Source organism: Lampetra planeri, chromosome 57 (genome assembly GCF_965212315.1).
Source record: "Lampetra planeri chromosome 57, kcLamPlan1.2.h2, whole genome shotgun sequence".
Lineage (NCBI taxonomy): Eukaryota > Metazoa > Chordata > Hyperoartia > Petromyzontiformes > Petromyzontidae > Lampetra > Lampetra planeri.
In genome coordinates this window covers 4,648,235-4,761,555 of record NC_136163.1, presented here as the reverse complement: position 1 = coordinate 4,761,555, position 113,321 = coordinate 4,648,235, and the positions used below count along the sequence as shown (strand labels likewise).

The following is a 113,321-nucleotide window of genomic DNA, read 5'->3' as shown; positions in this document are numbered from 1 at the left end:
CAAGATTATTATTTTAACTTTAAGGAACTGCAAACAATGGATAACTAACACATTGTGACTATGCAAGCAAATACGTAAATTATAATAACATTAGACATTTTGTCATTAAATGTGAAAATCCCAAACCCATTCGAGATAAAACTCACAACCACCGCAAGTTGAACCACATCTATGCATTTAAAATTTTGATTTAAAGCTTTCGTGACTGCAGGGATTCATATTATTGATTCTTTCGGTAAAGTCACGTAGAAGGTAAAAAAATAAAATAATAAAAAAAAACAATACAATTCTCACGACGTTTCGACTGACTTTACCGAAAGAATCAAGAATACACATGTATGCCGTCAATTCTCAATTAGCCAGGGTAATGGGGAGGAGGGGGTGTGGGCATAGTGGCCCCGATAAATCAAACGGGGGCAAATTATCCTCTTGGCGGTACCCCGGGGTACCAAATAATACTAAATGGCCGAGGCAATTAAATATTTTATTTCTGGGACACTTTTTTTCCAGGGGTGTACTCAACTCCGCGACTGGGGTACCAATCAATCTGTAATCGGTGCTACTCTGCGATGTCGAAACGCAGCGAGGACAATTGCGCCGAAACCCTGAACGCTCGCACGCACCGTGGCGGTGCATCGTGGGTACAGCTCGTCCCGATGAGTCGATTACCGCATCGCCGACCATCAACACAGACCGAAAATGACTGCATCACGGACATTATGCGAGAGCCGGGGTACTATGGTACCCCGGGGTGACCGCCATAAAGTTCAAATATCCAGAGCATTGCTTTTCAGCAGTGTAAAAAAAACTGTTCACTCCACGTCTTTCCAAATGTCTTCAGTAACTCTGCCGGCCACAATTCATAACCTCTCCTAATTACGGTTCAGTAACTGGGCGTAGACGTAACATGCCTCGGCTGTTTTTATTCTCACCTCATATAGATGTAATTCCTTCTTTAAGTAAATGGTTCTCTCGCTGACATGTCTGCGCTCAAACGTAGGCACTGACACTCAATGAGGAGCAGCTAATAACAGACGCAGTGCGTGTGTAAAAATATATTAATGTTTCGCAAGCCCCCGTTAAACCCACAAACCCAGACAATCCATTTACGAACATTCGAGAGTGAGTTCTATACAGCAGCTCGTGTGGCGGTGTCAAGTGGGCTACATCGCTGGATCTTTAGAAACTCCGACACCCCTACATCAAAGTGGGATAACTGTGCCTGATGTTAAACTTTATACAGCGTGGCCCAAAACTCAGGACACACCGGGCTATTATATATTTAGTTTATATTACATATTATTTAATTGCTTTTAACATACGTTCAAACTGACTTCCATCGACATCAATGCATGCGTGAATCATGTTTTGAAACGAATTCAGGGCTTTATTTTTGCGAATATTACAGGCGTGCGCTCTTTGAACATTTCACAATTTTGTCGTTTCGATTCATTCGGGGGTTCTTGGTCGAGTTTTGTAAATGACGGTGACCCCACGGGAAAAGACAAATTAGATATCAATTATGATAACAGATATATAGCATATTAACTTAGAGAATAAACAATTTAAATGTAATAATGCCAGTGTTAAAATAAATTAAGTGTGTCCTGCCTCTTGAGCCACCCTGTATACATCTTACAAAATTCAATTAAATATTGAGACTTGCACTGAAAACTGCGTTTCCAGGGCAGCATCTCTTCACCTAGAAAACAAAACTGTCCTAAGGTATACATACAAGTCATGCTATTTAACAGGGGGGGGGGGGGGTAACATATGCTGGACGCTTCAAACACTGAATAAAGTGAACCAACATGAGCCTGTATCATTGCTCTGTGAAAACGGTAAAAGATGCAGGCTACTGCTGGTAGCCAAAGCACCTCCAAACTAAGGGTGACCACTTAACAGCGCCCTGCCTCCTGAGGTTTATTTTGGCCTTCTTGTTCACGCTGGCCAGACGGCTCGCCAGAAAGAGACCGAAGTAGCCACGATCTACCCAGCCACGCACACGGCCCCCCGCTCGACTGTGGTGCACCACCCATTCATACACGGCTGGGTGGACGGAGGCGGTGAGATTTAAGAAACACACCGAGGATTTCAACTGCCATTGCCGGAGGACGACTGCAACCGGTGACCCCTGGGCAGAGGTCGCAAACGGGTTTTGATTCCTTACCCGTACCCGGCCGCACCAGGGTCGCAAACGGGTACCCGTACCTGTACCCGGCCGTACCCGTACCCTACCCGTACCCGGCCCGGTACGGGTAGGGTACGGGTATCAGGTACCCGATTGCGACCTCTGGGATGAAGCCATGTTGCAGGCGCGGGTGGGTTGATTCTAGGAACTTGAATTGTAAGAGTCAAGACATTGGGAAATGAGTGACATATGGTGACTCACCAGTGACTCACGGCCTACCCGTACCCGTACCCGGCCGCACCAGGGTCGCAAACCCATACCCGGCCGGGTACGGGTAGCCGGGGTATCGGGTAGGGTATGGGTATCGGGTACCCGGTTGCGACCTCTGCCCCTGGGGACTCCAATTCGAGAGCGTGCGCCGAACCATTCACAACCGCGAATGGGCAGCATCCATTGCTTCAGTACCGATATCGACATTGAACGAATCTGCTTGCACGAGCGACGGCCTGCCTCTGCATCGGCCGTCGTCAGCAACGCGGGGCGTGGGCCGCGGGCGGCGGCGAGGATCCGCGGTGCGACTCCTGCACCGCGTCACCGTCGTTGGCGAGTCTTTCCGCCGCAGCCGCCTTCTGGAAAAGCTTCAGCAGCTCCCGGAACCTGCGGGACACCTAGGCGACGCACAACGGGGGGGGGGGGGGGGGGGGGGCCAGCGTGAGAGTCAAGCGACATTTGGGCATCTTCTTCATGGTTCTTTCGGTAAAGTCACGTAGAAGGGAAGTAATAAAATAATAAAAATAAAACATAATAAAATACAATTCTCACGATGTTTCGGCCACAACGCAAGCAGCCGTCACCTGAGGACGGCTGCTTGCGTTGTGGCTGAAACGTAGAAGGGAAATAATAAAATAATAAAAATAAAACATAATAAAATACAATTCTCACGACGTCACGGCCACAACGCAAGCAGCCGTCACCTGAGGACGGCTGCTTGCGTTGTGGCCAAAACGTCGTGAGAATTATTTTATTATGTTTTATTTTTATTATTGTATTATTTCCCTTCTACGTGACTTTACCGAAAGAACCAAGAAGATGAATCCCTGCAGTCATGAAAGCTTTAAATCGAAATTTGGGCATCTGTGAAAAAGGAGCTTCATAGCCTCGTCGGATTCCCCTAGCATAAATAAAGATGAGGATTCTGTGCGACTGCAATGTCTCTGTGCGGCTCACGCACACGCATGACTGCACACCGGGGTTTGCCTCGTAATTATGTTTGATGATACAATACGATAGAATGAGCAATGGAAAGCATTTCAAAACTATAAAACATTTATTTTACCAGGTATGTCTCACTCAGTAATTTAACTCTTTTTCAAAAGCAACCTGGACACAAATCGTAGCTCAACAAAGTGGTTTATCACTTGGACATTTATAACGGACAAATACTCTTAAACGCATGTTCAGTCTAAATGTGGAGTGGAAAAAAACGGACCACCCGGAGAAAAATCCACGCGACCACGGGGAGAACATGAAAACTCCAAATATACAGGCTTCAGGGTTGGGATTGAACCCATGACCTCCCACATACCAGACGAGGTAGTAACCATCTCGGCACCGTGGTGCCCCATTTAAAAACACACAAAGGTCGGTGTGGTGGAGCCGGCACTGACCTGAGATCCAGTTTTGTCACTGAGCAGCGCAGCGACGGAGGAGAAGATGTCGGGAGAGGCCCCGTGACGCTGCACCTCCGACAGAATCAGCCGGTCGTCGTCCCTGCGGAGGATAAAGCGGCACAGAGGTCGCGAGGTGGCAGCAGCGGCACGGGCGTGGGTGAGAGAGAGAGAGAGCGCAGCAGTTTGTGGATGGTTCGTGTTGGCTTAGTTCTAGATTTGAAGCTTTCGTGACTGCAAGGATTCATATCCTTAGGTTTTTTCGGTAAAGTCACGTAGGTAAAAAATTAAAATTAATAAAAGTAAAATAAAAATAAAAATCACGACGTTTCGGAGGCAACACAAGCTTCCGTCTTCAGGTGGAACCGTCACAGCACGACAGCTGTATCAAGTAAAAAAAAAAGACGGAAGCTTGTGTTGCCTCCGAAACATCGTGATTTTTTATTTATTTTTATTTTACTTTTATTAATTTTAATTTTTTACCTACGTGACTTTACCGAAAAAACCTAAGAATATGTTGGGTTAGTGTTCCTCGTAAGATTACTGGAGCGTTATGGTTAGCTTAGTGTTGGAATGAGTGTGAGCGTCCAAATAGGCAGGGTTAGTGATCATCTTAATGTCAGATTGACACTCGTGTCAGGGTCAGTGTTGGGACAAGTGTTAGGGTTAAGGTTAGATGAGTGTTTGGGTTTGTGTTAGATTTGAAGATTTGTGTTAGCTAAAGGTTTGTATGTCCAGAGAGGGCATAGATCTCTAAAGGAATAAAAATGGACCAAAAGCTGAAAATTGTGCAAAACAGCATTGAGAGTTGCACGCTTGGAAGTCACCATTAACAATATAAAAATATCTATTAAGTAAAGCAATAATCGCAAAATTGACTGACTGATAGTTTGAGATCACACTTTACGCTGGAATTTCCCATAAAGTTAAGGAAATTGCCACCAGCAGTTTTTAATTGGCAAGTGAACAAGAGGCTGTTTGTGCAGTGACAGAAGTGACAGAAATGCACTAAAATTAGAAAGTGTTGCCAAGTTAAAGACATTCTTCCCCACCCCCCCCACCCCCCCGAGTACAAGATTAGCGTAGCCAAGATGCTTACAGTGACGGAAAAATTGTCTCTGTGCAACGGGCCGCATGAAATGAAGTCAAGGGCCAAATTAAAAGGAGACACGGGCCAGAGGCTCCACACTCCTGGTTTCACCATGTTACGATGTAAGTCGGCTCTCTGCGTTTGCTTCGTGTGTACGCATGTATTATGTTGAACTTCTTTCGCAACGTAACGTAGCCAACCGTGCCAATTGGAGGTTTGGGGCGGGCTGGTGGGGGGGGGGGACAACAACATAAACGCAAAAAGTCGTTGTAAATATCTTCTTGGTTCTTTCGGTAATGTCACGTAGAAGGGAAATAATAAAATAATACAAATAAAACATTATAAAATAATTCTCACGACGTTTCGGTCACAACGCAAGCTGCCGTCCTCAGGTGAAGAACAGGTCTGTCGGAAAGACAGCGTCAATTCAGCTGACTTGTATGTTTAATTTGTATTATTTTATTATTTCCCTTCTACGTGACTTTACCGAAAGAACCAAGAAGATGAATCCCTGCAGTCACGAAAGCTTTAAATCGAAATTCGTTGTAAATAAATTAGTTTTCACTTACACACTAAACCATCATCGCTGCACTCACCTGGTCCAAAGCAGCACCACCTCCCCGTGTTTCTTCACCACATTCTTCGCCAGGATGACTTTGTCGGGGGAGGTATCGCAACCCGATCGTTTCCTGCCCTTGCGCAGTGGCTTCTCGCCCGGTGAGGATGTCGCCTCTTCCCCGAGCTCCACCACATTCCCCGATGACCTCCTCGATTTAGATTTTTTTCTTTTCCGTCCATGGCCCTTTGCTGGTGTCAGGAGTTCTTCTGCAGACGGCGGCATCGATGATTTCTTCTTCCTGCCACTAGTTGGCGACTCTGGTCCAACGGAATGCTTTCCAGACTCTGGTGACGATACTAAGTTTGTCTCGGATGCTCTCGGCTTTTTACATTTCTTTTTGTTTCCATCTTGCTTAGCAGTGACGGGCGACTTGCTGTGTCGCCGCCGTTTACAGCCGTGCGGTTCTGGAGTCTTACTCAATTCTTCTTCCTCCTCCTCTGCCTCCTCTGCCTCCTCCTCCTCCGCCACCTCCGCAGGCTTCCCGCCATCACACTCCTCCCCAAAAGGCACCTGCCACTTCCTGGACACACCCTCACACTCCGAATGCAGCCCAAAGTCTGTGTCCGCCTCTCCGCTTTTCTGACTTTGTGGAGTCTCGTGTGTGACGATTTCGAAGAATCCCTCTTTGGGAGCCCTGTTCTTGAGTGGTGAGAACTTCTGGCCAGAGTCGCCATCCTCCGACGGGCTCTCGGTGTCCAACGCGAGGTGGAAGTCCGACTCCTCCTCGTCAAACTGCGCGTTCTCACTGTAGCATGCTGCGGGCAGCGACACAAACTTCAGGCCGTCCGACGGCAGCGGCATCTTCTCGCCGACCATCGCACAGCTGGTCAGGCTGTAGCTGTCCTTCAGAGGAGAGAGCAGGGAGTTGGAAACCTCGAGGTCGGCCAGCAAGATGGATGAGATGGGAGGGACCCAGTTTGTGCTTTCGTGGTACGTGAAAAAGGTGGAGTCCGGGCTTTTCAACTGCTTGGATTTCTCACAGGTCATGTCTGCGCCGTCCGATGACGGGAGGCTCTCTGAGCACTCGAGGCAAGGGTAGGTCACTTGCACCTCCGGCGATCTGGCCACGGACACTTCCGTCAGAATCTGCCTATTCACGCCCAGCAGGGACATGAGCTGGTCCCCCATGTTCGACTCGGTGCAAAGGGTAAAGTGCAGGGTTGGCGGAAGAGGGGGCGGCTCCTGCGGAGTTTCCACGGCGGGACTCTTGTCGTCCGGCTGCGATTCCGACACCCGCGACGCTTCCGTGCTGTCTGGAGGCTCGGTCGCTTTGTCCGCGTCCGGCCCGAACATGCTCTTACCGGGCGTCACTGGGCACTCATCCATCTCCAAGCTCGTCGTCTCAACGTCCTCTGCAACACCCTCCAGTGCAATGTCACCATGGCCATCGCTGCCACCGTTACCGCTGCTGCCACTGCTGCCGCGGCTGCCACTTTTACCGCCGCTGCTCACCGCCTCGGTTTTCTTCTCGGCTGCACTCCCACAGTTGTCGCTCTCGCCTGCAACACTTTTAAAACCCTTCACCGTTTGGTCAAAATTTCCCTCTGGTTCAATTTTTCTCCTCTTCCCCACTGGGGTGGCTTTTTTCACAGGCGCGCTTATAACCTCCACCTCCGAACACATCTTTCGCTTGAGCTGCGACTGAGGTTCTCTCACGGACATGACGCCCAAGTTTGGAGATCGTAAAGTTGAGCTCTGGACAGGTGCCATGCCCTCTGTGAAGTGTGGCATGCAAACAGGGTCTCGTCGCTCAACCGGAGATCGGAGGACACCATTAGGACACTTGGGAATCTTGTAAACCTTGAGGTTGGCGTTAACTCCCGTCGTAGCGAGCGGAGACCGAGCAGGCGATGCAGTGGCGACCGAAGCTTTGCCGCCTACCGCGTGTTTGGGCGACGTTAGCCGCACACGCTCGTCTCTGCCGCTCACCGTCCCACACTGTTCCGCAGACATCGATTTCACAGACCGACGGTGTGTTGCCACCCTGTTCGCATTGTGCGGCCTGCTGCCGAGCTGCTGCAGACACAGCGTGTATCGAATGTTGTTGAACAAAATGTTAAACTCCGTGTCCAGCAGCCTGAGCAACACTCCCGTCTCGTGAGGCCTCTGGCCTGAAAACAAGCTCTCGAAGTTCGTGTTATTTTTCAGCTGTCCGATTGACTTTCTGATCAGGGAACGCAGCTCCATCTTGCTGCCATCCTGCCCGCGCCAATTGAACTTGTTCAACGTATCGACAGACTGCTTCTCGGCATAATCCAGGATCTCGAACAGCGGAGGGTCCCGTGACTGTGCACTAGAGATCGGGTAGGTGCTATGCACAAGCTTCCGAACGCTCTCCAGTTCGTTCAGGATGGACTGCATCGTCAGCAGCGCTTGTTCCGGCTGCCGATTCTTGTTCCCGGGACGGTTTACTTCAGAGCGGTCGTTTTGTTTGGCCGGGCCGGTCGGTGGGTTCTTACCGAGATGAGACCTCTTGCGCAGATTGAACTCCTGCCTGCACGACTTATTTGGGAAGCGTCCATGCTTCTGGGAGGCGCAGCCGTTCGGCCACGACAATTTTCCGGGCCACTTTTTGTTCCCACGCGGGTTGGCGGACGCGCTCCTGCACCGGCTGGCAGGCTCCCTGTTGCGGCGCACGGGAAGTGCTGCCCGATCAGCGACGCTGGCGACGGTGGCGGTGATGACGGCGGTGCTGGTGGTGGTGTTGGCGGCGGTGGTAGTGTTGCAATTAGCCCGGGAGCTGCTCCCCTTGGTGTCCTGCGCGCGCGTGTCCCGAGGGATATCTTCGGGTTCCGTGTCGCTCACGATCTCGCCCTCCTCCGGCCCGTCATCTTCCGCGTCTGGCGGACTATCCGGTGTCGACTCTTTGACGTTGCCGCTGTTCTGCTGTGGCATCGCAGCTGCGCAGGGGAATTCCTCTCGCAGATGTCCCGAGAGAATGCTGTTTGTAACATCTTCCAAGGGGCCTGTGTCCACACCACGTGAATAACGCGAAGTGAAATGAAGACATCAGTTTATGCATTGCGTGCCATTGACATGAATATTATAGATACTTTTACTTGGACATCTCTATGTCCTGGAATATTTCCACACCATTCACGTAAAAAAATGACACTTTTTTACGGAAAGTTAGTAGGCAGTCGAGGTCATCCGACCAATAAAATATAAAACAACAAAATGCTTTTCAAATGTCACACTTTTCAAGGCACCAAACTGAATAAGTTTAAAAATAAGTAGGAATAATTTACTTTTACAACAAATACTATGTATAAAGAAACAACTCATAATTAACAGTATGTATTAATCAAGTGGGAATATTTCTCAGTCTCGCATGTTCACACAGCATGCAAACTGCTGTGCGCCACAGCTCACCAAAATACATTCAACTTATTAAACATCAAATACCAAGTGGGTGAAGCGGTCACTCAATTTTAGCGTGCCACACCTTGAACCCACGCGACCACAGCTTAATTCCCGGTCACGGCTAACATGTATGGAAAGTGATAACCGAACTGATCTTGCGCCCCCAAAGCGCCAACCTGCACTGACCAGCGTGGTGAAGTATGGAGGGTCAAACAACCCCCACGACTGGCATATCGTGGCAAGGCCTTCAGCTACCAGTGGGTTTACAAAGGGCTGTGAAGTGACATTATCGTGAAGTGTAAGTATCGATTTTATTCAATGAATAATCACAAAATATTGTATAAATATGCTAAAGAATAGTGAAATGCCTACCGGCTGCTGCTGGGTCTGTTCCATCTTTATCTTGACTGCCGGCATCTTCTGCTCGCTTGCCCATCGTAGCTGGAGGCCCCGTCTGAAAAGACGGTGCTGTCGCCACCGCTGCCACCACCGTCACCACTTCCACCCCAGCACTGCCACTATCAACATTATTTGCACGGATCCCACGTTGTGGTGACAGCGCCAGGCTCAGGCTCGACATGAACGTCACCTTCGACTGCTTGAGCTCGGGCACCTCCTCTGCGCTGCCGCCTCCTTTTCTCGGCGTTTGCGCCGCCTCTGTTCTTTCAGGCGGTACTTCTGAATCGCGTGAGGTCGCAGCCGAAACGTTTCTTTCAAGAGTAACGACGACATCGTCTTGCTGGGAGTGGTGCTCGGTAGGCCGTGATGGTCGACCGGCTGCCAGGGCTACGTCTCCCGAGTGGCCTTCGCTGAATTCTTGCTGAACTAATGCCGAGGTGCCTTCGCTGTCCCGTTTGGCTAGAATTTCAGAATGCTCCGCTGAGCCTGCATGCTGATCAACAGTTGGACTGGAATGTGCATGCCAGATCTCTACGCTCTCCTCCGGTCCATCACCGCTATCACGATCAGCTTCACTGTTGGAATCTCCGGAATTCTCTAGAATAAACTCATCCACAACAACCAAGTCATCCATGTTGTCTGGCTGATGAAAGTCACTGTTGTTGAGTTCCGATGCCTCGGCTACACTGCTTGACTGCTCAACAACGATGGCTGGGGGAGAAGTTGGAGGCTCCGTGACCCCTTCGGGAGCAAGGCACCAACCAAAGGCGCCTCCGCCCCGCTGAGCGAATTCGGATAGCGTCGAAAAAGAAGGCTGCTCGACCCCAAACCCCCACCGTTGGCGCAAATCGTCCGGTGGCGCACCATCGCACGGGTCATTGATGCCCACCACGTTGCGTGCAGCGCTTAATTTTCGTCCGCGAGACTCGTGCTTTGGCGAAGATTCAGCACACTCAGAGTGACTGTGTTCCTGCATTTCACCTGGTGTTCTTACCGCCGAGCCACCACTACGTTTCAGCTTCTCCTTGGACCTTTCTTTCTCCGCGGAGATTTTCTTCCTGCTGACGCTCGAGGTGGCTTCCCTCGGAAGGGAACTCTCCCCCTCCCTGTTTTTATGTAAATTTCCCCGGCCGCACACGCCATCTTTTCCCTCTCTTCCCTCCGCACTTCCACGCTTGTCTGCTTTGCTGGCCTTATGCCTCGCGTTGTGTTTCTCTGCCGAGCCGTCCCTGCGATACCGGACCTCGCACACCTGCGAGCATCCTCCAAAGTCATCAGCAGGCCTTCGCTTACGCTCTCCCACACGGCGTTTGCTACCTTTGCTGCCGTGACACCGCTGTTCGGAAGCGACGGCGTTGCGATGCGAATCCCTGGGCCTCTGACATTCATCCACTCTGTGGCTTCGCTCTCCCCTCGTCTTTTCCTTCCGGTTATTTCCTGGCAAACCTTCCCGGGTGCCGTCACACGCGTGAGACTTCCCGCCATCGTTGCGTTCGTGACTCTGCGCATCCTGTTCGCTTCTTTGCTCGCGTTCCTTGCCATCAGCACCATCAAGAGACCAGCACTGTGAGCCAGACGACTCGATCCTCTGCCGATGCCTCTCCTGGTTGTAAACGGTGCTGCTCGTGCTGGCTTTGCTGCGGGTGGCACTGCACTCCTCCGACGGCACGACGTCCAGGTCTGTCCCATGCAGGCTGTGTTTTGGATAATCCAGGATATTCCTGTCTGTTTGCCCAGTGGTCGCATCTGGAAAACAGCTCTTTGACTTCAGCTGCCTCACTCTGCCCTTGTGTGCCTCTTCAGCGATGCTATTGCGTGAACGCTCGTGCTCCTTGGCCCGACGGTCATGAGCGGTCACAGCAAGTTGAAAGCCGTGCCTTCTAGGCATTACCTGATCACAATCTCCTCTTCCTCCACTTTCACCGCTCCTCCTCACCGATCTCTTCTCATGCCCTTGTTCGCCTGTGCCTACCTCACTTGGGCAGCTTGGGACACTCTGCTTTTCGTCGTCTCCCTCGCATAACCTGTCCAGCGAGAGCGCCTGAAGGAGCACAAGCAGGTCAACTGTGGTTTCCGTCGGGTCCGCCGTTGCACCATGCATTGGCGCCGCTCTGATTTCAGATGTCTTTTTGGTGGAGCCCTCAGTGGCCCGTGTCTGGGCTTGGGACGCCGGTCCTGGCCTCGGTGTCCCACCTCCTCTGCCTCTCAGTTCCACGCGATGTGGAAGCTCGGGCTGAGATATTGACAGCTGATGGCCACCAGCAGGTGCCTGTTGTAGGGTCCCGAGGGAGGTCGCAATTGGAGCGTCCTGGTTGCGTGCGCTCGCCAGAGACTCGACGTGTTGCTCGGGGTCATGCACAGACACAGAGAGAGGAGGACCCTTCGAAGAGTTTGGCGGAATGGGCCGCTCTGAAATTGACTCGACAGCCTTGGCAGCCTCGTCCATATGTGGCTTAGGGTGATGCGAACACAATTTCTCAGTACGGTCCGAATGTGGCCTTTCAGACTGGTGTAAATGTGCTTTTGAGGCATCGTCTGTACGAGGCTCAGAGAGATGAGTATGTGGCTTGGCAGACTGTTTTGGATTCAGAATAGAAGATTGGTTGAAATGAGACTTGGGAGACTGGTCTGAACGTGACATAGGCTCGTCTAAAGATGGCTTACCAGAATTGTCTGAGGTCGTTTTATTGGACTGGTCTATGTGCAGCTGTTCTGGCTGGACTGAATGTGTCTTGGAACGGTCTATACGAGACCTATTAGAGTGGACTAAACTTGACTCAGATTGCTCTAAGCACGCGTTATGTTGCTCTGCATGTGGCGTATCACACCGTGCTGGACAGGACACATCAGGATGGTCTGAAGGTGAATTATTAGACTGAGATAACTGTGACTTCGACCGATCTACACATACCTCATCACACTGATCTAAAGGTGACTTAGCCTGGTCTACACGTGATGTATCAGCCTGGTCTACACGTGACTTAGCCTGGTCTACACGTGATTCATCAGCCTGGTCAACAGGTGATGTATCAGCCTGGTCTACACGTGACATAGCCTGGTCTATGCGTGATGCATCAGCCTGGTCTACACGTGACATAGCCTGGTCTACGCGTGACTTAGACTGGTCTACACATGACTCAGACTGGTCCACAGGTGACATGGCCTGGTCTACACGTGACATAGCCTGGTCTACAGGTGACGTATCAGCCTGGTCTACACGTGACTTAGACTGGTCTACACGTGACTCAGATTGGTCCACAGGTGACATGGCCTGGTCAATACGTGACATAGCCTGGTCTACGTATGATGTATCAGCCTGGTCTACACGTGACATAGCCTGGTCTACGCATGATGCATCAGCCTGGTCTACACGTGATGCACCAGCCTGGTCTACATGTGACTCAGCCTGGTCTACACGTGACTTAGACTGGTCTACAAGTGATGTATCAGACTGGTCTACACGTGACTTAGCCTGGTCTACACGTGACTTAGCCTGGTCTACACGTGACTCAGCCTGGTCTACACGTGACAGAGACTGGTCTACAGGTGATGTATCAGCCTGGTCTACGCGTGATGCATCAGCCTGGTCTACGTGTGATGCATCAGCCTGGTCTACGCATGATGCATCAGTCTGGTCTACACGTGATGTATCAGCCTGGTCTACGCGTGACTTAGACTGGTCTACGCGTGACTCAGCCTGGTCTACACGTGACTCAGCCTGGTCCACACGTGACTCAGCCTGGTCTACATGTGACTTAGCCTGGTCTACATGTGACTTAGCCTGGTCTACACGTGATGCACCAGACTGGTCTACATGTGACTTAGACTGGTCTACATGTGACTTAGCCTGGTCTACACGTGACTTATCAGCCTGGTACACACGTGACTTAGCCTGGTCTACACGTGACTTATCAGACTGGTCTACACGTGACTTAGCCTGATCTACTAGTGCCTTAGCCTGGTCTACACGTGACTTATCAGCCTGGTCTATGCGTGGCTTAGCCTGGTCTACACGTGACGTATCCTGGTCTACACGTGACTTATCAGCCTGGTGCACACGTGACTTAGACTTATCTGAATGTGACTTAGCCTGGTCTACACGTGATGTATCAGCCTGGTCTACACGTGACTTAGACTGGTTTACACGTGACTTAGTCTGGTCTACACGTGATGTATCAGCCTGGTGCACACATGGCTTAGCCTGGTCTACACGTGACTTATCCTGGTCTACACGTGACTTATCAGCCTGGTGCACACGTGACTTAGACTTATCTGAATGTGACTTAGCCTGGTCTACACGTGATGTATCAGCCTGGTCTACACGTGACTTAGACTGGTTTACACGTGACTTAGTCTGGTCTACACGTGATGTATCAGCCTGGTGCACACATGACTTAGACTGGTCTACACGTGACTTAGTCTGGTCTACACGTGATGTATCAGCCAGGTCTACGCGTGATGTATCAGCCTGGTCTACGCGTGACTTAGCCTGGTCTACACGTGATGTATCAGTCTGGTCTACACGTGACTTAGACTGGTCTACACGTGACTTAGTCTGGTCTACACGTGACTTTGCCTGGTCTATGCGTGATGTATCAGCCTGGTCTACGCGTGACTTGGCCTGGTCTACACGTGATGTGTCAGCCTGGTCTACACGTGACTTAGTCTGGTCTACACGTGACTTGGACTGGCGTACATCTGCTTTGTCAGACTGGCCTAAACATGGCTTAATCCGATTTGAATGTGGTCTATCAGACCAGGCTGCACGGGACGTATCAGAGTGTTCTAAACGAGTCCTGTCAGATTGGTCTAATCGTGACTTGGACCGCTCCAAATGGGAGCTAACAGAACGCTCCGAACGTGACAGAGTTCGGTCTAAACGTGGCCTATGAGACTGGTCTAACCGTGACTCAGACTGGTACACACTCGGCCTCTTCGGTTGGTCTGAAGGTGTCTTTGCGGACGAGTCCAAGGCGGAGGTTTTATCGGACGCAGAAACGCGGTGTCGAGCAGTCGGATCCACGCGCTCCCCATCCGTCTGGGATGAATCCGGCGCCACCGCCTCTTCCGGCGCCGGCGATCCGCGTCTGCGTTGCCCGTTGTGGCGGGACGAGGAGGAGGCGACGACCGTGGCGGGCGGTGAAGTCCGCGTGGAGCGAGACTCGTGTTGCTGGGTCCTCTCGTGTTGCTGGGACCTCTCGTGTTGCTGGGTCCTCTCGTGTTGCTGGGTCCTCTCGTGCTGCTGAGTCCTCTCGTGCTGCGCTGCGTGTCTCCTCCAGCTCCCGGTGCACTTCAGCGACGTTAGGCTGTGTCGCAGTGACAGGAATAAAAAACGATCATATTTACAATGAAATCATTAGTATACTTGGTATCCACGTATAGCACAACAGCGCTGTTTGACAGATTAGTATGGTCAGTCGTTTTAGAGTAGCTAGCTATCTTGCCACGTGGTTTTTAAAATTGGTTTCATTTTCAAGTTACGCAATGTGGACCTCGACACTGGGATGCACAGCCGACACATTTTCAAATGACGTCGCGTCCGCTGTGAAGCAGACGGCAAACATATATTTGTATAACACCCGCAATATTATCCAGGGCCCCCAGTGGGCTCGAAATGTAAATCTCTGAGACAAGTGGCAAATGCGTAATCAATTGGCAATGCCATTGCCCAAAAATAGGTACCAAATGCAAAAAATATTTTGATGGGAGTGATGGCGCCGTTGTTAGCATATTGTGCTCTTAACCCGGCAACTTTAGTTCGATTCCCACCCACGGCTAACATCAATGGCGAGTGATATCTAAACCGGCCCCATTCACCACTTCACACTCGCCAGCGAGGGAGGGGGGGGGTCAGATATCTTCTACAACCAACACGACTTAGCAAGGAATCCAACCAGTGGGTTGCCAAAGGGGGGTGAAAACGAGAAAAAAACCGATAAAAGACTAAACTTTTCTGTGAATAAACAAACGATGCCATTCCCCCACTCCCACCTGCTATGGAGACGTCGGATCTCATCGTCCTTCCTGTTGATCTCGGCCTTGGCAGTCTTGAAGAGGGCACATATGTTCTTTTTCAGCTGTTCGTTCTGGCTCAGGAGTAGCGTGTTCTGGACAGAGCAAAAGCACGGCGCTGTGAAATCCTCTCATCGCAACAAGGACACCAATCTGTAGCATCCTCCACGCAGAGCCGGCGAGATCAGGTTTCAAAGTTTGGCTTTGTGGGGCAGTCTGGGTTTTCACTGTGGGTTATTCTCCTGGTTCTCACTTTTCCTCCCACGTGAAAAACAAACTCCGCAAAAAAGGAATTGATCAAACATCCCCAACGCACAACCCCCTAAGATAGACATGTGAAACGCAGCAAGCAAGGCTTTCCTAGATAAAGGCATCTCTTGGTGCTCTATTAAAGAATTAAAATAGATCCGCAACCACCTCTCAATTCTAAATTCCCCTTTCTTGTCCACTTAGCTGCAAAACACTGCCTCTTCATACTCCGCCCACCCATGAATCAGTGCACCTTGGGAGGTGTCACTTATTCTCCTCCACTGTTCCTTTGGTTAGGAAAATACTTCTCTTATCTACGGTTCTTGTTTTCTCTCGCAGTTTCAACGCACAATTCTTATCAACAAGCACATTTTTACGAACGCACACACAGGTGTGCAAGCGTTTATAAACTAATTGTATTTTTAAGGTAGCCAAAAAGCTACTCAATTGCTATGCGCAGGATATAAGGTTTGTCCATCTAGGGACACGTCACATGTTTTCACAAATGCCACAAACTGCCGAAACAAATCGCTCACGACGTATCACACAGCTCACCAATACCAAAGTCCAGATCTGTGCAGTTGTTGGGCCCTTTGCGGCAAGGAAACACTTAAAAAAATATTCAATTTTAATACGTTATACGATACGGTGCACTTCAGCGAGATCAGTTTGTGTGGAATGGAAGGGGTGGTATAAGCTCACATGCCTCACACGTCCTTCCGTTTGTATGTGCATTTGCTTATTTCTCTGCAGAATTCTACTCATAAAACTGGCTTCCTTGATGGGCTGGATCGTCGGCTTATTGTTAAAGGCATTTGACAGGCATGAGAAAAAACCCGAGCTTACCTGCTCCTGCACCGTTTTCATACTTTTGGTGAACACCTCGATTTGCTGTTGGCTTTCTTCAAACTTCTGACACAGCTGCAGCAGGGAGTACAGCAACACGGACCCAGCACAGAGAGCAAGTGTTCAAGGACACAGCATACAATACGCGTCATGCAATATAGCAAAATTATTTTTAATTCAGCATGTAAATGTGACTGCAATTCAAGGCACTGTACACTATACTAACTTGAGCATAGATATTACTTGGGGTAGGGAATTGACAGCACAGATGGCTTGAGAGAGTGAGTTCTAAACTATGGGGGCATAATAGGAGAATAAGCGACCTAATCCTAAGTGAAGGTTGATTGGGGGACTTAAATAGAAAGCTCTTGGTTGCTCAGGTAGGGTACAAGGTGACGAGGGAGAGATAGGTAGGAGCAAGTCTATAGAGCACATTTACCTTGCTACAACTATTACACTGGTCAACAAAAAAAACATTTTTCTGGACTGGACTTTTGCAGCTGTTTTAGACTAATTTCAGGGTGCTGATTCCAAATCTGATCTCAGATTTGCTCTATCACATCTAATTGCTATGCTATCGGCATACCCCATTTTCATTGATTTTACCCGAAATTAACTCTGTCACTTATGATTGCAAGTTGTTGCGAGTCAGTGACTGCTTTAGTGTTAAAATATGGTGCTGTATTTTTAGGATAGTGTGTTTATAATATCATTTTATGTAGATATCCACATTTATTTAATATTTTTCTTCTGCAGTTTTTATTGAAAATGCAATATTTGATATTTAAAAACTGATGCCAAATTTGGAATCAGCACCCCAAAATTACCTTACAACCGTTGGAATACCTTATGCCAGAAAAAGTGTGTTGACCAGTGTTATAGTTTGAATTACACGGGAAAGCCAACGGGATGAGGTGTAATAGGCAACAGCTACGTCATTTAACAGGTGACCGAATTGTCATTCGTGCATTACTACAGCCACAAGTAAGGAGGATCATCATACTCGACTTTGAGGGATCCCAGATGACGATGAACTACAAAGGCACAATTTATTACACAGCCACACAAAACACGTGACAGTATTGGCATGCATCACCAGAGATTAGAAGCCCATGCATTGTACTGGATGGTTCTAAACCAGGGTTTGTGAACCTTTTCCTTACCGAGGACCAAACAGACCCGAATAGAAATTTAAAATACCTTTGGTTGGCCACACATGTGCACATACCTTAGCATCCAAGAATAACACAAAACAAAATTAGGGTGCACGTTTTCAGATTGACGAAGCGTACTGAACGTAGTAACGAAGTGACGCTTGGTCAAAAATATCCCCTTGAGTGCCCGAATAGTGTGGCAAAGATGCTTACAGTGACGGATAATCATGAGGCACGGCCAGTTTCTAAGCGGTAGGCCTCATGTGACCATGGGCCGTGTAAAATGAAGTTGCAGGAAATAGGTTCCACACCGCTTTTTAATACATGACGTAAGCCACGACAGGGTAGTTAATTGCGAGTAAAAACTAAATGATTACAAGCATGGGCGATAGAACCGTGAGCTACCATGAAAAAAATTACTCCCTAATAAAGCCGATATTCATCACGAAAGTTGATAAGCATTCACCTCTTCATGGGTTCTCACTTTCAGGCTTGTTTCTTCGATAAGGAGCTCTTCCAACAGATCAAACGCAACTCCTCCCTCACCTTGGTAGAAACAGGTTACTTTACAACGGTTTCACATGTAATGTTAGTAAACAGCAACTTAAACGCAAAATTACAGGACTTGGTTTCGAGTAAAAAAAGTGTTTCCTTAAAATACTGGGAAAATTCCGGAGGTGGGATACCAGGTTTTATACCCATTTTCTTACCAAAATTCCGTTATTTCAGCAACATCAAATTTATCATGTTTCCAGCTTGTTTTAGAAAGTGATTCAAAAAGGCATTACAAATGGCAAAACAACCACAAACAAAACCACCAAAAATCACAAATTCTGGAATGCACAATTCCAATGATGCAGCAGTGACTATACAGAGCAGTACGAGACTGGGAATGCCTGATGTTTGATATTCCGGTCCTGCGTGGAGACGCAGTTAACAACAAATCAGCATTGCTTAGCAGGCCGTTCGACTTCTGAGCTTCGGGAATAAAATAAATAAAATCCCCCCAATTGATTTTTCACTATTCAAGGGTCTCCCTGAAAAACCCTGTTATATGCGGGACATGGTATACCCCGAGTAGTTAGCGAGAGATGGATCCGGCCTAGGCCATGATGGCCGTGAGGTCTCAACCAGGTCAGCGAGGGATGTAATGATAATAATTTACATTTATAAGGCGCCTTTAAACAATGGATCTCACAGCGCCATGCATATAAAGGAGGAAAATTATTCAGAAGAGATACACTGAAGAGACAAGCTAGAGAACTAGAGAGAAAAGGACATTTTAAACAGGTATGGTCTTCAGCTGGGACTTAAAACTTTCCATTGACTCATCTTCTTGGTTCTTTCGGTAAAGTCACGTAGAAGGGAAATAATAAAATAATAAAAATAAAACATAATAAAATCATTCGGCTACAACGCAAGCAGCCGTCCTCAGGTGAGAACGGCTGCTTGCATTGTAGCCGAAACGTCGTGAGAATTATTTTATAATGTTTTATTATTATTATTTGATTATTTCCCTTCTACGTGACTTTACCGAAAGAACCAAGAAGCTGAATCCCTGCAGTCACAAAAGCTTTAAATCGAAATATCCACTGACTGTGAGTTCCACACCTCAAAGGGCAAGGAATTCCAGAGGCTGGTCGGTGTACAAAAAAAAAACCTGGTCACCAGCTGAAGCGCCGTTTTGCCAAGTAAGGCACGATCGCTAGATCTCAGTGGAGTGAGTGTATGGGTAATGAACTCATGAAGCAAGCAGATTCATTAAAGCACTGAACACAAAAAAAATCCCCCTATATAAGGTACAGATATTTTGCTGTGACGGTTTCACCTGAAGACGGAAACTTGTGTTGCCTCCGAAACGTCGTGATTTTTATTGTTTTATTTTTTATTAATTTTACCTACGTGACTTTACCGAAAGAACTAAGAGTATGAATCCTTGCAGTCACGAAAGCTTCAAATCTAGAATCACTGAACACAAGTAGGAGAATCTGATGCAGGTTTGAACTGACAGCCAATGAAGAGATACGAGCACAGGTGAGCTATGGTTCCAACGAGGGGTGGCCAGTGAGTGAGCATCCTGGCTACTTGATAACCCCCACGACATCTGCTGCTTGGCCTGACATTACCAACAGCGAGCTTTCAGACGTCATGAGCAGGAGTTGGTTATCAGAGTGTATGACGTGTCCGACGAGTGCGAGCCGTCAATGCATCAACATCTTCAATGCACCATCACACTTGTGCGCTGTGCCAGCAGCACCCGAGGAGTAGTGGGGACGGTGAAGATGGCGAATCTCACCGTGTTCGAACGGTACGGGACTGCTGGCCAGGTCCTCGTAAATGTCCACCGAGTCCTCGGACATGTCCACAGCCTTGCAGTCTCCACACAGATCCACACAAACTTCATCAGTGAGCAAAGCGAGGTAGTTCAAACGGTGAGAGTGGCACTAAAGATCCTCGCAAAAACCAACACAATGATCACATTGATCACACACAAAAGTGCTTGCCACAAATAAAGCACAATACAGTAAAACCTTGGATTGCGAGTAACTTGGTCTGCGAGTGTTTTGCAAGACGAGCAATTTTTTAAAATAAATATTAATTTGATAAACGAGCGAGGTCTTACAATACGAGCACTGTAGTACGTACAGTATACGCTTTGTCTGCCGAGCGTCACGTGATCACAACTGAGCCGATGGTTCTTCTCTCTCTCTCGCTGCGGGATTGTGGGTAATCGTCTCCCATGCTCGGTCTCAGTCGGCGTGCCTCACTCGTATAGTCAACATCCGTGCGAGCGTACAGTATACTGTTTACTGTAGTGTTGTGACCACGAGTGTGTGCGTAAAACATTTTTTTATTTTGTGTCCAAGTGTAGTGACTGTTCTTTAGTAACTGTACTGCAAGTGAAAGTCGTCCTACACAATAACTCTCTCTCTGCCGTCTCCCTCACACCAGCCTCGATTACATTTCATTAATAGATTTGATTACTTTATATTAAATTTAAATAATAAAAATATAAAAAGGTATTTTGTATTAATCATTTTTAAATGAATACAGTATTTTTGGGTTGTGGAACGAATCATCTGAGTTTCCATTATATATTATGGGGAAATTCGCTTTGATATACAAGTGCTTTGGATTACGAACACGTTTTCCGGAACGAATTATGCTCGCAATCCAAGGTTTTACTGAACCTTGCTGATATCGTCAAGGAGCATACACTTTTACACGAACTCCAGTCATCCTCGCAGCGGCTTTTGGCTGGCCACTGAACAAAGATGGTCACCGCATCACGCACTTTCAGACGCGCTTCTGCGGCCGTCTGGAACAATCTTCCTTCCGATATTAGGAAGCCACCAGAGCTATGCACTTTTAAATCATTATTTAGATTAACAAACTCATTCCTTTAGAACTTATTTTTATGTTAAGTTTGTTGTGCTTCCCCCGCACCTCCGATTAGCACGGTTGGCTACGCACGGTGCGAAAGAAGTTCAACATACATACATACAAACCACACCATTGCGGGAAAACTTTACTTGTGAAAAGAATTACGAGAGCACCTCTTACCTTCCACTGGAATGGACTGCCCAGGTTTTCCATCAAAATCAACATCGTCCTCCTCCATGATTACAGAGGCGGTGGCATTTGAAGGTGCCTGATGTAACGAAGAAGCAAAATGGAAAGAGTTAATAATGGTGAGTACAGCAGAAGGGGCAATTCACCAATAACATCCCCTCCACATTGCTCAATGCTTGCCTTGTCAATCCACGATGAGATAAGGGCCTACCCAAACCGCACGGATCGTGGGGGTTATTTGACCATACTTCACCACGCTGGTCAGTGCGGGTTGGTAAAGTAAGGGAGCACAGATGTTGGAAAATAGTCCAGTAGAACAATTGATTCGGCTGCAATGCCATGGCAACGCAGGAGCCGACGACAACTGTTTTAATGCCGGTGGCTGCTTCGCTATCCAGGCTCAACTCCGCTTAGCTTCTGAGGCATGACGTGGTTGGGTGCATTTCGGGTGCTTCGCATGCACCTCGAGTTTCGCGATTTTTCACAATTTTTAGTTGTTTAGCTGAATATCATTCACTCAGTGCGCGGGCAGCTTCCAATGGTTCAGGTCTTAGGCGAGGGTCAGCTCCAAAAGTATTGTCTTCATTTAAAGCCTTTTTTGTGAAAAAAAACTGTTGGAAACGAATAACTATCCAAGGTTATGGGTTATTATTACTTAATTAACTATTGGGGTCTTCACCAAGTGGTCGACATTAACCCTCTCCAAAGAGGTACGAGGGAGTCTCCAAAAAGTTTTACAGTCAAATGTTTGCGTCTCGGCTTCTTGAGTTTTTCCTCTCGGTTTCTTGAGTTCCCCTCCCTTTCTTGGGCTTCTGCCTCAGTTTCTTGAGTTTTCCCGAGGTTTTTCTATGGTAGGGGATCTCATTTAGTTAAACCCTTTTGGCCTTGAAATGTATGGATTTAATGACAGAACGTGACAATGAACGAATACCAACCGCAGATGGTCAGCCCTGTTGTTTACGAGGCAAGACGAAACGAGTGTAATACAGACACAAAATAAATAAGCAGACAACACCGTCTCCTCCACATATCTGCCCACATTAAAACTAATTATACGCATGAGAATAGGTTTTCCCCTTTTGTCTGGCAACAAAACAGGTGTTAAGATGTTAAAACACCAAACTGAAACCTTTTACAAGGAATCATGTCTGCATTAACCACAATACTTGTGGTCAGAATGCAAAAAAAAACACAATCTGATAATATATGCATTTTTCATCATGGGACCTCCTTTGCCAGTACCAAAATATGCTAATAGGGGTTTTCCCCTTTTTTCTGGCAACAAAACTGACACCTTTTTGCAAGGAATCATGCTTACATTAACCACAATACTTGCAGTCAAATGCAAATAAAAAACACCATATGAGACTAGGCTCCAAAGAAAGCTGTCTCTGGTGTGGACCAATCAGTTTCAAAGACAATGCACAAATGATCAGAGTATTGTTTTTTGTTTGCATTTGACTGCAAGTATTGTGTTTAATGTAAGCATGATTCCTTGCAAAAGGTGTCAGTTTTGTTGTTAGTTTAATATATGCATTGTCTTTGAAACTGATTGGTCCACACCAGAGACAGCTTTCTTTTGAGCCTAGTCTCAAAACGGTGTTAGACCAGAGGACGCCGTTTTGAGACTATTATAAGCATGTTTTGTTTACCCATCCCACAAGCCACGAAACCCTCTGGGAGTGCATCATTTCAACAGCATTTGTTCAACACAAACACTGAACAGTTTTCGACACCCAGTGTCTCATCAGCAGTCTATGTTTTGTTATACTGGGTGGGTTAAAGAACCTTGGAGGCCCGTGATGAGCCTACACGCAACACATTAAGAGTACTACACACAGACTACTACTCTATATTGCTGCTAGTAGCTTCGTGGCAAAGAGTCAACCCTCTGTTTGTGTACACTACAGAGTGGTTAGTGCACTGCACTACAAACCCGGCGACCCGAGTTTGAGTCCCGCTCACGACCAGCAAGTGGCAAACACGTGAACCGGTCCTGTGCTCGGTCCTAGGTCGACGTGGTCTGAACATTTGTACTTTTCTGCGGCGTGTAAAGCTGATGCTTTTGGGGAGACAAAGGCGGCCGTGCGTGGCGCTGGTTACATCACTACCTCGTGTGCCTACATAGATACTCGCTGCTAAATCACTTGGCCCAACAGCATTTTGAAAACTCCATAAACGAAACGCTACACATGCCACCGTACTGTACACTGTACAGTATGTTATACGGCATGTTAGCAGGGTTACCCAATATAGCAGCGTATGTTCAAGTAGAGGACGTGAAAGAATGCAGTATTATAGCGTAAATAACGCTCGACTCCGTAACATAAATAACGCCAGATGTGACGTTAATAGACTATGTGGCATAAGCCAAAGGGCGTTAATGGATCAGTACGTTCCAAGCACTGCAATACGGTACACTAAAAATGCGTCTCACGGAGTACACTTAAAGCGATACAACCCAACTAGTACACATCCCAACTCGCTACTTTGTAGGCAGCAAGTATTCACAGCACTGTAGCAGGCAGCACGGCGAAAGCGGCACATTATAAGTGGCATTCAAAACGGGGCTGGCACGAGAGCGGCTGACGGATCGAGAGCGGCTCCCGTGTGAAGAAGCGATAGAATCGGCGTCCCGACTCCACAGAAGGTGGTGGTGAGTTTTACAAAGGCAAAGATCCCCCGCGTAGCCTGTAACATACTGTTGGGGCAAGTGCTGAAGGCCGGCGACGGTAAACACGAAGCGGGTGACGGTGGCCGGCACCACGCCCGGCCACCTTTGTCTCTCCCCCCCCGTCCCCCCAGTGGCGACGTTGACACACAACGCACTAATTTGAGGTCGAGTCGACCTAGGGGAGAGGCCCGTGGACGTTTACGAGGTGAAATCGTCACCGTTGTTTGGCCGTCAGCCGAGGAGAATCGCAACTCTGGAACCGCCGAATTTTTTTGTTCGCGCGCCGCGCGCGAAGCCGCCTCAACAAGTGAGTTGTCTCCCTCGCGGACACACCAGAGATTTGGTAGCTCACCTCACAGGAGGAGGGGGGGGGGGAGGTGGTGTGGTTGGTGAGTTTTCCTCTCAAGCGACGACGCGGGGAAGGGAGGTAATCCGAGTTGTTGCGCCCTCACCCGGGGTGAGGAAGCCCGCGACGAGCCTCGCACACGGAGAGACTCACCCGGAAGTGGAGGTTTCCCGCGCGCGGCGCGAGAGGCCACGTGCGCTACGTCACATCCGGAATAACATCACGTGGAGAAATAGGTTTTTACCCTAGTAGTAGATTTTTACCCTTTAAACTGGTACAAAGCTGACACCTTTATACAAGGCATCATGTTTGCAATAACCGCAACACAAGCAGTCAAAATGCAAATAAAAAGAAACAACTCTGATAATGGTAATGATATGCACTGTCCTTCAAGTTGATTGTCCACACCCGAGACAGCTTTCCTTAGAGCCTAGTCTCCATTGGTGTTGGACCAGATGATTACCATGATCAGAGTTGTTTCTTTTTGTGGAGTGACGTCACCCGCTAACTATTATGAATGGAGGGGGTGTCCATTTGGAAGACGTCACCTCTTCATGATTATTAATGAGGGGGGCTGTTCGATGTGGAGTGACGTCACCTGCTCATGATTATTGATGAGGGGCTGGCTGACGTGAAGCGACGTCACGCGCGGGACACACAGACATTATTGGCTCATTATAGTAGTACATTTGATACAGTGCAATACAAAATTAAGTAAAAAACACACGAGGCCCAAAATCGGTAGGACCTGAACCGGATCTTTAAATTAAATCTTGAATTGTCACGCGAGACGACTTCGAGTTTGTGTATATTTCAGTTAGGCTTCGTAGATGTTAAGCATCAACGATTTGAAAGAATATAAACAGAACACAAGTTGAATAAAAGTAATAATAAAAAATCACTAATTTGAAAGTAACTCAATTGTAGTCTTGTATTGATGCCGTTTCTCAATTCGTTTATTCGTTTTAGATTTTGCTTGTTAGTAGTAGAGGTTTTCATTTGCTTGGTCCGTTTGTATGTGTTGGGCTTCTTCCGCGCCATTCGTAACCAACCTCGTGTATATGAAATTTGGTCCTTGTATATAATTAATGTACAGCCTTTTGGGATGCTGGCGGCTTGAATATTGCTAGAAAAAATTTAAGTACGATTGTTTTCCGATAGAACTGCTTGCATTATAACCAGCGCATCATTTTACGGGTAGACTGCAGTTGTTCGCACGCGACTCGTAGTCGCCACAATTCATAGCTAGAGGCACGCTGGATGTGGCGTTTCTGGGTGTGGATATATTATCTGGTTTACAACCCAGACAGACTCGGCTTAAAGTATTCTCCGGCTCAACAAATGAGAAAACACACAAACTCGGCTGATGCGGAAATGGACGTTTGCTTTATTGCAATGTTCTAATAATACAATGTTTGGGACCGCACAGAATATGAATATTTAAAGGTAACTGTGGCAATGCGGCATGTGTCCATTAACAGCACGGCACACGCTTCCTACAAATCAGTAGGGGTGGGGGGGGGCTGTGGAGAAACGAGGTGGATCGGTAAAATGCAGCATCACCAGCACCTGCCACAAATCCCCGGCACAAGCAGTCTCGGTGCGACAGTTGTGATGACCAAGCAGGCTTGGTTCGCGGTGAAAGTCGTGGTTGCACCGACGGTGAGCTCCAGTGTCCGCGAGCGGCACAGGCGGAGGAATGGCCAGTGTGCCGTTCGTCGTTTCAGGCGAGCGTCCCTCAGGGAGCCGCGTGGCTCAAGAGGTCAGAGTGTCTAGCCGGCACCGCAGACGTCCTGGGTTCCAATCCAGGTTACAGCCGCCGGTGATTAAACCGGGGTTCTCAGGCATAAGCGATTTGATGGTCTCAGCCTCATCAACAATGAGCGCATTAAAAAAAATTGCAAGTCAATTCATAAAAGTTTTGTTGAATATTTGATACATTCGTAACCCACCTATCCAAATTCCACGGGAAGGGGGCCTCTATGGATATCATACCAGGGTGGTTTAACCAATAAAGTAGATGTTGGACACATTATTACATAGTTCAATGAGCTCTTTGCAGCTGTGCCAACTGCTCGCACACAGACGGATCTGTTGTGGTAATACTTTTAATTTGCAAACTTCGTGTGATGTCTGAAATAGTTGGAGGGGGCTGGACAAAATGCATAAAGTATTACAATTGAGCAATGAGTCACACAGCCATTCCTCACATACACGATAGCCCATGAGCCAAGCGCATTTGTCGGTACCACCCGGGGTGGAAACATTCTACGAGTATCCGCCATTGGCAGTATTCACACAAAGTTATTTCTGAAATGACAATGACCACGCTATTGTAATGACAGTAGAGTCCACCTACGGTGTGAGAGGACTAGTGGCCACGGGAGGTAATGGCAGGAGAGTCAGCCGACAGTGTGAGGGGACTAGTGGCCACGAGAGGTAATGGCAAGAGAGTCAGCCTACAGTGTGAGCGGACTAGTGGCCATGGGAGGTAATGGCAGGAGAGTCCACCTACAGTGTGAGCGGACTAGTGGCCACGGGAGGTAATGACAGGAGAGTCAGCCTGCAGTACGAATGGACTGGTGGCTACGGGAATGATTGTGGAGCGTGGCCAGGTGACGGAAGAGGACGGTAGAGTCTGCCGGTAGAGCGAGCGGCCGAGAACCAGCGAGGTTTGGGAATGGGGGCGTGGCCTCGGACCGGATATAAGGGAGATGCGCGGGAGACTCGGGGCTGTTGAAGTGGGGGTCTCCGCCTGTTCTCGTGTGAGCACGTGGCTCCTTAATTAAAGAAAACATCTCAAGACAAGTGCGTCGAAGTCGTCATTACACTAATGGAAATATTTGTGAGCCGGAGAAAATTTGCTTCAGAAAAAATAATTGTTAGCAGTTGCCACCCTGATTGGTACCAATAAGCCATTTTTTGGGCCAACAGTTCAAGGGCTAAATACGACAGGGGGGTGAGCGAGCAAGGCTAGAATGCACGATGGACAAAAGCAGATCATAGCATCGAACATTTATTTAAGGTTTATCTAACATTGACTGTGTCATGCCCCCCCCGCCCCAGTTTAAACATGGTCACGGCTACACGGCCGGGGTCGTGGCTCGCAGCCGACGTAGACGGCTGCTGCTGAGCAAACCGCACTGGCGATGTCAGCGCTTGCGCTCGGTCTTGAAGCAGTACACGGCCGCGGACGTCTTGGTCTCCGCCTTCACCTTGATTTTCTGCCGCTTGTCCTGGAAGAAGAGCAAAGACACGCGGCACCGACGGTGAGCGCCAGCAATTCTCTGCGAGCTGGCGCAGGCGGCGTGATCGCCGACGTGCCGTTCGTGTCGGGCGACGGTCTTAAGAGGTGGCCAGGTAGCTCAGAGGCCAGAGCACCGAGCCGGCAACCCACTGAGATCCTGGCTTCGAGTCCGGGTTTTTTAGCCGCCAGTGACTTAACGGGGGGTTCTCAAGCAAAGCAGAGTCTCAGCCAGGTGATCAATGACCGTGTAAAAAAAAAATTACTAAATTCCAGTTCTGAGAATTTAAAATAAAGTTTTTTTTACGATCGGTCACCAAACATTTATTGTTTTATAGCCTAATTTATACGATGCTTTGCATTGTGTGTTCTTTTTCATTTGGGCCATGCCTGGCCTCCCATTACGCCGAATAACGGAGGGCTGAATGCAAATCTAAAATGCACGGTATGGAGTTGTCTCGTGCTGTGCGAGACTGCGTTACCACGAGGTCCATCCTCGTTTGGATCTTCTGCTGGGTGACGAACAGCGTGGACTCGCGCACGATCCTCCTCTCCAGGTTGCGGTACTCACGGGCGCGCTGGCGGGCCAGATTCTGCGTTCACACGTCGGCACGGCACGAAGGAAGAAACAAAACAACGATTATTATTCAACTGGACTCTCTCTCCAGCGTTTGCGAGTTGATGGCCTGAGTCCAGTTACCAATGAAAGGCGCACACAACAAACATTTAAAAAAACTAAATACTGATAAGCGGTGAAAACTAATTTGCAGGGATTTCAGAAGCAGTTTTGGAGATGCCATTGATCTCAGTGGGCCTTATCTGATATAATAACAATCATAAAATAGTTATTGAAAACTGCGTTAGTGTTTCTTACAGTGCTCTAAATAACGTCGGTGGGAGCGCGGTGAAACCAAGCAAAGCAGGTCCATCGTGGCCACACGCGACGTACACAAGGTGGGGGAGGGCGGGACCACAGGGGCTCAAGCGTGCGTTGGTGTCCCCCCCTTCACGCCAATGCCGTACCTTGATGGTATTTTTGTCGGTGGCTCCCTGCAGGGTGGCGGTGCGCAGGGTGTCCAGCCTGGGCCGGTTGTACACGCACCGCACCAGCTCCGGCGCCGTCTGGAGCCGCTCGGCCAGATTGAATTGTTCCACTGTCGAGGCAGACGGGCACAAAACACCCCGCTTTGGGATTCGCAGCGACGGCGTCCACATCTCTGATAAGACCGAGGAGTGGATACAGGCCGCGACTTCCGCGTGCCTCCGTGTGTGCACGCATTGCTCAGCAGTATACTAGGAGGTGTCGTATTTGGGGTGGAGTGCCCCTGTTCCGATCTCCCTGCACCTGATAGAATTCAACATAAATGAGTGAGTGTTGATCCAGCACTCACTTATTTACTCCAACAACAACAACCGCAGTGACTCAATCACCAGGTATTTAATCGTGCTTAACTGTTCCAATGAACTCCACTCAATGATTCCTCCACCCATGTTGGGGGCCCGGTATACCAAACTGACCGCTTCACCGCAATCATAACGTGTTCACGGTCAGCACACTCGAACACTCGCCTACCTCATTCACAAACTCAACCATCACACTTGCACGTCACAAAACGCCTCTTTACGCTTCCTCCCTGCGGCCGACGTAAAAAATAAACATCTCATACAGGACCCTACCGTCACAACCTCCCGGTTTCAACCTTCCACGCCTCCAATGGTCGACCATCAACCGAATCAGGACTTGGCCACGTGGTGGATGCGGCCATCAAAGACGCGACGGCCTGCGATTGGCGCGGCCACGAATTCCAAACCATCGACCGCATCGTAAACACTCCGTCGCTGCTGCTGTCTGCACTCCTTTAAAGGAGCATTGGAACGAGACCTACTCGTGCTTCTGAACAGACAATTGAGTGGACAACACATCTAAAATGACAACTGTAATCTGCTGCGATTAATTCCTATGAAAGACTGCTGAACTTTGGAATTCCCTTTCTGTCACTTTTCCCAAGTTCTTGGAAGAACTTTGCTAGATAAAAACAAGAACGTGCTCGCGTTTCCGCCACTTTGAGCACGATTGCCGAGTCCGCGCTAAGCAACCGCGCCCACCGTCCCGACGCGACTCTTACCGTCACGTTTGGTGTCCACGTAGAACGTGTGGCGATTCTGCTGCTTTCCGTTGGCGTTCAGCAGGTGCAGCTCCCCTTTCATCCGCTCAATTTTCTGCGTGAAACGCAACAACAGCGCGGCACAGGTCGGCATCCGTCACGGATGAGAGACGTCGGGGTACAAACTCTCCGCTCTGGGATGCGAGAGGTCAGCCGAGTTCTCCTCAACCCCACCCCCCCACTCCGCGTGTCTCACCTTGGTCTCTGCCACCCTCTTCATCTCCACGTAGCGCAGGTCGCGGGTCCTCATGAGCTTCAGTTGGTCAGGTGTCGTCTCCTCGTCGGCCGGATTCTTCCTTAAGTGAACACCATCCTGCGGGCACACAAAGACACAGATCCACCGTATAGCCAAACGGACTGCTTGGGGCAAGGGCTGTTAACGAGCACCCATGGAGGCCGGACTGGCGCTGCTATTTCGGGGGCGTGGCATGGCAAGTACCACGCCCAGCTCAGCAGCCTTCGTCTTCCCATTGGTGATGTTTACACATTGCACCGGGTACTCTGTTGAGTTGCCGAATTGACTTAGGGAAGGCCCAGGACCGCTTCAGGATTGAACCACTGCAATTGGCCGTGAGCGGGAATCGAACTCAGGTTGCCGGCTTTGTACAGCAGTGTACTAACCACAGTGCCACCGCTTCACAGTGCACATGCACACACGCACACAGACGTGTACGTGTGCACACACGTGCGCGCAGACACACGCACACACACATGTACGCGCAGACGTGTACACACGTGCGCGCAGACATGCGCGCACAAAGAAGATCACCCGTATAGCCTTAACAGACACACGCGCACACACACGCAGGTAGACAGGCACCTTGAGCTTGGTGCTCGTCATCTTGAAGTAGAACTCATCGGGGTTTTTGTCGAGCGCCTTCCGACGCAGCCCCTTCAGGAAGTCCTGCTTGCGGTGCCAGTTTCTGTGGTTCGGGAGGGGAACAAGAGAGCACAGAACGTGGGTGAGTGAGTGCGGATGAGTGTGGGTGAATGAGTGCGGGTGAGTGCGGGTGAGTGCGGGTGAGTGCGGGTGAGTGTGGACGAGCGTGGGGTGGGGGAAGACAGCACCGTGCGTGGGTGAGTGTGGGGGAGAGAGCAAACAGCGTGCGGGAGCGTAGGGTGGGGAACAGAGCACAGCGCATGGGTGAGAGTGGTGAGTAGCGTGGGTAGCAAAACATGCACTGTGGGTGAGCGTGGGTGAGTGTGGGGGAGCGTAGGGTGGGGAACAGAGCACAGTGCATGGGTGAGAGTGGTGAGTAGCGTGGGTAGCAAAACATGCACTGTGGGTGAGCGTGGGTGAGTGTGGGGGAGCGTAGGGTGGGGAACAGAGCACAGCGCATGGGTGAGAGTGGTGAGTAGCGTGGGTAGCAAAACATGCACTGTGGGTGAGCGTGGGTGAGTGTGGGGGAGCGTTGGGTGGGGAGGAGAGCACAGCGCGTAGGTGAGGGTGGCGAGGGGGGGTGAGCGAGAGCTAGGGGCCGGTGGGTCACTCACTGAGCCCGCAGCTTGTAATCCTTCTTTTTCTCCAACAGGCCCAGCCCCCGGCGAGCCGTAGGCTGCAGAACAAAGACAAAGATCACCCGTGTAGCCTTAACAGACTGTTGGGGCAAGTGCTGTTAGCGAGCACCTGTGAAGGCCGGCACGGTACACGGGGAGGTGGGTGGCCATCACCACGCCCGGCCGCCTTTGTCTCCCCAGTGGCGATGTTTACTACACACCGCATCAGGTACTCATTTGAGGCCGAGTCGACCTAGGGGAGGCCCAGGACCTGTTCAGATAATCGTCACTGGTGATGGCCGTGAGCGGGAATCGAACTCGGGTCGTCGGGTTGGTAGCGCAGTGTAATAAATGGTGCGCACTAACAATGCGACCGGCATGGTGAGTGAGTTGGGGACTCGTGTAGGGAGCTGTGTTTAGGGGCTAGGATGAGGAGTTAGGGGGGTCCTGGTACTTGGTGAGTAGCGAGCTGGGGGGGGGTGGGGGGGGGAGTCCTGGTACTTGGTGAGTAGTGAGCTGGGGGGGTCGTGTTACCGAGTGTGTAGGGGCTAGGGGGTATTGGTTAGTGTGTAGGGGCTAGGGGGTATTGGTTAGTGTGTAGGGGCTAGGGGGTATTGGTTAGTGTGTAGGGGCTAGGGGGTATTGGTTAGTGTGTAGGGGCTAGGGGGTATTGGTTAGTGTGTAGGGGCTAGGGGGTATTGGTTAGTGTGTAGGGGCTAGGGAGTATTGGTTAGTGTGTAGGGGCTAGGGTGTATTGGTTAGTGTGTAGGGGCTAGGGGGTATTGGTTAGTGTGTAGGGGCTAAGGGGTATTGGTTAGTGTGTAGGGGCTAGGGGGTATTGGTTAGTGTGTAGGGGCTAGGGGGTATTGGTTAGTGTGTAGGGGCTAGGGGGTATTGGTTAGTGTGTAGGGGCTAGGGGGTATTGGTTAGTGTGTAGGGGGTATTGGTTAGTGTGTAGGGGCTAGGGGGTATTGGTTAGTGTGTAGGGGCTAGGGGGTATTGGTTAGTGTGTAGGGGCTAGGGGGTATTGGTTAGTGTGTAGGGGCTAAGGGGTATTGGTTAGTGTGTAGGGGCTAGGGGGTATTGGTTAGTGTGTAGGGGCTAGGGGGTATTGGTTAGTGTGTAGGGGCTAGGGGGTATTGGTTAGTGTGTAGGGGCTAGGGGGTATTGGTTAGTGTGTAGGGGCTAGGGGGTATTGGTTAGTGTGTAGGGGCTAGGGGGTATTGGTTAGTGTGTAGGGGCTAGGGGGTATTGGTTAGTGTGTAGGGGCTAGGGGGTATTGGTTAGTGTGTAGGGGCTAGGGGGTATTGGTTAGTGTGTAGGGGCTAGGGGGTATTGGTTAGTGTGTAGGGGCTAGGGGGTATTGGTTAGTGTGTAGGGGCTAGGGGGTATTGGTTCGTGTGTAGGGGCTAGGGGGTATTGGTTAGTGTGTAGGGGCTAGGGGGTATTGGTTAGTGTGTAGGGGCTAGGGGGTATTGGTTAGTGTGTAGGGGCTAGGGGGTATTGGTTAGTGTGTAGGGGCTAGGGGGTATTGGTTAGTGTGTAAGGGCTAGGGGGTATTGGTTAGTGTGTAGGGGCTAGGGGGTATTGGTTAGTGTGTAGGGGCTAGGGGGTATTGGTTAGTGTGTAGGGGCTAGGGGGTATTGGTTAGTGTAGGGGCTAGGGGGTATTGGTTAGTGTGTAGGGGCTAGGGGGTATTGGTTAGTGTGTAGGGGCTAGGGGGTATTGGTTAGTGTGTAGGGGCTAGGGGGTATTGGTTAGTGTGTAGGGGCTAGGGGGTATTGGTTAGTGTGTAGGGGCTAGGGGGTATTGGTTAGTGTGTAGGGGCTAGGGGGTATTGGTTAGTGTGTAGGGGCTAGGGGGTATTGGTTAGTGTGTAGGGGCTAGGGGGTATTGGTTAGTGTGTAGGGGCTAGGGGGTATTGGTTAGTGTGTAGGGGCTAGGGGGTATTGGTTAGTGTGTAGGGGCTAGGGGGTATTGGTTAGTGTGTAGGGGCTAGGGGGTATTGGTTAGTGTGTAGGGGCTAGGGGGTATTGGTTAGTGTGTAGGGGCTAGGGGGTATTGGTTAGTGTGTAGGGGCTAGGGGGTATTGGTTCGTGTGTAGGGGCTAGGGGGTATTGGTTAGTGTGTAGGGGCTAGGGGGTATTGGTTAGTGTGTAGGGGCTAGGGGGTATTGGTTAGTGTGTAGGGGCTAGGGGGTATTGGTTAGTGTGTAGGGGCTAGGGGGTATTGGTTAGTGTGTAGGGGCTAGGGGGTATTGGTTAGTGTGTAGGGGCTAGGGGGTATTGGTTAGTGTGTAGGGGCTAGGGGGTATTGGTTAGTGTGTAGGGGCTAGGGGGTATTGGTTAGTGTAGGGGCTAGGGGGTATTGGTTAGTGTGTAGGGGCTAGGGGGTATTGGTTAGTGTGTAGGGGCTAGGGGGTATTGGTTAGTGTGCAGGGGCTAGACCGACCGAGCCACCCGCCTCTGCTCACCTGCGACCGCTCGCGATGCTCTCGCTGGTTGGACTTCATCGCTTTCTTGTAGCTCGACATCGCGGCGGCGGTGGAGGAAGCGGCCCCGTGCTACGGTCGATGGCTTTGTTGTTTTTATTTCTCGAGCAAACCCTCACGGTTCAAGATCGCCAAACACGGCCTGGGGTGAACGCTGCGGCAGCCACGCGAGAAAGAAACCTAAGGAACACCCCCCCCACCACCACGTGGTATCGAATGAGATGACGTCATTGTTAACAAAGCTCATCGGATGACGTCGCTTCCCGTTCTATTGCGTCATATCCTCTTCTCCCACCACCCCGCCCCCTCTCCTCCCACATTGCACCGCGACAATGTGTTGTGAGAGTTTTTGGTTCTTTCGAGAAGTGTTGCGCCCGAAACGTCGTGGATTTATTTTGTTTTGTATCGACGCGACTTTACCGAAAGAAACAAAGGGGCAGTCCATAAATGACGTCACGCGATTTTGGGCGATTTTTGACCCCCCCCTCAAATATGACGTCACAAAGCTCTGCCCCCCACCCCCCAAATAAAACATGCTTCAAATCGCTTGAAACTATTGTCATTGTCGTGCGTATTTAATGTGCCGCTGCACTCTGATGTTGTAGGAGAAAACACATTCCTGCGGAGGGAGCTGGTAGGAACGTTGGGTTGCTCGGTCAATGGCCAGGGTCAACGGCGGCGTGGTGTATTCCACAAAGATGGCCAACTGTGAGGGCGGGCACAAGCCGGCGTGAGTAGGTTAAACGTTGAGTTATATAAGGGCACCACGGGGTGACCAGCCCCTCCCCACCCAGCCCCTCCCTCCCCACCGAGCCCCTCCCTGCACGACGGACACAATAATCCCCTGTGGGCTGGTGTAACCAGGAGGTTCCTACCAGTAACATTTATAAAAAAAAAGTCTAATTAAGTAGAACGTGTTGTCTATATTTAAAGTTGCGCATTTTAATGTGACGTCACATTTCTCACCCCCCCCCCCCCGTCGTCACACATCGTCACAAATGTCTGATCCCCCCCCCAACCCCTAGGTGCGTGACGTCATTTATGGACGCCCCCAAAGAGTATGAATTCCTGCAGTCCCGAAAGCTTCCAATCAATGTGTTCTGGTGAGAACAAGGCACAATCCAGAGGGTATAAAAATCTACTGCTGGATGAAGCCCTATCCCACACCTGTGCAGGTAATGGGGGGAGGGGGTGGGTTAGGCACGGAGTTCGCCTGCGTTACACCCCCCATGACATTTCCACACACGTGGGCTTTTGGCAAAGTGTTTAATTTGAATGTGGAGACACAACAGACTTCTGCTTACGACAGTGCTGTAGTTTTGGTAAAGTCACGTAGGTAAAAAAATAGAATTAAAAAATAAAAAAAACAATGAAATTATTTATTTAAATAAGATAAATAATAAATAAATGTTTCTGTTTTTTTTCCCTACGCGACTTTACCGAAAAAACCTAAGAGTATGAATCCTTGCAGTCACGAAAGCTTCTAATCTAGAAGTGCTGTAGTTCCGTAGGTAAAAAATAAACGAAAAAACAACTTAATTAAATCACGGCGTTTCGACTGCAGCACAAGCAATCTAATGATTGCTTGTGTTGCCTCCGAAACGTCGTGATTTAATCGACTTTTTTCATTTATTTATTACCTACGTGACTTTACCGAAAAAAACAGCGTATGAATCCTTGCAGTCACGAAAACTTCAAATCTAGAATTAAGTGCTGTAGTTCGCGCTTGTCCTCCAGTGTGTGGCATCCACGGCAGTTATTGAAGGCGGATTGGGATCAAAATAAGCAAATAGGCAGACGAGAGCGTGGTTGGGGGTGCTTTAAAAAAAAAAACTTAACTCATAAAACCTTTTTGCCAGTATAAAAAGTATGAAACATAAGAAGAGGGTTTACCCTTTCTGGAAATACAACAGGTGTTAAAAGGTTTAAAGCTTTCGTGACTGCAGGGATTCATATTCTTGGTTCTTTCGGTAAAGTCACGTAGAAGGGAAATAATAAAATAAAATAAAAATTCTCACGTTTCGACTGCAACACAAGCAATCATCATCAGATTGCTTGTGTTGTTTAATATTTTCGTTATTTTATTATTTCCCTTCTACGTGACTTTACCGAAAGAACCAAGAATAGGTGTTAACAGAGCCGGCCCAGCCACTAAGCGACCCTTGCAAAGGGCCCCGTGGCCAGCAGAGGGCCCCCTAGAGTCACTGCTAGCTAGTGGGTGAAAAAAATCATACATCAAAGGGGCCTCCAACCAAATTTTGCTTAGGGCCCCCAAAGGTCTAGGGCCGGCTCTGGGTGTTAAGATATCATAGTTTATTAACTCCTCAAAGTAGAACGTTTGTATCGCATCATACCTGCTACGACGTGGTAAATAAGCAGACGTCACCTTCACCCTGTCCAAATCACTCTCCACGTAAAATCTACCGTATTGAAGTATTTCGTATTGTTTCAGCAGCATTTATTCAACCACACAAGGACGTTTGTTGAATTTTATTTTAAATTTCTTTGTAGTGCACTCCCATCAGCTTGAAATAAATGGTATTGTATTGTCTGCATTTTTATGCATCCCATCAAATCACACGAACTGTAGTCATAGCTCATACACAGATTCATAGAAACACACGTCTATACAAACACACAAAGATCCCCCGTATAGCCTTAACAGACTGTAGGGGCAAGTGCTGTTCAACATACAGCTGTGACCACGCCCGACCGCCTTTGTCTCCCCAGTGGCGATGCTTACACATCGCACCAGGTACTCATTTAAGGCTGAGTCGACCTAGGGGAGGCCCAGGACCGGCTCCGATAATCGTCACTGGTGTTAGCCGTGAGCGGGAATCGAACCCGGGTCGCCAGGTTCATAGCGCAGCGCGCTAACCGCTACACTACCGCTCCCCTACAAACACACACACACGTACACACACACATATACAAATACAAGATCGCGTAAAAATGTTTGCGGAATTATTTCTTCACAACTTGAAGGGGGGTGATGAATATAGAATTTGCTTCGAGTCACAGCTGTATGTTGAACTTCTTTCGCACCGTACGTAACCAACCGTGCTAATCGTGGGTGTGGCGCGTGCAGGCGGTGCAACTGCGCCAAGGGGCCCCAGACGCTGGGCTACGAAGAGGAATGGAAATTGGCACCCCCCCCCACCACCACATTTAATTCCTTGCTCCATCGCCCATGCCAGCTGTTGTGGGCGCATGCCTTTGGCAGGGGGGGGGGGAAATCGCACGAGGAGGACATGTCTATTACGAGCTTGGGAGGCAGCGTGCAATTGAGTCGTGGAGAAACAGCAGCGACTCTTACAAATGTTTTTTTTTGCGCTAAACCGGTGAAATCGCCCTTACTCCCGCACGTTACACCAGCACAACGCGGCGAGACTGCTGGTGCCGTGTGATGCACGCCGAACCGGGGGGGTGAAAGTGGCTGCCAATACGCCGTGGGGCTGAGTCAACCAACAGAGTCAGAATTGAACTCGCAACCTTCTGACAGCGCGAGCCGATCCCCCTGCCGCCGCTGAGTCGGTCGGAAACTGAAAGCCGACACATCGATGAGGATTGATATCTTTCGATTTAAAGCTTTCGTGACTGCAGGGATTCATCTTCTTGGTTCTTTCGGTAAAGTCACTTAGAATGGAAATAATAAAATAATAAAATAAAACATAATAAAATAATTCTCACGACGTTTCGGCCACAACGCAAGCAGCCGTCCTCAGGTGGAGAGCAGGTCTGTCGAGAAGACAGCGTCTGAATTCTTGCAGTCACTCTGTCTTCTCGACAGACCTGCTCTCCACCTGAGGACGGCTGCTTGCGTTGTGGCCCAAACGTCGTGAGAATTATTTTGTTTTATTTTTATTATTTTATTATTTCCATTCTACGTGACTTTACCGAAATAACCAAGAAGAGGATTGATATCGTTGTGAATGTAATAATTCTGCGAACTTTGGACTGGCCCATCGTCACAGACCCTCACAGATGCACATTCATACATTAGTATATACATACCATACATAAAGAGCCCTTGTTATCAATCCACTTTTGGATGAGGGCCTCCACCACACCTGGGCGGGTCGTGGGGTCACTTGACAATACTTGACCATGCTGGGCAGTGGTCGGAGAAGGCCGGGAAGATTGGCGAGTGTAAGAACGGAAGCACTGCGCTCTTTTACTGCCAAGCACCGACCCGCAAGGCCCATGACACCCGATTTGTGCTCGGTGGCCATCGACCCAAGAAGCGGTATCCGGACGCAAACCTGCTGAGCTTCCGAGATCCGACGCAATTCCAGGTGAAGCGCGCACCACATGCACCTCCAACAGCCACTATTCGCCACCGGGTGGCATCACCACAGCAGCTGTGTGCCAGGTTAGGTGCAGGTGATAGGTCGGAACCAGGTGTTATGAAGAGTGTACCACATGCATGTACAACGGCCACCATTCGCCACCGAGTGGCATCACCACAGCAGCTGTGTGCCAGGTTAGGTGGCAGGCGATGGGCCGGAACTAGATGTTATGGGTTAACTATCTGGGATTTACTGGGAGATGCATCGGCTTCAACAAGTTGCATCTATGTACGTACAACTTCTGCGTAGCCAACCGTGCAAATCGGAGGTGTGAAAGTTCCACACGTACAATGACAAGGCACGTTCATACAGATAACCAAAGGGCACACACACACATCCACACATACTCCGCATCACTCATTCTTTTGTAACATGCCATGAACTCACAAGCAAACCTGCTCGCACACGCACAAAATACCCCCGCATAGCCTTATCGGCTTTTGGGGTAAGCGCTGTTAGCGATCACCTATTAAGGTAACCTCGGCACACGAGGGAGTAGTGAGGGCAGCCTCATTAGACAGTTTGTCTCCCCAGTGTTTATGTTTACACACAGAACTAGGTACTGTACTCATTTAAGGCCGAGTCTATCTGGGGAGGACCAGGACTGCATTATACACTTATCACCGTTAGCCACAGCTGGGAATTAAACAAGTCACCGGGTTCTTAGCGCAGTGCGCTACCACATTGTACTCACCCCCCAATGCACACAAAAACATACAGCACAGACGCAATCCTTAGAGTACTTCCCCTGAACTGCCACCGATCAGCTACCCTCCAAAGCCGACGAGTGTTTTGCTCCAGCCATCCGTCCTGCCGTGTGGCCCACATCCAAACCGCCGTGTTCGTAAGTGGGGTGACCATCAGTGGCGAAGCTACCAGTGCCCGCGGACCAGGTAGGGCGATCTGCCATGCTACAAATTAAGAGGGCGGGCATTTAATTATCCTTCCCACGAGGACCCATGCCAATTATAGCCCTGCCATCATAGTGGAAAAACGTCATATTAACCCTATCAACCATATTAAGGGTGTGCTACGTGTCAACTATAATCAGCAGGCTTGCATGTCATGGCTGCGAGACCATAGGTCACAGGGGGCAGCTTCGCACCCCAAAGATTTTGGAAAGGGGGCAACCGTCCATATGCCCCCTTGGTAACTCAACATGGGCCCCCATAGCAACACGCACCTCAAATCACCTGTCATTACCTTGGCTCGCTGGTAAAAAAATATATATCAATAAGCCCCCCCCCCCCTCGCCTAAGTCCCACAATTCCACAATAAATCGCACAGCTTACTCACCTGGTCTCATCACCACACGGCTCAACACCGAGTGACGGACATGTGACATAGTCTCGTGTCTCTTAGAGTTTTCCCCACTTGATACAGCAATTTTGCTGTGACGGTGCCACCTGAAGACGGAAGCTTGTGTTGCCTCCAAAACGTCGTGATTTAATTTATTTTTATTTTATTTTTTACCTACGTGACTTGACCGAAAAAACCAAAGAGTATGGACCCTTGCAGTCACGAAAACTTCAAATCTAGAAAGGACACGTGGCAATTCACCTTCATGGTGATCCAATGAATACTGTCACGATTCAAGTAAAGAATTAATTTTGTTTCGTCCCGTTCTTACCGTTGTTCTGTTAATAGTCTACCCCATATCTTTTGTCTCGTTTCAATTACCACACGCTGATATGAGTATATAATTATCATAAATTGTAAACAATAAATTCTGAGATGTGCGATTTTAAGCGTGTGCTGTGAGCATATGAATCTATTTTAATCGACGAGTCATTACACGTCTATTTAATAATTAACCGGGTGTATCTCTCGCCTGGGGGTCACAATTTGACGGTGGCACCCTCCACTCTCTGCAGCCGCACGATCCAGCACGACGCCACACAACACGACGCCGTGCAAGCTGGACGAGTCACGTTCACATCTAGGCCAGAGCCGACAAGAGCCGGACAATTCTACGGTCTATGCCGAGCTCGCGGAGGCCGGCTGGCCAGAGCCAAGGGGTCTCCCCTCTTCAGATGAGGACCAAATGGACGGCAATAGCAATCGATCAAAAAACAAAACACGATGAGCCGACAGCGAGCTGCGTCTCTCTACGTCTGTCCTATATTTGCCGCAATTACTCTAAAAGCAGGGGTGAGGAAACTATGGCCGATGCAGCCCAGATGCAGCCCATTACTTTGTTTCATATGGCCGGCGGCCACCAAAGGGGCCTAACTACCTCCGAACAGTGGCCCGCAATTCATTGTCACTGCAAGCATCTCATCGGGCACTAAAGGGCAATATTTTTCCACCTGGCAGCACTGCGTTTCTAAAATTATAGGTGTTCCTCAATTATTTTTGTACGCTATTATTACATATATATCTAAGGTGTGTGCGTTTTTCAAGTGCTGTTGCCCGCCACATGTGTGCCAGTTCTATTTGGCCCTCGGCAAAGAAAAGATTCCCCAGCCCTGCTCTCATGATATGCGCGTCCCTACGAGCAGCGACCACCGCTTAGCGGCATGCCCCCCATCCGCATGCACAGGTGAGCGATCCCACGACACGTCGCTCACGGATACATCGCAAAACCAAGGTTAGGAAAGTAAAATCATTAATTGAGGATATGGTCGTGGTTTGTTTCCGGCGAGGGCAAACCCTTCCGTTCATCGCCACGAGGGAGACATTTCTTTAAATTCATGACTTCAGGCCCCGCGTCATCATCATCATAACCGAGTATTTTTTGGCAGGGTAGAATTCGCAGTTGGGTCCTTCTCAGGGCTCAATTCCCCTAATGGAATATTTTCCGGGTCGCTGGCAGACTGGAGCAGGTGTGCAAGTGACCAGCGGCCACAGCCACAGCGAGATGGATACCTGGATGCAATGTTGCCGGGTGTGGAAACATTTTTCCCTGGTCGCTGACCCAAACCGATCCAGCTGACATTAAAGCCCTGGTCTTCTTGTTCGCTTTGTCACAAAGTTTCCGCGCAAAAAAAAAAAATTGGTGAAATCCTCGACTCGTGGCGAATTGGGTCCGACGACGCCGCAACCAAGCAGCGGCTTGGCCAATAGTTTTTAAAGTTTTACGACACAATGGAGTGGACGGACGGACGGGGCGGGCGGGCGGGCGCCGTCACGGCGAGTACACGTGGCCCGTGATGGGGCACACCGAGCGCTGGCGGGCGCACGCCGGGTGCACCACCGCGCCGCTGGGGTAGTGCGCAAACTCGGGCTCGGAGAACACCCCCTGGCACATGGGGCAGATGGTACGCTCCGTGAGCACCACGGGCCGCAGGCACAGAGAGGCCTACGGGGGGGGGGGGGCGATGGGTGTGTGGGGGGGGGGCAGATGGAGGCACGGATGGGCAGAGGACAGCGCCGCACGACGAGTGAGAACGGACGATGATCGCTTGCGCGCATCCAAAACTACGACGCTCGCAAAACCTACCTGCTTGAAATTGCGCTTGAATTATGTAACGCGTTCCAACGTGTGCTCGTCTTTGGAAGTATTTGATTCGCAAGACAGAAGCCAAAGGGGAGGGCAAAAAGCGTGTGCATATTTGTAAATAAAGTAGTTTTTTTTGCTCTCGTTTTTTGTCTCCAAGTTTTGGGAAAACTTTGGATAAATTTGGCCGGTAATTAATAAAGTAGGTAGCCAATCGCAATGCCCCTTTTTAGCACAGTTTGATTCATACAGGATCATCTTTACGGCAGTCATAAAGCCCGCACCGTTATGGACACACAAGACAACGATCCCTCAGAAACCTTAACATACTGTTAGGGCAAGTGCTGTTAGCGAGCACCTATGAAGACTGGCACGGCACACGAAGGGGGCTGGGTGGCTAGCACCACGCCCGACCGCCTTTGTCTCCTGAGTGGCGATGTTAACACACCACACCAGGTACTCATTTGAGGCTGAGTCGATCTAGGAGAGGCCCAAGGCCTGTTCAAATAATCGTCTCTGGTGTTGGTCACGAGCGGGAATCGAACTCGGGTCGCCGGGTTCGGAGCGCAGCATAACAAATGGTGCGCATTAACAATGCGACCGGCATGCTTAGTGTGTCGGGGACTCGTGTAAGCAGCTGTGTGTAGGGGCTAGGGTGAGGGGCTAGGGGATATTGGTTAGTGTGTAGGGGCTAGGGGGTCCTGGTGCTTAGTGAGTAGCGAGTAGTCCAGCGGGCTAACCGCTACGGCACCGTCTCCCCGTTACGGACACAAGGACACATTCTCTCACCTTCTCCTTGCGCAGCGCGAGGTTCTGTGCGCACGCCAGCCCGCGCTGCGCCTGCGCTGTGCGCCGCGCGTGCAGGCTGACCCGCAGCGCCGTGCGCAGGAACGGCGCCAGCAGCCCCGCCGACCAGCCTTCGGGCAGCGTCGCCAGCACGGCGGACGCCTCGAACTCGGGGGCCTCGCCGTTCAGCAGGTCCGCCACGGCCACCGCGTCGGTCTCGATGGCACGGCGCGCGCCGTCGTGCCCGTCATAGGCGCCGTCGTCGTCGGGCCCCGCGCCCGTCCCGTTGCGGGCGGCGCTGCGCTCCGGCCCGTTGGACTGGCAGGGCCCGGCCGGCGGCACCAGGCAGGCGGAGAGGAGGAGGTGGAAGAGGCGGCGGCGCTGGGCCGGGTCCGGGTGGCGAGAGCAGTAGCGGCGTGCCGCGGGGAGGTCGTGCGCGCCGTGCACCAGAGTGTGCAGGGCGCCGCCGTGGTCGCCCAGACGGCCCTGCAGCAAGGCCCGCTCGGCCAGCAGCGGAGAGGCGCCCAGCTTCCCTGCAGGGAGGGGAAGGAAGAGCAGTGAGACAGGGGGGGGGGGGGGGCGAGGGTGGGAGTAGAGGGGACGGAAGGGAGGCGTTTATCCAGCGGTATTTCGACGATGACAATATATTATTATATAAATAGGGAATTAAAGGCTTGGTGGCCAGATTGCATATTTCATGAGATTGCTTTTAAAAGGGGGTCAAGCACCGTCAAGAGCTGGGCCCCATCTAACTCTAAACATCTAGAGGGATGAAGCCACCTGCCTGGGCTCCACTTTACACTGCACGTGTCTTCCTCCACACTCTCCTAGCCTCTCCCCACACTCCCCGTGTCTCTCCTCACACTCCCCGTGTCTCTCCCCACACTCTGCTAGCCTCTCCCCACACTCCCAGTGTCTGTCCCCACACTCCCCGTGTCTTTCCCCACACTCCCCGTGTCTCTCCTCACACTCCCCCTGTCTCTCCCCACACTCTCCTAGCCTCTCCCCACACTCCCCCTGTCTCTACCCACACTCCCCCTGTCTCTCCCCACACTCCCCGTGTCTCTCCCCACACTCCCCCTGTCTCTCCCCACACTCCCCGTGTCTGTCCCCACACTCCCCGTGTCTCTCTACCCACCACCTCCACCACCACTCACCGAGCAGGAACTCTGCACGGTAGAGCTCCGACTCCTGCAGCATGAGCTGCAGCTTGGCCCGTGCCCCGGCCAGCTTGGCGCCCTGTGACCCCGCCGTGACCCCCGGTGACCCCCCGTGGTCGTCAGGCTGATGGTTGCACAGGATGTCGAGGACGTCTTCCAGGTAGAGTGTGGCGAGGTGCGTGTGGTGCCTCTCCTCCTGGGCCACGTCGCCACCATCATCACAGTTAACACCGCCACCATCATCGTCGTCATCAACATCGTCAACACCACTACCATCACAGTCATCATCGTCAATACCACCGCCATCATTATCATTTTCACAATCTTCAAAATCATCATCATCATCACCACCATGTCCCGTCAAATATCGCACCGCCAGATATATTCGGCGCGATGTTGTATTGCTCCGTTGACGGCACCGATTGGATGTCGGCCCAAATCTCCTTCCAATCGACGACGATCCGAATACAAATTTCCGCGTCCGCGCCATGAGATCCACAACTCGGCCGCTTTGGAAACGTGCGGCACAAACTCTGCACGAGGGGAACTTCAGCGTTGAAACAGCGTGGACCAACGCGTGGGATTCAATGTGCCTAACACACACCCTGTTCAGCAAGTCCATCGCCACCACCACCACCACACTGCCCAGCTTCTACAACACACAGCTCATCAGTGAACCCACCACCACACTGCCCAGCTTCCACAACACAGAGCTCATCAGTGAACCCACCACCACACTGCCCAGCTTCCACAACACACAGCTCATCAGTGAACCAACCACTCAACTGCCCAGCTTCTACAACACACAACTCATCAGTGAACCCACCACCACACTGCCCAGCTTCCACAACAAGCAGCTCATCAGTGAACCCACCACCACACTGCCCAGCTTCCACAACACACAGCTCATCAGTGAACCCACCACCACACTGCCCGAATAGGGCTGCGTGAAACTGGATTGGCAGCATCGAACAACAACCCGTGCAGCGATTCATTTTTCACTTCCCCAAATTTAAATATAAATGCAATGGGTGGGTGAGTTGGTGGGTAGTTCGGTAGGTAAGTGTGTCTGCAATTCCCCAACTCTCAGACAAAGCAACTGAGTGGCTGAATCAGCTCAGAACTGAATCTCTATTGTTTCTCTTCATCGGCCATATGAAAACATCACCATCGCCATCACAGTCATTAAAGTTAGTATCTTCATCAGAAACACCTTCACCATTTTCATCATCATCATCACCACCACAATCATCTACATCAGCAAAGTCATCATCACTATCATCACTACCATTTTTATCATCACTGATTACCCATGGTGGGTCAATATACTGCGTCCCGGTTCATATAATCGTCACTGGTGTAGGTGTTGGCCGTGAGCGGGAATCGAACCCGGGTCGCCAGGTTCGTAGCGCGCCAATCGATGCACTGCCGCTCACCACACACGAGTCAACGCATGCACACTTGCACACAGCCGTGGACGTGCGATCACACCTGCACCCGCCTCTCCAGCACCAGGTGTTCCAGGAAGGCCATCAGGGCACGCGGGAACTGGCCCAGGAACCGCACCACCTCGTCGGGGCACAGCTCCTCGCTCCCCCGCGCCTCCCCCTCCTCTCGCCACGGCCGCTTGGTGAAGATGTGGACTCCTGTCTGAGCGGCCAACATGGAGCCCCCTTTCATTCGCGGCACCGGGCGACGCTCCAGTCGTCAAGCGTGCAGAGTAGGCGGTGGGGAACCTACAGCTCGTGACTTCATATCATGGCGGCCCCGCAATTGAAAATTCAAACGGCCCGCAATTTCACATCACACGGCACCGCGACTTCACGCGACACGCAACTTCATTTTCGATTCGCGCGGTTGACTACGTTACGGTGCGCAAGAAGTGCAACATATATACGTACATTTCCAACGGTCCGTGGCCATCATGAGGCTTACCCACTCCGAACGAGATGGCCCACAAACTTGACATTGCCGGCCCCTCCAAAACCCCAGGCAAATGCCTACGCTGCCCTACGCTGCCCTACGCTGCCCTACGCTGCCCACGCTGCCTTACGCAGCCTTACGCGGCCGTACGCAGCCTACGCAGCCCACACTGCCCTACGCTGCCCACGACCAATTGCCAGTGCTCTCCCTTGCCTACCTTCCCTCAACTGCGTAGCCCCCCTCCATCCTCTCCCCCCCACCCCCCCCCCTAGCACCATGGGCCCTCAGTGCAGGCACCACCGCCTGCACACTCGACAGCTACGACGCTCGGCGTGTGCCGCGCGCGCCGCCGCTGGCGGTGAGCTCACCTCCTCGCTGCGCCGCAGGGCCCAGGCGGAGTGCCTCCACACCAGCGTGGCGCTCGGGCAGTAGCTCAGGAAGTCGATGACGAATGAGAAGAGGTCGGGCCGCGATGCGTCGCTCAGCTCCCCGTCAACCACTCGCACCCAGTACTGGTGAGAACACGAAGACAAAAGATCCCCCCCGTGTAGACTTACACAGGCTGTTTACTTGCATATTAAAGACATTAAATTGTAGTAATGGAGCAAGTGCAGAATCACTGAACCGGAATTTATAGCTTGAAAGCATTTAGCGCGGGGCCCTTGAAAGCGCGGGGCCCGTAGCATGTAACTACTTTTGCTTCTAGGATAATCCGGCACTGGCTAGCGGGTGGACCCAGTGGGCGTGCGAAGGTTCAATCCCGCGAGGCCTCACCTGCAGCGCCACGTCGTCCTGCTGATGGTGGTGGTAGAGCAGGCCGAGTGCAAAATACCTGCAGTGCACACGCAGGAGATAACACACACAGGGACGGAGGGATCTCATCAACTCGTGTGCCCCCGTATTGCACTAAACAGACTGTCGGAGAAAATGCTGTTTGCGAGCTCCTACTAAAAGCAGCACGGCGCCCGAGGTGATGGCGTATTCAGCAACGCGCCTGGCCACCTTTGTCTCCCCACGACAAAGAAATAGATCCCCCTTGTGGCCTCAATAGACTGTTGGCGCAAGTGTTGTTTACGAGCTCCTATGATGGCCGCAACAGCACACGAGGGGGTGTGTGGCCAGCACAAAGCACGGCCGCCTTTGTCTCCCCAGTGGCGATGTTTACACACCGCACCAGGTACTGATTTGAGGCTGAGTAGACCAGTTCAAATAATCGTCACTGGTGTTGGCCGTGAGCGGGAATCGAACCCGGGTCGCCAGGTTGGTAGCGCTCCCCACTCCCGACAAAACACACGCGCGCCCACAGACTCAAGAAGACTCACCTGCCGAGGCGCTCCAGGTGAGCGGCAGAGTCTTGCAGGTGAGCGGCGCAGTCGCCGCCCGCCAGCAGGTCGAAGAGCCGCTCGTCCCCCTCCTCGGCGTACAGCTTCACCAGCGCCGTGTCCACGTCCTCCCGCCAGCCCGGCGGGCCGGGCGGGGGGGGGCTGGGGAGCGCCCCCCCGCCGCCGCCGATGAGCACGACCGCGCGCGAGTCGGGGGGCCCCGCGGCGCGCGCCTCGGCCAGGCGGGAGGCGAGGAAGCGGCGGACGGAGGCGGCGAGGTGGGGGCGTCCCCCGGCGAGCGTGGTGAGGTCGGCGTGCGGGTGCAGGGGGGGGTGCGTGCGCGAGAAGGAGGAGGAGGGCGGCAGGAGGTCGGGCACCAGCGAGGCGAGCTCGCGCACGTCCAGGCGGCCGCTCCTGTCGAGTCACCATTCGTCAATTTAACAACACGTTCGATTAATAGTTAACTGCAACAACCATTAATTAAATTAGTAATTTCATCACTGAATTGTCAAGATTGGGATTTTAGCCAATAGCAGTTATAGTGTGTGTTTTTTTGCTTGTGGGGGGAACTGGCGAACACGGAGGAAACCCATTCAGAAAATATACAAACTCCACGCAGAAGGTAACCAATTCAGGAATCGAACCCAGGTCCTTCTTACTGCGAGGTATTAGTGTTACCACTACGACACCCTGCCCACAGACATGGCTATGAATAATTGGGGGACAAATTGGGGAGGGAGGGCCCATTTCACCGCTTGCACCAAGGCTGACGCCAACCTCGCTACGCCATTGGGTTTGGTGTTTCTGACGTAAGTCAAGCAACCACTCAGCTGTTGTTGTTGTTGTTGTTCCCGTGTTAACTCAGTTTGTCCGATACCCAGTGCCGGATTATCCTAGTAGCAAAAGTTGCATATGCTATGGGCCCCGCAATTTCAAGGGTCCCGTGCCAAATGCTTTCAAGCTATGAATTCCGGTTCAGTGAATCTGCACTTGCTCTATTACTATAGTACTATACCGCCTTCAACTTTTATGAACGACTTTGGTGTTTAAGGTTAGCGATTTGTCGTATTATGTGGCTGTATAGCAAATTATAAAATACAATTACTTTACTATGCAAGTAATAAAATGTGTGTTTTAATATTTGTGTATTTTTTTTTATGTAGGGCCCATTTATAACATTTGCTACAGGCCCCGCACTAGCTTGATCCGGCACTGCCGATACCTGAAAAGCTCCGTGGCTTCAGGGAGGCGGCCCAACGCCAACTCCACGAAGCCCGCCTGCTGCTTCACGCGCTCGTACAGCGACTGGGAATGCGCAGCACACACGATCCCCGTATAGCCTTAACGGAATGTTGGGGCAAGTGCACACAGTACCGGGTACTCGTTTCAGACTGCGTGGACCTCGGGGGAGGCCCAGGAACCGGTTCACTTCTTCTCGTCACTGACGTTGCCCGCGCGCCGCAATTTAAGTCGAGTGCCCGGGCTCGCAGAGCAGTGCGCGTTAACCGCTATACAGGGTTCTCCGCGTGAGGAATTGAAAATATTTCACGAAAATTAAACCAATGTTAAATGATGCATTTCCATGAGCAGAAGTTGGCCTCGGGCAGATACATTTTTAAAATCAAAGTACAATGACAAATTAAATTAGAAACGTTTAAACACACACATATAGGGTGGCTATTGTACTTGTATGTAAACAGACAAGGATGTGTCGAATGCACGTATCCTTGTCTGTTTATATATCAGAAGAATATGCGTTCAAGCGGGAACGTATCAGTACGTGGTGTCTAACTTCCAGCATCTTCTCTGTAAAACTGGAGAGAAATTATGACTTCAAGGGGGCCCATTTGTCGATGCAGATTGAAGGAATATGCAGCCCAACAAACCGGAGCGCTCTAACCTGAGAGTACCCTCTGATTACACTGGTCAACAAAAAAAAAAATTCTGGCCTGGACTTTTGCAGCTGTTTTAGACTAATTTCAGGGTGCCGATTCCAAATCTGATCTCAGATTTGCTCTATCACATCTCATTTTTATGCTATCGGCATACCCCATTTTCATTGACTTAACCCGAAATTAACTCTGTCACATATGATTGCAAGTTGTTGCGAGCCAGTGACTGCTTTAGTGTTAAAATATGGTGCTGTATTTTTAGGATAGTGTGTTTATAATATCATTTTATGTAGATATCCACATTTATTTAATCTTTTTCTTCTGCAGTTTTTATTGAAAATGCAATATTTGAGATCTCAAAAACCTGACGTGAAAGACAAAAACTGATGCCAGATTTGGAATCAGCACCCCAAAATTACCTTTAAACCGTTGGAATACCTTATACCAGAAAAAGTGTGTTGACCAGTGTTATCATGGTTGGCTATGTACGGTGCGAAAGAAGTTCAAGCTCAACAGAGTACAACGAGCGAGCGGGCAAGCGTGCAACCACTCGGCCGTGTCGCCCGCGTACGTGCGATGGTGCGTTCGTGCGATGGTGCGTTCGATGGTGCGTTCACTCGCGAGAAGCTCACCGCGTAGCGGTCGCGGGGCATCGTGTGACGCGACGCCCTCGCCAGCTCCAGCGCCTGGTCGACGCGGCCTCCCGCCAGCAGGTCCCCCACTTGGCTCTCGAGCGAGCACGGCTCCAGCGCGTAGAGCTGGCCGCCCGCGCACGCCAGCAGCTTCCCTGTACCGCGAGCACGCAAGGGCGCCCCCCCCGGTGTCACCGCAACCAATCGTCACGCCCGTACTATCGGGCGCACAATACCGGTTACCCGGCACCTCTGGCGAGGAAGTGTTTAATGGGTAGAGAGAGCAGCTCGCGATAAGAATGTCGCGAGCTCAAATCCTCGATGGGTGGATTGACTCGGCCCAGCATCCCTCCAGAGGGTGGATAAAATTGCTATCACTTTAATTCTAGATTTGAAGCTTTCGTGACTGCAAGGATTCATACTCTTAGGTTTTTTCGGTAAAGTCACGTAGGTAAAAAATAAAATTAATAGAAACAAAATAAAATAATAAATCAGCAGGCGTCAGGGTCGGGATCGAACCGACGACCTCCTGTATACCAGGCGAGGTAGTTAACATCTCGCAACCGTGGTGCCCATGAACTGGCCCCGGCCACCCTTCTTTCACCAACCCACAATGACCAGCGCGATGAACGGTGCTCAAATTATTCCCATGATCCACATGGCCGTGGGGTGGTCCTCTTACAGCAATGCATTACCAAAACAGGCTCTAGACATACTCTTTGGTTCTTTCGGTAAAGTCACGTAGGTATATGAATTCCTGCAGTCACGAAAGCTTCAAATCAAGATTAGGCTCTAGACACACGAACACTCACTGAAACACCTTTACCCACTCCAACACCTTCACGAACGAAAACACCATCAGCCATGGTCATTCCAATGTCGCCATCTCTCCTGATCCTGTGATGTAACAATCCACTTGGCACCCACGCACCACAAGCTGATTTCATCGCTCCGGTGGACATCCTCTCGGACTCGTTCCACTCCTCGCCTGCAACCTCGTACTCAATCTCGCCCAACAGCCAACATCCCTTCTAACGATGTGTCCTACCCAAGCCCACTCGCTTGTCTTAACAGTCTGAACGATGTACGTATGCATGTTGATCTTCTTTCACAAACGTGCGTAGCCAACTATGCTGATCGGAGGCGCGGTTGTTCATGTCAACAACCCGTCGAAAGAACGGGGAAGATGTGGGTGCTTGGCTGTGGGGGCGTAGACATGAGTCGTTGGGCAACGTACCCTCCAGGCTGTCGAGGCAGTGCCCGCCCGTGAAGGGGATGCTCTGCTTGAGCTGCTGGTCCAGGAGGCTGTGCACGGTGAGGAGCTGGGCCCCCAGCGCCAGCAGGTACGGCGGTGCCAGCGCGGCGCCGCGCACGCCATCGCCCCAGCGGACCGGGGCCCGACGCGACACACCCTCCGACGTCACGAACATTCCTGCGGACAGCGGCGAAGAGTAGGTCGGCGTCGGCAAGGAATACAATGAGGTGACATGGTCGAATTTACCCAACAACCTCCTCGTAGCTCAGCGTCTGGGTTCACCCCCGGCCTGTGTCACACCACCAGCTGTCGTGCAAGATAGGCCCCGCAGCAATTCCTGAAAGCGCAATTTTCACTCTGAACTGTATATGCTGGCAAATGGAGAAAGCAATCATCGTAGTTAGAAAAAATAATAAAAGAAAACACAAAGTTTCGGTCGCAACACAAGCGGCCGTCTTCAGGTGAGAAAAATTATCTGCTGTTGTGGTTTTATATAGGCATGGGAGGGGGGGGGAAAGGAGGAATTTGGCTGTAGGGGTTAGGCACGGGAGGGAGGAGAAGGAGAGCCTAATTTACATCGTTTTTTATTACCCGTGTCTTTGTTTTATCCAGGCCAAACCTCGCCTGGCCCCACCTTACTCCGGATAATCGAGAGCCGACTGTACTTCACACCACGCTTGTCAGTGCGGGTTGGTGAAGAGGCAGGGAACACGGCACAGTGTACAACAACAGATGTTGTCACAATGGGCCGATGAATCAGGCGGGCAGACTGACCGAGCGAGCCGGGCCCAGTGAGCAGGAACTCCTCCTTGGCGATGCGCTTCACGATGGGGGCGGTGGTCCCCCCCGACCCCTCCGTCTCATCCTCCTCCTCCTCTTGCTCCCTCGGGAACAGCTCCTGGGCAGCGCAGTCGGGCGGCGGATGAGAAAACGAGGAAACCGGTCAATAAACATTTAGATACTTATTACTTGAAACCTCTGTTCCCACGTGTGACGCAGGACGGTAGGTCCTTTTTGGGAATAAATTATTGATTCCAATGGTCATGGAATCGCTAATCGAATCGAGCTCCATTTGTTGTCACGTTCGAGCACCAAAAATCTATTTCAACCCTTATAACCCCCCGATGGTGGATTTGCACAGCAACGGCAAAGGTGCAAATCGATAATAACATGAAGGGTTGGGAAAAAATGCAAGAGTGATACCGATCGCAGACAAGCTGAAAGAAGGTCAACACCATATCAGAAGAAAGGTGAACATGGAATCATCAGAGAGACAGGCATAAAATTAGGTGGTGCGGAGTGGTAAGCCAGGATATTAAGGGGAATGTGGAGTGGATAAAGAGATGGGCTCAAATATAACTCACAACCAATATTAGCCATGGCCAGGGAATCAAACTCAGTTCACTGGATTCACAGGTCAGTGCGACAGCAACTCTGCTGCTGCTCCACCCCACATACCTACTCATCATCATCGGCCATAATCAATCTACTGCTGCGTGTCTGCACATGGCAGTGAATGAACAACGCCGATTGCTCTTGGCCAACCTGGCAGGCTCCCGTGGAGGAGTTGAGCATCACGTATCGCGTTGTCATGGCGACGCACACAAAGGCTCCGTCTGCTGCCACGGCAACGGGCAGCTCCGGGGTCGCGAGGTCACGCAGTGGCTGAATGCGGTCCCCGCGGACCAGGTAAATCTGTGGAGGCAGCGGAATAGCACAGACGAGCAACTTGAACGATGCTGCAGTGATGATGAGGAAAACGGTTATTATTCTATGCTTGATAGTTGGTTTTTTACCCTTTTATCTGGCAACCACTGTGGCCGAAACCCAATAATTACGAATCCCATTAATTACGAATTCCATTATATCGGCTACGGAAACCCACGAGTGGAAGTGAGTGCACGTGAGGTTACTCTCTTAATGCCCCCTGTAGATGAAACGTTTCCGCTAACAGGGGTCGTCGGAGAGAAATTGCATGGCTGCACCTTCACCGCCCTTCTGAACAAGTGCCACAATAAGCGTATGTCAATCGCTCCCATTGTCTTGAAGGAGGTCCTCCGTACATGCAGAGGAGAGGACATAACCAAGACACATTCGATAATTGGTTTTTACCCTTCCATCTGGCAACAAAACTGACACCTTTTTTTACAAGGAGTCATGTTTGCATAGACCACAATACCTGCAGTCATAATGCAAACAAAAAACATAACTCTGATAATGTATGCACTGTCCTTGAAGTTGATTGGTCCACACCCGAGACAGCTTTCCTTAGAGCCTAGTCTCACATGGTGTTGGACCAGATGACGCCAAAAGGCGCGCCAGATAAAAGGCTAAAAAACCAGTTATCATATTTTTTATTGGCAAATGAGGTTCCAATGGTATTCTATGCTTGTTTACTTAAGAAGGCATCGCTCAGTCCCTGCCAAGTTTTTCGCAGTCCGAATGATCATTGCTGTGCATATTCCAATTTGGTAATTTGTGGGAAATGCAAATTACTCAATTGGAACAACTGCGACACGCTGACAAAGACGTGAGCAGCCACACTTGCCTTGGAGTGACAGCGACGGCGAAATAGAAAATATCGAGCATGCGAATGAATGTGGCTCGACCAGGAAGCTGGGCTTGTCCTCTGTATCGATTCAGTTAGTTAATAGACGACAGTGAAAGGGGGAAGTTGGTTTATTGTGAAGGTCGCAGGTAACAGACGCCTGTCGCAGTTGATTGACACGTGTAAACGGTGACACGTGACCCCGCAGTTACCTTCATTTATAAGAATAAAATGATTTACTTATCCAGGAACGCCAAACTGAGTCGTCGTATGACTCTTTTAAGTGGGTCCTGCATTTGGTTTGCATTTTAAAACGAATGTTTATACACGCTGGAGGAAACCGGAGCACCCGGAGAAAAACGACGCGCGCAAGGGAGCAACACTCTATCCCCGTACAGATGCAAACAGATGGCGACGAATCAACTTGCTGTGCTGCTTTCTCCCGACGAGCCAGGGGCACGGGGCAACCTCCTCAACATCCACAGGAAGCGAGTTTCCACAAAATCCGTGCAAGACCACCAAACACCCTCGCCCTCCACACACAGTGCCCGGCCTCACACGGCGTACGCCAACATCGCGCCCCTGTTTACCTGCACGACCTTGCGCTTCATAGACGCCACACACAGCTGCACGCAGAACGCCTCCGTGCCCACGGGGTTCTCGTTGAGGCAAAACGCCGCCACGCCGCGCAGCCTCGCCGCACCGCTCACGGCCGCGTCTCCGAGCGCCTCCATGTCCACGACGCGTAGGCAGCCGTCGGCCCACAGCACCAGCAAGTGACCGAGCGCCGAGGCTGCGCGCAGACACGTAGCCGGCCCCGCGTGAGGCATCGGCGGCGCCGGCCGCGAACAGACGAGGCGAGCGCGGGCGGCGCCCTCGGGCATCGCGAGGCGGTGCAGCATGCCGCTGGCGGCGCCCGCGTACAGCCGCTCGCCGCTTCGCTCCAAGCTCACCACGGCGTCCGCAGGCGGTAGGTCGCCTCGCTCCGTCACGGGCACGAGGGAAAATGCGCGCACGCTCATGGTCGCGGCGGTTAAGGGGAACGGCTAGGGGCTGGTCGAAGCGAAGCTTTGGGCCGGGGGGGGGGGGGGAGTTCAACCTCCTGCCTTACCGGGCAGGGCGCACCCCTTGCCCGTTAGGGCATTCAGGCAAATGGGTAGGGCCCGCGAGAGCGAGGTAGGCCGCAGCCGCCGCCACTGAGATGCGAGGCGGGGCGCGGCGCTCAGCCGACGCGGCGCGCTCGAGGCGGCATGGCGGCGAGGGCTTCTCGCACCGCGGTGTCCGCCCGCCTCGCCGCTCTTCGCGAGGCCACGGCGGGGTAGGGTTGTGAGGGTTGGGGGAGTCACCGAGACGGAACGTAAACACGGCCGGGGAGCTGTGATGGTGGGAGTGGTAGGGGTGGGGGTGACGTCATAGTCACGTGCGGCTCTACCGGACGTGACGACAACGACGCGCCACGTGCTGTTGGGCAACTTTGATGTATTTCGGGGCTGGAGGAAGAAGCTGATGATCTTTAAAGCTCTTTGGAGGGTTGGTGTTTTATAGATGTCCGGTAAGAGCGGCAACAAATAATACAAAAACACGATAGGAGTGGTAAATTATAGGACAGATAAACAAATCACTTGAAATAAATATTTTTTAAAAACATGTAAAGCTAAACAATGTTGTATATATTCTTGGTTCTTTCGGTAAAGTCACGTAGAAGGGAAAAAATAAATATCAAACAATAAAATTCTCACTTGTTTTTTATTTTATTATTTACCTTCTACGTGACTTTACCGAAAGAACCAAGAATATGAATCCCTGCAGTCACGAAAGCTTTAAATATTTTTTTTTATATATCTTACCAGGTAAAGCCCACTGAGGTATTAACTTATTTTTCACAAGCGACCTGGCTAACACAAATGATAGCCCAACAAAGGGGATTATCGTGTTCAGATTTAAGCACCCAAATACTCGAAGTAACCACAATTGGGAGCTGAAGCACGGTGTTGGACTTTGAGTTGCCAACTGACCCAAGGTTGACCCGAATAGTCCAGGAATTTTATGGCATCCGTTGTGTTCTCGCGAGGCAGAAATGTACGATTTGTCACCGAGATCTGATAGAGGACCAGGGTGTTGCGTTGAAATTTGTAACAGTCAAATTGCACAGTTGTGACAAACTTGGATCGAAAAGGTGGCAACCATGCATAGGGGTGCGTTGCTGTGTAAACATCGCCACTCGGGAGACAAAGGCGTTTGGACGTGTTGTTTGCCACCCATCCCGTGGTGTGCCGTGCACCAACAGTCTGTTAAGGCGACATGAGGAATGTTTGCATTATGACTGCAGGTATTGTGGTCTATGCAAACATGACTCCTTGTAAAAAAGGTGTCAGTTTTGTTGCCAGATAAAAGGGTAAAAAAAACTATTATCATATTTTTTTACTGGCAAATGAGGTTCTAAATGGTGTAAATGCTTACCCCGAGCTCTCATACTCTGATGGTGCATTGTCTTTGAGTTGTACGCCTTTTGGAGTCATCTGGTCCAACCCATGTGAGACTAGGCTCTAAGGAAAGCTGTCTCGGGTGTGGACCAATTAACTTCAAGGACAGTACATACATTATCAGAGTTGTGTTTTTTGTTTGCATTATGACTGCAGGTATTGTGGTCTATGCAAACATGACTCCTTGTAAAAAAAAGGTGTCAGTTTTGTTTCCAGAGAGAAGGGTAAAAAACCAATTATCGAATGTGTCTTGGTTACGTCTTCTCCTCTGCATGTACGGAGGACCTCCTTCAAGACAATGGGGGCGATTAACTAACGCTTATTTTGGAACCAGTTCAGAAGGGCGATGAAGGTGCAGCCATGCAATTTCTCTCTGGCAAACCCCTGCTAGCGGAAACGCTTCATCTACAGGGGGCATTAAGAGAGTAACCTCACGTGCACTCACTTCACTCGTGGGTTTCCGTAACCGATATAATGGGATTCGTAATTATTGGGTTTCGGCCACTGGTTCCTGGTACAACCCCCCCCCCCCCTTGTTGAATTTCGTTTCAAGTACCCCCCCCTCCCTGACCCGACCCCAACATGGTTCTGATAAATTAAATTAATGAATAAATGAACATGATATTTAACCCAATTGTCCAATTTGTGAGCTCGTAACTGCAAGCGATCAAATTCAACAGACGCTCTGCACGCGTGATGTAATGTTGTTCGCGCTCGCTGTTTACTCTTGGAAACCAAACATTGCTTACGATCAATAAGTTTAGAAAAGGCCTTTTAACATCGTTCATGGTTACCATATTGATTCACATTTGATAGTAGTAATTTGATATTGGCAGATTCATACATGAGTATTCACCATTCTCGTGTCTGATATAATTTCGCACGTTTCTAAATCTCATCACGTACCCCCTGGGACATTGCCACGTAACCCCGAGGGATCCACATGGACCCCGGTTGAGAACCACTGGGTTAGGCTACGAAATTAACTCACTAAATCAATGTGTACAAGGATTTAACGCGCAATTTATCCAACGACAATTCTCACAACCAGATTTAGCAATACCTCTAGTGGGTATTTGGCCTACTCTTCTACTACGCTGATCAGACATCTTGGAAGAGGTGGGCGCAGCCACACGTTGCAGTCCTCCACCACACGCCACCTGCCGGCCGACTGTGGCGTTTACCAATGGATATCTGCTGGGTGGACAGAGGTTTGTTGCATTTAAAAAAAGCTGTCTGTCTGTCCATTATTTTAACCGTCGCGCCAGGAGATCGAACCGGTAACCTCTGGATTGTAAGCCCAGTGTGCCAAACATGACATCACGCCAGCGACCCTCGACACTAAATGCACGGTTGTGTTATTGGGTAGCAACACCTTTTTAGCCTGCAGAGAAAAAAAAACACACACACTGACTGATAGCTAAATATACCCGCGTCTGGCGAATGGGGGGAGGAGGCTGGTCTGCTGTTTCTGGGCCGTGGAGCTGCTGATGATGGTGGTGGTCGTGGTGGTGGCCGCGGGAGGCAACTCAGGGTTCACAGAGTCACGAAAACAGTGGTGCATCAAGCATCAGCTCACATTCTCAAGGCCAGTGAACATTCGCTCAGTAACATGTCTTGATCTCTCCCATATCACCTCTATATCTCCCATATCTCTATATATCTCCCATATCACCTCTATATCTTTCTCCAAAGCATCTAAATCATGGGTGGAAAAGCCCCGATTTTTCCAGCGGCAGGCATCGGGTTTTTTCTTTAATACAATTAAACCCGATTTTGGGGAATTAAAACCTGGTTTATTGAATACGAAACTCTTATAGGCTTAGGCTGCTTTCTCGTCGGTGCTGCTATCGTACTCGGGGGGGGGGGGGGGGGGGGGGCCGTCGGGCACGGGGTAGTCGTAGAATGTGGCGGGCAGGTTGGTCTTGATGAACACGAGCTTCTCCTCCACAATCGTGGGCGCCAGTGAGTTCCTTAGCTTGGAATGGATGAAGCCCATCGTTGAGAAGTGCGCTTCTGCAATTAGAACCAATTAAACCGAATTTCTCACAATCTCAGATGATCGGGTTTAATATAAAAATACAATTAAACCCGATTGTAAAAAAACCCGACTGTGCCACCCTTCTTCTTGGTTCTTTCGGTAAAGTCACGTAGAAGGGAAGTAATAAAATAATAAAAATAAAACATAATAAAATAGTATATTATTTTATTATTTTATTTTATTATGTTTTATTTTTATTATTTTATTACTTCCCTTCTACGTGACTTTACCGAAAGAACCAAGAAGATGAATCCCTGCAGTCACGAAAGCTTTAAATCGAAATGTGCCTCCCTTGATCTAAATGACTTCCGTGGTGGCTAACCCCCTTCTGCCCTCTGTGAAAACACACGCTGCTCCGTGTAGCAGCTTCGGGGACCTTGTGTAGCCTCTTCCTCCTTGTCCTCATCTTATTTTGACCATTTTCTGCAGTTTTTCTATTCCCTTTAAATAATTTTCCTCTTATTTGCCATTCTTTTTCTCCCCAATCTCCCGCTCCCATTTCCACGCCTTACGTTTATATCCTTGTGGACTCTGCTCCCCTTCCAGTGGCGTAGCAGGGGTACAACAAAGTTGCTTGTTACAAAACCAACAACGCCTCGCCGTCGTCTCTATCTTAACTCATCTTGACCACTGCTCTATTTATGTCCGCATCGCACTCCCATCTATATATCTGCCGTCATCTCAATAGGATGTTATACATATCAAAGGGGGCAACGGTGGATGGAGGGGGGAGGGAGGGAGGGCAAAACATTAAATGCTCGGTAGGGGGTGGCCAGTGGGCCCATCACTAACCATTGGTGGTGGCGATGCACGGAGCTAATTGGTTTGGCCGCCTCGAATGGGCTGGCTAAGCCGGGGGCGGGGAGAGGAAGGGGGGGGGAGAGAACCGAGCTGGGAAGGGGACCCCTGCTGACTCTGCGTGGGCCATTTGAAAAAAGTCACCTAGCCACGAGGTTTAGGATTTGCTTTTGTAGGACAAATGTCCACATACTGTCGATGTGTGTGTGTGTGTGTCGCGTGTGAATGCGCGCAGATGGACAGCTGTGTCCACGTGGCTCTGGTCGTGCGAGAGTCGTCGGATGGGTACTTTTATTTTTAAACTCTGAAGGAAATTACAAAAATAAACGCGGGCCGAACTCTAGTCCGCTCGTCTTTCAGCTGTTCGTGCTGCACAGCCAACAGCAGCAGCAGCTTCAGTATCAGCAGCAGCAGGAGTATCATCATTCGCAGCGATATCATTCAGCAGGGAGAAGAAATTGCAGCATTCGGGTATTAACATCGCCTGCGGGAGCAATATAATCAGCAGTGGCAGCAAAGGCAGCCTCATCAGGATCATCAGCAACAGCAGAATCAGCAGTATCATCACATCAGTAGCAGGAGCGGTAGCATCAGTAGCAGTATCATCATGATTGCATTACACGCAGCAATATCATCATCAGCAGCAGCAGAATCAGCAGTATCATCACATCAGTAGCAGGAGCGGTAGCAGCAGTAGCAGCAGGGGTTAGTATTTTGAAGCTAGCAGCAGCGTGACAAAGTTTCCGTGATCACCACACTGCAGTGCCACCCCGAGGCAAACCGATTTGCCAACTTTCATCAACAACCGAGTGGTGTGTATACAAAGCGTGGGTGCCCCATAGCCTGCAGCACGGCGCTACAATCGGACACAAAAACCGATTGATTCACTCACAAACGACGCCTTCTTCAGCCACGCGTTAGCTAATTGAATGTCGAGCAACCTTTGAGAAGGAGGAGGAAGCGGTGTGGCGTGGCACTTTTGCACATTGTTCCCGCTGGGATCGGGTCACGGATCTTCTTCGCAAGAAAGAAAAAGACTCAAGCCGAACCACCCTCCGCATCTCCTCTTCCTCCTCCTCCCCTTCTTCCGTGAAGGAGCTCGATCCCATTCTCCCTGCTGCTACCAGCCTGCTCCACCTTCTCCCGGACCATGAGGTGACCCAGTTCGGAGGGTCTCGGACCCTACTGGGAGTGGCCGACTACAACCCCCGGATCTCTGTACCCCATCCTCATCCCTCATCCTCCTTAACACACCCCGGGTGACCCCCTGTACCCTCCACCCTGACAAGCCCCTTTGCCGGAGGCTTTAGCCTGGGACTCAACAATGGAACGGTGGCGAGATGGCTGCTGCTGGGATGACACTTTGGTGGTGAGTGTTGTTGTTGTTTTCACGTCAATAACGCGCACTAAAAGTCACCCCCTGCCACCACCCACGTCGTAGTGAACATTTGTTGATGAATTTTGACTTTCAGCTTTCGTGACCGAAGGAAAACATGTTCTGAAATATTTAACCGCCTCTACGGGGAGGGTTTCCATGCAACTTTGTTATTTTCTTTGAACCTGTCTATCTTGCGTGACTTTACCGAAAAACCCAAAGTCACATTTGTTGATACATTTTGCAGAAGCAGACTATTAGAAACATCAAGTTGGTGCTCGTGGGAGAGAACCGATTCAGAAGAGGTTTTGTGGCCAGGAACCACTTCTGCCCGCCTTTTGCTTCCAGCAGTGTTGTTACGTGGTTTACACACACACACAGCAAGGTTGTAGTTTGGGTGTTGTTTTAAATTGTCATTTAAAAAAAAGTTGTTTTCGTCGTGTTGAGAATTTCTCTCGTCAATTACAGATTTGTACTTAAAAGTCGCATCACCCTCTCCAGGACATTAGCACGATGTGTGTGAATGGACTTTATACTTTAAGCCAACTTGACCCAGAACTGGTTCTTACATCACCAGCAATGCTAGTGTCACTAATTACAAAGATCCCCCGTGTAGCCTTAACAGACTGGTGGGGCAAGTGCTGTTAGCGAGCACCTATGAAGGCCGGCACGGCACACGGAAGGGGTGGGTGGAACGACACCACGCCCGGCCGCCTTTGTCTCCCCAGTGGCGATGATTACACACTGCACCAGGTGTAGTCATTTAAGGCCGAGTCGACCTAGGGGAGGTCCAGGATCGGTTCAGATAATCGTCGCAGGGTGTTGGCCGTGATCGGGAATCGAACCCGGGTCGCCAGGTTCGTAGCGCTACCCGCTACACGACCGCTCCCCACCCAACATGTGTGTGTTACGTGTTTGTGTAACACACACACACACGTGGGCCACGTGTGTGTGTGTGTTACACAAGTGTATTTGTGTAGCACACACACGTGGGTCACGTGTGTACAGTGCTGTACATGCAATAAGTAGCAACATATCGGGACTTCTTGCCCGTATAAGACAGACGAGAGAATTCCCTTACACCATAGCCTGAAAATCAGTTCTGTACACGTGCCCTTAATAGTGGTAGGTATAGCGTGGGCGAGAAGTCCCTATACCACAGTCTTAAATACAATCCAACTCGCGCACACTTACCTTGAGATTGGTGATACGACGCGCACGCGTGTGCGTGGAGATTGCGTAACGATCAACAATTACAACGTTTTCTTAATTAATCGCTCCATATAATTGTCCTAGGGTATACACGGACCGCGCTGGATTGTACACAAGCATTGCTCCGCTATCGAGGCTTCATTCAAATGGGATTGGCTCCAACCGATCGATCAATCGGCTGATCGATCGTGTTAGTTGAGTCACATAGCGTTCCAAAGCCCCGCAGTAGAGCGGTCAAAAAAGTTTTCAATCGACGCAGAACTGGTTCTGATGAACTGTTGTGATGTTTTCTTTGCGTGTGTCGTACAATTCTCGTCCACGTGGTTGTTACTGCCTCCGTCCAGTAAAGTGAATTGATTTATTTATTATCGTGGCCTCGTGGGTGAATTGCAAAAGTTGACGTTCTACCCTCGGTTTAAATGGCTGGATGTTGCTGCAGCAGCAGCAGCAGCACACGTGGCTGTAGGGTGGTCGCCCTTCTTTGTCCAGACCTCGTATTGTTTATTTGCTGTTTGCTCCGTGTGTGTGTGTGGACTGGCCTTTTAATTGCGTTAGAGGGCGCAGTGTCTCTCGTGTTGCTGCTGCTGCTCCTCCTGTGTGTGTGTGCGCGCTTTGTAAGGCACCAATCAGGGGCTTGCCTCTCGAACAATCCGTCAATTGGCAACTCAAAATAATCATCAGCCCGCTTTGTTGTGGAGAATATATTTTAATAATAATTAATAAGCAGACGTCTTTTTAGAAATCGTCCGTCTCTCCACGTAAAATAATGCTAAATGTATTTACCCCACAACCTCATCAGCCGCACGGCCTATTGGCAAGCGCATCATTGTAAATGTTGTGGATTTGCTCTCCAAAACACCGGTGTGCTGTACTAGTAACGAATTGGCCACGTTCTGTTTACGTGACAAACCTTACTAAATTGGCTGTGTCGGGTGGCGGCGGCGGGTTTAACGACACGTTTATATCGACGAGATGTAACCCAAAAAAAAGCTAAATTATTGAAGCGCGTCATTTTCAGCAGCATTCATTCGGCACGAGCAAAACCCTGGACCGGTTTCGGCACAAGAGGCTCATCGGCAGAGGCGGGCTTGCTCAGTGAACTGCTGCCCAACTTACGTGCAAGGATCCTCCCCCCCCCCCCCACGTCTCTTTTACTCTGTGTGGCTGCTAGCTTTATGGAAAAGAATGTGATCCGAGAAAACCCTGGCTTTGCTGGCGAAGGGACAATTTGTGTCGAATTCCAGTCCAGAGTTTTTGCTCGCGTTGAAACAATGCTGCTCTGGGAAGGTCGTGCGGAGGATGATGGGTCGTGTAAGAGACACTTTTATTTTTTACGTGAAGGGACGGGCATGTGGTGGAGACGTTACTTATTTGTGTTGTCAGTTGTTCAGCTAACCTATGCAGTTGTCAAATAAATAAGAAGACAATACGCTCCATTTTATTGGGTCTTTCGGTAAAGTCACGTAGATAGGCTCAAAGAAAATAATCAAAAATAACAGAAAACTACGACGTTTTGATCGAAATGTCGTAGTTTTCTGTTATTTTTAATTATCGAAATGATCGATCGAAATATCGTAGTTTTCTGTTATTTTTGATTATTTTATTTGAGCCTATCTACGTGACTTTACCGAAAGTCCCAAGAATATGAATTCCTGCAGTCACGAAAGCTTTAAGTCAAGACAATACGTCCCCTTAATATCTATGGTTTAATTTACATTCTCCACAATGACTCTAATCATAACATTTTTATGATTTTCAGTTAAACTAGGACCCTTAATCTTAAAAACAGGGTCCTTGATTAGAGCCGGCTCCACTGATGAGACACTGTGTGGTGTGTGGAATTGGGCCCAGTGTTTGCTTGTATTGAATCAAAGCTGCTGAAATCACGTGAAATTATGCACCGATGGTTAAATTTTTACGTAGCAAGACAGATTTACGCAGGAGAATTATTGTCTCATTTTGTTATTTTCTTCGGACGGACACGAAAGATTTTATATGGTGCACATTAATCGAATGCCGTGTGTCGTAGAATTAGTGTTTGTTAAATGACGCCTGGGTAAGCCAGGTAACCGGTTCCATAGTCCGACCTCAGTGGAATGTTAGCGATGATTGAAGACACCGATTTGCACTCACAATCGTACAAATGGCACGGCGTCTACGTCACCGCGTCGCATGGGTGGAAAAACCCGATTTTTCCAGCGGCAGGCATCGGGTTTTTTCTTTAATACAATTAAACCCGATTTCGGGGAATTAAAACCTGGTTTAATGAATACGAAACTCTGATCCAAGGCTTAGGCTGCTTCCTCGTCGGTGCTGCTATCGTACTCGGGGGGGCCGTCGGGCACGGGGTAGTCGTAGAATGCGGCGGGCAGGTTGGTCTTGATGAACACGAGGAGCTTCTCCACAATCGTGGGCGCCAGTGAGTTCCTTCGCTTGGAATGGACGAAGCCCATCGTTGAGAAGTGCGGTTCTGCAATTAGAACCAATTAAACCGGATTTCTCTCAATCTCAGATGATCGGGTTTAATATAAAAAGACAATTAAAACCGATTGTAAAAAACCCGACTGTGCCACCCTTGCCACGTCGCAACATCGTTTGCCCTCGTTCCTGCCTGAGACGGGCAAAGGCGCAAGCCCTGCAGTAGCTCACTTTCTCACACCGCGCAGGAAGCGTGCGGAGCCGTAGCCCCTGTGTTGAGTGGCACGCATGGAAGCCGGTGCGGGTAGGGGCTGTTGTGGCGCTGGTGTTGCCATGTTGCTGTTGGCCTTTCTGGGAAACGTTCCATGCCCCTAAGGTCTTTTTTTATAGCTCGGGGTTTGGATGGGAGGCAGGGGGGGCAGAGAAAGGGGGGGGGTGTTCAGGGTCATTGTTTGTTTTTGGGAAGGCAGCTCTTGTGTACATGAGCAAGTTTGGCATTTGACGATCTGTTTAGGTGCACCACAACACCAATACAGGCACTCCTCTACTTACGAACATTCGACTTACGAACTTTCAGAGGTACGAACAAACATGTCCGTACGTCCAGCTGCCTGTGCGGACCGAGAGTCGTAAGTTCAAGCACCGCACAATAGACGGCGGAGGCAGCGTCTACATCTGCAGGAGATTGTACAACTTTTAAAGCCATTCCCTGTGCTTAGTGTACACGCCGTACAACACGTTTGGATTCGACAGGAGTAAAGTTGGACTTGAGAACAAGACGACTGACGAACAGACCTCTGGAACCGAACTCGTTCGAAAGTAGAGGAGTCCCTGTGCCAAGCAGCAGGGCTTCATATCCCAATATTTGTCGGGTCGTTGGTAGACTGCCATAGGAGGCGCGTGATGAACAGATGGCCACAGCCATCTCGAGATGTATACTGGATGTGGTGTTTTGGTTTTGGAACAAACTTTTCCAGTCACCGTATCAGACGGACCCGGCTGACATTAATCCCCGTCAGTGATGTTAATAATGAAATATGGACACACGCAGCACTTTTGTCAATCCACTCCCGGATGACAGCCTGTGCAGCTCAACGAGGGCCATAGATGTGGAAACATAGAACTACAGTACAACGTTGGAATTACCTGCACTGTTCTCTACCACCCACCGTGAAGCTCTGTGACAACCTCTTTGTGCGTGGCGGTCGCTCATCCACGCACTGCCGATGCTCAGCGCTGCTTGGCTTGCAAATTTTGACGATATCAGGGGGCACTCTGGGCGATTATTCCACAGGCAGTGGTGGAAGTCATAGGTTGCAACCGGGTACCCGATACCCGTACCCTACCCGATACCCGGCTACCCGTACCCGGCCAGGTACGGGTACGGGTAGCCGTTTGCGACCCTGGTGCGGCCGGGTACGGGTACGGGTCGGCCGTGAGTCACTGGTGAGTAACGGTTTGTCACTCATTTCGGGTAGGGTACGGGTACGGGTAGGGAACGGCTACCCGTACCCGGCCAGGTACTGGTACGGGTACCCATTTGCGACCCTGGTGTGGCCGGGTACGGGTAAGGAATCAAAACCCGTTTGCGACCTCTGGTGGAAGTGTGGATGTAGGAGCCAGGGTATGAACCCTCTGTGCCCTGCAGCAGCAGCAGCAGCCCGTGTTTACGCACTGCCACTTCCCATCTGCGGAGACGTCTCAGCATACGAATATGAATCATTCCGAACAGTGCCGGTATTCATGCTCGGTGTATCTGAGAAGTGCCGGTATGGAATACCATCGCCTGCCGGCCACATTTCAACCACTGGTCATAGGCCAATAATAATATGAACGTGACTTGTTTATCCAAGAGAGCCTCACCAAATATTAAGATTTTCTTTCTTTTAGGAAGGATCCTGCATTGGGATATTCGGCCGTTTTCCTTTCGCGTGGCGAGTGTGAAACCCAATGCTTAGAGATGATAACACTGAAAAGTCGGCACAGACAATTTACATTAACCCACTCGCTGTACTGCCATCCCCTTGCCTAGCTGGCAGCCTAGCAGGTTGGGAGTTTTGGAGCACGTGGTGATGTCTGCGTGGCACACGCTGTGGTCCGCTGCCAGGCACTTAGTTCACAGCCACGTGCCACCTTCGCATTATAGACTACTAACTTACAGCCCTTTGTCAAACCACTGCTGGAAGAGGGCCTCCCCATGTTGTCCCAGTCCTGGAGGAGGAGGGGGGGGGGGCGGCGGGATTGTTTGACCATACATCACCGCACCGGAGTGGCCAGAACCGGTTTCGTATGTCACTCGCCTTTTGCGGCCAGGATTCGAACTCGAGTGATTCGGGGCTTATGTAGCCGCGGCGTCCTGACCACCGCCGTCGCAGCCCCAGCCACCTCCACAGCCCGGCAGGAACCTCCAAAGCACGAGGTGGTGGGCAGCCGACGGACGCGTGGTCACCGCAGCGCGCAACCAACGCCGCCCTCCTAAATAAGGGCTTCGTGTCTGCGTGCGCAGGCGCCTAATAATAAATTCGTAGCTGATCCTCGAGCAAAGCCGGCGTACGTTTTTTTATTTCTATACGGAGCTCCACGGGCTTTTGGCGTCTCGCGGGCAACGATACTGTACGTTTCGTGGAGCTATTTAAATTGACGACGTTGAAACTGTAGCAAACAAATATAGCGGTGGGGCCCCGTTGCGGACCATCGCCGGAAACCCGAGGAGGCGGCTCGCGTGTCGTTCGCGGAATTTTTTTGGAACGGGACGTTCGAGAGAGGGGCCTCAGTTTTGGCACGCCGTGCGGTTGCCCGGCGACCGTGGAATTGGCTCGGGAGCGTCGATCTGGAAGGTCTGGAGTCGCGCCGGGGCACCCGTTCGGGACGCGCGACACGAAGGTCGCCCTGGGACCCCACGGCCTGCCGTTCGTGGACGGGTCAGGGTCATGGGGCGAAGGCGACGCGGTGAACGCGGTCTGACCTGCGCCCCCCGAACGACCGCCAGTAACACTCCTTGGTTCCAACTGACCTTGCGGGGTCACCAGTAGCTTAACTCGCGTGGGGGCACGGGGTGCCTTGGCCTCGCCTGGTGACCAAAGCTACTGATAATGTAGTTACTATGCCACTGATAATGTAGTTACTACGCCACTGATAATGTAGTTACTACACCACTGATAGTGTAGTCACTACACCACTGATAATGTAGTTACTACGCCACTGATAATGTAGTTACTACGCCACTCATTATGTAGTCATTACGCTACTGATGTCGTTACAATGCCACTGATAATGTAGTCACTATGCCACTGATAATGTAGTCACTACGCCACTGATAATGTAGTCACTACCCCACTGATAATGTAGTCACTATGCCACTGATAATGTAGTCACTACACCACTGATAATGTAGTCACTACCCCACTGATAATGTAGTCACTACACCACTGATATGTAGTTACTACACCACTGATAGTGTAGTTACTACACCACTATAAGTGTAGTCACTACGCCACTGATAATGTAGTCACTACGTCACTGCGGGTCACCCTTGGATACCCACGGATACCCAACCTGATGCAGGACTATCCTGGGAGGCACGCAGTCTCCGTCCATACGCAATGAACGGCGGCGCCGGTTTTACTTGCGGTCTTGGTGCAGTTGCCACCACCGGGGTGAAAAGAACTTCCACTTGTCATCAAGTTCAAGTTCATTTATTAGGTATAGCCCTGTGAGCCATTCGGCTCTTGAATCGGGTGCAACCGCAACAAACATAAAACAAAAAACATGAACAAGAAAACATCTTAAAATGACTATGTGCGAACAGAAAATCCAAGAAAAGACAGCAAAATATTTCAGAAAAAGCACCGTACACCAACACTGTGTGTAAAAATCCCAGTGGGATGCAAGTCAAACAACAACAACAACCACAAGACAACTTAGATTAAGGCCATCAGTCTAACTCTGTACATGGGAGGGAGAATATCTCCACCGTGCGTGGGGAGGCTTTAGAGACTCCCAGAGAGACCCATGTAGATCGCATACACGCCTATAGAATCGCATAGAGCCCCCACAGGCTCGCAGATGCGACATGTAAATGCATTGCCCTGACAGTGTATTCTTGCACAACTGTCAAAAGCAGGAATTTTATTATCCTAGAAATACCGAAGGGATTCCCCAAGATGGCAGCTACTTCAACAAGTAAGATGTTCCGGAAAAACCAGGGACGGGTGGCAACCGTAACGATAAAGCTACCATACGGTAGATATATACGGTGTCTGGTTGTGGTCGCGCAGTTTGATTGCTTAGGTGTGGAGCCGCTATAAGATATCTGAGCCACTTATTCTGGTATTGATCATTCGTGCTATTGCGGGGAGTATATAAGCAACGATGGATACTGGACGTATCGCTCTAGTTTCAAATAAATAAATGTACTGATTCTGAGTGTCCATGACATTTCTGACGGAGCCGTGAAATTGTGGAACTTCTCGGTAGACGTGCCGCACGCAGCCGGGGCAATTCCACGAACGTGGTACGTCAGCGATAGCTAATACGAGTGCCCGCGTCATAAGACGTGAATGATGATGTGGATATTATTGCCGTGACAAAAAAAAAACTTTGGCAGGAAAACGAGCGGTCCACCGATGTATTTGTAGAATTTCCCATCACAGAGGCTATACCAGGGGTGGAGGAACCTTTTCTTTCGTGAGAGGCGAATAGGAATTTGAAATATCAACGATGGGCCACACAAGAACACCCACCCCATGAGCCTTGTGGCAAAAGGAATCGGCCTTACTCTTACTGCGCGTGCTAAAATTGGCGCGGCTAAGATGCTCGCAGAGACGGGTAAATATTTAGGGGGCCGTTTCTCAGCCGTCGGCTTTGCGCGGTGGCAGGCCGCGTGCCATTAGGCTGTGTGCTGCCGGCATGTGCCGCCACATGTGCCGTGGGTTCTGCAGCCTTGGTCGATAACAACGGTGACACCGCGGGACCTACAGCCAATGTTTTCCACCCACGTGGCTTTTACTCTCGCTTTGCCAGCATTCCTAAAGGGCGCCCGCTCACGTGCCCGCGCGCTCACGGCGTTTGAAAAATAATATATTTTTATTTTATCAGGGTAAGGCCCACTGAGCTGTGTAGGTCTTTTTCAGAAGCGACCTGGCCGCAGATAGTTCAACGAAGTGGCTTATCATCGCCACGTGGGCATTTGTAGCAGCCAAATACTCTAAACGCGTGATGTTAATTCTAAATGTGGAGTGAAAAACCGGAGGACCCGGGGAAAAATCGGGGAGAGAGAAACATGCACACTCCAGATATACAGCAGGCGTCAGGGTCGGGATCGAACCCACGAAATAGTTAACATCTAGATTTGAAGCTTTCGTGACTGCAAGGATTCATACTGTTAGGTTTTTTTCGGTAAAGTCATGTAGGTAACAAAATAAAATTAAAAGATAATAAAAGTAATAATGGAAATAAAATAAAATAATAAATATTTTCTTTTATTTCCATTATTACTTTTATTAACTTGAAATTTTATTTTTTTTACCTACGTGACTTTACCGAAAAAAACCTAACAGTATAGTTAACATCTCACCACCGTGAGGGCTACGGTGGCGAGATGTTTCATGTCCCATATTCTTAGGTTTTTTCGGTAAAGTCACGTAGGTAAAAAATGTAAATTAAAATTAATTTTTATTTTTTTTATTTTACTTTTATTAATTTTAATTTTAATTTTTTACCTACGTGACTTAACCGAAAAAACCTAAGAATATGAATCCTTGCAGTCACGAAAGCTTCAAATCTAGTTTCATGTCCCCTTCACTCGTCCGCGGACACCAATGACTCTACTGGCACCACCTGCCATTGCTGCCTCCCACTGGACTCGACAAGGTGCCTGTACCCTGGCCGTACCTGCTGCCCCCCCTCCGCCCTTGCAAGGAAAACCGACTCCACGTGACCTCCCTCCCACCCCGCTCCGCAGGCTCCCCCGTGCAGCCCCCTTCACCCCGCGGCGATCCATCACGCTGTCGTCGGCACGGCCTCTCCACTGAGGTCGCGCCGACGCTGATCCGTCATCCGCGTGGGCTACGGTTGCCACCTCCAGGGCACAACAGAAAAATCCCCGTACGTCTCACGGGTAGGAACAAAGTAAATAATTGGACGGCACGCCCTCCTTCCCGTATCTGCCCCTACACATAAATAATACGGATCTATTTTGATCATTTACATTCCATCGGCCACGCGGCCTTCTGGGAGTGTAGTTTTGTATTTATTTATTTATCTATCTGTCGGCATCGGTTTAATAAAACCAAACTGGAAGGTCTATTGCCGCCTCATTTATTTGTTGCTTATATTCTCCACGCAATCGCGTGACTGACCGTTGCGTTGTCAATGCCATGAGTGGGGGAGACCTGATTGACCGAAGGAGATTTTCGCGGTCGGTATTTTTAAAATCGACATTTGTTTTTGTTTGGGTCAGGTCTCGTAAGCACACAGCACAAATGTTGTCGTACACCAGTCTCCTTGCAAGGTCCGCGGGCCACTGGCGGCCCCTTGTGGCCTTTAGTGTGGCCCCTGACGTGCAACCGCCGACAATCACACAACAAATGAAAACACCCTCCCATCATCAGCATCATCGTGCTGCTGTCAAACCCCCAATGGTTTCAAATGTGTGTCGGCCCTCACACACTGATGACGTCATATTCGGCGAAAGTGCCCCCCGCCCCCACCTCTCTGAAAATGTGTGAGGAACACTGGTGTACAGGAATACACGCGAACTCAATAAGACTCGTGTGAATGATGACGGCTGTTGTGGCTGTAACGACGCGGAGAATCGCTGTTTAATTTCTCGCGATGCGGTACATCAATACATTTGTACGATCTTCGATTCTCACATTCTGAAAATAAGCGAAGTGCACTGTCGTACACCCTCTGGTACTGGACGTGGTCAAACAAATCAAGCTGTCTCGTGAACGAAAACAAACGTGCCGATTGATATTGTGTTCGGTCAAGTGACCTCGATGTTGAGAGAGTAATTCACTCCAAAATCTCACTGTTTCTTACGAACGAAATGAGGACAAAATAAGGAGAGACGGATGTGGCATGCCAATGTTTTTGTTTTGTTTTAAACGGCGTTCCGGACTGTTCCGACTAAAATGAAGCGCTACATTAAGGTGTATATCCGTCTGTGTACACAGGTGTGAGAACACAGATGTGTGTGTAGCTGGGATGGTCTGGACCACTGGACGGGTTCCGCAGGATTGGAAGGATGCCTTGGTGGTTCCCTTCTTTAAAAAGGGGGACCGCACAGACTGTAACATCTCAGTCCTCAGTGTGCCGGGAAAGGTCCTGGCATGGATTATTCAACATTGCCTTGCCAGGCACGCTGAAGAGAGGCTTGCGGAGCCCTAATGTGGTTTCAGGAAAGGGCCGGTCCTGCAAAGATGCCATATTTTCTGTCCGTCTGCTACAGCAGAGGTGTAGGGAATTCCAACAAGCCCTACACTTCTGCTTTATTGACCTGGTCAAGGTCTATGATACCATTAGTAGGCTTGGGCTCTGGGTTGTTCTTCGTGCTTTCAGAGTCCCTAACTCTCTGCTCGCAATCATTAAGGACCTTCATGATGGTGGGTAGGCCCGGGTGAAACTATGTTGTCGGGAATCAGAGCCATTCCCTGATCACCTTGGGTGCGACAGTGATGTCCTCTGGCTCCCACATTATTTACATCTATTTCGACGACATAGTCCGTGAAGCCTTCGAAGGCTGTACTGGTGGGAGGCTGATTGATGCCCGGGTGCGGTCATGGGATGGCTCCTTCTTGGTCAACCATGGTATGTATGCCGATGACCTGGTGATTGCTGCTCACTCCCAGGAGGAGTTGGAGGCGCTGCTGCTGAATCTGGAGCATACGACTATATGGTGGGGCCTTACCATTAGCCCCACCAATACTAAGCACCTGCCTGGGTATTTTGTACCATCAGACACTCCACCCCCACAACTCCCAATTAGTGATGGGGCAGTTGTGGAGAGAGTGGATAGTTGTCCATACCTGGGCAGTGTGCTCATGACCGGCTCCGGTTTGACAGCTGAGGTCTCACTTTGAATCAGTCGAGCGGCGTTATATTTTCATTATTTGCGTAATGCTGTGTGGAAGCTACCTGGTCTGTCGCTCCACACAAAGCTTCGGGTCTTTTCGGCCACGGTCATGCCCTCCCTTTATGCTTGCGAAACGTGGACCCCCCTAATGGAACATCTTTGTCAGAAAGAAACATTTAGGCTGGCATGCCTATGATCCATCCTGGGTTTAACCAGGCTGGATTGTGTGAGCTCACCAAATCCCTGAATGATCTGAACAAAGTCCCATCGGTGAGCTCGTCCGGCAGGCAAGGCTGCGTTGGCTGGGTCATGTAGCCCGCATGCCCAGCCACCGCATGCCTAAACAGCTTTTGTTCAGCCGGATAGAGGAGGCTAAACGGGCGCGGCACGGGCTAGAGAAGAGATGACGCTGAGTGGACTTGCCGGGCCTCTGTGGAGGAGGATCGTGAAGAACGCTACTGGGCAGTTAGAGGCAGTCACCCTCCAGCAAAAACTGAGGGCAGAGGAACGATGCTTACAACAACGAGCGGAGCGCTGGGCAGCTAAAACACAAGTTGGTACAGTAGGGGGCACAGGTGGTGCATCGGCCAGTCATCTCAATCAGTCGACCCATGGCACCTCTGTCTGCCCCGTGACCTCCTGCCTGTTTGTCTTTGTGGGGTGGTAGGGGGAGTGGTAGCGTAGTGGTGAGCGCACCGCGGCACGAACCTGGGGACGCGAGTTCGATTCCCGCTCGCAACCAACACCAGTGACGAATATGAGTACCTGGTGCGGTTTGAGAACATGGGCACTGGGGAGACAAAGGCGGACGGGCATTGTGACACCCACACTGCTCGTGCTCCGTGGCAGCCTCAAAAGGTGCTCGCGAACGGCACTTGTCCCAACAGCCTGTGTATGCCGCACGGGGGATCTTTGTTACATAAGTGTGCCAGGTCGTGCGTGTGAGTGTGCGTGTGTGCGTGCGTGTGAGTGTGCGTGTGTGCGTTTGTGTGTGTGAGTGTGAGTGTGCGTGTGTGCGTGTGTGCGTGTGTTCCAGGAGTCCAGGGTACATATCTCGCCAAATTGGGCGCTCGCCCCGGTTATATCAGAATGCCGTGTGAGACTCGCAGAACGAAAGGCATTTTTTATTCATCCGGGCATACCCCGAAAAACAAGTCATCACTTTTTTGAACATTGGACCGATTGATATGAATGAGCGGTGACTTTTTTTGTCACTCCATCGCTGCCCCTCCTCCTCCTCCGTCCTGGCTTTGTTGGGAAGTTTGTGATTGTGGTCTGGCATGTGTAGGAGACCTCATGGACTCAGATCTTTGTTGCGATAACTGCTTTGTTATTCTTAGGTTTTTTTTCGGTAAAGTCACGTAGGTAAAAACATTAAAATTAATAAAAGTAAAATAAAATAAAAATCACGACTTTTCGGAGGCAACACAAGCTTCCGTCTTCAGGTGGAACCGTCACAGCCACGACAGCTGTATCAACTAAATGAGAGATTGCAGGGGCTACCACTCCGTTTATATAATGGTTGGAGAGGGGGGGAAGGGCCAAGTACAGCACACTTTTTATTCATATGGTAGGGTGAGGCTAAAGAGGGTGAGCGTTTGTTATGGTTTGTGACAACTATATTATTTTATTTTACTTTTATTAATTTTAATGTTTTTACCTACGTGACTTTACCGAAAAAACCTAAGAATATGAATCCTTGCAGTCACGAAAGCTTCAAATCTAGAACTGGTTTGTTGTTTGTGCTTTTCGTTTTAGTGTCATTTATTAATTTGTTTATTAATTAAAAAAATTTGGCTTGGTAGTAGCAGGGCTTTCATTTGCTTGGTAGTAGTGGCTTCATATGGGGTTTGGTCCTCATGTACAGCTTTATAGGGATGCTATAAGCATGAATAAAACAATAGAACATGAAAGTAATATTATCCCACACTCGCCCGTTCGTGTAATCTCCCGGCCAACGCCACCACCGCCACCGCTCATCACCCGGCGGCTAAAACACAGCGGACGTCACACCAGGCCGCTTAGGCTGCCGAAGGTGCAGGCCTGTGATTGGCTGCTCGTGCTCCTGCCTGCACCAAAACGAGCACTAGAGATCCCCTCCAGAGGGTGTTTGGCCTACTCTTCCACGCTGGCCAAACGTGTCGGAGGAGGGCTAGGGAGTACCCACATTTTACCACAACCGCACCGTGCACGCGCAGGATCTGGCAGTCCACTAACTGCGCCGTACCCAGTGATGCCTGCTTGGGTGGACAGAGGTGGGCTCGCCGAAGGCGCCTATCGTCTCAACTCCCGCGCCGGGAGATCGAACCGGCGACCACCGGATCGCAAGTCCGGTGCGCCAAGAATGACATCGCGGCAACGTCCGTTGACACCAATGCTTGGTTGTGTTGTTGGGTAGCAACACCTTCAGCAGGCAGGGAGAAGCGCTGACCGACGGCTAAAAATACCCGTGGCTGGCGGAGGGAAAGAGGCTGCCCTGCTGGGTTACGGAGCTGCTGCTGCTGATGATGGCGGTGGTGTGGTAGTAGCGGCGCTTTGTAAAAGTTTCCCTCTACGCGGCTTAGGTTTGTGCGATTTCACGCCGTCCATGCGGCTAACCTATTTTTACCCAAAATTCTCTCCATTATGAGGTTTTGAATTCGCGCGCACGCGGCTATGCGGTCGCACGTGGGACAACATTGCATGTGTTTTGTATGCGCTACTAGGCAGGCAGCTGTCTCGCACACACACGCACAGATACACACACAGAGATACGTACACACGCATAGAGTTACATAGAGATGCATACACAAATACTAACACACGGAGAGACAACATTGTTTGTGTATTGTACTCGCTACACGGCTTTGCTCGCGCCCTTTTTTGAAAAGCCACCACCACCCCCACCGCATAGAGTGAGGGAAACTTGTCTAAGCAAACCAAGCAGTCCACTTCCGTGCCACCCGCAGCCACGCTCCGGCAGCAGCAGCAGCGGCAGCAGCAGCGGCTCCGAGATCGTACAATCGGAGCACCGGTCTCGCTCACGGCAGCGCGCGGGGAGCCGCAGCCAGCACCCCTGCTCCAGCCAATCGGACGAGTCGCCGAGCCCCACGCCACCGGACGTGCCGCGAGGAGGGCGGCGGTGCAGCGACGGCACTGGCACCGGCGCGGAGCCGGGGGGAGACGCCGCCGCCCCCCCCCTTCCTCGCCGAGCGTTGGGCTGAGATGGCGGCGGCCGACGAGCACACCGACACGGTGCGCAGGCGGCACCGGCACCGCGGCGGGGACGACCACCACCAGCACCGCGAGCGACAGCGGCGGCGGCACCGGCGTCGCCGCGGTAGCAGCGGCGGCGGCGATGACGACGACGGCAGCGATCGCGCCCGGGGAGAGGACGCCGGGAACGCGCGGCAGAGGCCTTCGAGTGGCAACCTCCTGCAGCTGCTGAGCGTCCTCGAAGGGGAGATTCAGGTGAGGTCATGGCGCAGCGTGGTTGGCTTGAGCGGTGGTGCATTGTGGGCGGTGGTGCATTGTGGGCGGTGGTGCATTGTGGGCGGTGGTGCATTGTGGGCGGTGGTGCATTGTGGGCCCTGGTGCAGCGTGGTGCAGCGTGGTGCAGCGTGGTTGGCGTGGGCGGTGGTGCATTGTGGGCGGTGGTGCATTGTGGGCCCTGGTGCAGCGTGGTGCAGCGTGGTGCAGCGTGGTTGGCGTGGGCGGTGGTGCATTGTGGGCGGTGGTGCATTGTGGGCCCTGGTGCAGCGTGACGCAGCGTGGTGCAGCGTGGTTGGCGTGGGCGGTGGTGCATTGTGGGCGGTGGTGCATTGTGGGCCCTGGTGCAGCGTGGTGCAGCGTGGTGCAGCGTGGTTGGCGTAGGCCCTGGTGCCACAAATGAAATAGGGATGGCCCCATGTCCAATTGAACTCCCCCCCCCTTCCCCCTCTTCTGTGTATCTCGGCGCTTGGGCCCCTCCAGCCTGCGGGCCCCGGTGCAGTTGCACCTGCCTGCACACTCTTAATAGCTGTGTTACTCACTCACATAGAGACCCATAGACTCCCACAGAGACCCATAGACTCCCACAGATACCCATAAAAGCCACGGACCGACATTGGAACGACAGACTCGCAATTGCACCAGGAACCCGGGGACCCGAGTTAAATTCCCGGGGCCGCGAGTATTCAGTGGCGAGTGGCTATCCAACCAGCGCTGTGCCCAGTTATGGCCCACGCCTCCTCGCCGACCCGCAATGACCAGCGTGACAGTGAGGTCAACCAACTCCCGCGACCTGCAACGGCATGGGGGTGGGAGGGGGGTCATTGTCCAGCAGTCCTCATGTTCGTTCACGTGGCCACTGAGGAGCAACTGTGGTGAGGAGCGGTTTAGACATTCAGTTGGTTTATCAGAGTTGGTGAATTGCAGATAGACAAAGGCCCCCCAAATAGCCTGAACAGACTGTTGGGGCAAGTGCTGTTAGCAAGCACCTATCGAAGGCTGGAACGGTACACGAGGGGGCAGGTGGTGAGTACCACGCCCGACCGCCTTTGTCTCTATAGTGGCGATGTGTACACACCACACCAGGTACTAATTTTAGGCTGAGTCGACCTAGGGAATGCCCAGGACCGGTTCACATAATTGTCACTGGTCTTGGCCGTGAACCGGGAATCGTAGCGCAGCTCGCTAACCAATACCGCTCACCAGGTTTATCTGAGAGTTGGTGAATTACAGACACACCCACCCACCCATTCACTCGCCCACCCATACACCCACCGCCTTCAAGTTCCTATTTGGGGCAGTGTTGCGCGGTTGATGATTTGCTGTTCATAGCCGCAGATGCACACAGGGGAGAGAGTCTTTGATTTTCCGCTCGTGCACCAGGCATCCACATCTCCCGTGGCGTGTGCGCGTGGCGATCCGGTTAAGCGCCGCCAATTGTTTCCGCAGAAGGTCGAATCCGGGCAGAGTGGTGGCAGTGGCGGTGGCGGCGGTGATGGGTGTCACCGATCAGGCATTTGTCTGGCGCGCTGCTCCAGCAGTGGTATCGGCAAAAGGGAAACTCCACGTACTTGCACGCGTGCGCGACTCGCTAACGCTCACCCGCCGCTCACCGCCGCTCACCGCCCGGTTGTGACGCAGGCGCGGGACGAGGTGATCGCGCTGCTGCGGGCGGAGCGCGTCTCGCCGGCCCGGCTCGAGGCTCGCTACGGCACGGCCGCCGGCGCCGGAGCGCTGCGCTCTCTGCAGAGGGACGCGGCGCTCGGAGACGGAGACCCGGAGACCCGGCGGAACCGCGACGGCGACGACGTCTACGAGACGCCCATGGCCGAGGTGACTCGACGGGGGCGGCGACGACCGCGGGTCGGTCGACGGTCCAAAGGCCCGGAGCGCGGGGACGTTGTTACGTCGCTACGACGTCACGAGCTGACTTTGTCACAACGCGGCTCTCATCGTGGCAACGGTCAATCATTACCGTGGGGGAAATGTTCCTCCCATTGCGGCAACGCACGGACGATTTTCTTCTACGTCCCGGCTGCCACTTCCACATGTACCGCTGCCGTCGTGTGATGGTCTTCTTTGCTCGGAATCGGCGAATGATTGACAAAGCGGCCCGGGCGATAGAGCTTGTCGTGTTGCACGTGGCCGTTGATGTGCGGCACCTACCCCGGGGCCACGACCGCGGCGACGCCCGTGGCACGTGTTACTTGGATGGGCCGCGATGCTGACGATCACCGGTCGGTCGACGGCCGTTCTGGGGCCCAGAGCGCAGGGACGTGTCACGCCATCGCAGCGATGTCGTGCGTTTCGGTTTGAGAGAAGATTCCTCGTGAACCCTCAAGTGAATATGGGATGCCACGATGGCGAAATGTTAACTACCTCGCCTGGTATACAGCTCATGGGTTCTATCCCGACCCTGACACCTGTATATTTGGAGTTTGTGTGTCTCTCTCTCCCCGTGGTCGCGTGGATTTTTATCAGGGTCCTCGGGTTTTTCCCTGCACATTTAGAATCGACGTGCATTTCGAGTTTGTGATAGGCCAAGCCAAAGCTACATAGCTCAGTGGGCCTTACCTGGTAAAGTAAATTGACTTGAGTTTAGAATAAGAGAATATGTGATGCCGGGCTTTTGGAAAGCGATGATAACTCTGATTGGTGCGGCTAAGATGTTTGCAGTGGCAACTTCTAATATGGTTTGCGTGCCACATGAAGCGGTAAGCCTCTTGGCCGCGTGCAATTTATGATATTTAGATTTATTTATATTGGATTGTTCATAATATAGTTATTTTTTTTGGGATTAGATCGCATAAATATAAATGTGTCGTTAAACCCGCCACCACCCAACACAGCAAATCAGTAAGGTTTGTCACGTAAACAGAACGTGGCCAATTCGTTACTCGTACAGCACACCGGTGTGTTGGAGAGCAAATCCACAACATTTACAATCCGAGTACTTGATTGTCTTAACCAGCGTTACCGTATACTGTGTGTGTATATATATTTTTTTGAAGACCATCAATTTCGGAGACCCTGGAGTTGCCGGCCATAAAAATGCCGTTGCGTCTCCCTCCACAGCTGGACCGCGTGATCGCTCGTCAGCGGGAGACGCACGCGCGCGCCCTCCGGCAGCTGCTGCTGGCGCAGAGCAGCGAGCGGCGCTCGGCACGGCAGCTGGAGGCCGAGCGGCACAAGCACGGCCAATACATGGCGCAGAGCGACGACTTCACCAACCTGCTGGAGCTCGAGCGAGAGAGGTGGGTCCCTGACGCCCGTGACTCCCCGCCGGTCGCTGGCGCCCGTGGGTGACCGTCGCCCCCATGGGTGGCCCGCACTCGTGAGGCGGGTGGCCAGTCTGGTGAGCGTTTCGCCCCCACCGCTCCTGCCCGTCACACCGCCATTACCGGCGTCTCTCGCGGTAGTTCCCAATCGCTGGCCCGTCACAGACCCCTGGCCGGACCGCAAATCGTCGGCGTTACCCCTACTAGCAGGCAGGATTCCTGTTTAATTCAGGAGTTGAAAAATTACCAAATTGTTATTCAATTTGCACATCACGAGCACCGAATACATTTAACCGACACTGGACGGATATACTCGTCCCCGCCATCGGGATGTGTAATTTCTACCACTGGTCCAGGGCTGTAAAGAGAAGATGAGCACTGCCTTGCTGCTTGTTTGTGCAGGAAATCACCGTTACTCAAACATAACTTTGTAGGCCACATCTGCCGGCATATTTTTCTGCATATTTTTTTTGTCTTTTTCCTCAAATTAATTTACACTAATTGTGCATCGCGGCGTGAGACCAACAATCAGTTCAGATCTCACAGCAGTGCAACCCTTAGTGCTTGACAGCGGTTCCACGGAAGCAGAGATACCCACGGGGCGACCTTTGAGAGACACCCTACTGGTGATCTCTGGCGCACACAGTAGGCGGCAGCACTTTCCCGCTAAGAAAAGCTAAAATTGACCGACGGACACGCACAACGGGAAGGGGAGTAGACCCCAGGATGCAATGTTCGGACACATTTAAAGGACAGGAAAGGGGCGGAAGTTTCCTGGACAGACAAAGAGGGCGGTACGGCTCGGGCAGCGGGAACAGAGAAAGGAGCGGTGGTACAGGAGGAGGAGGACGATGGGCAGGAGGAGGAGGACGATGGGGTGGGGGGGGGGGGGAGGAGTTCGGAGAGAGGCAAGAGAGATGGAAGGAGCGAGCAGCCAGTTACCCAGCTAGTTTGCGAGGGAGATCCGTGGGTTGTTCATTGCTCTCCCTGCTGCGCGTAATTTGCACGCAGGGCAAATAATGAACTCTCGCGTACGCAATTCGACGCGCACTTCGCGAGCGTGGCCAAATCGGTCTCGGTCGCTCATCCCGCGCATCGGGAACCTCGCCCCGGCACTCGGCACTCTCCGGCGCGTCTCCCCGGGATATCCGCGCGTGTTGTTCGGCGCGACATCCGACGTTTCACGCCACGCGCCGGGGAGATTCTTCGGCGACTGAATTTTGGTGGAGCTCGCCGCCACCTTCGTGAATGCACAGCGCCCGCCCATCTCCTGCAGGCACAACGCCGCCCGTGTGTCTGATTGATCAAGGCCGGAGAACGCAAGCCGCTGAATTTGGGTTCCTGAACAAGCTTCCAGCACGGTGGAGCAAAACGTCGGGACACCGTGCCGAACGACGCGCGGCGTGACCCGAAAACGCGCGAGAGTGCCATGCAGCTCTGTGGTGCCACGCCACATTATTTGGAACACGGACAAACTTTGGATTTTTATCCCACGTGGCACCGGTTAATCATTACCACGGGGGAGGGAAATGTTCCAGTTGCGGCAACGCACGGACGATTTGCTTCTCCGTCCCGGCCGCCACTTCCGCAGCTAACGCCGCCAAGTCACACGCGCACGCGCGCCCTCGATCGTTATCGCCGTCGTTTGATTTTCAAAAATGTAATTTTTGCGTGCTCGGAATCGGCGAATGATTAACAAAGCAGCCCGGCGATGGCCCTCGTTTTGCACATGGCCGCTAATGTGCGGCACGTGCCCGTGGCCACGACCGCGGTGGGAGGGAGAAGGGTCAAATGAGGCGGGGCCCCCCCCCCTTCGGCATTGCGCGTCGGCGAAGATTTTTGAGCAATAGGCACCCCGCTAACAGCACTCGCACCCGTTAGTTTCGAGCCGGCGGTCTCAGGAAGAAAAAAATCTATCGATAATTAACAACATATTCAGAAAAAAATGTCTTGATTACGGCAACATTAATATCAACATTAATAAAGACCATAATAAACATGAGTAACATACATATGTTTAATTTGAAGCTTTCGTGACTGCAGGAATTACTCTATGGTTCTTTCGGTAAAGTCACGTAGAAATAAAATAAATTAAGTAATAGAATACGACGTTTCGATTGCAACACAAGCAATCATCATCAGGTAAGAATGAATGAGAAAAGAAACCTAGTAAATTTAGAAATATAATGCGATACAGCACAGAGAGTCGGCTAACACAACAGTCAACACCCTACCTGGTTACATTCTTCCAAAGATTGCTAAATTTGAGAGACAAAACACGTGTCTATGTGTGTGTCTCTCTGTGTATCTGTTTATGTGTCTCCGTGTCTGTGTTTTGTCTCTCTCTCAAATGTATCAATCTTTGTTAGAACGTAATCAACTAGGTAGGGTGTTGACTGTTGTGTTAGCCGACTCTCTGTGCTGTATCGCTTTATATTTCTAAGGTTACTAGATTTGTTTTTTTATTCATTCTTACCTGATGACGGTTGCTTGTGTTGCAATCAAAACGTCGTATTCTATTATTTATTTTATTTTATTTCTACGTGATTTTACCGAAAGAACCAAAGAATAAATATATTTACCCGAGCGTATCGGGTGGTGATGGGGTTATCTTCCTGGCAGCTGATTGGCTGCTGCAGATGGATTGATGATCCCTAGCAACCGCTGCCATTGCAATCTCACTTGGAGACGCCTGTATTTATGTTTAATGTTCGTAAGTTGTCTCTCGCGATCTTTCGAATCTTGCTACAAACGGCGCCTAAGACTTACGACTAATTTTTCGTGAACATTTTCCGCGCTCGGTGTTGTGTCGTCGCGTGTGTCTCCCGAAGGCTGAAGCGGCTGCTGGACCAGGAGAAGGCGTCGATCGCCGAGCGCGAGAAGCAGCAGGAGGCGGCTGCGGCCACCCTGCAGGACGAGCTGCGCAAGCTCAAGTCGTTCTCGCTGCTGCTCGTCGACGAGCGCCAGGCCCAGGAGGCTCGCCTCGAGCAGCAGGCCGAGCGGCTCGCCGAGCTATCGGCGCGCCTAGGCGAAGAGCAGGCTCGTGCCGCGAGCCAGGCCGAGAGGGCGTCCGCCGAGGCAGAGGGCGCTCGCCGGAGCGCCGAGGAAGCGGAGGAGCGGGGCAGGGAGGCGGAGCGGGCCCGGCGGGAGGCCGAGACCCTGGCGGCCGAAGCCGAGCGGCGGGCGTGCGAGCAGGAGCGGCTGCGCGCCGACGTCGAGCGGCTGGCGGTTGAGAGCGCCGAGCTGCGCGCCGCCAAGGCGGAGCTGGAGGAGGCCCTGCTCAACGGCAGCCAGGAGATGGAGGGCCTGCGCCGACGGGCCGTCGAGCTGGAGTGGAAGGACGGCGAGGTCCGCGAGGCGGAGGAGCGCTCCGCCGAGCTCCGCGGCCGCCTGCTGGCCGAAGGGGGCCTCCTGGCCGAGCTGCGGGAAGAGCAGCGCCGGCTGAGGGCGCGGGCCGCCGAGCTGGAGCGGACCGGCGCTTCAGAGCTCAAGCAGAGCCGGGATGAGTGCCGGCTGCTAGCCGAGCGGCTCCACGCGGAGCAGGACGGCGCCCGGGCCCTGGCGGCCGACGTCGCCGAGCTGAGGCGGCGGCTGCTGGAGGCGGAGCGGTCCGGGGAGGAGCTGGGCGCCGCCGAGACGGCGCTGCGCGGGGAGGTGGCGCGCGCCAGGGCGCTGGCGTCGGCGCTCGCCGAGGATCGGCGGGCGAGCCAGGAGCGGCTGCGTCTGGCCGAGGCGTCCGTCGAGGCGCTGGCGGCGGAGCTGACGGCCGAGCGGGACCGGCTGTCGGAGGCCAGCGGGCGGCTGATCGAGGAGCGCCGGCGGGCGATGCACGAGCGCGCGGAGGCCGGGGAGGCGCTGCGGCGCTCGCGGGAGGAGTGCGACGCGGCGCACGGCAGCCTCGACGTCGAGCGGGAGAAGGCCCGGGAGGCGGCGGCCCGGGCCGCCTCGCTGCGCGAGCAGCTGGAGCGCGCGACCGGCACCGGCGGCGGGAGCGACGGTGCGATCGAGGGCGCTGACGACGGCACCGAGCCCGTGCGACCGCTGGCCAACGGTTGGCCGAACCGCGAGGCTGCGGTCGCCGCGGCGGCGTGGGACGAGAAGGCGAGAGGTCCCCATACGCCGTCCACTAACCGGCGCCGGGACAAGAAGCGGTCGCCGGCGCCGCAGGATCGGGTCGAAGGCCGCGAGGAGCACGCGGCGTCGCTGGCCGAGGAGGTTCTGTCGCTGCGGCGCGAGGTGGCCACGTTCCGCGCGGCGCAGGCCCGGCCGGCGCCGGCGGGCGGGCCGGAGGAGCGGCCCGTGCTGTGGCGGCGCTGCGAGGCGGCGGAGGCGCGCGTGCGTGACCTCGAGAGCGACCTCGAGGACCTGGGCCGCGAGCTGGAGTGCTACCGCCACTACAGCCGCTCCATGCTGCGCCCGCTCCTCGGCCCGGCCGGGCGCAAGCTCGTGTCGCACGCGTCGCTCTCCGACGCGTGCGCGCAGACGGAAGCCGAGCCGGGGCCGGAGGGGCCCTCCGAGGAGGCCTCGGAGGCCGCTACGGTGGCGGCCGAAGAGGACCGGATGACGAGGCGGCTGATGATGATGACGGCGGCCGCCAAAATGGTGGCGCGATCCTCGCCGGCGTCGGCGATGGCGTCGGTGGAGCCCGGCGTGGGGCGCTCCTGGCTGCCGGCGCCATGGCTCAGGCAGGGCGGAGGTGACGCCGAGACCACTGCCGCCACCGGCGCGGCCGTCGGTGGCGGTGTCCGTGGTGCCGTCGATAACTCCGCCGCCAGTAACCACAGCAGTAGCACCAGCACCAGTACAAGCAGGGGTGGCAGCAGCAGCAACAGCATCACTGCCAAGTGCAACAACAGTGCGGATAAAAGTAACAACACCAGTATAATCAGGGCCAACAACAACAGCACCAGCAACAGCACAATCAGGAGCAGCAACAGCACAGTTAGTGGGAACAGCACCAGCAACACTACCAGTAAAAGTAAAGGCACAAGCAGCACTGTTAGCAGCAACAGCGCCAGCAGCACCACCGTCGTTAGCAACAGCACCAGCATCAGCGCTACCAGAAGCAGTAACATCATCGGCAGGAGCAACACCAGTAGCATCATCAGCAGGAGCAGCATGAGCAGCATGAGCAGCAGCAGCAGCAGCAGTAGGATCCTCTCCAGCAGCAGCAGCAGCAGCAAGGGCGATGGGAAGCGCATGGGTCCCGTGTACTCCGCGATGAGGAGGGTGGCGAGCGTGATGGACGTGAGTCGAGCGAGCTTGGAGCGGCCACTACAGATCGTCCTGGAGAAGCGCGACGTGCAGGCGGCGCTGGCGAGCCTCCCCGGCGGCGACGGCGCCAGGCCCGCCCGGCCGGACGTGGCCACGCAGAACGGCACCGACGGACCGAAGCGCCCGTCGGCGACGACCGCCCAGGACCGCGGGGTCGGCGCTGCCCGGCGGGGCGAAGGCTCACCGCGGGGGGCCGGCGCCTCGCCGGCCCTGCCCGTCCAGAGGCACGCGCCGGCGGGGGCGGCGCCCCACCCGCCGGCGCCGCCGGGGCGCGAGGTGGTGAGCGCCCCATCGACGCCGAGGCGAGCGCTCAGCCCGCAGGCCGTGGTGGAGCGGCCCGGGCGGCGTCCGCACGCCGAGAGGCCGCGCTCCCTCGCCGTCGTGCCCAGCTGCGCCGGGAGGATTTTCAACGGCGCCCCGTCGCCTCCGCCCGTGTCGCCGCCGGCCTTCGCCACGCTGCCGCGGTCGAGGGCGCGCACCATGGAGGGAGGTGGCGGCGGCGACGGCGGCGGGGGGGGCGGCAACGTAGCCGCTGCGGCGTCGCTCGAGAGCCGCTCGCTCGCCACGTCGCCCGTCTCCGCCGCTGCCAGCGCCATCTCCATCGCCACCACCGCCACGCTGCGCCGCACTATCTCGGCACGTGGCGGGCGGGCGGATGTGCCGCCAACGCCGCCGGTTAACGGCACACCGACCGCGGCGGCGGCGACGGCGGCGGCTAAAGTGGCGGCGACCGCGGCGGAGGAGACGAGGATCCAGCTGCAGGTCGGGCCTCAGTACCGGCGGCGGGCGGCTGGTCAGGGCTGCGACGGCGCTGCCGACTGCGCGCCGGTGGACGGCAACGTGTGCGGGACGACATCGACGCCGTCCGTGAGTGGAGCTGCTCGCTGTGCGGGTTTTGTCGCGGTGGAAGCCGGGTGGCTCCAGAGAATCCTGGGTTCCGGTTTCAAACCCAGGATTCTCAGCTTCTGAGTTTGTGGTTGAGCCGGTTTCTCGAGTGAGTGCGGCGATTGGCGCGCTGGGCTTCCAACCCGGTGACCCGAGTTTGATTCCCGTTCACGGCCAATGCCAGTGAACCGGTCCTGGGCCTCCCCTAGTTCCACTCGGCCTAAAATGAGTACCTGGTGTGTCAAATTGCACAGTTGTGACAAACTTGGGTCGAAAAGGTGGTAACCATAGGGGTGCGTCGCTGTGTAAACATCGCCACTTTGGAGGCAAAGGTGGCCGGGCATGGTGCTGGCCACCCACCCCCTCGTACGCTACGTTGGCCTTCATGGATGCTCGCGAACAGCACTCGCCCCAACAGTCTGTTGAAGCTAAGGGAGGGGGATGTTTTGTTTTTGTGGTTAAGCGTGGTGCCAGGCTGCGGCTACAAACGACGTGGCAACTCCTCGCGTTCCTCGCAGAGGGCGAGTCCGCGGGCAATTTGCGATCGTGACTTTTGCTTCAGTGACCTTCGCTACTTGTTCTCGTGGCAACGGATAGAATATTTAGCTCCGTCAACACCCCCCACCGCCTCGGGTCGCCAACTTGCCCTGGTTTCCCCAGGCCCCGTCCTGGGGAAAAGTCTCGGTATTGGCTGCAATAATAATAATAATCCACCGCTCCAGACGATGCACTTGCATGTATGTATGTTGAACTTCTTTCGCACCGTACGTAGCCAACCATGGTGATCGGAGGTGCGGGGGAAGGACAACAAACTAAATACAAAAAGCAGTTCTAAAGAAATGAGTTTTCAATCTAGATTTAAAAGTGGATAGCTCCAGTGGCTTCCTAAGGCCGCAGAAGTTTATCGCGCGAAATCAAGGATGACCGGAGTTCGCGCGATGGGTTATGCTCCTTGCATGCAGCTCTCCCCTCTCCCGGCAACGTGAGATCGCCTTCTTCCCACGACGTGGCCCACGGTGATCTCCCGCGTCGCGGCCGGCGCCTCTCAACCACCGCGTGCGACAGTCACGTTGCGAAGCCGACGCTGTAGTAACAGCAATGTCCTCTGCCGCCTCCCCCCCCCCACAACCGCCTCCCTTTATGACCAGGTGGAGACGGACGGGAGCACGTGCCGCCCCTGCCCAACGCGCATCCCCATGCCCCGCGGCTCCAAGGTTCCCCGGCCGCTCTCCGCCATCGTCTCGTTCATCGCCCCCACCATCGTCTCCGAGTCGGCGGTGGCGCGGGGTGGCCCCGCCGGTGGCGGCGGCGGCAAGGGCCGTCAGCAAGCGGCCGTCGGCGGCGCCAGGGAGGCGTGACGGGGCGGCCCTCCCGGCGCGGTGCTCGCGGACGAGCGACGGTCGAACCGGAGGGCGGCGGGGTGGGAGGGGGAGGGGGGGGAGGGCGGCCCGGAGCCGCTGTGCTCTTGTGGATCAGCGGCACGTGTGCCGGCGCTTTTTCGCGAAAACCGAATTCCCGTGTTACCCCTTTGCGGCGCTGTCATTTTCTCCAAAGTTTCTTTTTTTAAAGGACAGCGACGCTTTTACCCCCCCCCCCTCCTCCCCAAGCCGACGACGGGCGCTGGGGATTTGACTCGTGGGCCTGTCTTAGTTGGGAGGCCCTGGGCCGCCACCGCCGCCACGTGGCGTCGACATGGGGGGGAGAGAGCGGCCACGCAAGCTCTTCCCTCTTACAGCGGAGCGGCCGTCCTGAATTGCTGTCGAAGTTGGAACCTTCATCCCGGCCCGAGACATTATCCTTGACTCCCCCTCTTTTTTACATTTTTTTTTTAAAGAAGGCGCAACACAATAAAGAAACCTTTTTAGATACGAAACGAGTTTATTTACACCACATCGTCAAGCCATCGTTGGATGAAGCCCTCCCTCCACATGCTGTGTTGGTTATGAAGGATGGGGGGGGGGGTTTGTTGACTATACTTCACCACGCTTGTGAATCGAAGGGAGTGTTCAGGGACGGGTTTAGATGCCACGTGCCAGGGAACCCGGGTCGCCGAGTTCATAGGACAGTGTGCTAACCACTGTGCCGCTGTGCCACCCCGCATTCCTAGCAGGGGCGTACCCATTGCAATGAACTTCTGTGCGATGCACCGCAGCAGTAAACTTGCACAATGGCAATAATATACAGCGGTGCTCGTCATTGCAGGGCCAGCGGGCCGCTGGTGGCCTTTGGTGCGGCCCCTGATGTGCGGACCTCCGACAATCACAAGTGAAAACCACCCCCCACCACCACCATCAACGTGCTGTTGTCAAGCCCCCCCCCCCCCCCCAATGTTTCAAACGTGTGGCGGCCCTCACATACTGATGATGTCTTATCAGCGAAAGTGGCTCCCCGTCTCTGACAATGTGTGAGGAACGCTGGTGTACAGGAACACACGGCAAACTCAATAAGACTCGTGTGAACGATAACGGCTGTTGTGGAGGTAACGACGCTGAGATTCAGTGATGAACGTCGAAGCTTCGAGCTCGCGACGCAACGCATTGGTTAATGTGTGCGATACTTGAATTGATCCTTCGATTATCAAATTCTACGTCGTGACGGATTCTCGTGATGGCCGTGTCTTGTACAGGACATGTACAGTGGTCACAGAGCGGCCCCTTCTTGAGTCGTAGTGACAGTTCATCAATTTTCTGGGGTGATGGCAGGTGGGGGAGATTAAACTAAAACTATTAAATATTTTTCTTTTACCAGGAAAGGCCCACTGAGCTATGTAGCTCTTAAATTTCGATTTCAAGCTTTCGTGACTGCAGGGATTCATCTTCTTGGTTATTTCGGTGAAGTCACGTAGAAGGGAAATAATAAAATGATAAAAATAAAACATAATAAAATACAATTCTCACGACGTTTCGGCCACAACGCAAGCAGCCGTCCTTAGGTGAAGAACAGGTCTGTCGGAAAGACAGCGACCTGGCCACAAATGATAGCTCAACAAAGTGGCTAATCACGTGGAAATTTGCAGCAGCCAAATACTCCAAACGCACGTCGATTCTAAATGTGGAGGGAAAAACTGGAGGGCCTTGGAGAAAAATCCACGCTACCACGGGGAGAGAGACACGCAAACTCCAAATATACAGGCGTCAGGGTTCTGGATCGAACCCACGTTGACCAGGCGAGGTAGTTAACATCTCTCCGGGGCAGGGTAAACCCCTACTGGACCGTGTCCCAAGTAGCTCAACAGCAGTTTGAAGAGGAAAAACAAAGACTTTGAATCAAATCGAAAAGAATAAGCAGACAATACATCTCCTTCACGTGTCCGCCTCTCCACGTTTAAAAGAAAAATCTACGGTATTTATTACTCAAGCCATCGGCCGCACGGCCTTCCGCGAAACTTCAAGATGAGCAAAACACGACACCGGTTTCGACATACAAATAATGTCCCATCTGCAAAGTGTCCCAATGCTGGTGGACTGTCGATCTCACGGGCAGGGGGCATTGAATTCAACTCGGATCGTTTGTACGTGTTGGCATGCGCGCCATTCTTGCCACGCAAAGGGTAGCACGAAGGGGGTTTGTTTCACAGATGGTTTTCGTCATCTCCGGTAGTTTTGTATGGTTTTTTCTTTCGCACCGTATGTAGCCAAGCGTGCTAATCGGAGGTCCGATTAAACTCGGCCTACGGAGGAGGGGGGGCGATGTTGCTCTGCGGTTTTACGCCATCGGGAGAACTTGCGCGAGAGTCGTTTTCAAATGACAACTTGTCGGCACGCAACGGACTACTCCTTCCGATATTACTGGTCGGCTACGTACGGTGCGAAAGAAGTTCAACACACATACTCTTTCTTTTGAATTACGTCCCAGGGTCGTCGACAATTCACTGCAAAGCGGACGACGCGTAGTATTTTATGGTTGACGCGCCCGCATCGGTATTAACCAGGGCAGCCGCTGGGCTAGAATCGCAAAACCTCGGCGGCGAGGCCATGTGACCGCCGCCCCCTACGTCACGATCAGGCGGTGTCATTGTGACGCTCCAGTGACGTCATGCGTACGTTTTACAATGCTATCAAGATAGTGCGGTCGCTGCTGTGCCAAGCTAGAGTCTGACCCCCCCCCCCCCCCCATTGATTTAAAAGGGTTTTTTTGCTCATTCAGGAAAGTTTCAAATTGTCGGGACAGTGACGCGCAGCCAACGTAATTTACTGCCCACTTTGTCGTCAATCCACTGCTGGATGAAGGTCTCCCCCACACCCTCCTCCCCCCACACCGTAACGATCACGCGAGGGGGTTGTTTGACCATACTTCGCCACGGTGGACGGCGCGGGTCGGCGACAAGTGGCGAGAGAATCTGCTTGGGTGCACGTTCACGAAACTTAAAATCCGTTTTTTAGTGTTTTGTTTTGCATCTTCTGCTAATCCCCCCCCCGCCCGCCCTGTCACAACCCCGCGGCTTACACGTGGAGTTTATTTTTTAATGAAGAACAGGCTGCGAAACGCTGACAGCAAGACTTCTCTCTGCCGCAGATTCCGTCGGCAAATGCACAAAGGTGTGCTGCGGGGCGTTGCCGCGATGTCGCCAAGAGGACTACTTTTATTATGACGATGATGATGATGGTTATTTTAATAAACAAGCTGGCGAAGCCAGGCACCCGAGCGAGAGCGTCTCGTTTCGTTCGGGCAAGTTGCTTCCTCGACGACGGCTTTTTTTTTTCCCGCGGGACAACGTCACGTTGGGGTGCGCGCGATGGCGAGCTGTGGCACGATTCGTAATAAGTTTATTAACATATCTAGCTTGTATAACGTGCAATTCTGCGATGGAAAAGTTGGTCGTGCCTGTTTACGCTAAATATGATTCTGTTCTATTTCGATTTAAAGCTTCCGCGACTGCAGGGATTCATCTTCTTGGTTCTTTCGGTAAAGTCACGTAGAATGGAAATACTAAAATAATAAAAATAAAACGTCATAAAATTATTCTCACGACGTTTCGGCCACAACGCAAGCAGCCGTCCTCAGGTGAAGAGCAGGTCTGTCGAGAAGACAGAGTCTTATAATGTTTTATTTTTATTATTTTATTATTTCCATTCTACGTGACTTTACTGAAAGAACCAAGAAGATGATTCAGTTCTATTTTGGGTTCCTATTCAACTGTGAGAAGTGACCAGGTAGCTCAGAGGTCAGAGGGCTGCGCTGAGAGTCCTGGGTTTAAAAAACACCGGGTTACAGCTGCGTCCTGGGTTTAAAAAACACCGGGTTACTGCTTTGTCCTGGATTAAAAAAACACAGGGTTACAGCTGCGTCCTGGGTTTACTTTGTTGTCCCCCCCCGCACCTCCGATTAGCACGGTTGGCTACGTACGGTGCGAAAAAAGTTCAACATACGATGCATTAAACCTGGTTCTCAAGTCCAGTGAGTGGATGGTCTCAGCCCGGTCTCCAATGGCTGCACAATAAAAACATTAAATGTGGTTGTTGTATTTAATTTGCCGCGCCGAGAAAACATTTTGGTTTTAGCTGTCGTGCCACGAACGTGACTCTCGTACCTGAGCGGGGCAGGGGGGGTAGGAGTTGTGTTGCCTCTGTGCTGTGGGAACCCAGAGCTCTCTCACTTGAAAGGAATCTCAGATGTAGCTCTCTATCTGCCCCCCGGCCTCAGCAAACACGCACCTAACCCAGGCACAACACTCTCCTGGGCCAAGAAGCCGCTACAAGGTGATGTGTAGCGTATACAGGCGCGGCTAACTTTTCAATCGCAGAAATGTACATTATATAAGCGGAGTACACCGTGTGCTCGACAAGACATTGTGTCCTGTTGGGGCAAGTGCCACACCGCACCAGGTTCCCATTTGAGGCCGAGTCTACCTAGGGAGAGGCCCAGGGTGGGTTCAGATAATCGTCACTGGTGTTGGTGACCGTGAGCGGGAATCGAACTTGGGTGGCCGGGTTCGCAGCGCAGCGCACTAACCACCGCGCCGCCGATGCACACAATACTCTACAAAGACAAAGATCCCCCGTGTAGCCTTAACAGACTGTTGGGGCAAGTGCTGTTTGCGAGCGCCTATGAAGGCCGGCACTGCACACGAGTGGTGGGTGGTCAGTACCACGCCTGACCGCCTTTGTCTCCCTCGTTGGCGATGTGTACACACCGCACCAGGTACTCATTTGAGGCTTATCAACCTAAGGGAGGCCCGGGACCAGCTCAGATAATCATCACTGGTATTGGAACGTCGGCGAAGAATCGAACTCGGCCCACTGGGTTCGTAGCGCAGCCAACAGCGACACCACCGCTCCCCGCACACAACACGAAACGATGATGGACCGTTGCCGTGGAGAATGTTAAGCAACTAAAATAATTGTGGCAAACAATTAATAATTATAAGAATAACAATAATGATCATTCATCTTGGAACGCGCTGGCACCGGTATTCGCTCGCTCTCACGGAGAGAGAAAGAGGGAGCGGCTTGGAGTGACTGATAAGCTGAGAAGGTTGCAGGCCCAGGGGATGGGGATGTGGAGGGTGCTTACTCTTAGTTCTTTCGGTAAAGTCACGTAGGTAAAAAATTAAATGAAAATTAATAAAAATAAAATATTTTTTTATTGTTATTTATATTATATTAAAAATGAAATAAAATTTAATAAAAATAAAATGTTTTTATTGTTGTTTATATTATTGTTATACATTTTAATTTCATTTTTTACCCACGTGACTTTACCGAAAGAACTAAGAGTATGAATCCTTGCAGTCACGAAAGCTTCAAATCTAGAATGTGGAGGGTGCTTTAAATAATGTTAACACTTATATGGGACTATCGTTTTCAACGGGAAAAGAACGCATTTATCACTGTAATATGATAACAAGCGTATGCTAATAGCTTCAAAGCGTATCCACTTGTTCGCCATCATTGTCAACGCGTGCCTGGAATCTTCTCCAGGTGGTCTCTAGAGCCCGGGGGCACATCTCTCGTGGTATTGTTGCAAAATTCTCAGAATTGTTACAATTTAATTGAAGCACGCTGTACATCTACGGGACATTTTTTTCTGCCAGTATGAAAGCAGGAAAAATATGAAAAGCTTTCGCCCTTTCAAGGCCATAAAGAAGGCTGCCGTCTCTAGTGTAGACCCATCGATTTCAAATGCAATGCGTATATTATGATTCAGCGCGTGTTTGTATGTATGTTTTGCCACAAGTACGTGCGGTTAATGCAGACTTGATGCCTTGCAAAAGGTATCTTATTTGGTGTTTGAACATCTCAACTTCACCTTTTCTTCTTCTTGGTTCTTTCGGTAAAGTCACGTAGAATGGAAATAATAAAATAATAAAAATAAAACATAATAAAATAATTATCAGACTCTGTCTTCTCGAAAGACCTGCTCTCCACCTGAGGACGGATGCTTGCGTTGTGGCCGAAACGTCGTGAGAATTATTTTATTATGTTTTATTTTTATTTTTTTATTTTTTCCATTCTACGTGACTTTACCGAAAGAACCAAGAAGATGAATCCCTGCAGTCACGAAAGCTTTAAATCGAAACCACCTTTTCTTTTCTTCCCAGAAAGGATACCCTTCCCCCCCCATGATGCGTGTATGTAGAACGTCTTTTGCACCGTACGTAGCCAACAGTGCTAATGGGCTTCAATGCAACATCGACCCAAACATCCGAATGCTGGTGACGGGTCCAGGAATGCTGCGATAAACGCTGTGCAGTCAACGAAACACAGGCAAGAGCCATCCACGTGAGCTCTGTCTGAACGGAGATGTGGGGAAAACAAAATAAAACCGCACAAAAAAGCTAATACTTTTTTTTTAATCTCGATGGAAACGATATAAAGTCAATAACACAGTCGACTTTAACCACACGCTCTTACCGCACCGTAAAGTTCACGACTAAACGCCAACAATAATCTAAAAGTGGAACATGCTGGCGGCAGGGATGTCTGCGATGATTTGTGAATCCGTGACGAGGGCATGAGCAGGCTTGTCGCGGGCACGTGGAGTTCCTCCCTATTGGGCTTATTCTATTCACCCAGGCCTCGGCAAGGTAAGGTAATTGTACCCTTTTTACCGGGTAAAAGGGTAAAGGTAAAGGGGTCGACATGCCAAGGGGTAAGGGTAAAGGGTAGGGTAAAAGGTAGGCTCGTTGCTTTTTACCTTTTACCTTACCTGCTAAAGGGTAAAAGGTAGGGTAGAGTGATTGTATTGTGGTAAGGTAAAAGGTAGGGTAAAGGTAGGGTCGTTGTTTTTACACTTTTACCTTACCTTGCCGAGGCCTACATTCACTGCAGCGCGTTGCGTTTTCACACAAGCAGTGGGCGGGCATCACCTTGCTAATGCGTAAAATAATAATAAATATAACTTTAAAAACAAACGTTTTACATTTTACCAGGTGAGGCCCACTGAGCTGCATTGCTATTTTCGGAGCCAACATGGCTATCGCATTCTAGATTTGAAGCTTTCGTGACTGCAAGGATTCATACTCTTAGGTTGTTTCGGTAAAGTCACGTAGGTAAAAAAGAAAATTAAAATGAATGAAAGTAAAATAAAAAAAATCACGACGTTTCGGAGGCAACACAAGCTTCCGTCTTCAGGTGGAACCGTCACAGCACGATTGCTGTATCAAGTTTACTTGATTCAGACCTTAATGGTCACTCCAAAACGTCGTGATTTTTTATTTTACTTTTATTAAATTTATTTTTTACCTGGCTATCACAATTGATAGCTCAAGGAAGCGGCTTATCATCGTGTGGAAATGTATAGCAGCCAAATACTAGAAACGCATGCCGATTCTAAATGTGGGGGGAAAAACCGGAGGACCCGGAGAAAAATCCACGTGACCGTGGGAAGAACATGCAAACTCCAAATACCATAACTGTCAACCCCTGATCAGTTCCTACAATATTACAGACCGATTCAGACCATATTGGTCACCCCGTGCCCTTCATTATTGACAACTTGCAGCTCAGCACACGGCAGATGCCTGCGCAGCGCGACTCACGACCTCCTCTTGATACCAAGATCCAGGATGGTCACCGTGTCTATGCGCCGCTTCTCGGTGGCAGCCCAAACACTCTGGAACGCCGTCACCCCTCTGCACATTCGCAGCATCATCTCAATCGCCTCCTTCAAGAGAGACTTAAAAACGCACCTCTACAATCATGCTTTCGAGCGACTCTGAGCTTGGCTCCGCGCCTCGGAGTTGCGGCCACTACGTCTGCAAATTTGCGCGCGTTACAAATTGAACTATTATTATTATAAATCTCAACGTCCATCCTACAAAGTCACATTACACAGGTGGTGCATCAGCCAGTCATCTCCGTCATCTCGGTCAGTCGACCCGTGGCACCTGGGTCTGCCCCGTGATCTGCCAGCGGGCGTTCGACACTTCACGTGGCCTCAAGGTGCACATGGCCTGGCACAAGCGTCGTGGTGACGTCACCGCCACTTAGTGGCGAATGGCAGCTGTTGTTGTTGTATATGTGTGTACGTGTGTGTGTGTACGTGTGCGTAGCGTGGGGAGTGGTAGTGTAGCGGTTAGCGCACTGCACTATGAACCCGAATTCTCAACGATAAACTCAACTATGTTTATGTTACCAGGTAAGGGCCACTGAGCTCAATAGCTCGTTTTCAGAAGCGACTTGGCCACAAATGAGAGCTCTACGAAGTGGCCAAATACTCAAAAACGCGTGATGTTGATTACAAATGTGGAGGGAAGAACCGGAGGACCCAGAGAAAAATCCACGCGACCACGGGGAGAGAGAGACACACAAACTCCACATATACAGCAGCAGGCGTCAGGGTCGAGATCGAACCCACGACCTCCTGCGTGCCAGGCGAGGTAGTTAACATCTCCTAGCCACCAAGGCGCCCTAATTCGATTCCCGCTCACGGCCAACACCAGTGACGATTATCTGAACCGGTGATGGGCCGCCCCCTAGCTCAAATGAGTACCTGGTGCTGTGCGTGAAAAACATCTTCACTGAGGAGACAAAGGCGGCCGGTGGGCGTGGTATTGGCCACCCACCCCCTCGTGTGCCGTTCCGGTCTGACAGCACTTGCCCCAACAGTTTGATGAAGTTTATACGGGGGATCTTTGTCTTTGTGCATGTCCAATAACCACGTCCATGCCAAACGGGTGCGTGCGCGTCTCTTGTTGACACACGCAGCTTCCACTTCCATTGCTGGGCCTGCCAAGGTGGGCGTACGGTCAAAGTGCACGTTGAAAGCAAATCTTGCTAGAAGGAGTTCCTGCCCGGGCGAGTCTTGAACGTTGTCTTCGTGACGGCTATCCGCAACCACAGTGCGTCTCACGCGTCTGGGAACCCCTCCGTAGGACCCGCCCGTCCCCCCCGGGACCCATTGCCGGACTAAGCTAGTGCGGGCTTGTAGCATATGTTGTTATAAAGGGGCCCAAAATAAAATATTAAAACACGTAATTTTTCACTTGCATAGTAAAGTAATTGTATTTTGTCATTTGCTATGCAGACAGATTATACGACAAATCGCTAACCTTAAACATCCATATTCTTAGGTTTTTTCGGTAAAGTCACGTAGGTAAAAAATTAAAATTAATGAAAGTAAAATAAAAAAATAAAATAAAAATCACGACGTTTCGGAGGCAACACAAGCTTCGTGATTTTATTTTTATTTTACTTTTATTAATTTTAATTTTATTTTTTTACCTACGTGACTTTACCGAAAAAACCTAAGCATATGAATCCTTGCAGTCACGAAAGCTTCAAATCTAGACTTAAACATCCAGTCGTTCATACAAGTTGAAGGCGGTATAGTGCTATAGTAATAGAGCAAGTGCAGAATCACTGAATTGCAATTGATAGCTTGAAAGCGTTTAGCGTGGGGTCCTTGAAAGTGCGGGGCCCGTAGCATCATCTGTAGCTACTTGTGCTACGAGGATCATCCTGCCCTGCCGGGAACTCTTCTATCCCTACCCTTCATTCTCTTCCCACAATCCTTTCTGGAACGTTCCATGGACTCTCGTCAAGGGGCCATACACCATCATCACGCGAGCTCCGGACATCCTCGCAGTAGCAGGAGCAGCAGAAGCAGCAGCAGCAGAAGCAGCAGAAGCAGCAGCAAAAGCAGCAGCAGCAGAAGCAGCAGCAGAAGCAGCAGAAGCAGCAGCAGCAGAAGCAGCAGCAGAAGCAGCAGCAACAGAAGCAGCAGAAGCAGCAGCAAAAGCAGCAGCAGCAGCAGAAGCAGCAGCAGAAGCAGCAGCAGCAGAAGCAGCAGCAGCAGAAGCAGTAGCAGGAGCAGCAGCAGAAGCAGCAGCAGCAGCAGAAGCAGCAGCAGCAGAAGCAGCAGCAGCAGAAGCAGCAGCAGCAGAAGCAGCAGCAGCAGCAGCGGCTTTTGGCTCAGCCATCTGCAAGACTTTGAAGTTTTTCCTGGATTTTTCATTTTGCGCATAGTCACTTTAAGATGTTTTCTTGTTCGTGTTTTTTGTTTGTTGCGGTTGCACCCGATTCAAGAGCCGAATGGCTCACAGGGCTTTACAAAATCAATGAAAACTGAAATAAAACTGAGAAAATCATCGTGTTGCGCTTTCAGATGCGCTTCTGCGACCGTTTGAAAAGCTCTTCCTTCCGATATTAGGACGCCACTCGGAGCTATGCACTTTTAAATCATGTAGATTCACAAACTAATTTCTTTAGAACTGATTTTTGTGTTTAGTTTGTTGGCCTTTTCCGGCACCTCCGATTAGCACGGTTGGTTACGTAGAGTGCGAAAGAAGTTCAACACACATACTGCCCATAGACCAGGGGTGGGGAACGTCCGGCCCGCGGGCCCTATAAGGCCGGCGAAATCATTTGGGTCTGGCCCTGCCAAGGCAACCGCAGGCGGGACTCGAAATTCAATAAATCTAGGAGCAAACCTGGAAAAGCAGTTGCGAGTAGCAGCAACATCATCAATACCAGCGAACATCACACGCCTCGCCCAAAGAGAAGCAGTTCCAGCCATCGCATTAGGGGTGAGTTAATGAAATGTTTGACCAAATATAACAGGCAAATTTTTAAGTTTATCATTTTGTATCGGCCCACGAATGATGTTATAAAGATCCAAATGGCCCTTGGCAGAAAAAAGGTTCCCCACCCCTGGTTTATTTGGAGGTTTTAATCCTTTCTGGCAAATAAAACCGGACGTGTTTAGACGGTCACACACCAAATAGGTACCTTTTGCAAGGAAATAAAGTACTGCGTTAAACAGGCACTGTTATTTGTGGTAGGTAACCTTTCAAAAAAACATGCTCTGATAATCATGTGAAGCATTGCCTTTACATTCTTAAAGAAAGCTGTCTCTGGTGCCAATCAGAGGTGTGAGTGCAGTGTGTGTGTTGAACTTCTTTCGCGCCGTACGTAGCCAACCACGCTAATCGTCGGAGCATGCTTCAATGCAATATCGACCAAAGCAATCCGAATGCAGGTTTACAGATAAAGAAACGCTGTGGTAAACGCTGTGCAGTCTATGAAAGAGGGGCAAAAGGTCCCATCCACAAACCTGTCAACTCCTTATCAGTTAAATTTCGATTTAAAGCTTTCGTGACTGCAGGGATTCATCTTCTTGGTTCTTTCGGTAAAGTCACGTAGAATGGAAATAATAAAATAATAAAAATAAAACATTATAAAATAATTCTCACGACAGGTCTGTCGACTCTGTCTTATCGACAGACCTGTTCTTCGCCTGAGGACGGCTGCTTGCGTTGTGGCCGAAACGTCGTGAGAATTATTTTATAATGTTTTATTTTTATTATTTTATTATTTCCATTCTACGTGACTTTACCGAAAGAACTAGATGAAACCCTTATCAGTTATTACAGTTATTAGAGACCAATTCAAACCTTAGCAGTCACCCCGTGCCCCTTTTAAATCTCAACGTTCATCCTACAAATTCCCATCACAAAGGAGAAAACACAAACAAATTGTCAAAACATGTTTTTGCCCAGATTGAAACGGCTTTTCGCTGTATGGCCCTGAAAAACTCAATCCCCCCTGTACAAGAACACGAGGTTTAAACCGTGCGGGTTGACAGCTTTGTCATTCACGTGAGTTCTGTCAACTCGCTCTTTGGCCGGCCGCCCAACATTCATGGCCCAATAATGGCTTGGCACGCCGCGTCTGCAAACAAAGGCTAAGATCCCCCCCCCCCCCCGCGTTAGCCTTGAACAGGCACCCAGGCAGGCCGGCACGACACACCGAGCGGGGTGGTGTGGCCAGGCACCACGCCAAGCTGTCTCTGTTTACACACCGCAGCAAGTATTCAATTTGACGCTGAGTCGACCTAGGGGATCAGAATCAGAATATTTATTTATGCTGTTGGAATCCGATGAGATGTGAAGCTCTTTTTCACAGATGTCCACGATTTGTTTACCTTCCCCATACTTCCCACTCCTCTCGTGGTTTGCGTTGTTGTTGTTGTCGTTGTTCTATCGTGCGAGCTGAAGGCAATAACGGGCCGTTTAGTGGGAGTGCACAGAAGCTTAAACACATTCCTGCGGAGGTAGCTGGTAGGAACGTTGGGTTGCTCGGTCAATGGCCAGGGTCAACGGCGGCGTGGTGTATTCCGCAAATATGGCCGACTGTGAGGGTGGGCACAAGCCGGCGTGAGTAGGTTAAACGTTGAGTTTTATAAGGGCACCACGGGGTGACCAGCCCCTCCCCACCCAGCCCCAACCAGCCCCTCCCCACCCTCTCCACCCAGCCCCTCCCTGCACGCTGGACGGACGGACACAATAATCCCCTGTGGGCTGGTGTAACCAGGAGGTTCCTACCAGTAAAACCCCGTCCATTGTAACATTTTGAAGGCACCCTGTGTTTGCGTGTCGTTTTTTTAAAATTCCTTAATCTGTTTTTAGAGCAATAAAAAACCCCAATACAAGCTGCCGGTCGTTGGTACGTCCGTGAAATATTACACGCGCCATGAATACCATCTTTATTATTACTGCTACCATTATCGTAAAACGTGGAGGAGTTGGCACAGTGGGGGGTACAGCTGGTAGTGCATCTACGGATCTACCGGTCATCTCAGTCAGCCAACCCATGGCACCTGTCGGGTCTGTCCCGAGTCCTCCTGCACCTAGCCTGGCACAGTGGGGGTTAAGGCTGGTAGTGCATCTACGGATCTACCGGTCATCTCAGTCAGCCAACCCATGGCACCTGTCGGGTCTGTCCCGAGTCCTCCTGCACCTAGCCTGGCACAGTGGGGGGTACAGCTGGTAGTGCATCTACGGATCTACCGGTCATCTCAGTCAGCCAACCCATGGCACCTGTCGGGTCTGTCTCGAGTCTCCTGTCGACGAGCCTTCGACACTTCACGTGGCCTGCTTGGAAGTGCACCTGGCCTGGCACAGTCGCCGTGGTGACGTCACAGTCACCTAGTGGCGAATGGCGGGGGTATTGGTGGAGGAGAGGGCGTGTGGGCACGAGTTACGGGGGGACATCTCTCACGCGACCTCCCCCCTCCACCCCCTCCACTCTCCCCACCCCCCTCCACTCCCTCCACTCCCTCACCCCCTCCACTCCCTCCACCCTCCCCACTCCCTTCACCCCCCACCCCCTCTCCCCTCCACCCCCTCCACTCCCTCCACCCCCCACCCCCTCCACCTCCACCCCCCACCCCCTCCACTCCTTCCACCCCCTCCACTCCCTCCACCCCCCTCCACCACCTCCACCCCCTCCACCCCCCCACCCCCCTCCACCCCCTCCACCCTCCCCACTCCCTCCACCCCCCCACTCCCTCCACCCACCACCTCAACCCCCCACCCCCTCCACCCCCCCCACCCCCCTCCACCCCCCCACCCTCTCCCCCACCCCTCCCCCCCACCCCCTCCCCCACCCCTCCACTCCCTCATCCCTCCATCCCCTCCCCCACCCCTCCAATCCCCCCCCTCCACTCCCCCCCACCCCACCCCTCTACTCCCCCCCACCCCCTCCCCCACCCCTCCACTCCTCCCACTCCCCCCCCACCCCCTCCCCCACCCCCTCCCCCACCCCTCCCCCCCACCCCCTCCCCCACCCCCTCCCCCACCCCCTCCCCCACCCCTCCCCCCACCCCCTCTCCCACCCCCTCCCCCACCCCCTCCCCCACCCCTCCACTCCCCCCCCACCCCCTCCCCCACCCCACCCCTCCACTCCCTCCCCCCGTCGCTCCATCCACACAGCTCTGCTGGCAGAGGAGGCCGCTCAGCCTCGACCAACTCCAGAATGAGAATATGTATTTGTGCTGCAGGAGGAATCCGAAGAGCTGTAAAGCTCTTTCTCGCAAGATTTCCAGTAAGGGGCACGGCGTAAGAACGTTACAACAACAACAAACACGATCGTAGTGCAAAGTACAAGAAAGGTAAACAAATCACCCAAACACAAACAAACACAACACTCAACCATCTCCATCGTACCAGGCAAAGCCCACTGAGACATTCACTTATTTTTCAGAAGCGACCTGCCCACAAATGATAGCTCAACAAAGTGTGCCCCAATCATTTGGATATTTATAGCAGCAGAATAATCTAAATAATAATCAATGCGTGTGAGCCACCACACGATAGTGCTTCCGCATATAAATAGTAATACCGGTAGGAACCTCCTGGTTACATCAGCTCACAGGGGGTTATTGTGTCCGTCCGTCCGTCATGGAGGGAGGGGCTGGGTGGGGCTGGGTGGGTCACATGACAAAGATGTGACGTCACAGCTCACTTGCCGTGCAAAAAATATATGCATTATTGAGCTCCCGCACCCAAAAAAAACCACAAAAGTGTCTTTTAATAATATTTTGCATGGTGTACAGTCTGGAAAGTACCCACATTGCAAATTTCAAGTTTGTTGCATGTCGGGAAGTACGCTAAACATTTTGAACAGACACACGTTCACAACTTTGCCTTTTATATATATGGAGATGTAACTGAGTTAGTAACTTTATGCCCGCTCCATCGCCCGCCCCTCTTGTGAATGTTTCGTGCCTTGGTTGGGGAGTTAGTGATTGTGGTCTGGCAAATGTAGGAAACCTCATGGACTCAGTTATTTGTTTGCTCTTTGCGTTGGTGCCATTCCTGAATTTGATTATTCATTTTGGATTTTTCTTGGTAGTAGTGGGGTTTTCATTAACTTAGTTGTATGGTTTTGATTCGCTTGGTAGTAGTAGGGTTTTATTCGCTTGGTAGTCGTGGGTTTCCATTCGCTTGGTGGCAGTAGGGGTTTCATTCACTTGGTGGTGGTAGGTTTTTTATTCGCTTTGTAGGAGTGGCTATATATGGGATTTGGTCCTCATAATGAATGGCACGCTGTTAGCATGGATGACGTAATATAAAATGAAATTTTATTTTTTGTAGTGAACAGTCCTGCGGGAACACACAATGGGACGAGAACCTCTCCACACTGAATACAATCATAGGAGTTGTCTTCACCATACTTCTTAGGTTTTTTCGGTAAAAATAAAATAAAAATCACGACGTTTCGGAGGCAACACAAGCTTCCGTCTTCAGGTGGAACCGTCACAGCACGATAGCTGTAATCAAGTAATCAAGTAAGTAATCAAGTACATTTACTTGATTACAGCAAGCGTGCTGTGACGGTTCCACCTGAAGACGGAAGCTTGTGTTGCCTCCGAAACGTCGTGATTTTTATTTTATTTTTATTTTACTTTTATAAATTCAGATTTTTTTACCTACGTGACTTTACCGAAAAAACCTGAGAATATGGAAGCTTGTGTTGCCTCCGAAACGTCGTGATTTTTATTTTATTTTTATTTTACTTTTATTAATTTTAATTTTTTACCTACGTGACTTTACCGAAAAAACCTAAGAATATGAATACTTGCAGTCACGAAAGCTTCAAATCTAGAATTGACCATACTTCACCACCGCGCTCGTGTGCCAGTGCTGGTTGACGAATTACGCAGGGTTAGACATCACTCGTCACCGACTCTGAATCTTTATTTAGACGGCGGGAGGAATTCGATGAGCTATTGAAGCTCTTTCTCACGCACGGAATGTCCAGCACGGGCGGGTCGCCAAGTTTACCCCTGGCGATGTTAGCCGTGGCCGGAAATCCAACTGGGGTCACCAGGGTCCATATTGCGGTGGACGAACAACTTTCACCACCCTTCTCCCACGTCGCATAGTTTAATTCGACATTTTTTTTTTGGGGGGGTGGGTGGGATGGGGGTGGGATGGGGGTGGGATGGGGCTATGGAATTACTCAACGGGGAGGGAGGCAAAGAGCCAAACGTGGGATGTGAACTCGACAGCTTGACCCCCCTCCAACCCCCCTCCTCTCCACGCACGGCGCGGCTTGGGATCGCCTGTCGCATCATCTCTCGATCTTTCTTTTTGGTTCTTTCGGTAAAGTCACGTAGAAGGGAAATAATAAAATAATAAAAATTAAACATAATAATAAAACAGTGTTTCATTCTTCACCCGAGGACGGCTGCTTGCGTTGTAGCCGAATTATTTTATTATGTTTTATTATTGTATTATTTCCCTTCTACGTGACTTTACCGAAAGAACCAAGAAGATGAATACCTGCAGTCACGAAAGCTTTAAATGGAAATCTCTCGATCTTCTTCACCTTCAGGCACCAACCAGTACCTGGGGTAGGGGGGGGGCGAAGCTATTCAGCCGTGGCCCGCAACTTCGTGGCGTGCATCGCACGCTCCCACGTTCACAAACGGGCCGCAACGCAATATTTATCCATCGCTGCATCCGTATTTCAAACGTATAGCCTAGTTCTGTCGATTCAAGAGTGCAATTAAAACCTGCCTTAATTGTGTCATATTTTGCCTCGCTTAATTTTCATATTTATGGAGAAGGACCATCGCCCCAAAAGTCGCCTATTGTATATATTTTCATTTTCAGGCCACGCACAAGGTTATCAACGAACATTTTGCATTTGTTGATTGTACTTTCAATGTATTCAGAGTACGGTGACATGGCCCAAACCAACAGCGTATGCTACAGGACATCTTATCCGATGTAATATTGATGCATACCCCTTGTGCAGTCATTTTGATTCCTCCCGTAACCAACCCAATTGCTCCGCTGTGATTTAGTGATTTGTTTTTCTTCCTCTCGCTGGTTTGTTTTGATCCTTTTTGTGACGCTCTGGTGACCCCAGGCACCTCTTGAACATGAGGAGGAGCTGTACCCTGGCTCGCCAGGAGAAGGCGGTATAGCAACAGCTGTGCACCACCATCTGTTCCATCTGCGTGGGATAGAGAATGTTGCGTTCCATTTCTCCGTGTGCTTCGCATGTGTCTGTGTGAGTTGGTGCCGGACGGCGACGCTTTGGCGAGCAGTGCTGTGGGGGATGAGGGCCAATTTAGATTGGCCATTCCCCTCATGGCGTTTGTAGCCACCACAGCGGCCAAATGGGGGCTCTGGATGGGTGCGAGGGGCTGGTAACCCCTCCACCTTCAAATAAATGACCACATTACCACGGAAAAAATATCAAACGAAGCTTGTGCCGAAGGCCCCGGGGGGACAGGCGTCTATGACGTCTCCTGGCCAAACTCCTTTTTGGGAGCCAAAAAAATGTAATTCTTGCCCTCGGGGTTCCTCCAGAAACAGGGATGTCCTCTGGTTCCCACATTATTTCACATATATTTGGACCACGTAGTTTGTGAAGCCTTCGATTGCTGTACCAGAGGAATTTCCATCTGGTACGGATACAATGGGAGGCTGATCGATGCCCGGGTGCGGTCAAGGGACGGCTCCCTATTGGTCAAGTATGCCGATGATCTAGTAATTGCTGCTCATTCAGAGGAGGAGTTGGAGGCGCTGGTGCTGAACCTGGAGCTTGCCACTAAGGGGCCTTACCATCAGCCCAACCACAACTAAGCATCTGCCTGGGTATTTTGTACCATCGGACACTCCACCCCCACAACTCCCAATTGGTGATGGGGCAGTTGTGGAGAGAGTGGAGAGCTTCCCATACCTGGGCAGTGTGCCCATGAGCGGCTCCGGTTTGACAGCACAGGTCTCACTTCGAATCAGTCGAGCGGCAATATCTTTTCATCAGTTGCGTAACGCTGTGTGGAAGCTACCTGGTCTGTCGCTCCACATGAAGCTTCAGGTCTTCCCAGCCACAGTCATTCCCTCCTTTCTCTACGCTTGCGAAACGTAGACCCCCCTAATGGAACATCTTCGCCGGTTAGAAACATTTAGGCTGGCCTGCCTACGATCCATCCTGGATGTAACCAGGCTGGATTGTGTGAGGAGCTCACAAATCTTTGAAAGACCTGGACAAAGTCCCATCGGTGAGCTCCTCCGGCAGGCAAGGCTGCATTAGCTGGGTCATGTAGCCCACATGCCCAGCCACAGCATGCCTAAACAGCTTTTGTTTGGCCGGATAGAGGGGGCTAAACTGTCGCGGCACGGGCTGGAGAAGAGATGGAGTGATGTGGTACAGGAGGATGTGGAGTTGAGTGGACTTGCCGAAGACTGGTACCAGCGGTGTCAAGATCGGCCTCTGTGGAGGAGGCTCGTGAAGGACGCTACTGGGCAGTTGGAGGCAGTCGCCTTCCAACAACAACGGACGGTGGAGGAGCGACGCTCACAACAACGAGCGGAGCGCCGGGTGGCTAAAGCACAGCAAGTTGGTACAGTAGGTGGCACAGGTGGTGCATCAGCCAGTCATATCAGTCAGTCGACCTGTGGCACCTGGGTCTGCCCCGTGACCTCCTGTCAGCGGGCGTTCGACACTTCACGTGGCTTCAACGTGCACATAGCCTGGCACAAGCACCGTGGTGACATCACCGCCACTTAGTGGCGAATGGCGGCTGTTGTTGTGTGTGTGTGTATGTATGTTGAACTTCTTTCACACCGTACAGAGCCAACCGTGCGAATCGGAGGTGCCTGGCAAGGACAACAAATTAGACACAAAAAAGCAGTTCTCAAGAAATTAGTTTTAAATGTCGATTAAAAACTGCATAGCTCCAGTGGCTTACTAATATCGGAAGGAAGAGCGTTCCAGACGGCCGCGGAAGCGCGTTTGAAAGCGCCGTTCGATGCGGTGTTTGATGGCTGCGAGGATGAGCGGAGTTCGCGTGATGATGGTTTATAGATACTTGACGAAATCAGCGAGGTACTGTGGTTCATTTGCGGCATGCACTTTGTGTGTAATGTGTGCGGTTTCCTTCCACAAGAAAACCCTCATGAATTGGCTGATTACAACTTCATATAAGGAGGACCGCAGACCTTAGGGGAATCGTTGACAGCATCAGCTCACTACCTGGCCGCTGTATTCCCCGCTTGGCTGTGGTTCCTCCTCGCACCCCGTGAGTCGATCTGTCTCTGTACGAAAGTGAGCGAACACGGTGCGGCGTTGTTCAACGTTGAAATTATGATTCTTCTTCTCATCATCATTATTATTATCCTGGTGTCAAACGCTTGTTAAACAAATGCAATCACGACCACGTCGAGTAATTGAACCAATAATAAATCGGTCAAATATCCCAATTAATGTTTTCTTCTTTGATGGTCATCACTGCACCGCAGCGCTTTGTGTCACATGTGTGGATCCTGTGTCACAGAATTCCTCCCCCACCCCCCTCCAGGCCTTCATCATCATCCCCCCACCACCACTTTCACTACAAACTCGTGCTCGGAATTCCAATCCCATGCCCGCACAACCACAACAACCTCTGAAGAGCCACCACATGTTTTGAGTTTGTGTCTGGGTTTAGTTGCTGCTGTTGTTGTTGTTGCTTCTGCTATTTTAAAATCGGGGTGGGGGGGGGTTGGTTATTTTTTAGGGTGAGGATGGTGAATCTATGAAGTTTCGTATGTGTGTGTGTGTACGTTGAACTTCTTTCGTACCGTACGTAGCCAACCGTGTTTTTCGGATGTACCGGGCAAGCACTATAACCTAAACACAAAAAAAAATAGTTTCTTAAGAAATCCGTTTTCAATGTAGATTTAAAAGTGCATAGCTCCAGCCGCTTACTAATATCGGAAGAGCGTTCCAGACGGCCACAGAAGCGCGTCCGAAAGCGCCACGCGATGCGGTGACCACCGCCTTTGTTCGATTAAGTGCTAAAAGCCGCCGCCGCTGCTGCTGCTACTGCTGCGAGGATGACCGGAGTTCGCGTGATCGATGGTTTACGCTCCTTGACGAGATCAGCGGCTTGGGCCAGTCGTCCCCGCTAATCGATCGATCGATCGATTAGCGGGGACGACGACGGAGAGTTTTGCTCGACGAATTCTGACGTTGGCGGCAGTGCCCGAGCCCCCAGACTTGGCTCATGAGACGCACTGGCCGCGAGACTCACGGGTTATGCAATAACACTTGTATTCATCTTCTTGGTTCTTTCGGTAAAGTCACGTAGAATGGAAATAATAAAATAATAAAAATAAAACATAATAAAATAATTATCAGACTGTCTTCTCGAAAAAAACATAACAAAATCATTCTCACGACGTTTCGGCCACAACGCAAGTAGCCGTCTTCAGGTGGAGACCAGGTCTGTCGGGGAGACAGCGTCTTCATTCAGACGCTGTCTTATTTTATTATTTTATTATTTCCCTTCTACGTGACTTTACCGAAAGAACCAAGAAGATGAATATTCATATTCTTAGGTTTTTTCGGTAAAGTCACGTAGGTAAAACATTAAAATTAATAAAAGTAAAATAAAATAAAAAATCACGACGTTTCGGAGGCAACACAAGCTTCAAATCAAGAAGATAAATCCCTGCAGTCACGAAAGCTTTGAATAGAAATTTAACACTTGTATTGTGTTGTGCAGAAGGACACGGCCATGGGAAGGAGATCGTTGTCCGCTTATTAATTATGTTACATCCAGCGAGGGCTTGCGTTACGTCAATGTCACACCACCGGCCACGCACATTAACACTGCCACGGAGTGCAGGGCCCTGTCACGTATTCGCCGTGGAAGCGAGATGTTAACTCCCTCGCCTGGTATGCAGGAGGTCGTGGGTTAAATTCTGACCCCGACTCCTGAATATTTGGAGTTTGCGTGCGTGCTTCGATCTCCCCGTGGTCGTGTGGGTTTTTCTCCGGGTCTTCCGGTTTTCCCCTCCACATTTAGAATCAACATCACAGCATTTAGAGTAGTGGTTCTTGACCTTTGCTGCAGCCTTGCACCCCTTTGTACAATGTTAATGAATACGTAGGGTTTGATGAAACAAAGTAGTTGTATCATTAGACCTCCTTTGCCAGTACCAAAATATAATAATAGGGGTTTTCCCCTTTTTTATGGCAACAAAACAGAAACCTTTTTACAGGATTCATATCTGCATTAACCACAATACTTGCAGTCAATTGGCGTCCTCTGGTCGAGCACCAATTGGATCGAGGCTCAAAAGAAAGCCGTCCCTTGGTGTGGACCAAGCAGTTTCAAGGATAATGCCAATATATTATCAGTGTGTGTTTTTGTTTGCATTTGACTGCAAGTATTGTGGTTAATGCAGACATGAATCCTGTAAAAAGGTTTCAATTTTGTTGCCAGAAAAAAAGGGGAAAACCCCCTATTATTATTATTAAAGTAGTTGTACTTACGTGTCCGTGCTTAGTTTGTGTTTGGATTATTTATCTTCAAAAATAAAATCTGGCCATGCCTCGCACCCCCAGAAAGGGCATCTCGCACCGCCAGGGAGTGCGGTGCACCCCAGGTGAAGAACCACCGATTTATAATATTTAGCTGCTACACATTTACATACGATGAGCCACTTCGTTAAGCTACCGTTTAGTGATATCCAGGTCGTTTCTGAAAAAGAGTTACATAGCTCAGTGGGGTCTTACACTTGATAAAATTACATTTTTTAAAAGTTTAGTGTAATTTTGTTTTCAAGTCAATCAGATCAGTGATCTCTAGTGGTGCTCAAAGCAACATTCAGACACCTCCTCTTACAGCCCTGCACCAGTAGTGCGCCTTCCACGTTCCTATGGCAGGAGCGAGTCTATTCATAAGGGAACCACTTTCCCCCTCCAACCCAGCTTAAATATATGCTGCCAAACCTGGTGGTGCCCTTTCAGACGCTGTCTCCCCGACAGACCTGGTCTTCACCTGAGGACGGCTGCTTGCGTTGTGGCCGAAACGTCGTGAGAATTGTATTTTATTATGTTTTATTTTTATTATTTTATTATTTCCCTTCTACGTGACTTTACCGAAAGAACCAAGAAGAAGACAACCACTGTTACTAAAACTATTAAAACAAACACCGATGCATTTTCAGACTTCTTACAGGCTTCATAACACATTCTCTGTTTCTCCTCCAGCGAAGCTACACTTTTCTCATAAACAGCTACCACTGCTGAGGCTGCTTTCATTCATAATCTGCGATCTAGAGATACAACGCTGAAAGGAAATCATTGTTAGCGTCTGCCACAAAACGTTAATTTTGGATCAATGCCTGCAAGAGGTTTTGTGGCTTTGGCTTAGAGGCGGGCGGGGGGGGGGCAAGAAGGGGGGGGGGAGGCCCAGCGAAGGGAGTGTCACGTGGAAGCTGTTAGCCTGTTGACATCCCCAGCCTTCACGTAGGTGGGGGCTTCGGGGGGCACGAGGCGGGGGTGGGGGCACGTGGGGGGGGGGGGTGTTGGCCGGAGTGGAGCTCCCTATGATGGTAGCGTTAAACTCTCATCCAGCAGTGAATTGACAGCATAGGCGGAGTTTGGAGTGGGGGGGGCGCACGGGGGGGGGGGGGGCAAAGCCACCCAAACTGGACACCTTTATTAATTTACTAGCAGGAAGTAACCGGCTTTGCTCGAGGGTAAAAAACATATATTTCAAAACTTGGCTTCTTTAAAAAAAACATTCATACACAAACACTAAAAAGTGTTTGTGCATGAATGTTTTGTTTTTAGAAGAATACAATATCAACTTTAAGACTAAAACCGCAATGCAGCTGTGACCATAGAACCCGAACGATGGACCGCAACACAACACCGCTGTGGATCTGCGTTTCTTCAGTGGAGGAAGAGCAGGACTTCCTGAGCTCTCCCCTGAAGCCCTGTCGTTGCTAGCAGACTTCAGCATTGATATTTAGCCCCCCAACATACGCCATACGCAAGAAGAAGACTAAAACAGAAATTCTAGATTTGAAGCTTTCGTGACTGCAAGGATTCATATTCTTAGGTTTTTTCGGTAAAGTCACGTAGGTAAAAATTAAAATTAATAAAAGTAAAATAAAAATAAAATTAAAATCACGACGTTTCGGAGGCAACACAAGCTTCCGTCTTCAGGTGGAACCGTCACAGCACGCTTGCTGTATCAAGTAAATGATGTATCAAGTAAATGATACAGCAAGCGTGCTGTGACGGTTCCACCTGAAGACGGAAACTTGTGTTGCCTCCGAAACGTCGTGATTTTAATTTTATTTTTATTTTTTATTTTACTTTTATTAATTTTTATTTTTTAACTACGTGACTTTACCGAAAAAACCTAAGAATATAAAACAGAAATAACTGCATTATATTTTAGTTCATATTTACTTAGTGCCTTTAGCAAGGTACTTTACAAAACACAGACGGGACATGCCTTTAGATATGGTGATAAGTCCATCTGTACCTTCGGCAAGAATACTGCCATTTCCAATATCAAGAAGAGCTGCAGCAAAGTGTCCTGCCTCTTGGTCTTCATGGAGATACACGTGCATGTTCGTAGTTAGCTTCAGTTTCATCACGTGTCTCCAGAGGAATGGTGACTCAATACAAGCATTTAAGTCATCAGCTTTGGTTCCTCGAAGTACTACAGGTAAGTTCTGCCAGAAGTCACCAGCCATGAGAAAAGTTACACCACCCATTATCCTGGAATTGCCCCGAAGGTCCTGCAAAGTTGTGTTGACAGCCTCAAATGCTCCCTTGTGGGACATGGTGCATTCACCCCACACTATTAATTCACAATTAACCAGGACTTGCGCAAGGGCAGTTCCCTTTGAAATATCGCAAACAGGTGATTCTTGTCGGGATAGATCCAATGGAAGATTGAATATGGCATGGGAAGTTCTTCCTTCAGTAAGCAGAGTTACTGCAATCCCTGATGATGCCACAGCCAGGGCAATTTTCTCCCTCTGGCGAACCTTAGCCAGGAGCAGGTTGAGAACAAATGTCTTCCCAAGTGCATCAAGGAAAAAATACGCCTCCATTTTTAGACTCAATGTCTTCCAAGATTTTCGTGTAGGCTTCTCTCTGTGCATCCATCAGCTTTGGTTCAGTTTCCTCAATAAAGTTAAGAAGCTCTAAACCATCATCGGACATTACACGTAAGATATATTGGGCAAGGGCATGCTGGTTGTCCCTGGAGGGTGTTGGTAGACTGATAGACTTGAGGTCTTTTCCACCAATGGAGTGAAGCTTGTCTTCAAGGAGGATGAGGGCCTGGTTAAAGATGACATCAGAAAAGTTCACCTCAAGGTTGGGATTGTCCCATTCAGCTCTGTGGAGGATGTCCTCAAAATTTTTATTTTTTTCCCAGAGTCACATGGGGTTAGATGGGATGCAAACTTGAAGAATTATGCAGAAGAACAATCTCGGTTGAGAAGGAGACTGACTAACAGAAGCTAATGTCATAGCTTCATGAAGATGCTGATCATTTTCAAGATTCCACGAAGATCGCAAGCTTCCCTGTATGTTTGACAGACAAGTCCTTCCACTGTTCTTAGGTCTTGGAAAGATTTAGGCCCTTTGACAACATGGAGAAGCATTCGCAGGAAGTACCACTCTTGATTGTTCGGATGAACTGTGTAGACTCTTCCTAAGGCATCAGATTCACCATCACCAGCACGTCATTTAAAATATTTTTTAGCAGTCCAGGTATAGTTGGAAGGAACTTTATGATAGAGCAGGTTGGCAGCAAATGTCATAATGGTTGTATGTTGTGGAGCCAAGGCCTGTTCTTGGGCATTTCCTGCAGTGAAGTAGATGCGTTGATCCTTTTCGAGGTGAACTGCCAAATAGACCACTGTGGGGGAACACTCATGGATGGGAAAGCCAAGAATTCCCCAAATGGCCTCATTGCTGATGACGTATCTTCGGTAAAGTCACGTAGGTATAAAATAAAATAAATCACGACGTTTCGGGCGCAACACAAGCGTCCGTCATCATGTGGGAAAGCATGATCTGCTGCTGAGGCAGACTGTTTTAAAAGGTTTGAAACGGGTGTAGCCCAAGGGTCATACAGAAGTGGGCGGGGATAGTGATGTTGATGTGAGAAATTAGCATTTAACTGTAATTACGGAGAGCGGCCTCCTGGACGAGGGCACGGAAGTGGCTATGTTAATGTGAGAGATTAGCATGTTAATGTAAGAACGAAGAGTAGTGCAATCCAAAGACATGAAAGCACAATCCAGAGGACATGTGAGCATCTAAGAAAGAGGCATAGAGAGAGAGAGACACACAGAGTCGGAAATAACAGCTGACATAGGCAGGTAGGATGGAAACATCACAGTCAATTAAGATTCCTGCAGTCACGAAGGCTTCAAATCAAGATTGATGTATCTTCCTTTGACAAAAAGTTTAACTTCATCCACACTTTCCCCTTCTTTTTGTAAGGTTGGTGTATTTGCAAACGTATTTGGTGGCTTCCACAGAATTGCAGAATTCCACATTAATGTGGGCCTCAAAGATCTTGACACAGAAGAGGATAGTAGGAAACAACCCACTGGTTTTCATCCTTTGACCCACGCGCCTACACCATATCAACCCCAGCGAGTCGGATTCGAGGCTATCCTTAAAGGCCCAGACAGTCCAGACAGACAGCCCAGACAGCCCAGACCGGACAGCCCAGACAGCCCAGACAGACAGCCCAGACAGCCGACAGCCCGTAGAGGCAGGGTTGTTACTGTCGTTGCTGCTGCTATTACTGGTGTTGTCGTCGCTGTTACTGTTGTTGTTGCTGGTGCTCTTGTTGCTGCTGTTGTTGCAGCTGTTGTTGCTGCTGTTGTTGTTGTGGTCACGCTCGGCCCATTGCCCAAGCAGTGCTCCAAATCCGTCGCTCGTGTTGTGTTTGTTAGTCCACTGATCTCGCTCGGGGGACCGAATTCTGCCGAGGAACTCTCAAACGATGCAGGTCCATGAACCCAAATGGTCACAACTAAATAAATAAATCTATATTTATAATATACATTTTCTCACCGGCTCTCATTTTGAAATGTGTCCCTTCCTCGTGCTTCCAAGGATTGTAAAACAACAACACAGTTTGGTTCTCAGGCATTTAAAGAAACGCGTCTAAATTAAGCCGCTTTAAACACACGGCAACCGAGTGCTGGCAACGTTTACTGGGGGACTGCATTTGCCGAGTTGACTGGCTGATGCACGACCTGAGATGACCGACTGATGCACTACCTGACTGAGATGACTGGCTGATGCACCACCTGAGATGACTGGCTGATGCACTACCTGACCGAGATGACTGGCTGATGCACTACCTGAGATGACTGGCTGATGCACTACCTGAGATGACTGGCTGATGCACGACCTGAGATGACTGGCTGATGCACCACCTGAGATGACTGGTTGATGAACTACCTGACAGAGTTGACTGGCTGATGCACGACCTGAGATTACCGACTGATGCACTACCTGAGATGACCGGCTGATGCACTACCTCAGATGACTGGCTGATGCACTACCTGACTGAGATGACTGGCTGATGCACCACCTGAGATGACTGGCTGATGCACTACCTGAGTTGACCGACTGATGCACTACCTGACTGAGATGACTGGCTGATGCACCACCTGAGATGACTGGCTGATGCACTACCTGACTGAGATGACTGGCTGATGCACCACCTGAGATGACTGGCTGATGCACCACCTGAGATGACTGGCTGATGCATTACCTGACTGAGATGACTGGTTGATGCACTACCTGAGGTGACTGGCTGATGCACCACCTGAGATGACTGGCTGATGCATTACCTGACTGAGATGACTGGTTGATGCACTACGTGAGATGACTGGCTGATGCACCACCTGAGATGACTGGCTGATGCATTACCTGAGATGACTGGCTGATGCACCACCTGAGATGACTGGCTGATGCACCACCTGAGATGACTGGCTGATGCACCACCTGAGATGACTGGCTGATGTACCACCTGAGATGACTGGCTGATGCACCACCTGAGATGACTGGCTGATGCACTCCCTGAGATGACTGGCTGATGCATTACCTGAGATGACTGGCTGATGCACCACCTGACCGAGATGACTGGCTGATGCACCACCTGAGATGACTGGCTGATGCATTACCTGAGATGACTGGCTGATGCACCACCTGACCGAGATGACTGGCTGATGCACCACCTGAGATGACTGGCTGATGCACTCCCTGAGATGACTGGCTGATGCATTACCTGAGATGACTGGCTGATGCACTACCTGAGATGACTGGCTGATGCACGACCTGACTGAGATGACTGGCTGATGCACCACCGCTCACGGCCAACACCAGTGGCGATTATCTGAACCAGTACTGGGCCTCCCCTAGGTTGACTCAGCCTCAAATGAGCACCTGATGCGGTGTGTAAAAACATCGCCACTGGGGAGACAAAGGCGGTTCGGGCATAGTGTGCCGTGCCGGCCTTCATAGGGGCTTGCTGGCGAGCAGTACGTGCCCCAAGTCTGTTAATGCTATACGGGGAGATTATTTTGTCTTTGTAACCCACCCCACGTGGACCAGCGCTAATGTCGACCAGAACTCATTATTTCACAAGACTTCGTCTGAAGTTTCAACGTTTTCACGTAGTCATTCTCTTCTGCCCGTTCGACTAAAGCAAACATTTAAATACTCGCTCACGTTACTCAACTGTTGGTGGGGGGGAGGGCGGCCGATTTCCCACCTCACCACTCTCCACCAGCATTAGTTCCGACAATTGGTGAACCCCGTAAATGGTTGCTCAATGTATGCCCGCACACACAAACACAATTGCCACTGTTGGCTTTGCTCAGTGCACCGCTGTCTCTAACAACTGTTACGAGGTGGTCTCGGTCTGCGACTTCACTAATCCTCACCCTCTCGCCCCCCCCCCCCCCCCAGTCTCGTCTTTGGTGGACGATCTTAAGTCGAGGAGGAGGAGGAATTCACGCGCTCCACGAGTTTCGTCCACCCGGTCACCACCGTTGACGAACGCCAACAGCATTGGAACCTCATTTGCCAGTAAAAAAATATGATAATTGTTTTTTTTACCCTTCTATCTGGAAACAAAACTGACACCTTGTTTTTACAAGGAGTCATGTTTGC

General features: G+C 51.0%; 4 protein-coding genes across 4 annotated transcripts; 1 reads left to right on the top strand and 3 right to left on the bottom strand.

Annotated features, from left to right (window-relative positions):
- Positions 1–2,451: 2,451 nt before the first annotated feature.
- On the bottom strand, positions 2,452–24,292 carry LOC144735895 (uncharacterized). Its single transcript, XM_078618468.1, has 10 exons — positions 24,130–24,292; positions 21,095–21,182; positions 19,827–19,907; positions 17,997–18,076; positions 16,377–16,451; positions 15,261–15,376; positions 9,243–14,575; positions 5,485–8,473; positions 3,799–3,901; positions 2,452–2,799 (listed from the first exon to the last, which is right to left on the bottom strand). Exons 2-10 carry the CDS (start codon positions 21,150–21,152, stop codon positions 2,659–2,661), a joined length of 8,976 nt encoding a protein of 2,991 aa, XP_078474594.1. The 5' UTR covers positions 21,153–21,182; positions 24,130–24,292; the 3' UTR covers positions 2,452–2,658.
- A 1,198-nt stretch (positions 24,293–25,490) lies between these two features.
- Positions 25,491–33,734, bottom strand: UTP11 (UTP11 small subunit processome component). The gene is made up of 8 exons (XM_078618487.1): positions 33,503–33,734; positions 31,027–31,088; positions 30,353–30,455; positions 29,729–29,845; positions 29,494–29,587; positions 28,391–28,521; positions 27,850–27,960; positions 25,491–27,359 (listed from the first exon to the last, which is right to left on the bottom strand). Exons 1-8 carry the CDS (start codon positions 33,560–33,562, stop codon positions 27,276–27,278), a joined length of 762 nt encoding a protein of 253 aa, XP_078474613.1. The 5' UTR covers positions 33,563–33,734; the 3' UTR covers positions 25,491–27,275.
- A 4,550-nt stretch (positions 33,735–38,284) lies between these two features.
- On the bottom strand, positions 38,285–54,313 carry TGFBRAP1 (transforming growth factor beta receptor associated protein 1). The gene is made up of 13 exons (XM_078618479.1): positions 53,417–54,313; positions 51,824–51,973; positions 51,053–51,176; positions 50,261–50,455; positions 49,024–49,178; positions 47,722–47,804; positions 46,500–46,913; positions 45,952–46,009; positions 45,546–45,689; positions 44,746–44,904; positions 43,252–43,450; positions 42,098–42,627; positions 38,285–41,170 (listed from the first exon to the last, which is right to left on the bottom strand). The coding sequence occupies exons 1-13, from the start codon at positions 53,846–53,848 to the stop codon at positions 40,997–40,999; spliced, it is 2,817 nt and encodes a 938-aa protein (XP_078474605.1). The 5' UTR covers positions 53,849–54,313; the 3' UTR covers positions 38,285–40,996.
- A 3,949-nt stretch (positions 54,314–58,262) lies between these two features.
- On the top strand, positions 58,263–85,522 carry LOC144735804 (uncharacterized). Its single transcript, XM_078618324.1, has 6 exons — positions 58,263–59,517; positions 74,179–74,680; positions 76,148–76,531; positions 77,774–77,952; positions 80,808–84,117; positions 85,284–85,522. Exons 1-6 carry the CDS (start codon positions 59,489–59,491, stop codon positions 85,491–85,493), a joined length of 4,614 nt encoding a protein of 1,537 aa, XP_078474450.1. The 5' UTR covers positions 58,263–59,488; the 3' UTR covers positions 85,494–85,522.
- Positions 85,523–113,321: the final 27,799 nt, after the last annotated feature.

Coding starts and splice junctions, on each gene's coding strand:
- LOC144735895 (XM_078618468.1), bottom strand. CDS start 21,152: ATGGAGGAGGACGATGTTGATTTTGATGGAAAACCTGGGCAGTCCATT. Junction 16,452..17,996: donor AAGTGAGAACCCATGAAGAG/GTGAATGCTTAT, acceptor TCCCTGCTGCAG/CTGTGTCAGAAGTTTGAAGA. Junction 14,576..15,260: donor ATCCGACGTCTCCATAGCAG/GTGGGAGTGGGG, acceptor ACTGCGACACAG/CCTAACGTCGCTGAAGTGCA.
- UTP11 (XM_078618487.1), bottom strand. CDS start 33,562: ATGTCGAGCTACAAGAAAGCGATGAAGTCCAACCAGCGAGAGCATCGC. Junction 31,089..33,502: donor AGCATCGCGAGCGGTCGCAG/GTGAGCAGAGGC, acceptor TTTGTTCTGCAG/CCTACGGCTCGCCGGGGGCT. Junction 29,846..30,352: donor TGACGAGCACCAAGCTCAAG/GTGCCTGTCTAC, acceptor GTGTGCCCGCAG/GATGGTGTTCACTTAAGGAA.
- TGFBRAP1 (XM_078618479.1), bottom strand. CDS start 53,848: ATGAGCGTGCGCGCATTTTCCCTCGTGCCCGTGACGGAGCGAGGCGAC. Junction 51,177..51,823: donor CCTCCACGGGAGCCTGCCAG/GTTGGCCAAGAG, acceptor TGCGCTGCCCAG/GAGCTGTTCCCGAGGGAGCA. Junction 50,456..51,052: donor CACTGGGCCCGGCTCGCTCG/GTCAGTCTGCCC, acceptor CGCTGTCCGCAG/GAATGTTCGTGACGTCGGAG.
- LOC144735804 (XM_078618324.1), top strand. CDS start 59,489: ATGGCTGCTGCTGGGATGACACTTTGGTG. Junction 74,681..76,147: donor TCCTCGAAGGGGAGATTCAG/GTGAGGTCATGG, acceptor TTGTTTCCGCAG/AAGGTCGAATCCGGGCAGAG. Junction 84,118..85,283: donor GGACGACATCGACGCCGTCC/GTGAGTGGAGCT, acceptor CTTTATGACCAG/GTGGAGACGGACGGGAGCAC.